The sequence below is a fragment of the Pleurodeles waltl genome, chromosome 3_1 (assembly GCF_031143425.1).
Source record: "Pleurodeles waltl isolate 20211129_DDA chromosome 3_1, aPleWal1.hap1.20221129, whole genome shotgun sequence".
Taxonomy (NCBI): domain Eukaryota; kingdom Metazoa; phylum Chordata; class Amphibia; order Caudata; family Salamandridae; genus Pleurodeles; species Pleurodeles waltl.
The window spans coordinates 628,870,757-629,014,935 of NC_090440.1; positions in this window are offsets into that span (position 1 = coordinate 628,870,757).

The following is a 144,179-nucleotide window of genomic DNA, read 5'->3' on the forward strand; positions in this document are numbered from 1 at the left end:
TAGTTGTTTTCCACTTTCAGCTGGGGGGCCACTTGTAAAACTTGACAGCCTTAGGGTGGTCTTCCCTCAAAACATTTTGCCTGCTTGACTCCAATTTTGCTGAATTCGTTTTTGTTGGCCTTAGGTATATGTTTACTTTACCACTGATAACCAGTGCTGAAGTGCTTGTGTTGTCTCTCTGAAACATGGTTCAGTTTGTATACACCTAATGGGCACAATTAATTTACTTATAAGTCCCTAGTAAGGTGCACTACATGTACCTAAGGCCAGTAAATTAAATACTACAATGAGGCATGCAGCACTGCCTGTGCTGTCTACTCAAGCAGCACTTTAAAACCTGTCCCAGGCCTGCCATCGCAGCCTGAATGCAGTGTTACACTGCCATGTTGACTTGCCAATTAAATCCCCTTGCTAAGCCTTAGACTTCAAACTTTTTTATTTCTGAGTGTCTGTTATTGAAATGTGTATTTTCACATGAAATTGTATTTTGTTCTATAACTTTTAGCACCAGTCTATGGTACATTTCAATTGTGGATCATGTTTATTTCTCGGTCTGAAATCTTGCTTCTTTTGTAGACTTTGTTAAAGCTTTCCAATGCTAGTTTCTCACGAGATTGTAGATCTGTGACTTTGTCCAGAACATGTATAAGTCTTGTGTAGGTGGAAACATTGTGCTTTTTTTGTTAGGATCACTTCATGTTTTGTGTAGCTTCTTTATTGTATAAATTCACTGCTAGTTTTTCATTTGTCTCATTTTTGTCTGTTTCACTCCCTCATAGCTGTGCTTGTTGTGTTGTTGCTGGTACCCTTTATGAGGATTGAAAGTTGCTCTTCTCTGCATACAATTGTCATTCAAAACATTTGCTACTGAAATGCAAGCTTCACATCTGTGAGGAGGCCTAAGGACCTAGAGGCCCAGCTTAAACTCTTCAATCTACAGGAGACAAACCTGTCCCTAGAAGAGAAGAGACTGGCACTGGAAGAGAGAAGGAGCAAGATGAGTATGAGACTAAAGGAGATTGGTAACAACAACAGAGTGACAGAGCTAACTACAGATTCTTCCCAAAGGGATTGTGCCTAAATACACTGAGGGGGTGACAAACAAATGGCTGGCATCCTATGGGAGGGCTCTTAGGATGAAAACGGTGGGTGCACAACACTGAATGTCCTTACTGTGGGAACTCACTCCAGCTATAGGGAGAGATAGATTGCAGACAAAAGAGGATGAGGTGGCAGAATCTTACACTCACATGAAAGGTGCACTCACTGAGCTATTTGGTCTAACCCCTGAAGAGGGTACACAGAAGTTTAGGACCACATAAAACAGAGAAACACAATCATGAGTTGGTTTTGTATATGCCTTTGTGAAGCCAGTGCATGTGTGGATTGAAGTAACAAAGCTGATATCTATGAGGACTTGTACAATGTATTGGTTAATGAACACAATCTAACAAATTGTTCCCCAGAGAAGTTACAACAGTATCTGGTAGACTCTAAGTTATCTGATGAGTGCGTATGCACCAGGGTTTCCCAGAATTCCTCAGGTGGTGAACACAAAAAGTGAGGACAGGTCTACCTTCAGGGGAAAGATGGGGGGGAGTTTAAAATATCAGAGAAGTCCAAAGAGAAGAGAACAAAGCATGATCCTCCAAAGGCTGGGGTGTGCTTTGACTACAGACAGTCAGGGCACAAGAGGGTTGATGCACAAAACATTATCCACTGGTGACACTCCCAAGGGGATTGCCAGTGTAGGGATCTGGATAAAAGTTGAAGCCATATTAGTTTCCCTGGGTGGTGAGGAAATTACCTTTGGCCTTGAGGGAAACATCCACCAGCATAACCATGATTATGTCAAAACTTGTTTCCCAAAGCCAGATCTTACCAGATGAGGTGCATGAATTTGTAAACTCTGACAATGTTACAAAGTCACTTCCCATAGCTGTGGTAGACTTTAAGTGGGGAGGGGTTACTGGCTCTAAGAAAATAGCTGTGTACCTTGCTATCCCAATGGCCTACCAGATGGGAGCCTCTTTAATTAGAATAGGAGAGGGGTGTGAGAAAGGGCCTCTATTGACATGGTAGTTTCCCACTTTTTGCCTGGAAAACAAAGTCGTTTCAATCTGTAAGTGCCCTGGGCTACTGCTAAACAGGTTCTCAAACTGTACTATTTTTGGCACTTCAGCCACCTTTATAAGTCCCTGGTAAATGGTCCCTCTGGTACCAAGGGTATGGGTACTGAAGAGGTCCCCCCAGAGGTGCAGCACCAATTGTGCCACTCTGAAAGGCACCACAAAAGCCTCATGCTTACTGCTGTTGCAAGTGCATGACAAGGTGTATCCAGAGTTGCAAACTCAACATGACACTCACCAAGAATGCCATGCCCATTGACACTGCATGCAATATAGGTAAGTCACCCCTCTAATAGGCCTTACAGGCCCAAAGGAACGGTGCAATATAATGCATGTGACGGCATATGTGTGCATAAACATATATGCCCCTACTGTTTCTTTGTTAAGCTCTTGGACATAGTAGGTGTACAGGGAAGCCGTAGTAAATGCATGTGTTAAAAACTGGTCATTACGAGTTCCCCAGCTACATGATGGCCTCTCTGAACAGTAGGTTGTTTGGTATCAAATAACTCAGAATAATAAGCCCATACTGATGCAAGTGTTGGATTTATTATAAAATTTACCCAGAGGGCAGATTAGAGGTGCCTCTTGCAATTCCTATCAGCCCTAGCATGGTTGCAGACTGGCCCTAACCAGCCTGCCACCATCAAACATGATACTGGACTCCTGGGGTGAGATCCTTTTGCTCTCAGAAGCCAGAAGACAAATCCTTTCCTGGGTGGAGGTGTTACACCTCCTTCCTCAGACAGGCACCCTGCATCAGATGTCAGTTTCAAAGGATTTACTGCCTTTGAAATCTGACCTCTGCTGCTAGCAGGAAATGGCCACCAAATGTTTTTGCCCCACTTTAGGTGGGAAAACCAGTGGGAAAACTAGTACGGATAGGAGAAGTGGCCATCCCCAGCCTGCACCACCCCTCGGTGTGGCATGTGAGGTGACCACTCCATTTTATGTTGCTCCCTCTCGGATGGCAGGAAAATAGCCATTCAGGGTTAGGGATGTGGCCTCTTCCCAGAGGAAGTGGTCACTTAGTGTGTGTAGTCACCCTAAGGTAAGTGGCACCTTGGCCACTACCAGGTACTATCCCTAATGCCTCCTAAATGCAGTATTTAGTGGGCATCCTTAGACCAACAGATCTGATCCAATGTACACAAGAAGACCAGGAATAAAGAAGACCCGAGGCATGAGAACAGAAGTCCTGCTGCATAAAGAAAAGGCGCCAAACCCTGACTGCTGCTCTAAGGACCCGACAATCACCCCTGAGGTGTTGCCTAGAAACCTGAAGTACTCTACAAAACCACAGAGCACCTCTAGTCTTCTGAAACGCACAAAGAACCTCCCTCTGAGTGAAGGTGTCACCCTCTTGCACCCTGCAAGCAAGGAACCAGTGAAGTCCAGTTCACTGATCGGCCACTGACCAATGAACTGGACCTAGCAGCCCAACCAAAATCCACATAGCTGACCCAAAGGATAAACTCTATCAGTGTGCCACGTTTGGTGGCACTGAGACTTTCAGGGCCTTAGACATACCATTACCTGGGGTACTCGACTCCCAAAGATGGACACCCAGCAGCAAAGTCCACTCTCGACTCTCAAAAGCTCAGAAGTAAGCACCAGTCAAGTGACTTCAGCACACCCAAGAACCACCCCCCAGAGTGACCCTATTGACCTGCAATCTACCATCCAAGTGACCTACTCCTGGCTCCATTAACTCCAAGAAGCATGACTCCTGGCTGATCTCTCTGCGCTGTACCCGGCCTCCATGGCCCTTGCATCAACAAACCAGCTGTGCTTTAGGGGTCCCTAGCCCCTTGTGACCTCCAGTCTCCAAGGAGACCCACCAGGCTTACCTTTAAGGCCACCTGTGCAGTGTGTTTCCAAGGGAACCACCTCTCCATGGTGCACCAGCTCGCTCCAAGAAATTCAGCCGCTGCTCCTGCTTGAACCAGGAACCACCTGAACTTCTCCAGCTGGTCCACAGTATATCTTGATGACCTCAACCTAAAAACAGAAGGTTACGCTTGTTAAAGCATTGCCTGCTTTTATATACATTTTTAAAGATTTTCCTGTCCATTCCTATGGTGCGTAATTACGGACAAAAAGAGAACAATTTCTAACCTTTGAAAAATGGTAACTAAAAAAGTACTTACTGTAAATTGGTGATCTTGGTCTTAAAAACTGTAGAAAAGTCTGAAGTATTTTCGTAAATTGGTCTTGAGGTATTCTTCCGAGTGTGTATCCACGTTTATTGATACTGTGAGTACAACAAATGCTTAGCACATCTCCAAGATAAGCCTAACTGCTCACCCACATTACCACAAAAACAGAGCATTATGTGGTCTGCTTTTCCCCTCTGGATATCAAAGTGGTGTTGTTTGGACTCTCTGCACAGTGCACGTCATTTTTGTACACTATATAGAGAACATACCTTCTACAAAAGGTTGAAATGGGAGTGTAAGGAAATGTTAGCCACACCTGTGGGTTGGGTTAGTCAGACCTGAACCTCCTCAGGAGATTTTCGCCACTTTGGATTTTTGGAAAACAGTGCTTTCTGGGTAAGAAACACCCAGTATCTTACTAGTCAGGGATGCCCACCTGCTTACCACCACTGAAACCTTGAAAAACATGGGAGAGCCGCAAAGCACCTCAGATCCCTGCGCTGAAAGAAATCAGAAGAAGAAGGACTGCCATACTGAATCCCTGGTCTGCACCAAGAGAGGACTGTACCTGCTGCACTCTCTGGGCTTCACCAAAAGAAGACTTTGCCTTGCCTCCAAGACTCAGGAGTGGACTTCCTGAAAACAACAGGTAGAAAAGAGCTACCAAGAGCCACCTGCATCAACTCCTGCAAAGACAAGCCCAGCTGACCAATTTAACTGGACTTTCAACGATTTATCCAGATGCATTGTTGGAATTGTAGTTCCAACTCTCAGAGGAGCAACTCAGAGCTTTTGGAACCATGGCTGGTGCTGTGAAGCCTTCAAGTCCCGAAAGGGACTTCTGGAAGACGCTCCAGAAGTTTTGAACTGTTAGGAGAAGTTTTGGTAAAAAGCTCCAAAGGTTGACTGACCATTTATTGAGAGTCAAGCTGAGTCGAACCATGACTCGGCTTGAAATTTAGATGTGCCCCGATGAAGCTCCGGAGCTCTTCACCATCGATGACGAGAACAAAACCTCCAGGATTTTACTGAGGCCTTGCGCAAAAGAAACCAACAGTTGTTGAACCCCCAGCCAGCCCGCAGAGGAGACCCACTCGACATTCAGAGAAAAAGGACCAAAAAAGTGACTCAATGCAAAGGTAAAATTGTAGCTGACCTGTGCTCCATTGCAGTCATCCTTAAATTTTTACTGTGGACCAGTCCGGTGTGACCAGATAGCTGAAGTTGGTGCTTTTCACTTTTTGGCTCTAGAAAGTGCATTTTTACATTTAATCTTGAAAAACTCATATCTCCTGTTCCCTATGTTGGATGTTTGTCGTTTTGGTATCATTTTAAAGAAGATATTTCCTATTTTTTATAAATTGGTGCATAGATTTTTATTCTGTGATGTGTCTTACTTATTTACTGTTTTGGTGATTTTAAATGCTTTACCTACCTGTCTCCTAATTTAAGCCTGACCGCTGGTGAGCCAAGCTACCAAGGGTTGAGCAAGGATTAATTTGTTGAGACTTTGACAGGACCTTATTAATGATTGTGGTGCTTTTACTAGTTGTAACCTCACTGCACCTACTAATAAACCACTTTCCAACAGTCACGGATAACTGTTGATTCTAAAAGGTGTTGGGCACTTACATTGAGCTTAGGTGCTCAAATGCTTTCATTACAGTGGAAACTACCAACAATTTAGTTTATAATCATACACATATTTATTTACACCGGAATAATGTCACAATATATTTGAAGGAATGTGGTCGAAAGGGCATGTTTAGCCTTTCAAGGGATAGGATGTTTGTTTGAACAAGTGAACACCCACAAATGAGACATTGTGAGTTTTCATAATCTTTAGTCAGTGCGAGTTTACCATTGGACACCTTCAGATATTTCCTGCTTCTTGGGGCAGAAATAAATCTCTACCTGTTATGGCAACTGCGAGGGCATTCAACAGAATTGGTGCAGGAGTAGGGAAGGGTGTTTCTTCATAGGATAGGGAAAATTTGAAAAAAGAAAACATACTTATGGAAGGTAATAAAGCATACATAAGTATACACCTTAGATTTGAGTATGTAGAAACAAGTTTGCATGTAAGCAATCTGGAAATCACAAACATTCCAGAAATTTCAGATAACTGTAAGATTTGGAGATTCTCTGAAATTCTTCAACAACCTTTTCTATATTAAATAAAATCGACATTTACTTCACATGTAGACGTAGACCGATAGGAGTATATTTCTGACTTCTTTTGATAACTGGTCCTGTTGTGAATAAATATGGGTTTATTAGAAGGAGGTCAGTACATACGTTATGTTCCCGGATCAACGCTTTTTATTGGCCTTTTAGGAATTTATTGTTCAGAGAATGGAGGAGCCCCGTTATTCTGTGTCTTTTGGTAATATGTTTACTTATTATTTAAGACATATGACTTTCATTCCATGATCTATCATAGTATCGTTGGATAGAGCATAGGATTACAAAGGGGTAATCAGTTGCTTAGGAAAGCAATTTCAGATATTGTTCATGAGGTATGCTTTCTACAATTGCAGTGATTAATTCAGTTTCATTCAGGATTGGCAATAACCCGATTCTTCTCTGCAGTCTCTTCTGAGCCTGTCATTATTAATGGTCCTTTTTTTTTTACTAATGGAATAGGAACTAATTTATGAATTTATAAATAAAAATAACAGTAAGATTCAGCAAAACAAAAACATCTTAGACTTGGCAAATAAATTAGAATTTTCAGAAAATATCCTGAGTGATGACTAACTTGGTCAATCGGTTGACCTGTTTATAAATCTGCAAAACAATATTGGTAAGAGTTATTACAAAGGTACAGAGACTATGATGGTACAAATGGATAGGTATGTACAAGACACTCACTAAAACTTTTAAAAGCGGCCTATGAGCCTTAGGCCATCTTTATCTCATAGCCCAACTGTTTGGTGATATTAACGGAAAAATATGAAGGCATCATTGGGACTTTCAGTGAGTGCATCATTTCTAGGTATTAAAACTGAGTTTATGTTTCATGGCAGTCTGCAAAATAGCCAATAAATGTTGTTCACATTTTCTACAAAGACATTCAAAGATGGTTGGATTAGTTGAACCTCAATATGGCTTAACGAAGTAATGAAATTTGAAAAATACATGAAAATTTAATATTTTTTCAGGGTTGAGCCTGCGAGTGCATGTGCATGCGTCTCGTATAGGAGATGCTGTTGTAGTCAGTAACGGGCTTGGAGCCCACCTGTCACTCACCATTTGTTTGTTTGCGTGGCACTTTTCTTTACAGCCTCGTAATTTGTCAAGGCATGTCTGGCATCATTTCCGTTCCTTGGTGTGGAAGAGGGATCAAGCACTAATTGATTTCATCTTAATTACTGTCCGTCCCCTGCTCCAGACATGATCGAGGTAGTATTTTGTTTTGACTTCCAGTGCCCAGCAAACAGAAGACTTGTGGCTGGCAAAAACGTGCCCAGCAGGAGAAACAAAATTACAAAGTTTTATTTTTTAAAGCTAACTTTATTTCATTTTGTTAAGTCGTCTTCTCCCAGTTTCCACTTGTCTTGTTTTTGGTCTGCATCTTAAACAGCCCTGACAAATTGTCTCTTTTTGCAATTTACTAAGATTTCCCTCAGTGAGGGGATGAAGCAATCAGGTGCAGGAGCTACTGCTGTATATTTTAACAGCATTCTCCCTGCCTTTCCTTTATTTCCTGGGCACAAAAGGTCAGATAAAACAGAGATTGAGGTATTTCTGCAGCTTTTGTTGCAGCACACAGCTCCCTGAAAGAGTCCCATTCCTGCACTGGACATGCTTTCCCCTCCCCCTCTTTGTCTAACCATACCCACTTTCCTCATCCCAACTGATCCATTTTGGACCACCTCAACCAGATACCCTGCCTTCGCACATCCCCATTTCTTATTCCATCATCTTTTCCCACACCTAACAACTCAGACACTCGGAAAGCCCAAAAAACATCCATGTCATACACAAACAAAAAAGTGCCACCTCGTACGCATCCCCCCAAAAAATTGGCAATACATGCAAAGGTTGTACGAGCAGGTCAAATGGAATAGCCTCACGCACCACCCTACCTGACCCTGATCGTGCCCGACCCCAACCTTTCAGCATTCTTCCCAAAATGTTGTCCTTTGCAGGGTCCCTGCCAAAAAACAACTTCCCATAGAAGGACACACCTGCCAACTTGCCCCCAGTCGTGGCAGGCGACAAACCCTTCTGAATCAGAAATATCACAAAACGCAAGCACTCCCTGCCACCAGAAACGCCCTTCAAAAACCTCAAAGTCCTGAAATTCCAGCCATGCTAGGTGATAACTCCTTAGGGTGGATTCCACTAGTGACATCTCCACCAGTCTCATGACCATCACACCCCCCCCCCACTCCGCCTGGACCGCTGTCTTGTGCTCTTCTGTGCCTGGTGCCAATGTGCGGAAATGCTGCCACTGCAAACGAGACAGGGAATCTGCACTAGAATTGTTGACCCCAGGAATGTGTGCAGCCTTAAATATGATATTCAAAGTCAAACAATGAAGCATGACCCTCCGCAAAAGGTCCAGCACCATGAGATCCCTGGCTCTCTGTCTGTTCACCAGATCAAGCATTTGTCCACATGAAACATTATTGTCCTGTTGGCCAGTTCATCACCCCACACAGCCAAAGCCACCAACAGTGGGAATAATTCCAGGAATGCAATGCTCGTGCCCTGATTCAGCCATTGTGCTGGCCAGGGTTCCGCACACCACCGTCCATCCCAAAGATAGCAGCGTCCAAAACAATCTGCACCTGCCATACACTGTCCTCCTCCTGAAAAGACATAGAAACCCCATTAAACTGTGTCAGGAAAATCTCTCAACCCTGATATCCTCCCTCAAACCTACCATCAGCTGAATCCTGTGGTAAGGAAGGGATGCACCGACATAGCCAGCCCCATGAGTCTGCAAAAAGTCCGATCTCCCCGGACCACCCTGCATGCAAAGTTGAGGAACCCCAGGAGTTGTTGTGCCACACGTAATTCGAATTCTTTGTCTCAACCGGATCTGCTGTAAAAAGTGCAAAATGTCTTCAACCTTGGCAGCAGGCAAACACGCCATGAATGCCACTGTGACCAATTTAATGGCCAAAAAAGTCAGCAGGCAGCTAGGGCCCTCTGTCTTTTCAGGGGAAGGGGGTACCCCAATCTCCTGTGCCTGACTGTACTGAAAGGCCTTCCCACATGCACCAGAGCATGGTGCACCCACGAAAAGGAAATCATCCAAATAGTGTGATACCATCTGATATCCATTCAACTGCACAAAACCCATTGCAAGAAGGCACTGAAAGTCTTGAACAATGCACAGAAAATTGCGCACCCCATGGGCAGCACTCTGTCTACCTAGAAGGCCCCTCCCAACTGCATCCCCAGCAAAGAGAAATCCTCAGGGTGAATAGGAAGCAGCTGAAAAGCTGCCTTGATGTTGCACTTAGCCAACTTAGCACCCCTGCCACACCCCTGTATGAGCCCAATGGCATCATCTACTGAGGCGTACACTACCCGGGTATTCTCTGGTGCAATAAAATAATTTACTGATGCCGCTTCTGGCCATGACAAATGGTGTATTAATCGGAAATTACCCTTTGTCTTCTTGGAGACCACACCCAAAGGTGAAATCATCAGCTCATCCATAAGCCACCCGTAAAAGGGGCCCACAATTCTGCCCTCTGCCACTTCCTTGTTCAATTTTGTCACTACCACCTCAGGCATAGCCAAAGCTGACTTCAAATTGTCCACCCATCTCCTCGTCCGTGGCCATTGGTACCCTACCCGAAATCCCTGTCTGAAACCCCATTCCAATTTGCGCTCCATATCTGTATCTGGGTACATACGCAACCAGGGCTGTAACCTACCAAGCTTAATTGGAGTAGGCGCCTTTCAGCCCAGGAGCGCCCTGCCATCCTCTGCCCCTGGAAGATCTCCACTGCTCCGCCAGACTGGCCAGGGAGAAACATTGCGTGACTGGGTGTCTCCCCCCACCTTTGGAACATTCACGCTTAAATTTGGAGGGGTGCCTAGAGCAAAACCCCTGGTTGAAGTTGCAGCATGCTCCTCAGTTAAGCACTGGGGCCCTTTGTGCCTGACCCGCCCCTCCTGGGGCGCCTCCTCTCTCCATGGGGCTCTACAATAATTTGTGAGGACCAAATAGAAGGTGGGTGGTGCTGCTCCGTGAAATTGTTTGAAGCGTTGAATGCACTATTTATGCGTCTTCACCTACCTCCTCTTGAAACCGTTGGCTGCAAGCGAAGGCTATTGTGAATTTTTTTTTTTTATTTAGATGCACCACATATGTCCTGGAAAACGTTATAAGGACAGATGCTGCATTTCCTGGAGCTGTTAGTTTGAGTGGGTTTTCCAGATGGAAGTTTTCCCTCTGAGATATTAAAGCTGTAATGTCTTTTCTGGGTAGATTGAGTTGTTGGATGTGAGAATGAGGGCTTTCCTATTACACGGACGCAAGCTGGGATGCGACCATGCATTTGGAGTTAAGACAGTGCTATTTTAATTCTAACAAGCACTGAAGGAGGTTCTTAATAACTAATGACACTAACACCATATGTATACGACTAGGGTGGAAAATATTACATTCATAACAAATGTAGCCTGCTCATCATTCTTTAAATATATTGGCGCCCTGAACCTTTAGAGTATTTTTGATGATATATGAAAAGGTACAAAAATGCATATCTGTATTTTTAATGTTGGAGTGCTTTTCTGAGGTGCAGGTAAGTTAACAAAACTGCTAAATCTGCTCCCTGGCATTACTAAGCGTGCTTCTTTTATTCAGCAGTTAATTTCATTTCATTTGAAAATGCGGCCTGAAAGACACCCGCAGGAAGGCTGAAAAAATGGGACTTGCTCAGTCACACCTCCTAACGTCTGCTGTTGCAAATTAAGTGTGTTGTGGTCAGGAAATCAAAGCTACAATGGCCCTTGAACAAGCCATTTATCAGGCGCCGTACCTTTTTAAGTAGGGGCTTGTCAACTTCATCCTTCCCAAGTTTTGATGTGACTGAGGAGCAGCTTTGATGTTGTCAGTTCCAAATGTATACATATAAAAATAGCGTGTCAGAATGCCAGCAGTACATACTGGATATTTTTTAGGTGGTTCTCCACAAATAACAAGTATTGTTTATCTTGGCATCATCATGAATCAGTTTGAGTTACTTATTTTCCTAGTTTATTGATAGTCCTATAGTTTGAAGTTCGAAGAATTTTTGTAGAAGAAAGGCGTAAAACAGTCAAAATTTGCATTTATTACCTTCCAGTATGATAGAACAAGTCTCCTCACAAGACGTTTAGCAAATTAAACATTTTATACTTTAAACATCAAGAAAGTTGGTTTAATCTTGTAGAGCATAAATAAAGAGAGTACAATTTTGTAGTTTTTAGCTAGTGCTATTTTGTAATATGCTTTTCAGAATCAGTGCTAACTGAAGCACTCTGCTTGCTATTGCAGTATTTCCTCCTCAGGTTCTTACGTTTGATTTGCCTGGAATGCACCATATCCTAAAAAAAAAATACAAGACATCAGAAGCATACGTTTTCTAATGTTACTTGATGCTGATGTATTCGTCAGGTGAATTAACTTTTTGTTAATTCTAATAAGATGTCCATCTGCATTGTGGGTTTTTAAAAGAACACTTACAATATGTGTTAAGTTGAGAGTTTTTCTTTCTGTGTGGCTTTGGAATAGGTTTAACACACATACTTTTACCATTCTTTCCACTTAAGCTGAGCAGTGTACATACATATACACTGTACCACATTTTTGCTATGTAAAAGAATGCTAAAATTCAAAACACAGACTTTTTTTATCACCGTTTTCGTAAAGTCGTTGTTATTTTCTAACATATTTAAATTTAATTTCTTCCGAATGTTGTTCAATATAGTTAGAGAGTGTGCCATGGCTGCACCTTAGACAGATGTCACCCTTGCAAATTAATCATGTTTGACATTAAGGAGTCACAAGATCGCAGCAAAACCTCGCTGATATTTCATGTGGGACCGAATTTGAGCCCTACAGCAAGTTGTTCTTCATAACAAGACCATTACAGGAGCCATTTGTTTGTATGATAGGTAGCAACATTCTCTGCTGTGAACATGGACCACTGTTTTTTCCTGTGCTGAAAGCTTGCACATCTCCTTATATCCTTGCACTGTAGGATGGAATTAGCATGGCAGATTTAAATTAGGGTGCTAAATGGCAATATTTAGATTTTTGGCTGTAGATAGAGGAACAAGGTAGGTTGATGTGCTTCATTTAGATGCAGGGCCACTGAAAATATGTGTCAGGAAAAGACCAAATTATGAGGGATTGTTGACCAATTTATGTGGCAAGAAAAGTCCAGTTATGCATTCACAATGACAAATGCTCTAACATAAGCAAATTGCAAATGCTTGGTATACCATGTAAACAGGTCCTTGGAGAAGGACCGGGACACTTCTAACTAGGTTCACACTAATATATACTCATTTTGGTTACAAAAAGGTTTTGTTTTAGAAACTTAAAATTTAGGGAAATGAGAATGATTTTTAGGACTTGAAAGACCGCCTTTTATGACTAAATATATTTATTTAGTCCCCATGGTTGGCCAGGTGAGTCATCTAGAAGTACTTTCCAGCTTTTAAAATTGGAAGACCTAGTTGAAAGCTTATTCAAGCCAAAAACCTATTCCTTTGTTTGATATCCTTCCTGGGGACTGTTGGTTGAATAAATATTATGAATAATCAATTACTTGTTCTGCTTTTTCTGATAGTATGTTATACATTTTATATTAGATTAGATTAGATTTATATTAGGTTGATAGAATAATGGAGCTCCACCAAGGCACTCGGAAGTGTCAATAATTGAGTGCCCCAACAAGCTGACCCATCACATGATTGCTGCTGGATTATCTGAGGGGGCTGCTGGAGCTTTTCGGGGACACTTCAGATCCATCACTGTGGCACTCCGAGCCTTACAAAAGAGGCCCAGGACTCTTGCGTCACCACCCCACTAGTTTTCACTGTTATCAAAGTTATCAGTTTACATTTCCACTACATCTTCAATCACCTGATTACATATTGGTAAGGTAACAAATTCACTAGCCTATTAAAGCTAATTTTTGTTTCGGGTTGATGAAGACTGAAAATGTTGATGAGGCGACTACTGCTACTGTAATATTCTGGAAGAACAGGGACATAAATCACAGTAACGGTGAACCCTACTTAGTGCCAAGAATGGTGCCTTCATTGAATGAGCATCTTGCCCTCTTTAAAATATTTTGCCCTAGGTTTTATGGTGGAAATGTTTTGCAACAATAGTTTAATGAGTCGCCAGTAACATAATGAAAACTTGCACGCACCTAGTATTCTTCTTATTTAATTTCTAAGCTTTTTGTTGAAGTGCAGAATAATCCCATTGAAGAATATCATGGGATCCCTCCTGCCTGGAGAGCCCAGTGCCTTGCCTGGGGCCTCATGTGTACAGTTTATACTGGGGTAGTCGACTGGGTGTAGGAGCATGATGTAGAGGCTGAGCCTCGGAGGCACAGAATGTTACTGGACTCCTGGGAGGCAGCAGTGCTTGGCGACATGGGGTGGAGGAGATCTGTAGCATTCGAGCTTCGAGCTGAAGACACAAGCTGTTTTAGGGATTACTTGTCTTTCACACTCTGGGATGGGACTCACCTTTTTCACTACTGTGAGTTCCTTGACACAAAGAGACAGGCTTTTGAGAGTGCCCTCCTGTTAGGTAACTACCTGCAGCCAAGATGGTCGCCACATCATATCTCCCTGGCTCCTCTCCGAAGTTACTATATGTGGCCATCATCATCTTGACAACATCTGGCCTGCTAACCGTCTGACAACACCAACCCAATATTGGCATATGCTTGTGGCTATGATGGAACTAAAAAGGTCCACTTTACAGTGAAATAAATGTGTGTTTTTTGCTTTTTAGGCAATGCAACCTTTGTAATTGTTCTCTTGTAAACTGCGTGTATACAGTAGTAACAGTTCTTAAGTGAAGTGCTCAGATACCCATTTGGGCCTTGGCTGTGTTTTATAAAAATCGCAAAGTAAATAAATATATAATGACCTTTTGTCTTTAAAATATTTCAATAAATTCATGTTTGAATGGAAATGGATTGAGTCTAGGAGCAGCTGTTCTGTTGATTCTTCCGTGTTGTATGTCTCTTTGGTGAAAAGACTAATTCTACTTACTTCACCCCGGCACCGTGTTCGGACTGGCCCATGGGGCAATCAGGAAGCCCTGGATAGGCTGGTCTGACAGGTCAGTGTGGGGGCTAGTGTTTTTGCTGTTTCTGGGCTTTGCTTTTGGCGTGGTATTTACTGTTGATTTCAATAATATTAAAATAAACATTGCCTGCAGCAAGGTGAAATCCATGCAGTCTTCCACACCTTGCTAAATACTTAAACAGGCTTCTTTACAAGCTCAAAACTGCCCCTATTTGCAAACATGAGACACTTTTTAGCTATTTCACTACTCGAGGCGACATTTATTTGGGTGCTTGGGCCAATTTTCAGTCTCATTCCGACCCTGCTTGGCACCAGTACAACTCTCATGAGCCAATTTTGTGACCATTGTATTGTGCCATTGTTCATTTCCACTACATCTTCAATCACCTGAGTACATAATGGTAAGGTGACAGATTCACTGGCCTTTTTAAGCACATTTTTGTTTCGGTTTGATGGAGCCTGAAAAACTTTGATTAGGGGACTACTGCCACTGTAACAATCTGAAACACCAGGAAGAACAGGGACATATATCACAGTAAAGGTGGACCTTAGTGCAAAGAATGGTGCCTTCAAGGAATGAGCCCACTTTCAAATATTTTGCCCTAGGATTTATGGTGGGAGTGTTTCACAGGAATAGTTTATTGAGGCGCCAGTAGCGTAATGAAAACCTGCACGCACCTAGCAGTCCTCTTATTTAATTTCTCTGCTGTTTATTGAAGTACATAATACTTCCATTTAAGAGTATCCAAAAGCATTCTCCTTCATCATTCTCAGTGAAAGGAAGTCTTACACCCAATTCGCCAGAGTGTACAGAAACGCGCTATAAAAAAGAGCACAACAAACAGTTGCAGATCTGTTATAAGCAAACAAGTTATGATATCAAAATACCAATTTGTAATGTCGACCTTCACAGATAACGACTTCATAATTTGGAATTGAACTATAATGTCATAGTAATTATTAGGAGTGGGTAAAAATACTCGCAGTTTTCTCCGTGTAATTCTGTGGAGTTACATATGCGTTTCTCAGATTCCTCAGAGTTCTACTAAAATAAAGCAGCGGAAAATGCGGAGTCACCGAATTCTGCTAATTCGGCTCCTGGTAATTAGATGTGGTGTTAGTATAGTAAATATATACTATCGCATATCTGATTGCCGTTACACTAGAGGAGTGCTGTTGTTTCGGAGTTGATATATATCTTGGTGGGTGGATAGTTCTGTTGACGTACTTGTCAAGTTAAAATGTGTATTATATATTTAATGACTTTATATCAAATATATGAATTAAATGTATGCTTCATAATTTGTATGCATAGTTTATATTTTTATTCTCATGTAACACGTAGTAAATTTTGTGTTTGTGAATAAAAGTTTAATATTTTATTTATTTATACATTAGGTGTTTTATGAACCTTCAAAAGAGGTAAATAGTCATTTACCTCCTATATGCCCAATACATTGACAATAAATTAATAATTTTAATATTTATTCCTGTACGATGTTATTTTATTTCACTGGCTCTATTATTTTCTATGGGAGGGTGTTGGCGTACATGTAAGTGGCCTTGTTTGGTGCTTGAATTACTTCAAAGCTGGGATGGAGTGTAACTTCCCCTGTTTTGACACCTCTAAGGCTGTACTAATTTTAAACGTGCAATATGTGAATAGCAATTAGGCCTAGATTTACAAAGATTTTGTGTTGGGTTTGCATTACCTTTTTAACTATGATCTGACACAACATCCAGGTTACTTAACAAACCAACAACAATGGTGAATTGCACTGGTTTGTAACCCAAAGTAATGCAAGTGGCAATGAGGCATTCTGTGGGTCATGCAGGGGCGTTACCATGCAACCACCTTTGAGTTTTGACAGAAAATCCTTATCAACTAAGAAATGTAGATATGGATGTGCACCAAAATACTGCACCTCCATGAGGCATGTTTAACAAGGAGAAATATTTCAATATTTCCTGTTTTTTTATCTTTTGGTTGTGTGCTGCATTCTGCATTCAGCAGCAAATGTGTAAAGTGGAAATTGCCTTAAAGTATTGTTTTGTGCATGAAAAAACCTTTTCCTGGACAAAAACTATGCTGACCAGCCTATACACCTGGTTTCTCCATGTAGTGAAGGGACGTATCGATTTTCTTTCAGGAATGACAGCGATGTGATGGTTCCAATGTGATGTCTATGCGTGGTTTGTATTTCTATCTGTTTTTGTATTTCCATTTGTAAGTGTGTTAAACCAAAAATACATCAAATTACTAGAAACCAGGTCACAGGAGAAATGGCAAAAGCAGAAAGGCACACAGAAATCACACAGAAAGCCAAACCAACCGTTATGCCACAGAGAGCAGCGAAGTTTTCACCAGCTTCCAAAAGATCATATAGGAGCCCGTTCCTCTGATGAAAACAGGCAGCTTGTTCCATAGTCTGGCAACAGCCACAGTAAAGGCTCTTTCCCCCATCTCGTTTTCTGAAATCTGGGAAAATTTACCTTTCTCTGGCTTATAGATCTCATCGACCTGCTAAGGACATACATGATAAGGGCAGACCTAAACTAGGGTGAGCCCAGCTGATGGATGGCCTTGATAAGCAAGCATAAGGCCTTAAAGCTGATTCACTTCCCCTCAGGAAGCCAGTAAAGAGTTCTCAAGCCACCCCCTCACTGAGCAACTTTTAAATAATCCTAGGACTAATCACCGCTGCATTTTGGATAAATTGAAGTTTGTTGAGGGAGTACTGATTTATATTTAGATAGAGGGCATTACAGTAGTACAGGTGAGAGGTGATGAGCTCCAGGATCACTGGCACCCTGAGTTCCATCAGTATTAAAGGAAAAACTTCCCACTATCTTAGTCATCCATAAGCAAGCACTCATGGTTCTGTTAATCTGTCTCTCAAAGGTCACAGTATTATCAAGGATGATACCTAGATTCCTTGCTGCATTCATCGTACCTGGGGGCAGTCCACAGGACTCAGGCCACCAACAGCTAGTCCAACTTGAATTATTGGCACCAAATCACAATTTCTGTCTTTTCTCCATTCATTTTCGAATGCACCTGGTTTCTCCACACAGTGAAGGGATGCAGCAGTCTTCCTACAGCAGTGGCAGTGATGCGGTGGTTTCAATATGGCGACAATTTGACTTCGAAATGTTGGTTCTGAAGGCGGTACACAGGTTCTACTCCAGCAACAGCACCGATGAATTAGTTCTACCTCTCACAGTAGGAAATGCATAGGTTCTCGCTAGATCAAGTGTCTGGGTCAACTTCCAGTGCGGAGCAGGGCTAGAGACTTTGCTAGCCCTGAGTCTCAAGCAACAGGAGGCAAGCAAACAAGCTCTCGGAGATCACCTTGGGATACAAGTCCGAGTCCAGCTCTCTCTCAGCAAGGTCAGAGAGCAGCAGGAAGCAGGGCAGCACAGCAGAGCAGCAGTCCTCCAGGTCAGCAGTCCAGCAAAGTAACAGTCCTTGATTCAACACAGCAATTCTTCTGACAAAGTCCTGATGTAGTTCCAAAAGTGTTTGATCCGGTGGGGCAGAGACCCAATAATTATATCCAGCTGTGCCCTTGAAAAGGGGGCGACTTCAAAGAAAGGTCTTTGACATGCACAAGTATCGTTCCTTACTCAGCCCTGGCTCCAGACTATCAGTAGGGGGTAATCAGTTCTTTGTGTGGGCACAGACACTGCCTATTCAGGTGTAAGCATCATCCCCTCCTGCCCTTCCTCCCCAGGAAAAGCCATCAAAATGCGGATAAATGAAGTTGAGCACACAGACACACCTAACCTCCCTATGTTTGTGGCTGCCTAGAGGGAATGCACAAAGTGTATCTGTAGCCCACCCAAGATGTGTATTTGAGACAGGCTGCAGGCACACAGAGCTGTAAGAGGAGCTAAATGTCCACATTCTAAAAGTAGCATTTCGAAAATAGTAATGTTAAATCGGACTTTACCAGTAAAGAGGATTTATTATTACCATTCCAAAGACATGACACATGACATACCTATTCCTTCTCAATCAGGAATTACAGCTTAAAAGTGTGTAATTCCCAATGTTAACGTACAAGAGGGGTATGCCTCACAGTAGTGAAAAATGACTACCGGACATGTAAAACTTAGGAGTACATGTCCTACCTTTTAGTTACATGGCACCCTGCCCTATGGGCTACCTAGAGGTGACATATATGTAAAAGAGGGGGAATCTAAGGCTTGGCAAGGGGCTTCAAATGTAACGTCGAAGTGGAACTCAAACTGCCTACACAGGCTCTGCAGTGGCCGGTGTGAGACATGGTTAAAGGGCTACTTACATGGGTGGCACAATCAGTGCTGCAGGCCAACTCGTAGCATTTAAATTACAGGCCCTGGGTATATGGTTTACCACTTTACAAGGGACGTATAGGTACATTAAATATGCCAATTATGTACACTCCAATGTTACTATGTTTAGGAGAGAAGGACATGTACTTTAGCACTGGTCAGCAGTGGTAAAGTGCTAAGGCCAGCAAAAAGAATCAGCAAAAATATGAGACAAGCAGGCAAAAAATGTAGGGACCACCCAAAGGCTGACACGCCTGATATCACCTCTTTCTGCATCATAAGGAAGTGAATTTAGGTAAAATCAGGCGGTCCACCTGTGAACACTTATCTTGGGAAAGATGTATGCTGACATGGTTTAAACCTTTCTTAAAAGGTTCACTCACACCCCTAATATGCAGTTCTTTGAGTTTTAAAAGCATTTTCCAGGAAGCCAACAGTTAGTAAGGTATTTTAAAAGGCCAATTGAGTGAAGCGTACGCAATGATTAGGGCACTACTGACATCAGGAATCTAACAGGGTGATTAATATGATATTTTCTCAAAACATGCATACATTTGTATTTTCTATAAATGTCTTAAAAGAAGTGACTACCTTGTCTAGGTATTTCAGTAGAGAACCCACCAGTCATTCAAAATGATTTCGCTCAAAGGGTATTGAACATATAGAGGGATTCTGAGGAATGTTTAGCAATGAGACAGCCTTATCTGTTCTCTCCAATGGACATGTACCATCTTTCAATAGCAAACTCCATCATCAAATCAGAAGCCCCTAGTCTGTCAGCCAATAGGAAGAAGGGAGTCAGCAAACACATTGCACCCTATAGATTTTTACCTCTTCAAGGTTGAGGACCTCCTTAGAAACACAAATCTCTACCAATGTGACATTCTTGTCCATTGTTCATTGTAAAGGAATTCTCTACACATCTATTTCCCTCACTGGTTATAGAATCTGTGCCTTTTCTAATTCACACATAGTGAAGACTCTTATAAGCAGCAGGCTCTGTAAAGTTGACTTGCAAGCTGTAGGTTTTGTAGCTATTTAGCACATTGGGTAATCAATTTGATATGGGAAAATCACTGTCAGAAAAACATTATGGCCCTCAATATGAATTTGGTGGTCAAAACAGTTGACTGCCGTAGTCAGGACAGCCAGGAGACCGCCAATCATGGTGGTCTTGAGACCGCTATATTATGACTTCTGGCAGCTCTCCACCATACATTGGGCAGAGAGCCGCCAGCAGCCATACTGGCAGTCGGCGGTCTAGTGGAGGCTGCTCCACTGGCACCACCACGGTATCACAACACTGCCTGTTGTATTACAACTTTGTAATCGGTGTGGCAGTGTTGTGGTGATGGGGTAGTGCCGGTGGAGCAGGCCCCATGTACCCCGTTCCCTCCCGGACAACCACCACAAACAGGTAAGGTGATCGTCCAACAGGGGAGGGGGGAGGAGGGGTGCTGAGTGTTGTGCGCGTGAGGATGGGGGTATGTACGGGGCTCAGGGGCAGGAGATGGTGGTGTCTATGTGGTTCAGGAGTGGGAGTGGGACTATGGCTGTTTTGGGGGGGAAGGGGAGCCGCATACTAGCGACAGGAATGTTAATTCCTGGTGCCAGAGTCCTTTCCGCCAAGGATTTCCTGGCAGGGTTGCCGCCAAGGAAATCCCTGGCAGAAAGGAGACTCATATTACCATCAGCAGTATGAGAGGTCCCACCTCCCTGGCGGTACAGGAGATGAACTGGCGGTCCTGCTCTGACATGCTGCCCGCCGGTGTGGTGGAGCAGGACTGCCAAAAATCATAATGACCACCTATATGTGGAAAAGTATAACCACAAGGGGAAGTGTGTTTTGTTGAAAATTTTATAAAATAGGGTAGTTTTTACATATAAACTTATTTAGGAAGATCTTTTATGCAAAATAACTTTTTTTAACAGGAAGGAACCTTACTTTTAAATATTAACTAAGTTGCGGTTAAGTATGCTTTGTAGCCAGAAGGAACCTTACTTTTAAATATTAACTAAGTTGCGGTTAAGTATGCTTTGTAGCCCGTAAGGCAAGCTGCCTCTTGTTTAAAAGGAGAAGCATGTAAGAAAAAGGTTGGCATGTTCTTACATTGACTAGCCCTAAAGGCTACTTTCACTGCATTGAGATGTGACTTTTTCTATGAGGAAAACTAAAGTACAATTAAAATAGTATTTTTGGTAACATTGGTTTGGAAGAAGATGCACATGATTTACCAACTTTTATTAATTGTCATTAAATGTATAATTAATATTAATTACATTTATAAGTATTAATATTTATTAAAATCTAATTCAATAGTGGTTGTTAGATTATTGATAAGTATGCTAGAGAAATAGCTTTTAAAACAAGCATTTGCAATGCAATAGGTCTTGCGTTTGCTGGAGGTAGAGATTTTAGCGTTGCAAATTCCTAACTGGACTTTTCTTGCTACACAAACTGAAAATAAAAAGTAAAACAGTTGACATAACCAAGCCGATTTAAAGGGCCGCTGTGAGCGCGAAGATAGAGACAAAAGGACAAAGAAGTTCGCTCGCAGTCAAAGTTATTGACAAAAGTGCAATTATCCATGTAACAGGGTTGATGCCAAGGCGGTAAGAAAACCGCCATAGGGAGGGACAAACGTAAAGGAGTTACCAATTAAAATAAAGGATTTTTGAAAGTCAAGTCCATGAACGAGTGATAGTGATAGGCATGCGGTGGGCTTCGTTAAAATCCCAGATATGTATCAACACGTTGATAAAGTAGCACTTTAGCGCTACCATGCTCTACCTAAAAATGAGACTTTGCTGTCAGAAGCTCAAGTAGGCTAACTAGCATTAACATGCCTGCAGCTGCCCTCTCTATCAGTGTTTTCACCTTGATGAAGTGTGAGAACTGTCGCAAAAGTAGTAACAATGACTTTGGGCATTTAGCAGGAACACCTGGGCGTGAGGTATGTGACTCATCCTCGCTCAGGAATGGCAGTTCGGGATGGCTCAGGATCTTTATTAACTTGAAAGAGGCCATTGAGAAGCCATTCCAATCTAAGTAAACTGTAAAGTGAGACCTGGGGATGAGGGGTGCTCTGATCCCAGGGCTAAATGTAGCCAGATGGAGGATCAGGGATAAGCACCAAGGCTATAAGAATACCAGGTCGGTCCTGCTCTGAGCTTTTTGCTGTATGGAAGGAGACTTTAAAAAACATAAAAATCTCATCCCCAACATTGAAATCCTAGCTGAGCAAAGGCATGAAAAGTATCTGGCCAGCGTACTATAAAAGTGTGAAATCCAAAATAATAAGTCCCATCAATGTGATGTTTCAAGTATCGAAAGAAGAAGGGATTGGCAGCAAGCTATTATAGTGCTTATTCATAAAGAAAGGAAGCCACTGGCATCTTACAGGCCGATCTCTTTACTGAATGTTGAAACTAAGATCTTGGCCAAAATACTGCCTAACTGTCTGCTGTAGGTTGCAGACATGCTGATTGAACCAGACCAATCTGTATTTATGTCCTACAGGGAAATGAGGCACAATCTGAGGAGGCCATTCGGCTGCCTGGTTCACAGAGACTACATAGGGGAACCAGATGTACTCCTAACCTTCGATGCAGAGAAGATCTTTGATTCAGTGAAATGGTCATAGCTGTGGGCAGTCATGCGCAAGATGGGTTTCGGCCCACACTTTCTGGGCTGGATAGAGCTATTATGCAGAGAATCACTGGTGAGGGTCTGGACAAATGGAGTGATTTTCTGCAAAGTTGCTCTGAGTAGAGGCACCAGACATGGATACCCGCTGTTCCCATTGCTTTTTGCTGTCATCCCTCTGCTCCTCTTCCTGGCCAAAGTCCTTGTGAAGGCCATCAACTTACAACACCTGGAGAAAAACACCCTTCTGGACACCTCCCAGACCATCTTCCATGCCAACCAAAGCACCAAAACTGCTTTGATTGTCTCCACTGATGACAACAGAACACTCCTTGACTCGCTTGACACAGAGGCCCTGTTCCTCCTCTACCTCTAAACAGCATTTGACACCCTCAGTGGATTTAATTCTTCCTCACAGGATGAACCCAAGGAGTCCACCTACCACCCTTTGCATCAGAACCCAAGAGCACCATCTGCAGTGTCCCACACAGTTCATCCCTCAGCCCCATATTGTTCAACACCTACATGATGTGCCTGGCCAACATGTCAGAACACATGGCCTCAGCATCTTCTCCTATGCAGAAGACACTCGACTCCTCCTCTTGCTCTCTGAAGACCACCCCCCACTAGGACCAATTTCCACAGCTGCATGACGAATGTCGCCACCTGGTTGAAGACTCACTGCCTGAAGCTAACCACTGACAAGACTGAAGTGCTGATCTTTGTAAACAACACCTCTGTATGGGACGACACCTGGTGGCCTCCCAAACTCGGACTCACACCCACTCCGACAGACCAAGCCTGCAATCTGACCATCATCTTGGAAAGCAAACTAACATGAAACCCCAGATGCATGCATCGCGCCACTTTGGAATTTTGCACATCGATTTTGGCCTCGTTGGGCCAAATTAGCGTTAAAAAAATGAAGCTACTGTGGTGCAAGGAGGCACTAGGGGCTCTTAAATCTGCCCCACAATAGTCTATGTTGCAACATTATTTTCTTCCATCTCCAACTTTCTCTAATAGAATTTCAGGTAACTACTGGGAATAGGCAAATTCTTCATTTTCTCAGACTGCTACAATAGTCTTTAGATAATAAGGGCAGCCCCCCCTTAGTGGCTTGAGACCCTCACAGGTGAGTAGTGCGCTTCACAAATTCCCTGATTGATTGATTAAAGGGCCAGATGTACGACCTTTTGTCTTGCAACTCACAATTTGAGATCCGTACAATTTGCGATCCCCTTGTCAAAGGGGAGCAATAACTGTTTGTGATTCCCAACGGGGCCCCAAATGACCTACCTCATCAATATTCATGAGGTAGGTCACGATTTGCGACCCCATTGGGAATGGCCGCACTCTTGGGGATGGTGGCTTGCTGGGGACAGTAGACTACCATCTCTGTGACTGTTTTTTAAATAAAACTGTTTTTTTAAGTGCAAGCATTTTCCTAAAAGGAAAACAGGCTTCATTTCATATAACAAATGAAAAGTTTTCCTTTATAAAAAAGTTAAAGTTTTCCTTTCATTTTTTCAGAGTAGGTAGTGTTCCGTTGGACTACAGGCTTCTCTGAAAAAATATTTTCACTTTCAATCACAAATAGGAATGGGTCCCATGGGGACCCCTTACTGTTTGTGAAGGGGTTAACACCAATTTGAAGTTGGTGCTAGTTGAGATTGTTTTGTGACCACATTCACAGTCACAAAACAATCAAACATACCACTGCGACTTGCAATTAGCAAGGGATGCCCTTGGAACACCCCTTCCTAATTATGACTCACAAACTCTTTTAATGACTCAGTAAATAGATTACTGGATCGCAAAATTGGGTTTGTACATTGGAAAATGTTTTTTTCTTGTCGCAAACAGCTTGACTCTGCAAATTGTGCTGTTTGCAACACGAAAAAAGCTTAGTACATCTAGCCCTAACTGTTGAAAAGTTACATAGTTGACTCACTCTTCCTGTTGTCTCCATTCCTCGTTAACCTAACTTACATTTGTCTAGTAAAAAACAGGTCCCTATTTACTAGCTAACAGATTACATCTGCAACAAAGAGGAAAAGATGTGAAAGACAGGCTTTCAGTGTCAAGCTAACTTAAATCAGTACTTTTATTTTATGTTTAGGCCCATAATATTTAAATATGGTTACCTACTACAAATTTTCTGTGGAGTATATGTGCTATTTGAACATGAGCTTTGCACATTAGCAATAGAAAACATTTTTGCTTGTAAATAAAATCAGATACCTAATTAAATCGAGGGTGTGGTAGTTTGTATGGATCACATCACATTCCCATACCCAGAATGCCATGCAAATATCAAACTATTAGTAAAATGCATTTTCCTCACTTCTGCATGAGAGAAGACTCTAGATTATGTGGCTAATCGAAAATACAGCATTTGTGGCAGACTTCTTTTTTCTCAGATTTGGATTTTAATTTCTGACAAGAATTTCAAAACAAAGGTTAGAGTCAAAGGGGAACACCAGCATTGCAACCTGAGCTCCTTGTGTGTCTTAATGTGGTATTTGCCACGTTCAGAACTTCTCTTACTGCCTTTGGTGGGCTTAATGAAGCCTAGCCTCAGTTCTTAAAGCTCCTGGTCTGTCCAAGGTATGGGCGACCCATTTCAGTAGCCACGTTGCTGCTGACAATGTAACGTCAAAGCAGACTGTGCCTTCAGAAGGAGTACCAAAGAGGAAAAACCCCAAAAGAAAAAAAACTTTTGCTGCAAGTGTGAACTCCAAGGGGAAAGGAGGTGAATAGGAAGCCCAAAGAATCAGACCGGAAGATGACAACAGAGGATATAGACTCCAAAGACACTGAAAATAGGAACAGGAAGGAAACAGCATCTAGCTGGAGCAGAAGCCGCAAACCGGATTGAGGACACAACAGCAGAAGCAGGAAGTCATGCAACGCACAGAAAGAAAAGATTTGTACCCTTATGTATCCCACAAATAGGAAGTGATGCAACAGGAAGACAGAACCTTCATCTTTGATCTTGAAACAGAACCATTTAAATTGGTAAAAGAAGAAACCTAAGCATATTCTGGGAACAGGGCAGAGGAGCATGGGAAGAAGACCTGCAGGAACATGGCCCCCTGGTACGAGAATGACCAGGTGGGAGAGTCAGGAACCAGTTATAATTATATGGCAAGCCATAGCTCCAAAACTGGAACTGCGGCTAACTTGTAAACGTCAGCAACCACAGACTGCCATGTAGATCTGCTGCACGTCTGACATAGAAAATAAACAGATGTTGCGGAACGTATCCATGACACCAAAACTGTCACAGCAGGCCACCACCTAAAAGTGCAGCATTCCAGAAAGGAAGAGGGAAGAGCTGCGGGCTGGAGTAACCCATGGTGGCGAAGATGGTAGCACCATGTGCCGTATTTCGACTCACGGCAAAACAGTAACTCCCCCTCCCTAGGCCGTGCGTTTGGTGGGAAAAAGCCCCAAAAAATGCTGCCAAGCATAGGATTGTGAACGATGCAGCATCTTCCCAGGACCTGTGCCTGGGAGGGTATCATTTCCAATGAATGAGGAACTGTAGATGGTTCCTAAAAAAAAACAAAAGACACATATTTCCTGTAATTTGTACTCAGGAATCCTGTTAAGCAAAACTGGAGGATGATACGAAAAACCCTAAAGGATTCAGCCACATAGGGTTTCAAGCTTTCCAGGAATGCAGCAACTGTAAACAAAAGGACACTGGATTCACTACTTGAATGATCTTGAAGGGACCATAAAAGCATGTTTTTAATTTGTTGAGAGACAAATGATGGGTCAAAAACTTTAAGGAAAGCCAAACATTGTCATTAACATGATATTAAGGAGACAGCCGCTGACGGAGTCAGCGGCATCTTTTGTTTTCTTCTTGGCTTCCTGCAGATTTGAATGTATCTTTTGTCTAATAACTCAGAGATGTTGGGTAAAAGAAGCTAAAGCTGGAACAGAGATTAAGTCCTGTAAAACAGAAGGCAAGACCTCAGGATGGTAATAATATGGACAGAAAAAGGGAGTGGTATTCGGTGCTCTGTGAACTGCATTATCGTATGAAAACTCTGCTAACAGTAAACAGGTAGACCAATCGCTTTGGGTTGACTCACAGAAGCAATAAGGGTATTGTTCCAACTCTTGGTTTGAGCGTTGAGTCTGATCATTGGCCTGAGGATGAAAACCAGAAGACTACTTCTATGTGAAGGGTCTTTCAGAAGTGTTTCCAAAAGTGTGATATATATACCTGGGCCCTCCGTCAGATGTAATGACCCATGGAAGACCATGGAGGTAAAAGATTTCCTGTATAAAGATTTCACCCAATTCTCTAGCGGAAGGCAGTTTTCTCGAAGTTGTGAAATGAGCAATTTTGGAAAAAGAGTCTACTGTTACAATAATAATTCTATTTCCTGCATAGGGAGGTAAGGAGGTCAGCAAATAAGTAGACACTGTATTCCACAGTGCCAGGGCAATACGCTACTGCTGGAGCAACCCTACAAGTTTGGCATGAGGGGTTTTGACCTGAGCACAAACTGGAGAGGCGTACACTTTGGTGGTCATTACAACCCTGGCGGTCGGTGTTAAACGGCGGTAAGACCGCAAACAGGCTGGCGGTAAAAATGTTGCAATTACGACCGTGGCGGAAACCGCCAATAAAGACAGACACTTTAACACTCCGACCGCCTCGGCGGTACAAACAAACAGCGCGGCGGTCACCGCCAACAGACAGGCAGAGGACAAAATAACGCCCACAGTATCACAACCTACCAATCCGCCACCTTTTCCGGGGCGGATTCACCGCAGATAAAAACACTGTGGAAACAGGATTCCGAAGGGAAAACGCTCACCTCTACGCACCCCACGAGGAACGAGGACACCATGGACCCGGAACTCCAAATTCTCCCTGCGATTGTCTTCTGTTGTGATGCTCGTGCACAGTGTATGTGGAATGGTGCTGTCACTGGGCTCGAGCATCGCTAAGGGAACGGGGTTCGAATGCGTGGAGCTGAGGAGACGGTTGGGATGAAGACGCTTACCTGAGGTTGTCCTGCTTGTCGGGGTCGTACATATTACGAATAAACGCATATTAACTCTTCCTGTTGTACGTTTATTCATGGCAAAATTGGCGAAGAACCCATGCGTCCAGCTATTATTGTTTCCAGGTCGAGGCTGGATTTCCATTCAGGGAGGATTCTCGTTTGTGTCCTAGTGTTTACTTCAGGACCTGGTGATTGCGGTAGGAGTTGTTTCTACTTTGTCATGTGCTGCTTCATGCGATTTTCAGCTTTTAATTAAAACGGCCTCAAGCTGCTTCACTCACTACCCGGCCGTTTGCACATGGATTTGTTTGACGTCTCCTAGCAACCAAGTCTCCTCGTGCTGCCGCTCACGCTTCGCTGTGCACGTTGTACTTCTTAAACATTTATTTACGGTTACCTAGCAACCGAACAAGGAAGGATTTATTGCTGTTTCTCACATCGTGCAAACAGACAATGTAGTATTTGCTTAGCGACCTTCACTGGAAGAATAAATATGCATTTTGGGTTTTAGATGTGCTCATCCTCTGGTACAGGGAAGATTTCAATCAGAAGGTTTATTTAATCAAAAATTTCATCATGGCTTCAGGAAATGCATTGAATCTTACCGCTCCTGAGCCATTCATGCCTAAAAATGGAGAAGCTATTTTAAAATGGGAGGAATGGTGAGAATATTTTGTAAATTACATTTCTACTTTTGAAGATGAAGAGGAACTTACTCCAGAAAAGAAGAAGAAAATCCTTTTACATTGTTTAGGTGCAAAGGGCCTAAAAATTTACAACAGTATTAATAAAAAAACTAGAGCACCTGGCCAAGGCGATGTATTCAGTCACACTCTTGAAGACCTCACCGAGTATTTTAGGCCTGCTGTGTGTGTGGCTGTTGATCGATTTAAATTTTATCATAGGAAGCAGCAACTTGAGGAGTCTGTGGAAGATTATTTTGCTGCGCTCAAGAATTTGGCTTTGTCGTGCAAGTTTGGGAATCTTCATGACGACCTCATTAGAGACCAAATTATAATGCACACAGCCAACCCCCATAACCAAGAAAAACTTTGGTCTAGAGGGGAAGCATCGTTACGAGATTTGGTCAAGAGCGCTGAACACACTGGACGTGCGCAAAGGCTGTTCTGCGCAGTGAGGATAAATCATTTTCGAAGTTGGAAGACAATGCCACTACTGCAATTGTCAAGAAAAGCAACAAATCGTCTCGCAGGGAGAAAGAGATTGTTAATCTGAAAGACAAAAGAACTTGTTTCAGATGTGGGAGCAAGTTTCATCCTGCAAACAATAGGAAATGTCCAGCTCGGAACCTGAAATGCTCAAATTGTGGTGTGGTGGGGCATTTTGCAAAAGTGTGTCGCAGGAAAAAAATTGGGGGTGGTGACGCATGTGTTAACTGCATGAGAGATTGTGATAGCAATTCATCGGAGGAGTCAGATTCTAATTTATGCATTCTTAATGTTGATGATAATGTACAGAACGTTAAAGGGAACACTAGTAGACCTTTATGCCATGTCACGATTGCTGGTATAGATATTTCTGTTGTTGCTTATTCTGGGTCCCCCTACACAATCCTTAACAAGGTAATTTGGCAGCAATGTTTTGAACCTGTTTTTGGTAATTGCTGTGAAAAAACAGATATCTCTCCAAAAACATTCACGGGTGAGCCCATTAAAATAGTGGGTTACAGAAATTTGCTAATCAAATTTAAACACAAACCAGCGCTCTGCAAAGGTATATGTTTTGGATACTGGTCCATCCATGCTGGGTTGGAAGGACCAAGGTGAGCTGGGTGTTATTTTGGACCCCAGTAGTTCTTCACCTGTATCTGTTATACAAAATACCAAAGATTTCTCAGGAATCATTGCAAAAAAAATTCCCAATGTATTTTCTGGCCAAATTGGAAAACTTAAGGGTTTCCAACACAAAATACAAATGAAAGCTCATGCCACACCCTGTATTCACAAAGTCAGAAACATACCTGTATCCGTGAGGAACCAGGTAGAAGAAGAACTTAAAAAACTACAGTCAGACGGTATTATTGAACCCGTTGAATCTGCAGAATGGGTCGCACCTTTAGTCGTTGTAAAAAAAAAAAAAAGGTAAATTGAGACCATGGGGGTCATTCCGACCCCGGCGGGCGGCGGGCGCCGCCCGCCAGAAGACCGCACCACGGTCAAATGACCGCGGCGCTCATTCTGACTTTCCCCCTGGGCGGGCGGGTGACCGCCAAAAGGTCGCCCGCCCGCCCAGCGGGAAAGCCCCAACAACGATGATGCCGGCTCCGAATGGAGCCGGCGGAGTTGCTGGTGTGCGACGGGTGCAGTGGCACCCGTCGCGATTTTCAGTGTCTGCTCGGCATACACTGAAAATCATTATGGGGCCCTGTTAGGGTGCCCCTGCACTGCCCATGCCTGTGGCATGGGCAGTGCAGGGGCCCCCAGGGGCCCCACGAGACCCATTCCCGCCATCCTGTTCCTGGCGGTTTTTACCGCCAGGACCAGGATGGCGGGAAGGGGGTCAGAATCTCCATGGCGGTGCTGCGAGCAGTGCCGCCATGGAGGATTCTTTGGGGCAGGGGTAAACCGGCGGGAAACCACCGGTTGCCCTTTTTCTGACCTCGGCTTTACCGCCGCGGTCAGAATTGCCCATGAAGCACCGCCAGCCTGTTGGCGGTGCTTCCGCGGCACTCTGCCGTGGCGGTTTTCAACCGCCAGGGTCAGAATGACCGCCTATGTGTGGACCTCAGGGATCTCAATAAGAGTATTTTAGTTGATCAATTTCCTTTGCCAAAAATAAGTGAGATGTTAGCTCGCACTAAAGATATTAGATGGTTTTCTAGCATTGATCTTAAAGCTGCTTACCATCAGGTGCCTTTCCATGCTGATAGTAGAAGTCTAACAACTTTTGTGACACCTTTTGGTTGTTTCAGATTTAAAAGAGTACCTTTTGGGTTGGCTTCTGCAGCAGCTATGTTTCAGAGACTAATGCACAAGGTATTATCGAACATGAAGGATGTACTCATTTTTCAGGATGACATTTTGATAATGGGAAAAGACAGAAATTAACACGATCGTAATTTAGATAGTGTTTTGCATAGGCTGAGCACACATGGGTTAACGGCAGAAATTGACAAGTGCAAATTTGCAGAAAACAAAATTAATTATTTAGGTCATGAGATTTCTGATTCTGGTATCAAACCCAAATTGGAATTAATTGATGCTGTCAAAAATGCCCCTAGACCTCAATATAAGGATGATTTGCAAGCTTTTTTAGGGTTGGCCGAATTGTATCCTAAATTTGTACACAATTTCTCCGAAAAAACATATACTTTGCGTCAACTTCTTAAAACTAATGTTAAGTTTGCGTGGAGTGAGTTATGCGACAAAGCATTTGAAGAAATCAAAAAGGATGTGGCTAATGCCCCACCGCTGTATGGGTTTGGCCCCATGTTACAAAGTGTTGTCACAACGGATGCCAGTTCTAAAGGCATTGGCGCAACCTTATCCCAAATCGACAAAAAAGGAGTTGAATGGACCATAGCTTTTGACTCGCGTTCAATTACACCGACCAAGGAGAAGTTTTCTGTGATCGAACGTGAGACACTAGCGTGCGTTTGGGGTTTGGAACATTTCAGACAGTACATTTGGGGCTATCGTGTTTGGTTAAGATGTGACCATAAGCTGCTCACTAAAGTATTGACAACAAAAGGGTTAATTTCAGCATCACCCCGCACAGCTCGTATGTCAGTTAGACTTTTAGATTTCAATTACAGTGTACAATATGTTCCTGGAGTCAAAAATGTAGTGGCAGATTTTTTAAGCAGAATGCCTTTACCTGTTTTGAGTGGTGAGGATACTGATATTGATACTTTTACAGTAGCCAATGTGTGAGCAGATTGTCCAGGCAAGCTCAAGCCCAGGATGACAACTTCAGTGCAGTTAGCGATTATATCAAGAATGGATGGCCTAAAAAACATTTGTTAGATCATGGTTTGCGTGTGTTTTGGGAATTGAGAAATGAACTCTCCCTTGAAAGTGGTCTTGTTTTTAGGAATGGCAGGGTTATTCCCCCCACATCTTTGAGACATAGGACTATTGATATATGTCATGAAGGACATCTAGGCATAGGTAAAACCAAAAACAAAATTAAGTATACTTATTGGTGGCCAGGTTTGGACTCAGACATTGAAAGGAAGGTTAGAGATTGCCATGCCTGTAATTTGTCAGACAAGGCTCAGGTAAAATTAAGGCCACCTCTCCATCCTATTCCATGTCCGGATCGACCTTGGGAAAGGATAGGCATAGATGTTGCAGGGACAGTAATGTATAATGATAAGCAAAAGTATTTACTAGTTTTGGTTGACCATTTCTCAAAACGGCCAGAGGTTGAGATTGTTAATAGAGCTGATGTGGATTCAACCGTGCACTTCCTGGACAAGGTATTTCTGAAGGAGGGCCTTCCTAAATGTATTGTCAGCGACAATGGTCCTCAATTTATTTCTAGTATTTTCAAAGATTTTGTCGATAGGAAAGGTATTGTACATAATACTACTGCTTTATATCATCCGGCCGGGAACGGTGCTGTGGAGAGATTCAATCGGGTGGCTAAGGGTGTCATTCAATTGGCTAATTGTAACAATTTGGATTGGAGATGTGAATTAATGTGGAATTTATGGTCATATAGAACAACACCTTGTGTTTCTACTGGGTTTTCTCCTTTTGTGTAGATGAGAGGTAGAATTCCCACGGGAAAGGATAATGTGGGTTGGAGTTCTGGGGATAAGAAAGTTGATTGGACACTCAAACAAGTGAAACGTAACATTAAATGTTCCCAAGAGCAAAGCAAAATGTATTATGACACAAAACACAAATGTAAAGAACATGTCATCAAAGTTGGTGATCTGGTGAGAGTCAAGAAACCAGGTTTCATAAAAAAAAAGTAACAATCGATTTTCAGGTCCTCTTAAAGTAGATAGAATTTTTTGCAATTCTGCATTATTGAGTGATGGCAAGGTTTAGAACATGTCATCTTTGTCCATGTGTAGGAATGTTAATTCTGATTTGTTTGGAAAGGAAGGGAAAGAAATCATTCCAGAACGCAAGGAATGCAAATTTGACTGGTTAGATGACTGGGAGAATTTGCATTCCGATGATCCTGATCGCATCTTAAACGAACAGCCGACATTTCCAATGGTTTACAATCAATTGTGTTTGCCGGCAAGAAAAACGAGCAGGTGTGGACGTTTAGTCAAGACACCAAGGGGGTCATTCTGACTTCGGCGGGAGGTGGAGGCCGCCCGCCAAAGTTCCCCCGCCAGAATACCGCAGCGCGGTCAAAAGACCGCCGCGGTAATTCTGAGTTTCCCGCTGGGCCGGCGGGCGACCGCCAGAAGGCCGCCCGCCCGCCCAGTGGGAAACCCCCTTCCACGAGGATGCCGGCTCCGAATGGAGCCGGCGGAGTGGAAAGGGTGCGACGGGTGCAGTTGCACCCGTCGCGATTTTCAGTGTCTGCTATGCAGACACTGAAAATCTTTGTTGGGCCCTGTTAGGGGGCCCCTGCAGTGCCCATGCCATTGGCATGGGCACTGCAGGGGCCCCCAGGGGCCCCACGATACCCGTTCCCGCCAGCAAGGTTCTGGCGGTCAAACCAGGCTGGCGGGAAGGGGGTCGGAATCCCCATGGCGGCGCTGCCTGCAGCGCCGCCATGGAGGATTCCTCAGGCCAGGGGAAAACCGGCGGGAAACTGCCGGTTTCCCTTTTCTGACCGCGGCTTTACCGCCGCGGTCAGAATTGGCCTGGATGCACCGCCAGCCTGTTGGCGGTGCATCCGCCGCCAGGGTCGGAATGACCCCCCAAGTAATTTCAAGATTTTGTCTTTTTTGCATGAGGGTATGGATGGGAACTAACTATTGTTTTGGATGGTAAATCTGTTTTTTTGTTAGAATTATATTTATTCCTTTATTTGTTGTATTTTCTTTGGTTAAGGGGAAGATGTGTTGCGATGCTCGTGCACAGTGTATGTGGATTGGTGCTGTCACTGGGCTCGAGCATCGCTAAGGGAACGGGGTTCGAATGCGCGGAGTTGAGGAGACAGTTGGTTGGGATGAAGACGCTTACCTGAGGTTGTCCTGTTTGTCGGGGTCGTACATATTACGAATAAACGCATATTAACTCTTCCTGTTGTCCGTTTATTCATAACATCTTCCTGCTCCTCTACCAGGAGCACGAACGCCGGTGGGAAAGACCACAGTGAGTACTGCACCTACGACACGGGGGAGGGAAAAAACAAGGAGACACACGTAACACCCCCACCCCCAACCCCACCCACTACAACACACACACTAATACAGCATGATACATCACAGTCACACATCCCAGTCCCCTGGAAGAATGCAAAGACAATAGAAAATGAGTGTAACCATTGTAATATATTAAAATCAAGTAGGCAAAAATATATATATATATATACACCATGTACAAAATATATACCAAGCATAGTAGTCCATGTAGTGCTCCAATTAAGTCCGTGGAACACTGGGCCCACACGGTATGGGCGAGGCCCACACAAGATCCATGACCATGACGTAGAGAACACTGCAGGGGCATCAGAGAGCAAGAAAACAGGCACCTCAGGGGGAGGGAAAGGGGGGGCACCTCAGCCGGTTGAGTGCACGACGCCAAATCCACAAGAGGGCCACATGCTCTCCGTTCAATCCTGGGGAGTGCAAAGCCACAGTCTCTCAAGTCTCTACAGTGGGTGGTTTGCCCACTGTTCAATCCTGGGGAGTGCAAAGCCACAGTCTCTCAAGTCTCTACAGTGGGTGGTTTGCCCACTGTTCAATCCTGGGGAGTGCAAAGCCACAGTCTCTCAAGTCTCTACAGTGGGTGGCTTGCCCACTGTTCCATCCTGGGGAGTGCAAAGCCACAGTCTCTCAAGTCTCTACAGTGGGTGGTTTGCCCACTGTTCATTCCTGGGGAGTGCAAAGGCACAGTCTCTCAAGTCACTACAGTGGGTGGGTTGCCCACTGTTCCATCCTGGGGAGTGCAAAGCCACAGTCTCTCAAGTGGATAACAGTCTCCACTGGTTCTGGAGGGGGCATGGTGCCCAGAGTGCTACATCCTGCTAAGGACAGAGGTAGTGGATGGATCTCTCCACTGGTTCTGGAGGGGGCATGGTGCCCAGAATGCTTCATCCTGCTAAGGACAGAGGTAGTGGATGGATCTCTCCACTGGTTCTGGAGGGGGCATGATGCCTAGAGTGCTTATTTCTGTCCGTGACGGACTCAGTAGCGTCAGTGCCCTTGGCGCACATGGGCCAGCGTTGCTTGAGACGGCGGTGCCCTGTTCAGCGGTGCTTGAGACGGCGGTGTCCTGTTCAGCGGTGCTTGTGATGGCGGTGCCCTGTTCAGCGGTGCTTGAGACGGCGGTGCCCTGTTCATCGGTGCTTGAGACGGCGGTGCCCTGTTAAGCGGTTCTTGAGGCAGCGGTCTCCTTTGCAGTGACTCAGCTGCTGCCGGTCCTTCATGGCCCAGCGGGGCTTTTGCTGGTGGTCCTTCATGGCCCAGCGGGGCTTTTGCTGGTGGTCCTTCATGGCCCAGCGGGGCTTTTGCTGGCGGTCCTTAATGGCCCAGCTGGGCTGGTGCTGGCGGTGGCCTCCTGGGCAGCTGGGCTGGTGCTGGTGGTGGCCTCCTGGGCAGCTGGGCTGGTGCTGGAGGTGGCCTCCTGGGCAGCGGGGATGATGGCGGTGGCCTCCTGGGCAGCGGGGATGATGGCGGTCTTCTCCGCTGTGCTGCTCTTCACAGACTTGCTGACTTTCTTGTGCCCCTTCCCCACCTTGGAAGTTGTTGCAGCTGACTCCACACTCCCACCGGGACCCCTGGGAGCGGCTTTGGTGGCTGGAGTCTTCCCCCTCTCCCGCCGGCAACTGGCCAACTTCTGATGCTTCACAGGTGGGGGACTGTCTGTGCTGTGGCTCGGTGCCACACTGGCTGCCCTGGTGCACTCCAGATTCCAGTGACTACAGGCACCACTGGCCCCGGAGATGTTGTGGCTGAGGTGCTAGTTCTGGCCCTAGGAGACGGACGGGGTGGGGGAGGTGTGGGAAAGAGGTCAAGGTTGGACAGGAAACGTTTTTTGGAATCACTGGGACGAGTAGCTGGAGGGGGTTTGGGAGTGGAGGAAGAGGTTGTGGTTGTAGGAGGTGTTCGTTTGCTGACTTTGGGTGAAGGTGCATGTGCTGGAGGCTGTCGTGAGGTGGATGTCTGTTGGGTGGGTGTGTGCCTGCGTTTGTGTATCTTGGGAGGGGGCGTCACAGACACACTGGGAGAGGACACAGGGGACGTATGAATGTAGTGGGGGTGGTGAGTGCACAAGAGCAGGGTGTGGTGGTGGGTGAGCTGGTGATGGTAGTAGTGGCTGTAGAGGTAGTGCATGCAGGTGTGAGTGTAGACGAGACTGGGAGGGAGGAGAGAGACGAGGAGGAGGGGGACACAGTGGAGGCAGTGGTTGTTGGTGTGTCTGCATATGCGTGATGCTTGCGTAAGTGCCTGTGGGATGTGTGGTGCTTATGTTTGCCTGAGCTTTCCTTGTGTGTTGACATGTGTGCATGCTGGTCTGTAGGTGTGCTTGGGATAGGCTGGGGTACAGGGGATTGGGTCTGGGCGGAGGAAGGTGGAGGGGGGAGGCTAGACACAGGGACAATGGCTGCCATCAGTGCTGAGGCCAGAGTCTGAAAAGCTAGCTGAAGGGCCGCCTGATCAGAATGAATGCCCTCCAGGAATGCATTTGTTTGTTGCAACTGCCTTTCTACACCCTGGATGGCATTCAAAATGGTAGACTGCCCAACAGTGAGGGACCTGAGGAGGTCAATAGCCTCCTCACTGAGGGCAGCAGGGGTGACTGGGGCAGGGCCTGGGGCGAAGGTGATGCCCACCCTCCCGGGTGAGCGGGCACGGGGCGAAGGCAGAGGGGCTGCTGGGAGGGTGGTGCTGGAAGGGGGGGTGGTGGCTGTACCTGTAGATGGGGGTGGCACAGATGTTGCTGCCACCACAAGGGAGCTCCCATCAGAGGACGAGTCCGTGTCACTGGTGTCAGCTCCTGACCCCGCCATGGAGCTCCCCTCGCCCTCCGTCCCATTGGTGAAGTCCGATTCCGCAGTGTGGCCCTCCATGGCCATGTGGGATGCAGCCCCCTCGTGCCCCGTTGCCACTGCTCCTCCGCCTGATGATGCTAATGCACACAAGAACAGGGAGACCACAAAAAGGGGGGACGACAGAAGAAAGACATGTTGAGTGCATGCATTACCGCTACCGTTGACGGACACGACAGACACAGAAGCCCCGTGCACTACGACGCGCTCTTGGCCTCCACTGTTCAATTCCTGGGAAATGGGCTACTAGGCTATGGACGACATCTGCACACATGGATGACACAGGGGCATGACTAGGTGTACTTGGCACTCTACAGAGGTGTGGTGGGGTGGCACATGGCCTGCCTTACGGAGGGACCTTGCCTACGGAACTCGCCCTGGCCTAGGGAAACCCACAGCCTACCTCCCCCACCCAGACACCTCCACTGCGCACAAAATCAGCAGAATGCGAGTGTGCTCACCCCCTTGGGGCTGCTGTGATGCCCTCAAGCGCCCATCCAACTCCGGGTACGCCACCGCCAGGATCCTGAACATCAGGGGGGTCATGGCGCGATGGGCACCCCTCCCACGTTGGGAAGCCATCCCCAGCTGAGCCTCCGCCGTCTTCGTGCTCCAGCGGCAAATGTCCTCCCATCTTTTCCAGCAGTGGGTGCTCCGTCTGTGGCAGACCCCCAGGGTCCAGTTGTCCTTGGCGATGGCAAGCCAAATATATTTTTTCTGGTGGGCACTGACCTACATGATTTGTATAGGGGGAAGAGAAAGTTATTACCAACTGCACCGTCAAAGTGATTGTCCCTCATCCCTACCCTTGCCATGTGGCACATGCACTCACCGTCGTTTCATGCACGCCGCACTCTACCCCCTTCCTTCTTACATCCACCCCTCTCCCATAGCCCATACAGCATGTTCCCAGTGTACTTACCTGTTTGTCTGGAGGACCGTAGAGTAGCGTGTACTGGGGGAGGACCCCATCCACGAGTTTCACCAACTCCTCCGATGTGAAGGCAGGGGCCCTTTCCCCAGACACTCGAGCCATTGTCTCTTCCAGACCGAGGTCACAGCAGCACTTGCAGTGTAGGTCCTCTCCTGTCGAAGATCAGGTATCGAGTGATTGAACAGATAGAAAATGGCGGTCACGTCCACGGCGGTGCATACCGTCACCGCCGGCGTACATCGTCATTGGCTCCTGGGACCCATAGGGTCCAATGTTAACCAATTCAGCATTGTGCAGTGGTCTTCGACCGCCTACCGCAACGGTGTACGCCAGCACAGTTACCTCACATCTCATTGTCCCACTTTACAGGCCAGGCAGCCGCCTTTTCAGGGGCCCACATAGCTACATTTTCAACTGTGTCACACATACCTAGGCCTAGATTCAACACACATACAGGCCACTTTTTAGATTATGAAAGGTGGTCTGTGTAAGCTGTGGGTACGCACCTCTGAGTTGTTTGACTCTGTGCTCGCTGTTGTCCTTCATAGGCCCCGTCCGCTGGGACATGTGAGGAGATGGCGGCATCCTCCGGTGTACCGACCGTTGGTGGACCTGTCGACAATGGAGGAAAGACATGTGATCATCACATACAGGCTTGACCGTGCCACAATCCAGGAACTGTGTATCCAGTTGGAGCCAGACCTGAGCTATCCACCATCCCACAGGAATCCCCCCTCAAGTGCAGGTGCTGTCAGTGCTCCATTTCCTTGCAAGTGGGTTATTTCAAACAACAGTGGCCATAGCATCAGCGATGTCCCAGCCTATGTTTTCCGACGTGTTGTCCAGAGTTTTGTCTGCCCTGCTGAAACACATGCAGAGCTACATCGTTTTCCCTCAGGTGGAGGATTTGCCTACAGTGAAAGGTGACTTCTATGCCCTGGGACATATCCCCAACATCATAGGTGCCATTGATGGGACACATGTGGCTTTGGTACCCCCCCACAGGAGTGAACAGGTGTACAGAAACCGGAAGAGTTATCATTCGGGAATGTACAGATGGTATGTTTGGCAGACCAGTACATCTCCCATGTGAATGCCATTTTCCCTGGCTCTGTGCATGACACCTACATCCTGCGGAGTAGCAGCATCCCTTATGTGATGGGTCAACTCCAGAGGCACCGTGTTTGGCTATTAGGTGAGCACCTGGAAGCTAATCAATGGGAATGGTTGTGTGGGTCTGGGGATATCCCTCCAGGTTAGTGTGTGTCTAACAGTTGTCCCTCGCCATTTGCAGGTGACTCTGGTTACCCCAACCTGTCATGGCTACTGACCCCAGAGAGGAATCCCAGGACAAGGGCAGAGGAACGCTACAATGAGGCCCATCGGCGAACTAGGAGGGTGATCGAGCGGACCTTCGGCCTCCTGACGGCCAGGTTCCGGTGCCTCCATATGACAGGTGGATCCCTATTCTACTCACCAAAGAAGGTGTGCCAGATCATCATGGCCTGCTGTATGCTTGACAACTTGGCTTTGCGATGACAGGTGCCTTTTCTGCAGGAGGATGGTCCAAATGGCGGTGTTGTTGAAGCTGTGGAGCCTGTGGACAGTGAAAACGATGAAGCAGAGGAAGAAGACATGGACAACAGGGACTCAGTGATTCAGCAATTTTTCCAGTGAAACACAGGTAAGAATACAGAGCTGCCTACTACATGTACTTAAACACTACTGCCTCTCTACTGTCTGTCGTTTTCACCCAGTGTATGGTCACTGAGTTGTCACTTTCCCTTACGATTTCACAGATCTGGGTTCCACAGTGTGTCATCTGCTTTGATTCCTCATGGACTAGAGCTGTGTGACATAGGTATGTTGACATTACAAATGAAAGAGCTTTTTGCAACAGTTATTGCTAATACAGTATTCCGAAATCACAGACTAACTCCAGATTGTTTTGTGCTTTAAGGGTGTTTATTTAAGTGCTCAATATTGGAGGGGGTTGTAAAATGGTGAGGGGTGATGGCGGAGGAATGTCCATGGCAGAGTCCAGTCTATTAGTCTCACAGGTGCAATGCCCAAATGGGCCTTGGAAGTGGAGCTGGGGAAGTTTAAGGATGGACAGGGTGACAAAGTGGGACAGTAGGATGACAATCAGGGTGGTCTCCTTTCTTGGCGGGGGTCTTGGCATCGTTCTCTGTCTTTGTCCTGGATCTCAGGGACCGTTTTCGAGGTGGTTCACCCTCTGCAGGGGGTGGGGTGCTGGTGTGGTAGTCCTGTGGCGGTGCCTCCTGTCCACTAGCGCCGGCGGAGTTGGTGGGCAGTTCATCATCCATGCTAGTGTCAGGGGCCCCTTGTTGTGCCACAGTGTCCTTCCCGGTGTTGAGTACTTCCTTCAGCACCCCTACGATGGTGCCCAGGGTGGAATTGATGGTTCTGAGTTCCTCCCTGAAGCCCATATACTGTTCCTCCTGCAGGCGCTGGGTCTCCTGAAACTTGGCAAGTACCGTTGCCATCATCTTCTGGGAGTGGTGTAGGCTCCCATGATGGAGGAGAGGGCCTCGTGGAGAGTGGGTTCCCTGGGTATGTCCGCCCCCTGTCGCACAGCAGCCCTCCCAGTTCCCCTCTGTTCCTGGGCTTCCGTCCCCTGGACCGTGTGCCCACTACCACTGCCCTCAGGTCCCTGTTGCTGTTGGGGTGGTGGGTTAGCCTGGGTTCCCTGTAGTGGTGGACAAACTGCTGATTGATGTGTCCTGGGGACGGAGGTATGGGCCCGCTGGGTGGGTGCTGTGCTGGTGTTTCCAGAGGGGGGTAGATCTGTGGTGGCCTGTGACTGGGTGTGGGGAACCGACTGTCCCGAGGTCCCCGATGGGCCGGGCTGGTCATCTAGATCCAGTTGGACAGAGGTGCTGTCATCACTGTGGGCCTCTTCTGTTGGTGGTGTGGACATGTGTGGACCCTCCTGTCCGGTGACGTTGGGTAGGGGTCCTGCAGGGGTATAAAAGGATGTTCATTACATCTGTGTGTGCCATGGTGTGCAACGGGTGTGTGACCATGTACCCCAGTGCTTGCATTCCTGTGTGGGACCTTGTGTGATGATGGTTTAGGGGGGTGTATGGGTATGTGCAGTGGCCATGCTTTAGTGATGTGTGTCCATGCGTTGTTGTTGCATCCAGGGCTTGGTATTGGGATGGGTGGGTTGTGATATTGGGACATTTGTGAGGAGTTAGAGTGATGGGGTGAGGGTGAGGGTGGGGGTATGTGTTGGCATGCAGGTAGGGTGGGGGATGTAATAGTTAAGATTTGACTTACCAGAGTCCATTCCTCCCCCTACTCCTGCGAGGTCCTCAGGATGCAGAATCGCCAAGACCTGCTCCTCCCATGTTGTTAGTTGTGGGGGAGGAGGTGGGGGTCCGCCGCCAGTCCGCTGAACCGCAAGGTTGTGTCTTGAGACCACGGAACACACATTCCCCCATAGGTTGTTCCACCTCTTCCTGATGTCCTCCCGATTTATTGGGTGCTGTCCCACTGCGTTGACCCTGTCCACTATTCTTCGCCATAGCTCCATCTTCCTTGCAATTGAGGTGTGCTGCACCTGTGATACGAATAGCTGTGGTTCTACCCGGACGATTTCCTCCACCATGATCCAGAGCTCCTCCTCCGAGAACCTGGGGTGTCTTTGCCGTGCCATGGGGTGGTGTAGGTGATTTGTGGGGTGGGGTGTGGGGTGATAAGTGTGCTGATATGAGGTGCGTGGAAGTTATGTGGGTGATGGTGTTGTGTGCCTGTGGATGCTAGTATTGTTGATGGTGGTGTCTCTCTCTGGCCTTCGTTCGTGAAATTTGGTCGTAGGGGTTTGTGGGTGATGTGGGTGTGTGTTTTATATTGTATTGGATGTGTGGGAGTGGTGTGTGTATGTGTATCAGGTGTGTGTATTTGGAATTGTCCAATGTGGCAGTGTTTTGGAGATGTGTGTGTATTTTGAGCGCGGCGATGTGTCCCGCCAATGGAATACCGCGGTTGAAAGACCGCTGCATGGATTTGTGTGTCGTGATAGTGTAGGCGTATTACGGTTGGCGTGACGGTGGAGGATTAGTTTACGCCAGTTTATCACTGACCTTTGGTGTGGCGGACTTGTGTGGGTGTCTGAATTTTGGCGGATTCCGTGCTGTGGGTCATAATAGCTGTGGCGGTTTTCCACGCCGCGGCGGTGTGTTGGCGGTCTTCTGCACGGCGGTAAGTGGCTTTTACCGCCAATGTTATAATGACGGCCATAGTTATTAGTAGAATTTTTTACTCTTGGCCACCAGAAGGAATGAAGTATCAATCCTAAAGTAGCCTTGGCACCACAGTGACTGGCAATGGGAGAGTCATGGCACATTTGTAAGGCTTCTAGCTGAACCTTCCAAGTAGGGAGGAATAATGCCTTCTCATTATGGTAATGTGTTTCATATTTACAAAGATGACAGTCAAAGCTTTCACATTCTTCTCTGGTCAGGAAGGCATACTCTGACAGGAACTTGTCAAGAAACGATTGTACCATGCCAATGATTCATTGCAATTTTATGATGGGTTGTTGAGTGGGACTCTCTGGATAACAATAAGACAGAGCATTGGCTGGATTATTCTGAGACCCTGGTACGTAAGTGATAGTGAAGCCATATTGGCTGAAAAAGTAGGCCCACTGAGCCCGGCAGCTGTTCTGGCACTGAAGACTACAGAGGCACCATATATTCATATGATCTGGTCTGATCTCAGACAGCTCTTTCACAGCCATTAGGAACTGTCTCCATTCAAAACAGGCTGGTTTCATGGCAAGCAGTTCTCATTTAAGCACTGAATAGTTCTTCTTGGAATCAGACAAGACGTGATAAGTAAAACACAGGATGTTCTAGCCCATTATCTTCTTGCCACTGCAGGAGAACAGCTCCTACTGCTCTTTCGGAAGCATCTGTTTACACAATGAACTTCATAGTGGTATCAGGATGGCATTGGATGGGTGCTTGAGTGAAAGTCAATTTTAAGGAATGCAAGGCCTTTTCTGCAGTTTCTGTCCTTTTGAACCCCTGCCACAGGTTCTCTGTTTTTAACGTTTGGGAAATGTAGCTTGTTTGGAGAGCAAAGTGGTCCACAAACTGGCGATAGAAATTTGCCAATCCCAGAAAACATTTGCTTTCTTTAATGGTTGAAGATGATGGCCAATGTAAACCTTTAGAGGATCCATGACAATTCCTGTTTTGTTAATTCAATAACCTAAATATTCCACTTCAGGCTTGTTAAATCCACACTTCTCAAGCTTGCAGAACAAGCAGTACTGAAGTAGCCTGTCCAGGACTTGGCTAACATGTACAGACTGCAGCTCTAGATCGACAGAATATCATCTAAATATATCACATTGATTTGATTTAGGAGATCCGTGAATACATGATCCATAAACCTTTGGAAGACAGAAGGAGCATTAGTTATACCAACAGGCATAACCCGACATTCGAAATGGTGCAGTGGTGCTCCAAATGATGTCTTCCATTCATCTCCTTCTTTGACTCAAAAGAGATGGTAAGCACCCAGAAGATCCAATTTGATAAACACCTGTGCCCCCTGACAGACTCTAAGGTATCCTAGATTAGAGTCAAGGGTTAGCTGTCTCTGATGGTGACCTTGTTCAGTCCCAAAAGTCTGTATAAGGCCGTAGGTCTCTGGTCTTCTTCGTCACAAAGAAAAGAAGTGCCCTAGCGGGTGATAAGGATCATGGAATTAGACCACTTTGAAGGTTTCCTTTGAGATGTCTTATCATTTCTTTCTCTGATTCAGTGACAGAATATAATCTTCCAAAAGGTACCACGGCTCTGGGTTCAAGGGGAATGGAAGAATCAAATGCCTTATGAGGGGGTAATATCAGACTCTTAGGTTTCTTGAAGACATATTGTTGTGGGAACACTAGCACATCTGAGAGCTTGATTACAGTAAGGTGCTGTTGTTTGCAACATTCAGATTAATTTCGGTCTATTCATTACATCCTTGAAAATCATGTTTGCAATAACAAATGGTTGTTAAAGTCTCATTTATTATAACCAATGCTTGTTGATTATGCACATTGTATCCCTGCTAAACTTGTGCCAACTGTAACTGACAAAACAAGTTCACAACGTGATCGGTCTTGAACATGTGCCACAATCAGGAGGATAATTGCTCATTTCCTTAACAAGCAATCAACTACCAAAAGGCATATGTGCACATTTGATTATTTAAGGAGGCTTGTGAGTCTGAGGCCTTGCTTGGCTTTGTACCTATTGCTCTGCTCACCTGTTTCTAGTCAAGTCAAGTTCCTTGTCCTCCAGCCTGCCTCCACTTGAGTTCTAGTGCAAGTCAAGTTCCTTGTTCTCTGCACTGCCTCCAGTCAGGTTCCAGTATTCCTCATTCTCTGGCCGGTTTCCAATCAAGTTCCAGCATTTCTCGTACTCTGGAAAGCCTCCAGTCAAGTTTAGGCAATCCTCGCCCTCAGATCGCCTTCCTGCAGAGTTCCATCTCTCCTCTTTCATCTTATGCTGACGATCCTGTATTTCCTGTAAAAGAGAAAAAAATAAGAAAGGCGAAGAAAAACAAACTGTCTAGCTTCTGAAATTTTCAAGCAAGTAACTTAATTTCAAGGTAAAGAAAGATTAATTGCTGAAATGAAACAAAACAGAGCTCTGTCTTTTAAATAATTTGTGACAATAAGAACTAGTGTGATTTATCATTTGGGTGGGAATCTAAGATACCACTAAACAGACATTAAGGGAAGACGTATTTCCTGGAGAATTAGGAGACTGGAAATAGAGTAAGTTTATCAAAGCTGTTACTGGCAAGAGATTATGCCAAAACACAAAGAAACCCTTTAGTCAAGTTGATTGTTTTTGAGTTAGGAAATTGCTTCAGAGACTCTGAAAGTATTGTAAAAGGAGGAAGAGTCTTGTTCAGCCTTATAGACACATATGTACAATGTGTGAATAATGTGTAATAACACAATCATTTATGCAAGTTCAATGTATTAATGAAGTAATTATTTTGCAACCCAGAATCCTAAAAATCAAGAACCCAGTATTTTGACAAATCAGAAGTCCTGATGCCCAACACGACACTCAGTCCAGAAGTACGATTCTGCAGTCCATGAAGCAGAAGCTTGTATTTTCTCTTTTTCTCTTCCCAAAACCTCTTTCCCCCTAAGGACTTGCGAGAGATCAATGTACTCTTCGTCGCATGAATCAATTGTTTGACAATTGTTTGCCTTGGAGATTGAGGAGGAATGGTCCTTTCCTCACGTTTGCACACGGGAAATTTGCGCACCACAAGGTGGACTTTTGGATGGTGTGTATACATATATATCTATATACATGCAATACTCTTTCAGGCTTAGAGTGCTTCATAAATTACGCAAAGAAGGAAGCAGTGTACCATGGTTAGTTCCCAAGTTGAAGTGAAGGCCAGCTCCTTTATATTGAACAGCCTACAACACCAACAACACTCTGAATCTGCTCACTGCAAATGTCTGTTTCTCTAGAAGAGTTGTTAAGCATAGAATTAGCACAGTGCTAACCATGCCGAGGTTGAGAGTGACAAAGTCTTTTGCCATTTTTACAGCAAAGTCTTCAACCTTTGGGACTAGCATGAGGTAAGAAGATTGAGAGTGTTGTTGGGGGTGTAGGGTGTTCCATATAAAAGGACCTGCTCTCTATCTAAGCTTCCTTTTCCACATATATGTATATACACACACATATGTACACACATATATATTCATAGAATGCAGTACCCATTGCCGTACGTTGCAAGTCAAGTCACAGAGGTGTTCCGTGACCATATAGAGGAATGAGGACCAATGCTGAGTTCCTTTATAAGGCTATGGAACTCTGAGATGACTTGAAGTATCCTTACCATGTATAGCAGGAGGTACTTTATACCTTATAATACATGTTCCCATGATCACCTTTCCCACTTAAATCCTTGGTGTGTAGCTCTTTCACATGAAAGAAAGTGCATGTTTGCAATTTTGTGCTCTGATTTAACTATAACTTGCGTTCCCCCATGCATAGTGTTTTCATCAATGATGTCATTTCAGATGTTGCAGTGATTTTGTCTATGATGCCCTATGCCATGCCATGAGCAATATGTGAGGTAATTAGGAGTGCATGGCAAAGAAGCAAGTGATAACTTAGGGCACGAGTTATAGTAACTTGACATAACTATAACTGGTGAATTTCAGTGGTTTTCCCAGTTTAAAATGGTATGTTTTAACTGACATTTTCACCTAACTATAATACCTATTTAACCTTTGCTTTTTTCACAGAATTTCAAAAGGTATGTTTGAACACCTAATTATTATTGTCACTTTAACCTTCATTTATTTAAGTGATTTTCCGACAAGACTATTGCTTTAGTCAATAAACATGTAAATCAAGCCTTTATAGCCAACACAACATTATCACTCCTCAGAGCACATAATGCAGCCATAAGGCTAACCACAAGGTGGCCCTGCATGCTGCCTTCCCCTTAACATAGGAATCAGCACCATGCTTTGTTGACCATTTTCCACCAAATTTTGTGTAATTCCGTTCAACCATTTTGACTGTGGCTATTCCTAATTTTTCCTATCGAAAAATGAATGGAGAAAATGAGTTTTGGGACCATCCTCTTTTTTCTTGGCCCCGCTGGATTGCTCACCCTGAAAAATTCCTGGAAAAAGCTGAGGTCAATGCACTTTTTTGGGGAAAGTTTTGTGAAGATTCATCAACTGATGCTAAAGTTATTAGCAAACCAAAAAATGCTTTTCATATGTAAATGTAGACCTAACAATACCCAATGGCTACTATGTAGTAATAGTTAAGTCTGCATTTTCATTGAAAGGCCTTTTTATGTTTCTGTTTTGATTGAGGAAGTTATACAATGCTTTCCAAAAGAAAGGTTGTGAGTGCCCCCATTTGTCACTCATACTGTTTTTTCCTGATCTGATGGTGCTTTGGGCACTGCTAAACAGTCCCAGGACCTGTGCTCTGACTAAAATGGTATATGCAAATTAGACTAATTATAATTGACTGTACCAACCTACCTATAATTCCCTAGTATATGGTAGGGCATGTAGGTTAAGGGGGCCCAGTATAAATAGTACACCCATAGGTGCACTGCTTTGAAGCCCAGTGTCATTTTAAAAGCAGGTCTGCCTTCCTGGCTGCTTTCAAGTTAAAGTTAACTCCAAATTTGACTTTGGAAATAAAAGTACTTCCAAAGTCCTAAGCTACCTTATATCTACATATAGGTCACCTAAGGTATGCCCTAAGTGCCCCCTGGGTTGGGTGAATTCTATCTATAAGCAGGGAATTTATAAAAAAATGTTTTATAAGCCCTTTTGAGGGCAAAATAGGCAAATGTGTTTTTCCCCATTGTAGTAAATTGACTCCATACGCTAACATAGAGAGACTTTATTTTAAAATAATAAAGTTTTATTTTCCAAATGAAGGAGCTAAACATGGCAAGTTTGGTATCACATTAAAAGCTATAATGAATCCAACAACTTGCCACTGTTGAATTTAATATAACTTGGGCAGGGAAAGAGTTTTAGAACTCTTGCTAAAAGTTACCAACTTCAGCCGTGCAGTGCCCTTCTCTGATTGCTCAGCGTCTAACAGCCTGAGCCAGGCTGCCTAGATGAGGTGTGAAGTTGCCTGGGCTGAAACACAGGAAGCATCTGGTGGGAGGAGATCTGCCTCAGCAGATAGTAGAACTGGATGGGGGAGAGCAGCCAAACTGGACTTCAAAGGAGCGAAGGACATTTGGGACAGTAACTGGACCTCCCCCATTTCCTGCAGTTCCAGACAGCCAGGTGCCCCCTAATTAGATTAAGAGAGGGCTAGAAGGGGATATGATAAGGGAAACTTAGTCACATCAGTGGGTGGACTCAGCCAGATCTAAACTCTAAGATTGAATGTTTACCATCTTGGATTTTGGAGGAATGTTGCTCCCTAGGGTTAATTTTTCCCATACTTCCCATGAGGTGGGCACTCATGAGGGTGGTGGCCGCACATGATTGGACAGGTGCATCCCCCTGCTTGCCATCCCAGGTGGAAGGATAAATATGGCATAGCTGCCCCACACTTCAGATCCCTACTGGAAAAAGACTAGAAGAAGAAGGGCTGCCTGCTGGACCCCTGGCCTGCACCTGGACCCTGCACTCAGAAAGACTGCAGCAGCTGCACTCTTTGGGCTTCACCAATAAGAGTCTTTGTTTTACTTCCACAACTCCAAGAACGGACTCCATGTAAACTACAGGTAGAAAGGAGATTACCAGAATCCTCTGCACCAAGTCCTGCAAAAATAGCCCAGTTGACCAGTAGCCATTTAAGGGTTTGAACCAGGTGCATACTGGGAGTTGGAGCAACTCAGAGCTTCTGCAACATTGGGTGAGTTGTGGACACTTGAAGGACCTTAATAGTACTTCTGGAAGATCCAGAAGTTTGGAGAAGTTTGGAGCAAGTTTGGAAAAAAAAGCACCATTAGTGGACTGGATCAAAGGCGAGAGCCAAGCTGGCCAACGTGGACCGCGACCAGGCCTGACTTGCAGGTCTGTGTTTCTGAAAAGCTCTGGAGCAGACTTCCAGGATTTGACCAGGGGCTCATGGAAAGGCAATCTGACGACATCACATAGAAATCGACTTCCTGAGGAGAGTTGTCCGTCATCGGGGAAGAGAAGCTCCAGAAAAGTTTCTAAGTCTGACCATAGAAACTTGACTAGGCCTCCTGTGCCATCTATCCAAAGAGGGTTCCAGTGTGGTCGCCCTCAACTTGTGACTTTGTCCTGGTTGGTGAGAAATCTTTTCAAAGTTTGAAGGTAAAACTTTAACCAAGGCCTCCTGCCCCAGTGTAGATAAGCAGGGCTCCATCACAGTCAGCCCCAAATTTTGACTTTGCCCCGGTCGAGTGAGACCAGATGTACAGAGTGGCGCTTTTCGCTTCAAGGTGGTAAAAAACATTTAGGCCCTCATTACAACCCTGGCGGGCGGTGATAAAGCAGCGGTAACACCGCCAACAGGCCGGCAGTAACAAAAATTGAATTATGACCATGGCAGAAACCACTCACACAGACAGCCACTTTAACATACCGACCACCACGGCGGTAGCAACAAGCCCCACGGCGGTAACCGCCAACAGCCAGGCAGAAGACAATGTACCGCCCACACTATTATGACACACCTATCGGCTACCTTTTCTGGGGTGGTACCAACGACATCAAAAGCACGGCGGAAAGAGAACACAGAAGTCAAAGGACTCACCTCTGGAGACAACGGGATCAACCACGATGCCAAGGAGCCGAGTTGCACATCTTCCCCATGCTTGTATACCTTTTCCTGCATTACAAGCAGCAACACAAGGGAGCGGGGAGGTAAAAGAGAGTGACACACACACGCAACACGCACCACCCACACCCCGAACACCATACACACGACCAGATACACTAACATTACATATCTTCACCGTACCCCTTAGGAATCAATCAATCATTGAATTTATAAAGTGCGCTACGTACCCGTGAGGGTTTCAAGGCGCTGGGGGGGGGGGGGAGAGCTGGTGTTACTGGTCAAAGAGCCAGGTCTTGAGGAGTCTTCTGAAGGTGAGTAGGTCTTGAGTCTGTCGCAGGTTGGTGGGGAGGGTGTTCCAGGTTTTGGCAGCGAGGTATGAGAAGGATCTGCCGCTAGAGGTCTTTCTTCGGATGCGGGGGATGGCGGCAAGGGCGAGGTTAGTGGAACGGAGCTGACGGTGGGGGTGTAGAAGCTGAGTCTGTTGTTTAGGAAGGCTGGTCCGGTGTCGTGGAGCACTTTGTGAGCGTGGGTAAGAAGTTTGAAAGTTATCCTTTTGTCCACGGGGAGCCAGTGAAGGTTTCTCAGGTGGTGGGAGATGTGGCTGTGGCGGGGTACGTTGAGGATCAGCCGGGCGGAGGCGTTTTGGATACGTTGGAGGCATAGTAGGTCTTTTGCTGGGATGCCTGTATAGAGTGCGTTGCCTTAGTCCAGCCTGCTGCTGACGAGGGCCTGTGTCACTGTTTCTGTCGGGATCCACTTGTAGATTCTGTGGAGCATGCGGAGTGTGTTGTAGCAGGAGGAGGAAACTGCGTTGACCTGTTTAGACAAGGTGAGGGAGGAGTCGAGGATGAAGCCCAGGTTGCGAGCGTGGTCGGACGGTGTCGGCGGGGTTCCTAGTGTGGTGGGCCACCAGGAGTCGTCCCAGACGGAGGGGGTGGGTCTGAGGATGAGGACCTCAGTCTTGTCCGAGTTCAGTTTCAGACGGTTGTTTCTCATCCAATCAGCGATGGATTTCATTCCCTCGTGGAGGTTGGTTTTGGCAGTGTGGGGGTCTTTGGTGAGTGAGAGGATGAGCTGGGTGTCATCGGCATAGGTGAGGATGTTGAGGTTGTGTTGTCGGGCCACTTGAGCGAGGGGGGCCATGTAGATGTTGAACAGCATCGGGCTGAGGGATGAGCCTTGGGGGACGCCGCAGATGATGTTGGTGGGTTCGGAGCGGAAGGGGCGGAGGCGGACTCTCTGGGTTCTGCCGGAGAGGAATGAGATGATCCAGTCGAGGGCTTTACCTTGAATTCCGGTTTCGTGGAGGCGTGATTTCAGGGTGCGGTGGCAGACTGTGTTGAAGGCAGCAGATAGGTCCAGGAGGATGAGGGCTGATGTTTCGCCATTGTCCATTTGGCGTCTGATGTCGTCTGTGGCGGCGAGAAGGGCGGTTTCAGTGCTGTGGTTTCGTCTGAAGCCGGATTGGGAGGGGTCTAGGATGCGGTTGTCTTCAAGGTGGCTGGTTAGTTGTTTGTTGACAATTTTTTCAATCACCTTTGCTGGGAAAGGGAGCAGGGAGATGGGTCGGAAGTTCTTGAGGTCGTTGGGGTCTGCTTTGGGCTTCTTGAGGAGGGCGCGGATTTCAGCGTGTTTCCATTTTTCAGAGAATGTCGCTGTTTCAAAGGAGATGTTGATGACCTTCCGTAGTTGGGGGCGATGGTGGAGTCGGCTTTGTTGTATACGTGGTGAGGGCAGGGGTCTGACGGAGAACCTGAGTGGATGGAGTTCATGATCTTGCGTGTCTTTGTGTCGTTCACGTTGTTCCAGGAGGTCAGGTGGTTTGCACAGGTGGAGTGTTCGGGGGTGGGGTCTGGTGTGGGAGTGGCGTCAAAGTTGTTGTGGATGTCGGTGATCTTCCGGTGGAAGAAGGTGGGCAGTTCTTGGGATGGAGGGATGTCGTTGATGTTGGCGCTGGGGTTGGAGAGTTCTTTCACAATGCTGAAGAGCTCTTTGCTGTTGTGTGCGTTATTGTCCAGGCGGTCCTTGAAGTGGGATCGTTTGGCTTGTCTGATGAGTTGGTGGTGCTTGCGGGTGGCGTCCTTGTGGGCTGTGAGGCTGTCAGGTGTGCGTTTGAGGAGCCATTCCTTTGTTAGCTCCCAACAGTCGCGTTTGGTATTTAGGAGCTTGTCGGTGAACCAGGCGGCTTTTCTTCTGGCTTGGTTGTCGGTGGGGTTTTTGAGTGGTGCGAGGGTGTTGGCGCAGCCATTGATCCACAGGGTGAGGTTGTTGGCGGCGGTGTCTGGGTCGGTGGAGTCGGGGGGTGGGTCCTGGGCGAGGGCGTTGGTAAGCTGGACTTCTGTAACTTTGCTCCAGCATTGGCGGGGTGGTTGTTGGGTGCTGTGGTGCTCGGTAGGTTTCTTGTAGGTGAAGTGGATGCAGCGGTGGTCGGCCAGTGGAGTATGGTGGTATGGTTGAAGGTGACGTGGGCGCTTGAGGAGAAGATGAGATCAAGCGTGTGGCCGGCGATGTGGGTTGGTGTGTTGACGAGTTGTCTGAGGCCGTGGTTGGTGAGGTTGTTGATCAGGGTAGGGGAGTTGGTGTTGTTGTTGTTCTCCAGGTGAAAATTTAGGTCCCCGAGGAGGATGTAATCCGTTGAGGTGAGTGAGTGGGTGCTGGTGAGGTCGGCGAGGGATTCGCTGAATGGTGCTCGTGGTCCGGGGGGACTGTAGATGAGCGTTCCTCTGAGAGTGGTGTTGGGGTCGGTGTGGATGCGGAAGTGTAAGTGTTCGGCAGTCTTCAGGGAGTCGTCCGTGTGGGTGTCGACCTTGAGGGAGGATTTCTTGGCGATGGCTATGCCTCCTCCAATTCCGTTTTTGCGGTCCCTACGGATGATCTTGTAGCCGTCCGGGATGGCTATTGCGATTTCGGTCGCCGAGGAGTCATTCCACCAGGTTTCGGTAAGAAAGGCTACGTCTGGGGCGGTGGAGTCGAGCAGGTCCCAGAGCTTGATGGCATGCTTGCGTGCGGAGCGGCTGGTGAGAAGTATGCAGTGGAGGTGGTTAGTTTCGATCTTTGTTGGTTTCGTTGTTCTGTCGCACATGAATCTGCAGGTTCGGCATGCGAAGGGTCCGTGGGTGTTCCTTGGTGAGGGCAGGGAGCATGCTGTGATGCGGCCGTGGTTGAGAGCGTTGAGTTGGTCGGCCGTGTAGCGGCGTCTGGAGGTGCAGGGGTCTCGTAGACCAGGGGGCGTGGAGGTGGGCGCGGTCCAGGCACGGACGGGCGCAGACAGGCTTGCCTTTGGCATGCCCTCGTCGCGCCAGCGGCGCGGCCGCGCCGCGGCTGGCATAAGAGGAAGGGAGGGTGGGTGTGGCAGCTGGAAGGCGGGAGGGTCTGTCCAATAGGAGGGCTGGGGGGAGGGGCCACAGGGGATGCAGCGGCGGGAAAACTGGCTGAAGGAGCGGTGAAAAGGAGGGCCAGCAGGGGACGCAGGGGCGGGAAAACTGGCTGAAGGAGCGGTGAGAAGGAGGCGGAAGGGGCCACAGGGGACGCAGCGGCGAGAAAACTGGCTGAAGGAGCGGTGAGAAGGAGGGGGGAGGGGCAAGGGGAGGGGCCGCAGGGGACGCAGCGGCGGGAATCTGGCTGAAGGAGCGGTGAGAAGGAGGGGGGATGGAGAGGGGCGGCAGGAGACGCAGCGGCGGGAAACTGGCTGAAGGAGCTGTGAGAAGGAGGGGGGACAGGCCGCAGGGGACGCAGCAGCGGTAAAACTGGTTGAAGGAGCGGTGAAAATACGGGATGGAGCGCGGAAGGCGGAGCAGGGAGTGACCTGCCTGCAGTAGCAAGGTCAAAGGTTGATCCCTGTCACCGCGTCACGGCTGGCATAAGAGGAGGGGAGGGTGGGTGTGGCAGCTGGGAGGTGGGAGGGCCTGTCCAATGGGAGGGCTGGGGGGAGGGGCCACAGGGGATGCAGCGGCGGGAAAACTGGCTGAAGGAGCGGTGAGAAGGAGGGGCCGCAGGGGACGCAGCAGCGGGAAAACTGGCTGAAGGAGCGGTGAGAAGGAGGGGCCGCAGGGGACGCAGCGGCGGGACACTGGCTGAAGGAGCGGTGAGAAAGAGGGTGGAGGGGCCGCAGGGGCGGGAAAACTGGCTGAAGGAGCGGTGAAAAAGCAGGATGGAGCACGGAAGGTGGAGCGGGGAGCGACCTGCCTGCAGTAGTAGGAATGATGCAAGGACAAAAGGAATTGATTAAAGTGAGTGTAATAAGAGAAAATATTACAAATATGTGCTTCAAATTCAAAATGTATATACATATTTACAAATGTAGGGACACTGCCCAGTCCTCAATGTCCGTGGGCCACAGGGCCACAACACATAGGCCAAGGCCCCACCTCACTCCTGCAACAACACGGAGAGAACACTGCAGGGGCATCAGGTCAAAAATACACAGGCACCTCAGGGGGACGGAGAATGTGGGGGCACCTCAGCCCGGAGATGGTACAACACCACTGGTCCTGTGGAAGTGTTCTGGAAGGGGCATAGTGCCTAGTGTGCTTCATCCTGGGAAGGATGCGGTGAGTGGATGGCTTCTTCACTGGTTCTGAAGGGGGCAATGTGCCCAGTGTGCTTTATCCTGGCAAAGATGGTGTGAGTGGATGGCTTCTCCACTGGTTCTGGAGGGGGCATTGTGCCCAGTGTACTTCATCCTGGCAAGGATGGGGTGAGTGGATGGCTTGTTCCAATGGTTCTGGAGTGGGGGTTTGTTGGCAGTGGTGCTGATGGTGGTGCTGGCAGTGGTGGAGGGAGGCTCCAGCCCATCCCCGGCAGCCTTAGACGGCTGAACCACCATGGTTGGTGGTGGGGGCTCAGAATCATTCCCAGCACCAGGCCTCCTGTCCTTCCTGCCTGCTGGTGCAAGCCCCTTGCCCTTCCCTTTGGCAGCTGGTGGTGCCTCCTTGCCCTTCCCTTTGGCAGCTTGTGGTGCTTCATTGACCTTCCCTTTGGCAGCTTGTGGTGCCTCCTTGCCCTTCCCTTTGGCAGCTGGTGCTGGCACACTTTCAGTGCTGCTGCCTGGTTCCCTGGAGCCTCTCCCACCTGCAGTAGCTGTCTACACTACTATGGCCGTGGACTGGGTGGCTGAGGTGCTCGCCTGGGTTCTGACCGCCCTGGCCTGACGTGAAGGACGGGGGGTAGGGAAAAGGTCAACTGTGGAGAGGAAAACCTTCTTAGGGACATTGGGGTGGGAAGAGGGTGAAGGTTTGGGAGTTGAGGAAGAGGGAGTGGTTGTAGGAGGTGTCAGCTGAGTTTGGGTGTAGGTGCATGGGCTGGATGCTGTTGTGAGGTGGATGGCTGTTGGGTGTCCGAGTGCTTGCGTTTGCATACTTTGGGAGGAGGGGGCACAGACACAGTGGGAGAGGACACAGGGGACGTGTGCGTGGATGTGGGGGTGGTGACTGCCAGTGAGTGGTGTGTAGCGATAGGCATGATGGAGGTAGTGGCTGAGGATGTAGTGCATGCATGTGTGAGTGGAGACGCTAAAGGGAGGGAGGAAGAGGAGTGGGACACAGTGGAGGCAGTGTATGTTGGTATGTCAGCATCTGGATGGTGTTTGTGTGAGTGCCTGTGGAATGATGTGTGGTGCTTGTGTTTGCTTGAGCCACTCCTGCGTGTTGTCTTGTGTGCATGGTGGTCTGCCTGTGTGCTTGGGATAGGTTGGAGTTGAGGGGAATGGGACTGGGAAGAGGAAGTTGGAGGGGGGAGGCTAGAAACAGGGACAATGGCTGCCATCAGAGAGGAGCCCAGAGCCTGGATTGATCTCTGTTGGGCCACCATGCCAGAGTGAATGCCCTCCAGGAATGCATTAGTTTGTTGTAAATGGTCTGCCTGGGGTGAAGGAGATGCCCACCCTCGTGGGTGAGCAGGCACGGGAAACACGCTGAAGGGCTGCTGGGAGGGTGGTGCTAGTACGGCTGTACCTGTAGTTGGGGTGGGTACAGAGGTGTCCGTCACGACTAGGGAGCTTCCATCGGAGGAGGTATCACTGTCAGAACTGTCCCCTCCTGTCTCCGCTGTGGTGCTACCTTTGCCCTCCGTCCACTGGTGTCCTCACCGTTGGTGGATTCAGCCTCATGGGCCCTGTGGGATGCACCTCCCTCCGTCGCCGGTGCCTCTGCTCCTCCGCCAGGTGATGCTAATGCACTTAAGGACAGGGTGACAAAACAAAAAGGGGGAAAGAGACAAAGGATACACTTGGTCAATGGCTGCTACAGCACCACAGTTGGCATACATGACACACCCACACACAGGAGACAGCCCTACACACTAGGCAATGCACAACCAGTCACAATGCTAGTCACCAGGCCATGGACAGGAATACCTAGCACCAATAGCAGCATACCTGAGATCCACAGACCCCTTCCCAGTAGTGGATGGCTACTAGCTTAGTAGGACGTGGTGCACAGCAAACCCTGCTCAACATGGGTCCTACCCTGCAATGTCCGGCCTGGCCTAGGGGCACCCACAGGCCCACATCCCCTACCAGGAGACCACCCCACATGTGCAAGTAGTATATTGGGGAACTGTACTCAACCCCTTGTGGCTGCTGTGATGCCCTCAAGCCCCCATCCAGCTCTGGATAGGCCACCACCAGTATGCAGGCCATCAGGGGGGTCAGGGTTCGACAGGCACCCCTTCCTCATTGCAAGGCCATCCCCAGCTGGGCCTTCCCCCTCTTCCTTGCCCAGCGTCTCAGGTCCTCCCACCGTTTGCGACAGTGGCTGCTCTGCCTGCCGTAGACTCCCAGGGTCCGCACGTCCTTGGTGATGGCACGCCATATTCCCTTTTTCTGATGGGCGCTGACCTGCAGAGAAATACACATAGGAAAAGGTATCAGTCAGACTGTCCGGCCTGTTACACTCATATCCCATCATAGCCCTCACATCCCCTTATGCACAGCCATTGCCCATCATTCATGCAGGACGCTGCCCAGGGCCCATCCAACAACCCCCCCCCCACACGAGGCCCTCACACACAGCACTCCATGCATTCATGCCCCATGCATCGTGCTCACAGTGTACTCACCTGTTGGTCTGGAGGCCCATACAGCATTCGGTACTGGGGTAGGATGCCATCCAGTCTCTCTAACTCTGCAGCAGTGAAAGCAGGGGCCCTTTCCCCAGTGACACAAGCCATGGTCGGTCCCAGACACAAGTCACAGCAGCACTTGCAGTGTAGGTCCTCTCCTGTTGAAGGTCAGGTAGCAAGTGAGTGAACAGATAGAAAATGGCGGTCAAGTCCGCAGCGGTGCATACCGTCCCCGCCGGCATACATCACAATTGGCCACTGTAACCCATAGGGCCCAATGACAACCAATGAGGAGTTGCACAGCTGTACTCAACTGCCTCCCACAACGGCGCACAACGTCAGCGGCATTACCTCATTTCCACATGTCCATCCACACAGGACAGGGGGCCGCCATTTCAGTGGGGCAGGCCATGGCACCTAAGTGCGTCACAGTACACATAGGCAACATTTGGGCCTATACAACAATATACTATTACAGTCACAACATGCAATGCAGTATAGTGTTTGGAAATGTGGAATACTGACCAGCTCCTCCCCATTTTGCCCCCTAGATTACAACCGCTTCAGATGAATAGGAGATGGAGACATCCCCCCGTGTACAGACCCCTGATGGACTTGGCAACAATGGAGGAGAGGCACATTATCTTCAACTATATACTGGACAGGGCCACAATCACAAAGCTGTGTGCCCAATTGAAGCCTGACCTGATATCTGCTATCCGTCAGCCCACCGGGATCCCCCCTCTTGTGCAAGTTCTACCTGTGCGCCATTTCTTGGCAACTGGCTCCTTCCAAGTGACAGTGGGCTAGGCAGCAGGAATGTCTCAGCCAATGTTCTCAATAATGCTGACCAGAGTGTTGCCTGCCCTGATTAAACACATGTGCAGATACATCATTTTCCCCCAGGTAGAGGATTTGGCCACAGTGGAAGCTGACTTCTAGGCAATGGGGCATATCCCCAACATAATTGGGGCTATTGATGGACACATATTGCATTTGTGTCCCCCCGAAGAAATGAAGAGGTCTTCAGAAATCGTAAGAGCTTTCACTCCATGAATGTGCAGATAGTGTGCCTGGCGGATCAGTACATCTCCCACGTCAATGCAAAGTATCCAGGGTCTGTGCATGATGCCTTTATCCTGAGGAATAGCAGAGGAATAGCAGCATCCCATATGTGATGGCTCAATCCCAGAGGCACCGGTGTGGCTAATAGGCGAGCCCTGGTTCCCACCCAGTGGATGTTGTTGTTTGGGTATGGTATGGGCCATAAGGGTTAGTGTGTGTTTAACAGGTATCCCTCTATATTTGCAGGTGACTCTGGTTACCCCAACCTCTCATGACTACTGACCCCAGTGAGGAATGCCAGGACAAGGGCAGAGGAACTTTACAATGAGGCACATGGGCGGAAAAGCAGGATTATTGAGAGGACCTTTGGCCTCCTGAATGCCAGGTTTTGTTGCCGCGATCTAACAGGTGGATCCCTGTACTACTCACCCAAGAAGGTCTGCCAGATAATCGTGGCATGCTGCATGTTGCATAACCTTGCCTTGAGATACCAGGTGCCTTTTCTGCAGGAGGATGAGGCTGGAGATGGGCGTGTGGCAGCAGTGGACCCTGTGGACAGTGAAGATGAGAAGTACTTCCAGTGACACACAAGTAAGACACTGTAACTTCACTTTACATTGACAGTTTTGTGTTGGACATTGTACATGACAGGCAGATTCTCCCAATTCTATGGCCACTTACTGTACCCTTTGGCATCTCTATTTTCAGATAGTTGTGCCCCACTCTGGCACCTGGTGTGTTGACTGCAGCCTACTATAGGTCATTCCTATGTATACATTCCTATACAGTTGTATTGCAATGTATAAAGTTTGTTAAACAAATACATAGTTCAATCATTTGACAGACTCCATACTTGTATTTTTTAATTGGTGTTTATTTAAGTGCCAGTAAGTAGAGGGGTATGTGCCATGAGCTGGGTTGATGGCGGAGGAATGTCCAGGATAGATTCTAGTCTATTTGTATCACATGTGCATTGTCCAAGGGGGCATAGGAAGTGGAGCAATATCAGTTCAAGGTGGACAGGGTGACAGAGTGGGACACAAGGGTGACAATCAGGGGAGTCCTATTTCCTGGCAGGAGTCTTGGCAATGTTCTCTGGCATCTGCCAGGATCGCAGAGACCATTTGCGGGGAGGTTCTCCTTCTGCAGGGGGGTTGCTGGTGGCCTGTTGTTCCTGTTGGGGGGCCTCCTGTCCACTAGTGGCAGCGGTGATGGAGCGGTGTTCATAGATGTGGCTAGTGTCAGGGGCCCAGTGGTGTGCCACTGCCTCCCTCATGGTGCTTGCCATGTCTGCCTGCACCCCTGCAATGATGACCAGGGTGGTGTGGATGTCCTTCAGGTCCTTCCTGATCCCCAGGTACTGTCCCTTCTGCAGCCGCTGGGTCTCTTGCAACGTGTCCAGTATCTGGCCTATCGTCTCCTGGGAATGGTGGTATGCTTCCAGGATGTTGGTGAGAGTCAGTTCCCTGGGCCTGTTCTTCCCCTGTCTCACAGCAGTCATTACAGCTTCCCTGTTGTCCTGTGCCTCTGTCCCCTGATCTGTGTGCCCAGATCGTCCTGTGTTTGTGGGGTGGCCTGGGGTTCCTGTAGTGGTGGACACACTGCTCATTGACATGTCCTGGGTGACAGAGGTATGGGCCCGCTGGGTGGGTACTGTGGTAGTGTTTCCTGAGGGGGAGGCTCTGTGGTGGTATGGGACTGTGCTTGGGTAAGCGACTGTCCGGAGATCCCTGATGGGCCAGATCCAGGTGTCCAGAACTGCTGTCATCACTGTCGGCCTCTTCTGTGGGGGGACTGGATGTTGCTGGCACCTCCTCTCCCGTGACGTTGGGTAGAGGACCTGTGGGGATGTAAATGCAGTGTTATTGTTTCTGCGTGTGACATCTTGTGCATGGGTGTGTTGCCTGCTATGGTTGTGATTGCCCTGGCAGCTTTGCCTTGTGTGAGTAGTGATTTTGTGGGCTTGGTGATTCTCTATAATGTGCATGCTTTAGTGATGGATGTCCATGCAGGTCTATGATGGGGGTCCATGCATTGGTGTTACCTGCAGGGCTTGGTATTGGGATGGGTGGGTTGTGATGGTGTCCTGCCATTTGATTAATTTTGTTTGACCAATGACTTTGTGTTTCACCACTGCGCATATTAGTTGCTCAATGTTCACCAGTAGCACATTGTATGTTTTGTTTAGTTGAGCCGCCTATTGGCTTTGACATTGCATTAGCCATTACATTCTGTATTCTGCCTATCGGCTTTGACATGATGTATTCAGTCTAGCTGCCTATTGGCTTTGACATGCTATTAGATATTACATGCTGTATTCAGTTCAACTGCCTATTGGCTTTGACATGATATTATACATTGCATTTTATATTCAGCTCAGCTGCCTATTGGCTTTGACATGATATTATACATTGCATTTTGTATTCAGCTTGGCTGCCTATTGGCTTTGACATGACATTAGACATTGCATTTGATATTTAGTTTAGCTGCCCATTGCCTTTAACGTGGAGTTAGACATTGTAGTTGAGAATCCAAGCTGTATTTTTCCAAGCTGTGTTTTTGCACAAGATGAACCAAGATGTTTTTCTCACAGTAGACTAGACCTGATAAGAGAGGGTACATTGGTTGTTTTTCTCTGCTCGAGCTTGGGAAGAGGAGCAGTCTCGGGGATCTGGCCAGTCTCCAAAGGCTTGCGTAGTTTTCCCGAGTCTGAGAGGAGGGGGCACACCTTTGTAACGAATGTCACAGGCTTCAGAGAATTAGATTCGGATCTGCCTGACTTCGTGCTGGAGCTTGGCGACAGTTGCCAGCATCCCGTGTGGGTAGATAAATCTCTTTCTCGCAGCTGACAGGGAGTCATCAGCTTGCAGACCCTAGAAAGATGAAGCTGTAAATAGTTTCTCACACAGTGAAGTATTTGTTTTGCTTTGCATTCAATATCTTATAAATATAACCTGCTGTGTATATTGCAAACTGTGCATTAACGTGTGCTTGAAATCTACTGATTCGTCATTCACGATATTGCGGCTAGAAAAGAATTAACAACAATAAAAGTCTTCTTTGAACTCAGAAGTGCATTCCTGGTATGTTATGTAAGTGCTAAGAACTAGATCAGAGCAAAAGCACTACAGATGGCGGGGTGTATGTGAGGTGGTGGATTGATGGGAGTGAGGGTAGAGGTGGGGGTTTCTGATGGCATGCAGGTAGGGGGGTAATAGTAATAGAGATTTGACTTACCAGAGTCCAGTCCTCCTCCTACTCCTGCCACGCCCTCAGGATGCAGTATTGCCAAGACTTGCTCCTCCCATGTTGTTAGTTGTGGGGGAGGAGGTGGGGGTCCACCACCAGTCCTCTGTACAGCTATCTGGTGTCTTGCTACCACGGAACATGCCTTCCCCCGTAGGTCGTTCGATCTCTTCCTGATGTCATCCCTTGTTCTTGGGTGCTGTCCCATGGCATTGACCCTGTCCACGATTTTCCACCATAGCTCCATCTTCCTAGCAATGGATGTCTGCTGCACCTGTGCTCTAAATATCTGTGGTTCTACCTAGATGATTTCCTCCACCATGACCCTTAGCTCCTCCTCGGAGAACCTGGGGTGTCTTTGTGGTGCCTTGGGTGTAGCTTGAGTGGTGTGTGTGCGTGTGTGGGGTGATGTGTTGGGGTGTCTGCTGTAAGATGCGTGGCTGGTGTATTGGTGATGGTGTAATGTGGCTCTGGTTCTGTGGGTGCTCTTGGTGTCTCTCCCTCTCAGTTGTCAATTGCATGTAGTCGTAAAGGATTTTGGGTAATGTGGATGTGTGTTTTTTAGTGGTGTGGGAGTGTGGGTGTGGTGTGTTAATGGATGTCAGGTGTGTGTAGTTTGAAATGTCCAACGTAGTATTGTTTTTTATGTATGTGTGTATTTTGAGCGTGGTGGTATGTACCGCCAATGGTTTACCACCATTGAATGTCTGCCGCGGTGATTCGTGGGTCATAATGCTGTGGGCGTAGTTATGTTGGCATAACGGTGTGGGTTTTGGTACCGCCAGTTTATCACTGACCTTTGGGCTGGCGGACTTGTGTGTGTGGCTGTATAGTGACGGATTGCTATTTGTGTGTCATAATATGGGTGGCGGTAATCCGCTGCGCCAGCGGTATTTTGGCTGTAGTCAGCATGGTGGTAAGTGGGATTTACCGCCAATGTCATAATGAGGGCCTTAATCTTTACAAATTCATATCTTTAGTTCGCTACATTGGATCTTTGTCATTTTGGTGGCATTTTAAAGATAAAAATATAATCTATTTTTATAAAATGGTGTTGGAGTTTTATTGTGTTTTGTGTTTTACTGATTTACTGTTTTGTTGATATTAAGGCCCATATTTAGACTTTTTTGTGCCACATTTGAGTCATTTTTTGATGCAAAAGCAGCACAAACGTTGTATTTTCTAAGTTTGCACCATTTTTGTGTCAAAGAATGACACAAATGCGGTGCAAAAAAGGATAAATATGGGCCTAAATGCTTTAATCACTGTCCCCTAAGTTAGACATAACTGCTCGTGGCCAAGCTACCAAGGGTTGAGCCAGGATTAATTTATTGAGACCTTGCCTGGACCTAGTGGCCTATTGCTAAGTGCTGGTACTTACCTGCCCTTACCAATAATCCACTTTCCAACAAAAGTTTATCTGCCTCTGCTCCTTTCTGGAAAAATCTGTGTAGAGGGGGGCCAGGAAAAAGGTGTGGCGGTCGAAAACGTAGATTTTTCATATTAACTCTCAGAGGAAATTCTTTGAAACAAAACAGACAAAACGGCTGGAGGTAATCACAGTAGATTGGGCCAAACGTTTACCTAGGAAGTATGTTTTTAATTATTTTGTGTAAATGTGTTCAGCTGTTTCAAGAAATTCATGTTTTGAGTGGTGCTGGAGGTGTTAATAAAGGGGCTAAAAACATAATGATATCTACAGTACCATCATTTAAAAAAAATAGGACCACCTGATTGGTTCAGAGAACATTTCCTACCTTGAGTTTTTTCAATAACACAATACCTTTGTTGGCACCACAGTACCGAAATAACTGATTGTTGGCCACAGTTCTTCACAGAGCGCTGTGACTATCATTACAGGGCTCGCGGGGCTCGAGGATTTAGTCCTGGAGTCCTGATTTTGTTTTTGTAAAGAAATTATAAGTGCACATGCTGGGCATACTCTGCCCACCATTGCCACATAGGGGTCGTTCCTCCCCTTCATTATAAAGATGAAAGATACATTGGCCTGCGGGTCCCTCAGTACCCAACAGCTGGTACCATGGTACCTAGTGCGACATCTATGGTATTGCAGTAACGCAGATACTTAAAAAAATGTAAAACCGTGCCAAATAGAAAGAACTCTTGTTGGGCAGTCGTTCCAGGATAACAACAGAGGCAATGACAGCACAGGGGAAGTGACTGCAACTAACCAGGAAGGGAGAGGCAGTGGCATGCACTTGGACAACAAAGGGGGAAAGGTTAGAGGCCGCAATGGAGGGAAATGGCAGTGCAGGGGCAGTGGTTGCACAACGGAGAAGGGAGGGAGGGAGAGGGCAGACCAAGCTCACAGAGAACAGGTGGCAGCGGGCAGCGATAGAGGGCAGTGACCGCACAACAGACTAGGGTGGGAGATGTCAGGGTCATGCATATGTAACAGGGTTACAGTGAGGGAGCAGGGGCAGCAAGCTGATCACAGAAGGTTGGGGGGAGGGGTGCGCAGTGGGAGAACAAAGGGCATTTTACTTTTGCTATAATTATTGGACTATATGGTATCCTGTGGTCTCAACAATTATATTTGTCCACCGACTGTGATGAAGACGGGTTGCATATTAAATTACTATGCAGTGGAAAATAATGTTCACTGGAGTGATTAGGAACCCAGGGCCCAGATTTAGGAAAGCTTTACATTGGCGTTAATCTGACAAGGTGCAACTCACCCACTCTCTTTGCTAAATTGTTTTTGCATTGGATTTTTCTTATTTGTTCAGCAGTAAAACACCTTAGTGTTGTGTCAATGCCACATTAATGTCTGTGAAAAAGACATTCCGTCTGTATTACCACGAAATGCCGATGCAAAAGATTGCATATCAACAGTTGTTACTAAATTAGTCTAGCGCAAATATTGTCAAAGACCAGCGGTAAGGTAAAGCAGGAGAAATATCTCACAAGTGCAAGGCTCCATAGCACTCTTTTGAAAGTGAAGATGGAGATCCTCACCCACGACATAGGAAACTTAAGATAAAATGAAAAACTTGTCTTTACAGGACTTTAATTTTGCCTCGGCTTCCATAAATTAGACCCTCACTTGAACCCGCTACAGGGAGGTCATATGCAATTCTGGCACATGCTTGCACTACTACAACTGCTGTTATCTAGCGTATTCCAGGGGCAGGGTGCAGAAATGGCTAGTCTTTTTCAAAGTGCCCTCTCCCGTGTTCTGTCACGTTTTAAATGCCTTCATTTCCATAGCACTACAATATCTACTTCTTTACCAAACACGGAGCAACTCTGGCACAAGTGAAGGCAGTTTTATGCCACTTCCAACTTCCTACATGATAGTGCAAAAGACTTCACACATGTAAGCTGATTAACTCACATAGAAAATAACAGAGATGGGGACTTAAAATATAACCCAATAGGACCTAATGGTGAATTAAATTAAATTAGTCAAAATATTTAAAATTACGAATGAATTTAATTTAATGTTAAAAATCCATAAATAATCTACAAACTTCCCTGGAGTAAACCGTGCAAAAAGCCAAAATACAGCAACATTGTTTTGTTAAAAAAAATGAGAGAAAAGTGCAGTGCAATTAAAAAATCATTTATTTTTATTTTTAAGAAACACATCAACAAAAGATTTAGGGGCAGATTTATGGAAAGTGGTGCTGAACTGGGTGCAGCGCCACTTTCCCTGTGCCCCTTGGTTCCCCCCTACCGCCATCATGTGTGTGCCATATTTAAAATACGGAGCACCATGGCGCATGGTAGTGGGCAATGGCGTCTTTTCTCATGACAATATTGATGTACTCAGCAGTAATAGCGCCAAAATATTGGTGCTACTCCTGCAGAGTGCGCAGGGGCCCATTCTAAAGACTCAAAGCCCCTTTTTAATGCCTGCTCTTGAGCAGCGTTAAAAGAGCCGTAAAATATGGCGCGAGGAAATCTCACAGGTTTCCTTGAGCCATTTTTCCGGCTCCCCTAAAGGGGGAATGCCCCCTTTGCATACATTATGCCTGGCGCAGGCATAATGTAATGCAAAGGTTTACAGAGTGGGGCAATGCATGCATTGCCCCACTCTGTAAATATGGCACAGGGATTTTGGCCTCGTTGGGCCACATTAACGTAAAAAATAATGATGTTAATGTTGCGCTAGGTGGCGCTAGGGGACTATAAATATGCCTCTTACTGTACTAAGATGACCATCTTCCTCATTTTCAGGAACAAGAACGGTTGTAAAAAACGAAATATTTTTTTACCACAGTTTTGCATTTCTCTAGTAGTCAGTTTTCCTAACTCTTCTTGTTTTTACATCTTTCATTTTGTGGTGTGGTGAAACAAGTGCGAAACCCACTGGTATACCCAGAAAGTTATACATTTTTGAGAAGAAGACAAAACTAATCCAGCAAGTGTCATCTATGTACATCGCTCATGGGTTTCGCACAGAAAGTAATTGTTGAATAACAAAATAACAGGCAGGAAAAAACAGAACTATGTTTATTTTTTTGCCTTGGTGGAGGATGTACAAAAGTAATAAATTGTGGCATCCATCAGACATTCTAGTTGCAAGGATACATAGTGCTGTATACCGGTCCTAGAAAAACGTGTGATACTCAGAGCCAACAACTGAGCTACAGCTTATAATAATTTCTCATTGTGTACTGACAATGCAGCAATTCATAAGGTAAAATCTAAAGAATGAGAAATCGCTATGAAGGAAACCAGCATTTTCAAAACGTGCATAAACTCCTAAATTTAGTAAACAAGCAATGCGACAGGAGATCATACCACCTGCAAGACAGCAATCAACCAGTACTACCACCTCCTGGAAGAAAGAAAGAACTTCCTAGCAGACCATATAGAAGCCCACACAAACTGCATCAAGGAGCTCTTCACCACTGTGAAAGAGTTCTCCAACCCCCAGCTGCTGAGAATGGCATCACTCCCTCCCAAGAACTGTATGACACCCCAGCACACTTCTTCCATGACGAGATCCGCTGGCAGCATCACCTGCTCACTCCCAGGAACACAAACCCTGAACACCTGCTCAGCTATTGGTACCCTCTCACAACTTACACCGTAATTTCCATCACAAACTCTGTACTCTTGGGAGCAACCACAGACAACTGTCCCCATGACATCTTCAACCTCAGGAGCAAGATGATTGACGACGAGCTTCAGAATGTCCTGAACACCTCTCTCACCATGGCCTCTTTCCCTAAGGACTGTAAACATGCTGAAGTGAAGCCCCTCCTGAAGAAATCATCTGCCGACCCACTCACCAACAGCCTCTTGGACCCCCCTCAATCCAGATTCTAAGGCAACCACAGCACCGAGGCAGCCCTGATCGCAACCACTGTTGAGATCAGGGCACTCCTGAAGCGGTGAAGCAGCAGCCTTCATCCTCCTGGACCTGTCAGCTGCCTTCAAAATTGTCTCCCATTACATCTTGATCAACAGACTCTGCCACATCAGAATCCAGGGAGATACCCTCAAACGGGTTGCCTCAGACCTCACCAGAAGAACTCAGAGAATTTAATTTGTCTCCCACAGTTCACTGTGGAACCCAAGAAGATCATCTGTGGTGTCCCCCAAGGCTCATTCCTCAGCCTCACCCTCTTCAATACGTGTATGACCCCCCTGGCCAACACCGCCAGATTGCATGGACTCATCTCTTATGCCGACGACACCCAGCTCACCCTCTTGTTGTCAGAAGACCCCTTCACCACCAGAACCAACTTCCACATATGTATGATGAACATCGCCGACTGGATGAAGGACAACTGTCTCAAACTCAACACTGACAAAACAGAAGTCCTCGTCTTTGGGAACAACAGCTCACTATGGAATGATGCATTGGTGGCCAGTTGAACTCAGCTGATCACCGCTCCAACAGATTACTCCTGCAACCTAGGCATCATCTTGTATAGAAAGCTAAATATGAAGAAACAGGGAAACCTAGTCTCATCTGCCTGCTTCCACACCTTACGAATGCTCCGCAAGGTCTTTAGGATGCTTCTAGTCAACACCAGAAGGACTACCACGCAGGCCCTGTTCACCAGCAAACTGGACTATGGGAACACAATGTACATAGGCATCTCCGCACACCTCCTGAAGAGACTACAGAAGATACAAAATTCAGTGGCAAGACTCATCCTTGACCCAGAAGGACCTACATCCCACCTCACCTCAGGAAGCTACACTGGCACCAGATCCAGAAAGATGCCAGTTCAAGCTGTTGACCTATGCATACAAATACCCACACAATGAAGGACCAGCATAAATCAACAAACGCACAACCTTCCAACAACCCATCAGACACCCTCGATCTGCCTCCCACTTCCTCACAGACATCCCCCAGATCTGCTGAGGCAACAGGGAGGACACCCCTTCTCACAGCTGGTGTCCAAAGCCTGGAACAACCTTCCCCTCCACCTTAGGACAACCTCATCACTCCAGAAATTCAAGACCTGACTGTTTTATGAACAGATGACCAAAAGCAGTAAGCAACTCCATTGCCTTCAGACCCTCACAGTGATTTGCCTAGCTTTACAAATATTTGATTGATTGATGAATAATGTTTTTGTGCAACTCTGAAATTGATTTGTGATTACCCATACTATCAGCTATCCAGAGGCCATTTTGCAACGTGTTTTTTCTTGCATACTGACGTACATTTAGAAACCAAAAATGGAGAGATATTCAATTGTTATTAACAAGTGTTCTATACGTCTGTATACCCATACTTGTCCTGATAAAAACAACACCATAATTCTGTGGCTGGGCCTATGCTCAGCTACAGGAAAGGCTCAAAACTCAACATGTAGACTTACTTCTTAGAATGCTCTGGAAACCTCAATCATGCTTTTTCCTGATATTTCTGAGATGTAATGTAGTGGAATCTGTGGAGACCCACAACATTTCTATCACCCAGCATTCCCACACATATCTGAATAAAAATACTACCAGATATATGTATCTGGACCTATCACCTGTGACACCCTAGTCCTAAAAAACTAAAAAGACAAAATGGCGATCTTAAATTGACCCAATTTCATCAATGTGGGTTACTGCGGAATTTTGGCTGTGGCTCAGCCACTAACCAGGAAAACTGAATTAGCCTAGACATTTTTGAAAACTGGACACCTAGGAGAGTTCAGGATGGTGGAAACTTTGTGACTCCACAATGGTTTCTTACCCAGAATGCCCTGACGTCAGAACAATGTGCATTACAGAGATTGAAAAAAAAGCTTCTCTAGCATCCCAACATTATTTTTAAAGGAAATTCCAGGTGTATGACCTTTTCACATCCAATAAACTACAAAGGTAATGCAACAAAAGTGAGTGGTACATCCAACACATTTAAGCAGTTAAAATACATGTTTATGAATTCTTTACTGTTTTTATTACAAGATTTAGACCATTTGTGCAGCATCTGTATAGTATTCATTCTTGTCCTGAGACAACCAATGTGTCTCTCAATGTTTACAGGAATGTATTTTTTATGGGAGATAATATGCTAATTAAAAAAATATGTTGTATGTAATAACGTGTATTATTTTAACTGTAAAGCTCATGATGAGGAAATTAAAACATGTATTCTAAAATGTGCTTTTCTATGTAGTAGATTGACAATTTACCATATGTTTAACAAGTCATATATGAAGGAAGACAAAATGCAATGTGGGACAGTGTAACCTTTTTCTGACTGTGTTCTGTCTTAAAGTATTTATTTTCAAACACTGGGGAGGAATCATTGGTAAACTCATCAAGGATTGCCCTGCAAGGTGAGCTTGCTGTGTGCTAATTCATATTCCAAGAGCAGCATTTTCTCTGTAGAAGCACATTTTAACCAGTATTGAAAGAAAAAACGCAGTCTCTAATTTTTACAAGGCCCTGAAGACCACATCCCCAAGGACGAAGTATTTTACATTTGAAGAGGGGGGTTCATTTTTATATATTCAGGACCCTGGGTCCCAGAGGCCATTTAGTGACTTAGGGAGGGAGGGACGCACCCACTCCTTTAAATATTGATTTGGCCAAAATCCCCCCTTTTAAATATTGGTTTTGCTCAGACTCATTTCAGTTGGACAGTGACCTCAGTGCACAAATCATCTTAAACAATCTTGAAGTGAAAGCTGCCATTGAATATCAAGAAATCTCTTCTTGTAAATGTTACCTCTTATTAGTATATTGCCTCTCAGAGACCTCTAAAGGAGAACAACCCCAAAGCAGAAATCACCCATTACACTATGATCGATATAGAAGCCCTCATGCATGGGTTTATGGTCCTGTAGCAAATTCATCTTTTCTGCATGGTCACCCCAGATTTTCTGCCTTTTTCTGCACCCTATTTTTGCTTTTTTTTAAATCTATGCACTTTACACCTGTTATGCAGGAGTGATTTTGCTGTGCTCCCCCTTTAAATATGGTTAAACTGGATCATTTAACTTGACATTAAGGGGGTCATTTTGACCTTGGCGGACGGCGGAGGCCGTCCGCCAAGGTACCGCCGCTGAATGACCGCACCGCGGTCAAAAGACCGCGCCGGCCATTCAGACATTTCCTCTGGGCCGGCGGGCGCTCTCCAAAAGAGCGCCCGCCGGCCCAGAGGAAATGCCCCTGCAACGAGGACGCCGGCTCAGAATTGAGCCGGCGTAGTTGCAGGGGTGCGACGGGTGCAGTTCCACCCGTCGCGTATTTCAGTGTCTGCTTAGCAGACACTGAAATACTTTGCGGGGCCCTCTTACGGAGGCCCCTGCAGTGCCCATGCCATGGGCATGGACACTGCAGGGGCCCCCAGGGGCCCCGCGGCACCCCCTACCGCCATCCTGTTCCTGGCGGGAGACCCGCCAGGAACAGGATGGCGGTAGGGGGTGTCAGAATCCCCATGGCTGCGGAGCGCGCTCCGCAGCCATGGAGGATTCTGAAGGGCAGTGGTAAACCGGCGGGAGACCGCCGGTTTACCCTTTCTGACCGCGGCTGAACCGCCACGGTCAGAATGCCCTCGGGAGCACCGCCAGCCTGTTGGCGGTGCTCCCGTGGCCGGTGGCCCTGGCGGCCACCGGCCGCCAGGGTCAGAATGACCCCCTAAGTCTGTAGTATACTGTGCAGGCATTACACAGCTGGCATGGAAGTTAAATACCACCTGTGGTCACAGCATCCATAGTGTCTTTCACAGGGCTGGCCTATAAAACATAGGGGCATATTTACAAGGCCCCTGTGGCACAATACTAATACCAGAGCGTCATTTTTGTGACATTCCAGCAGTGCAGTGTGCCTGCGCATATTCACAAGGCCACGGAAAGCCACCTTGCGTGGCTTTTCATGACCTTGCAAATATGGCTACCTTTCACGCATAACTCTGCACGAAAGGGGCATTCCATGGGTGTTGCTGTTGGTGTTCCAACGCAATATCAATGGAATCTGATGAGTTCCCAGATTTACAAATGTCATAAAACTGATAATGTGTCAGATTCCTATGCCACCCCAAGGGTGGAGAAAAAGTGATGCAACGAGGAAAAATACCTTTATTTTTCCTTGTTTTTTGTTATTCTAAGTGCTGCATTCTGCAGTACACATAGGAGGAAAACACCATTAATGATTGTTTGTGTGCAGGAAGGTGTCCCTTTCTGCACATAAACAATCATCCCTGCAACACAGGCACCCTTGCACCACAGTGCAAGGGTGCCTGTGTTGGCACCAGGCAGCCAGTTGTGTGTCAGTGCAGAGGAAAGTACAGGGATGCATCATATTGATGAAATATGACACATCCCTGCACTTTCCTAATGACGCAGAGTAGCAACCTGGTTTGCGGTTCTATGTTGCGTCATTTTCTTATAAATATAGGCAATAATTTCAGGTCTTCAAGGTGTCGCCTGACCTCAATACCCTAAAAACCTGCTGCCAAGCCTTTCAAAAGAACCCTTTTGTCATAAGGAAAAGCTTGGTTTTGAAGATTAATATGTCACCTCTCTGTACACTTTTTCGCCCACTAAGTAGGGTACCTAATAATTAGAAGTGCCAAGCCTGGTACAAGGACCAGGTCCGGGAGAATATCACCCGGGATAAGTAAGAATAAAATTATAAAATTGAAATACCAGATACTATCCAGAAATGTACAGGCAGGTTCCTGTAATGGACAGGAGAGTCCCCCCAAACTAATCTTCTAGGAGGTGAAGCAATGTCCACCGAGGAGTAATGGTCATGGAGTCTTATGCCCTTCCTGGCAACTCAGACTGGGCAAGGAGTTGGCCAGGTGGAACTCAAGGTAGAATGCCGGATTAAGGTGGTCTGCATTCTCTTTTTCCTTGGCATTGCTGTTTGTGAGCTTTCTTTTGTGTGGAGCATTGCTGGCATTGCTATTTGTGAGCTATCTTTTGCGTGGAGCGTGTTGACTGGAAACAACAGCACCCCCCCACATCCACCGGCTCAAGGTCTCTGGTCCCTTGAGGCTGTTCCTTGTCTGGGGGAGGCAGCATGACCAGTATCTTGAATCCTTTATAATGCATACTGCGACCAGTTTCTACTTGAAGTTGAAGTGCAGATGGGAGGGAAATCCCCATTGGTATTGGATTCTATTCTTTTGCAAGTGAGCTATTATCCCCTCAGAACAAAATCGGTTCTTTCTGCCTGGCCACCTGTAAGATCTTCTCTTTTACATGGACGTGTGGAAGTAGTGGACACTGGCAAGGGTCTCTAGAGAAGGATTATTTTGCTGGTCAAAAGCCAAGTATTCCCTGTGAAAGCAGTCAACAAGGATCAACTAGTCATCAGCTGGTTTTAGTATGTGGGCGAAGAGGGCCAGTACATAAGCTTCGAGTTCTGTCGGGGGAATCATTGATGCGATATCCCCGATCCACATATTAGTCCTTCTGTAGCATTTTTCAGGATCTTTGAGCTTGTTGTGAAGCGCCACTTGGTCTTGTTCTAGAGTTTCTATTCACACTGCGTGATCCATGTTGTCTTCAACTTGTTCCAGGTGAGAATCCATTTGGCAGAGGGACTGGTTGAGGTCAGTCAAAGCCTGGTTGAAGTCATGCCTGAGTGATGTGTTGTACTCATGGAATTTGGAAAGCAAGAACTGAATGTCCTCTTAGGTCGCTGGGGCCTGGGATCATGGTTCTCTCCTGGATTGGCAAGTGACGCATGGGTATTCTGGGAGCATGGGAGTCGGGTTTCTGTATCATGCCTTGGATAGAAGAGAACCAAGGGGTCTTTGCTCTATTAGATGCCATTGTCGCTAGGAGATTGCTGTGTCTGGGGCCCCATGGGGTTCCCCTCGAGGGGTGCTGTCTGCAGGCAAAGACTTCAATGTGAACCCTCTCAGGACTCTAAGGCTCACTGTCTCCCCTCAGGCTCCAGTTCATAGCGTACCTGCAACCACTCACCATGACCTTCTAGGCCCCTGCGGCTCCTTTATCTGTATAGGGTTGACCAGTGTCAGCTCCTGTCAAATCTCACATCACCAGTCAGGGGGCATCATTGTGGGCCCATTCTCAGGTCCCTCTGTTTCCAGTGCTATAGGGTCTTCTGATTTGCTTTGTGTGTTCCTTTGTGGTCCTCTTGGCAAGTACTCTATAGACACACGCTTCCTGAAGGGGTGCTCCCTTAGGGCCATCACCCATCTTAAGTTGGCTCACCGGGTAGGCCCACTGCAAAAGCCAGGACCCACCTGCACCTCTGCAGCCCTGAGATCTTTGTCTGGTTGTCGCTCACTCCTTGAATGGGCCCACTGACCAATCAGGGGCCAGCTGCACCACAGCAGTTCCAGGACCTCTCAAGACAAGCCAGCTAGCAAGTCAGGGCCTGACTGCACCGCTACAGCTCTAGGATCCCCTCTAGGCCTCAACTCACTCTCACGGTGGGCCTGCTATAGCATTGGTCCCATCCGCATTGCCGCAGCTCTGGGATCTTCACCCAGGTGACCCAATGCTGAGAGAGGCCCAGAAAGGCGTTTTGGGCCCCAATCTCGGCCTTTGGAGTAGGCCCATTGATGTAAGTGTCCCCACGCTTCTTCACTGCTGCTGCTTCCCTTTGCTGTTGCGGCCCAGCAAACTGCAGAGCCATTTCAGCCAAGGTCCAAGGCCTGGTGCAGCCATGGAAGGAAAATAGCTGCTGCTTCTCCTTCAAGCTCTAACCACAACGTCTTTATCATCGCTGTTGTCTAGGTGGTCAGCTCTGGGACCCTCCACAATGACCCCTGCCTGCTGGACACAAGGGGTCATGCTTGGACCTGCTCCTACTGGATTCACTGCATTTCACTGGGGGGAAAGGGGCTCCCTGATGCAGCTCAGGGGATATACTTCTTGGGTGGTCTCTTCCATGACCATGTCCCCTCCCATTCAGTAGTTTTTTAGGTTAAAAACATATTGCTATCTGGATGACTGGGTTCGAAGGATTCTTGCAAGAGTCCCTTAAACCTACTTATAAAAAATAGAGCGTTCTGCTTCGCCCAGGCAGCATTTTTCCCTTTGGCCCATACGCAGCATCCAGCACTCTGATTGGCCACCAGAAACAAGAGAAAATTATTGCTAGCAGCCATTACAGCACTCGGGGACTTGGGGCCAGATGTAGCAAATAGAAAATTTGCGACTCGGAATTTGCGAGTTGGTGCGACTCGCAAAATGCGAGTCGCAAATCGGAATGCAGGCAAAAAAACAGTGCCGAAATTGTGACTCGCACCCGGACTCGCAACGCAGTGTGCGAGTCCGCCGATTGCGAGGTCGCTTTTTGCGACTGAGCAAAAAACAAACTCGCAATTAGCGAGTGGATGTCGCAAATTGCGATTAGCCTGTTAATTGATTACAGGTTGTAGGAGGCTGGACTGGCTTGTAGTGAGTACCAAGGGTTACTTGCACCTTGCAGCAGGCCCAGTTATCCCTTATTAGTGTATAGGGTGTCTAGCAGCATAGGCTGATAGATAACGGTAGCTTAGCAGAGCAGCTTAGGCTGAACTAGGAGACGAGTGAAGCTCCTACAGTACCACAAGTGTCACTTGCACAATATCATAAGAAAACACAATACACAGTTATACTAAAAATAAAGGTACTTTATTTTTATGACAATATGCCAAAGTATCTCAGAGTGTACCCTCAGTGAGAGGATAGAAAATATACACAAGATATATGTACACAATACCAAAAATATGCAGTATAGTCTTAGAAAACAGTGCAAACAATGTATAGTTACAATAGGATGCAATGGGGACACATAGGGATAGGGGCAACACAAACCATATACCCCAAAAGTGTAATGCGAACCACGAATGGACCCCAAACCTATGTGACCTTGTAGAGGGTCGCTGGGACTATTAGAAAATAGTGAGGGTTAGAAAAATAGCCCACCCAAGACCCTGAAAAGTGAGTGCAAAGTGCACTAAAGTTCCCCCAAGGACATAGAAGTCGTGATAGAGGAATACTGCAGGGAAGACACAAACCAGCAATGCAACAATGATGGATTTCCAGTCGAGGGTACCTGTGGAACAAGGGGACCAAGTCCAAAAGTCACAAGCAAGTCGGAGATGGGCAGATGCCCAGGAAATGCCAGCTGTGGGTGCAAAGAAGCTTCTACTGGACAGAAGAACCTGAGGTTTCTGCAAGAACGACAAGGGCTAGAAACTTTCCCTTTGGAGGACGGATCCCACACGCCGTGGAGAGTCGTGCAGAAGTGTTTTCCCGCCGAAAGACTGCCAACAAGCCTTGCTAGCTGCAAATCGTGCAGTAAGTGTTTTTGGATGCTGCTGTGGCCCAGGAGAGACCAGGATGTCGAAAATTGCGTCAGAAGAGAGAGGGGACGTCGAGCAAGACAAGGAGCCCTCTCACCAGCAGGTAGCACCCAGAGAAGTGCCAGAAACAGGCACTAAGAGGATGCGTGAAACGGTGCTCACCCGAAGTTACACAAAGGAGTCCCACGTCGCCGGAGACCAACTTAGAAAGTCGTGCAATGCAGGTTAGAGTGCCGTGGACCCAGGCTTGGCTGTGCACAAAGGATTTCCGCCGGAAGTGCACAGGGGCCGGAGTAGCTGCAAAAGTCGCGGTTCCCAGCAATGCAGTCTGGCGTGGGGAGGCAAGGACTTACCTCCACCAAACTTGGACTGAAGAGTAACTGGACTGTGGGAGTCACTTGGACAGAGTTGCTGGATTCGAGGGACCTCGCTCGTCGTGCTGAGAGGAGACCCAAGGGACCGGTAATGCAGCTTTTTGGTGCCTGCGGTTGCAGGGGGAAGATTCCGTCGACCCACGGGAGATTTCTTCGGAGCTTCTAGTGCAGAGAGGAGGCAGACTACCCCCACAGCATGCACCACCAGGAAAACAGTCGAGAAGGCGTCAGGATCAGCGTTACAGAGTTGCAGTAGTCGTCTTACCTACTTTGTTGCAGTTTTGCAGGCTTCCAGCGCGGTCAGCAGTCGATTCCTTGGCAGAAGGTGAAGAGAGAGATGCAGAGGAACTCTGATGAGCTCTTACATTCGTTATCTAAAGTTTCCCCAGAGACAGAGACCATAAATAGCCAGAAAAGAGGGTTTGGCTACCTAGGAGAGAGGATAGGCTAGCAACACCTGAAGGAGCCTATCAGAAGGAGTCTCTGACATCACCTGGTGGCACTGGCTACTCAGAGCAGTCCAGTGTGCCAGCAGCACCTCTGTTTCCAAGATGGCAGAGGTCTGGAGCACACTGGAGGAGCTCTGGACACCTCCCAGGGGAGGTGCAGGTCAGGGGAGTGGTCACTCCCCTTTCCTTTGTCCAGTTTCGCGCCAGAGCAGGGCTGAGGGGTCCCCTGAACCGGTGTAGACTGGCTTATGCAGAATTGGGCACATCTGTGCCCAAGAAAGCATTTCCAGAGGCTGGGGGAGGCTACTCCTCCCCTGCCTTCACACAATTTTCCAAAGGGAGAGGGTGTAACACCCTCTCTCAGAGGAAGTCCTTTGTTCTGCCATCCTGGGCCAGGCCTGGCTGGACCCCAGGAGGGCAGAAGCCTGTCTGAGGGGTTGGCAGCAGCAGCAGCTGCAGTGAAACCCCAGGAAAGGCAGTTTGGCAGTACCAGGGTCTGTGCTACAGACCACTGGGATCATGGGATTGTGCCAACTATGCCAGGATGGCATAGAGGGGGCAATTCCATGATCATAGACATGTTACATGGCCATATTTGGAGTTACCATTGTGAAGCTACATATAGGTAGTGACCTATATGTAGTGCACGCGTGTAATGGTGTCCCCGCACTCACAAAGTCCGGGGAATTGGCCCTGAACAATGTGGGGGCACCTTGGCTAGTGCCAGGGTGCCCTCACACTAAGTAACTTTGCACCTAACCTTTACCAGGTAAAGGTTAGGCATATAGGTGACTTATAAGTTACTTAAGTGCAGTGTAAAATGGCTGTGAAATAACGTGGACGTTATTTCACTCAGGCTGCAGTGGCAGGCCTGTGTAAGAATTATCAGTGCTCCCTATGGGTGGCAAAAGAAATGCTGCAGCCCATGGGGATCTCCTGGAACCCCAATACCCTGGGTACCTCAGTACCATATACTAGAGAATTATAAGGGTGTTCCAGTAAGCCAATGTAAATTGGTAAAATTTGTCACTAGCCTGTTAGTGACAATTTGGAAAGAAATGAGAGAGCATAACCACTGAGGTTCTGGTTAGCAGAGCCTCAGTGAGACAGTTAGTCACTACACAGGTAACACATTCAGGCACACTTATGAGCACTGGGGCCCTGGGTGACAGGGTCCCAGTGACACATACAACTAAAACAACATATATACAGTGAAAAATGGGGGTAACATGCCAGGCAAGATGGTACTTTCCTACACAACCCCCCCCCCAAACGAAGGACAATAAGACTAGCCATGACCTGATGAGTCTTCATTGTCTAAGTGGAAATATCTGGAGAGTCCATCTCCATCTCCATCTCCATCACCTGGCTACTCCCAGGTCTATGTTCCACTGTATAGTCCATTCCCTGTAGGGATATGGACCACCTCAACAATTTAGGATTTTCACCTTTCATTTGTTTTAGCCAAAGTAGAGGTTTGTGGTCTGTCTGAACAATGAAGTGAGTGCCAAACAGGTATGGCCTCAACTTCTTCAGAGCCCAGACCACAGCAAAGGCCTCCCTCTCTATGGCAGACCAACGCTTTTCTCTAGGGGTCAACCTCCTACTAATAAAAGCAACAGGTTGATCCTGGCCCTCAGAATTAAGTTGTGATAGGACTGCCCCTACTCCTAATTCAGATGCATCAGTTTGGACATAGAATTTTTTAGAAGCTTTCTGACAGTTTGCTGTCCATAATACCTTTTTAGGCATTTTCTTGGATGTGAGGTCATTAAGAGGGGCTGCAATGGAGCCATAGTTCTTAATAAACCTCCTGTAATACCCAGTGAGGCCTAGGAAGGCTCTCACCTGAGTCTGAGTGGTAGGGGGAACCCAATCAATAATTGTTTGGATTTTCCCCTGAAGTGGTGCAATCTGTTCCCCACCAACAAGGTGTCCCAAATAAACCACCTTACCCTGCCCTATCTGGCACTTTGAAGCCTTGATAGTGAGGCCTGCCTTTTGCAGGGCCTCTAAAACTTTCCATAGGTGGACCAGGTGATCATCCCAGCTGGAGCTAAAGACAGCTATATCGTCCAAATATGCTGCACTGAAAGCCTCCAGCCCTTGCAGGACTGTGTTCACCAACCTTTGAAAAGTGGCAGGTGCATTTTTCAATCCAAAAGGCATTACAGTAAATTGGTAATGGCCTCCAATGGTTGAAAATGCAGTTTTAGGTTTAGCATCTTCTGACAATTTGATCTGCCAATACCCTGCAGTCAAATCAAAAGTGCTTAGATACTTGGCAGATGCCAGTGTATCTATGAGCTCATCTGCCCTGGGTATAGGGTGAGCATCAGTTTTGGTTACCTGGTTGAGACATCTGTAGTCTACACAAAACCGCATTTCCTTCTTTCCATCTTTGGAATGGGGTTTTGGTACAAGTACCACAGGAGAAGCCCATGGACTTTCAGAGTGCTCAACCACTCCTAGTTCTAACATTTTCTGCACCTCTTGCTTTATACAGTCCCTGACATGGTCAGGCTGCCTATAGATCTTACTTTTGACAGGTAAACTGTCTCCAGTATCTATAGTGTGATCACACCAAGAAGTGGTACCTGGCACAGTAGAGAAGAGTTCAGAAAACTGACCCAGGAGATTTATGCAATGGTCTTTCTGCTCAGCAGTAAGACAATCAGCCAAAACTACACCTTCCACAAGAGCATCTTGTTCTGTGGAAGAGAAGAGATCAGGTAGAGGATCACTGTCTTCTTCCTGTCCCTCATCAGTTGCCATGAGCAGGGTGAGATCAGCTCTGTCATAGTAGGGTTTCAGGCGGTTGACATGGAGCACCCTAAGGGGACTCCTGGCAGTGCCTAAGTCAACTAAATAGGTGACTTCACCCTTTTTCTCAACAATTGTGTGGGGACCACTCCATTTATCTTGGAGTGCTCTTGGGGCCACAGGCTCCAAGACCCACACTTTCTGCCCTGGTTTGTACTGAACCAAAACAGCCTTCTGATCATGCCATTGCTTCTGGAGCTCTTGGCTGGCCTGAAGGTTTTTACTGGCCTTTTTCATATACTCAGCCATCCTTAATCTGAGGCCAAGTACATAATCCACAATATCCTGTTTTGGAGCTTTTAAAGGTTGTCCCCAACCCTCCTTGACAAGTGTTAGTGGACCCCTAACAGGGTGACCAAAGAGGAGTTCAAAGGGGCTGAAGCCCACTCCTTTCTGGGGTACCTCCCTGTAGGCAAAAAGGAGGCATGGTAACAGGATATCCCATCTCCTACGGAGTTTTTCAGGGAGACCCATAATCATGCCTTTGAGAGTTTTGTTAAATCTCTCCACCAGTCCATTTGTTTGTGGATGATAGGGTGTAGTGAACTTGTACATTACACCACACTCCTTCCACATGGCCTTTAAGTATGCAGACATGAAATTGCTTTCCCTGTCTGATACTACTTCCTTTGGGAAGCCCACCCTAGAAAATATTCCCAGGAGGGCCTTTGCCACTGCAGGTGCTGTAGTGGTCCTTAAAGGAATAGCTTCAGGATATCTTGTGGCATGGTCCACTACCACCAAGATAAACCTATTGCCTGAAGCAGTAGGAGGGTCAAGGGGGCCAACTATGTCAACCCCTACCCTTTCAAAGGGAACCCCAACCACAGGCAGTGGAATAAGGGGTGCCTTTGGAGTTCCACCTGTCTTGCCACTGGCTTGACAGGTTTCACAGGACTTACAAAACTCTTTTGTGTCCTCAGACATCCTAGGCCAATGAAACAAGGGAACAAGCCTGTCCCAAGTTTTCATTTGACCCAGATGTCCAGCTAGGGGAATGTCGTGGGCAAGAGTTAGGAGGAACTTTCTGTACTCCTGAGGAATCACTAATCTCCTGGCAGCTCCAGGTTTAGGATCCCTTGACTCAGTGTACAAGAGGTTGTCCTCCCAGTAAACTCTGTGAGAGTCACTGACATCCCCATTAGCCTGTTTGACAGCTTGCTGTCTTAGACCCTCTAATGTGGGACAGGTTTGCTGTGCCACACTCAGCTCCTCCCTGGCAGGCCCCCCTTCACCCAAAAGCTCAGCAGTGTCTGCTTCAAGCTCCTCTGGTGTAGGTTCTGCACAGGGAGGGAATTCCTCTTCCTCAGAAGTAGAATCCACTGTAGAGGGAGGGATAGTAGGAAGTGGTTTGCTTCTACTAGCCCTAGCTTTAGGGAGCACTTGGTCCATTGTTCCAGGATCCAAGCTTCCCTGTCCTTTTTGCTTTTTGGCCTGAGCCCTGGTTAAAGCAAAAATATGCCCTGGGATGCCCAGCATTGCTGCATGGGCCTCCAACTCCACATCTGACCAAGCTGATGTCTCCAAATCATTTCCTAGTAGACAGTCTACAGGTAAATCTGTGGCTACCACAACTTTCTTTGGACCAGTAACTCCCCCCAGTTGAGATTTACAACAGCCATGGGGTGGCTAAGTGTGTTGTTGTGAGCATCGGTTACTTGGTACTGGTGACCAAGCAGGTGTTGTTCAGGGTGGACCAGTTTCTCTATGACCATAGTCACACTGGCACCAGTGTCCCTGTAGGCCTGAACCTCAACACCATTTATTAGGGGTAGCTGCTTGTACTTATCCATATTAAGGGGACAAGCAACTAAGGTGGCTAAATCAATAGCCCCCTCAGAGACTAACACAGCCTCTGTGGTCTCCCTAACAAGACCAACCCCAACTAAGTTACCAAAAGTGAGCCCAGCTACTCCCTTGGATTGGCTATTAGTAAGTTTGCTCCCACCACCACTGCTATTAGTAGGGACACTAGGTGTAGCAGTAGGGGTTGTAGTGGTAGGAGGCTTGGTGCTTTTCTTTGGACAACTGGGATCTGTTGTCCAATGGCCTTTTAATTTACATAAATAGCACCATGGTTTCTTTTCTTTGTTTTGATTAAAAGAGGATTTGGGCCCACCACCCCCACCAGAGTGTTTTTGTGGGCCTGATGAAGACTCATTTTTAGATTTGTCCCCACCATTGTCAGAAGACTTACCATCCTTCTTTTTGTTGCCATCTTTGTCACCCCCTGTATGAACTTTTCTGTTCACCCTTGTTCTGACCCATTTGTCTGCCTTCTTTCCCAATTCTTGGGGAGAGGTCAGATCAGAGTCCACCAAGTACTGGTGCAACAAATCAGACACATAATTATTAAGAATATGCTCTCTCAGGATCAAGTTATACAGGCTGTCATAATCAGTAACTTTACTGCCATGTAACCACCCCTCCAAGGCCTTCACTGAATGGTCAATGAAATCAACCCAGTCTTGTGAAGACTCCTTTTTGGTCTCTCTGAACTTTATCCTGTATTGTTCAGTGGTTAAGCCATAACCATCCAGGAGTGCATTCTTAAGTACTGTAAAATTATTGGCATCACTTTCTTTCACAGTAAGGAGACCTGTCCCTTACAGAGGGCACCCTAACAGCTTGGCTGACAGTGTAATGTGAGAGCACATCATCTGTATGATGTGACTCCACCTCAGTACCAACTAGGCTAGACTGTCTAGTAATGGGCAGGCTAAGAAGTTTCTTTCCTGAACCATTTCCTGGGGGAGTCCCTGGATCAGATTGGGAACCATTAGCTACTTTTTCAACAGATGGGGCACTTTTAGCCTTATCTTGTTCTCTAAGCATGTTAAGTAACAATTCCAAGGAAGGATTCTTCCCTACACTCAAACCTCTCTCTACACAGAGACTCCTTGCTCCTTTCCAGCTAAGGTGGTCATATGCAATCTTAGACAGGTCAACATTTTGGCCTGTGCCAGACATTTTTAGAGAGAGTTAAAGTGATAGAAAAAGAGAAAAAAGTTTGTCAGAGCTTTTTAGAAAGACAGAAAAAAACTTTTTAAACTTTTAAGAACTTTTTTGAAAGTTTAGAAGTACTTTTCAGCACTTAGAAAAGAGTGAAAAGAGGAAATGCAAAACTTTTTAGCTATGTGTACACACACTGAACTTGTTTTGTATATTTTTCTCTTATGAAAAGTACAATGACAAGAGTGGTAAGTAGTCTCACAGCACTTATCCCACCGCTGCACAACCAATGTAGGAGGCTGGACTGGCTTGTAGTGAGTACCAAGGGGTACTTGCACCTTGCACCAGGCCCAGTTATCCCTTATTAGTGTATAGGGTGTCTAGCAGCATAGGCTGATAGATAATGGTAGCTTAGCAGAGCAGCTTAGGCTGAACTAGGAGACGAGTGAAGCTCCTACAGTACCACAAGTGTCACTTGCACAATATCATAAGAAAACACAATACACAGTTATACTAAAAATAAAGGTACTTTATTTTTATGACAATATGCCAAAGTATCTCAGAGTGTACCTTCAGTGAGAGGATAGGAAATATACACAAGATATATGTACACAATACCAAAAATATGCAGTATTGTCTTAGAAAACAGTGCAAACAATGTATAGTTACAATAGGATGCAATGGGGACACATAGGGATAGGGGCAACACAAACCATATACTCCAAAAGTGGAATGCGAACCACGAATGGACCCCAAACCTATGTGACCTTGTAGAGGGTCGCTGGGACTATTAGAAAATAGTGAGGGTTAGAAAAATAGCCCACCCCAAGACCCTGAAAAGTGAGCGCAAAGTGCACTAAAGTTCCCCCAAGGACATAGAAGTCGTGATAGAGGAATACTTCAGGGAAGACACAAACCAGCAATGCAACAACAATGGATTTCCAGTCAAGGGTACCTGTGGAACAAGGGGACCAAGTCCAAAAGTCACAAGCAAGTCGGAGATGGGCAGATGCCCAGGAAATGCCAGCTGTGGGTGCAAAGAAGCTTCTATTGGACATAAGAAGCTGAGGTTTCTGCAAGAACGACAAGGGCTAGAAACTTCCCCTTTGGAGGACGGATCCATCACGCCGTGGAGAGTCGTGCAGAAGTGTTTTCCCGCCGAAAGACTGCCAACAAGCCTTGCTAGCTGCAAATCGTGCAGTAAGTGTTTTTGGATGCTGCTGTGGCCCAGGAGAGACCAGGATGTCGCAAATTGCGTCAGGAGAGAGAGGGGATGTCGAGCAAGACAAGGAGCCCTCTCAGCAGCAGGTAGCACCCAGAGAAGTGCCAGAAACAGGCACTACGAGGATGCGTGAAACGGTGCTCACCCAAAGTTACACAAAGGAGTGCCACGTCGCCGGAGACCAACTTAGAAAGTCGTGCAATGCAGGTTAGAGTGCAGTGGACCCAGGCTTGGCTGTGCACAAAGGATTTCCGCCGGAAGTGCACAGGGGCCGGAGTAGCTGCAAAAGTCGTGGTTCCTAGCAATGCAGTCTGGCGTGGGGAGGCAAGGACTTACCTCCACCAAACTTGGACTGAAGAGTTACTGGACTGTGGGAGTCACTTGGACAGAGTTGCTGGATTCGAGGGACCTCGCTCGTCATGCTGAGAGGAGACCCAAGGGACCAGTAATGCAGCTTTTTGGTGCCTGCGGTTGCAGGGGGAAGATTCCATCGACCCACGGGAGATTTCTTCAGAGCTTCTAGTGCAGAGAGGAGGCAGACTACCCCCACAACATGCACCACCAGGAAAACAGTTGAGAAGGCGGCAGGATCAGCGTTACAGAGTTGCAGTAGTCGTCTTAGCTACTTTGTTGCAGTTTTGCAGGCTTCCAGCGCGGTCAGCAGTCGATTCCTTGGCAGAAGGTGAAGAGAGAGATGCAGAGGAACTCTGATGAGCTCTTACATTCGTTATCTAAAGTTTCCCCAGAGACCCTAAATAGCCAGAAAAGAGGGTTTGGCTACCTAGGAGAGAGGATAGGCTAGCAACACCTGAAGGAGCCTATCAGAAGGAGTCTCTGACATCACCTGGTGGCACTGGCCACTCAGAGCAGTCCAGTGTGTCAGCAGCACCTCTGTTTCCAAGATGGCAGAGGTCTGGAGCACATTGGAGGAGCTCTGGACACCTCCCAGGGGAGGTGCAGGTCAGGGGAGTGGTCACTCCCCTTTCCTTTGTCCAGTTTTGCGCCAGAGCAGGGCTGAGGGGTCCCCTGAACCGGTGTAGACTGGCTTATGCAGAATTGGGCACATCTGTGCCCAAGAAAGCATTTCCAGAGGCTGGGGGAGGCTACTCCTACCCTGCCTTCACACCATTTTCCAAAGGGAGAGGGTGTAACACCCTCTCTCAGAGGAAGTCCTTTGTTCTGCCATCCTGGGCCAGGCCTGGCTGGACCCCAGGAGGGCAGAAGCCTGTCTGAGGGGTTGGCAGCAGCAGCAGCTGCAGTGAAACCCCAGGAAAGGCAGTTTGGCAGTACCAGGGTCTGTGCTACAGACCACTGGGATCATGGGATTGTGCCAACTATGCCAGGATGGCATAGAGGGGGCAATTCCATGATCATAGACATGTTACATGGCCATATTTGGAGTTACCATTGTGAAGCTACATATAGGTAGTGACCTATATGTAGTGCACGCGTGTAATGGTGTCCCGCACTCACAAAGTCCGGGGAATTGGCCCTGAACAATGTGGGGGCACCTTGGCTAGTGCCAGGGTGCCCTCACACTAAGTAACTTTGCACCTAACCTTTACCAGGTAAAGGTTAGACATATAGGTGACTTATAAGTTACTTAAGTGTAGTGTAAAATGGCTGTGAAATAACGTGGACGTTATTTCACTCAGGCTGCAGTGGCAGGCCTGTGTAAGAATTATCAGAGCTCCCTATGGGTGGCAAAAGAAATGCTGCAGCCCATAGGGAACTCCTGGAACCCCAATACCCTGGGTACCTCAGTACCATATACAAGGGAATTATAAGGGTGTTCCAGTAAGCCAATGTAAATTGGTAAAATTGGTCACTAGCCTGTTAGTGACAATTTGGAAAGAAATGAGAGAGCATAACCACTGAGGTTCTGGTTAGCAGAGCCTCAGTGAGACAGTTAGTCACTACACAGGTAACACATTCAGGCACACTTATGAGCACTGGGGCCCTGGGTGACAGGGTCCCAGTGACACATACAACTAAAACAACATATATACAGTGAAAAATGGGGGTAACATGCCAGGCAAGATGGTACTTTCCTACACAGGTGTAGCAGAACACTCCAGAAACCACTCCAGAACACTCTGGAAACACTTCCTGGCACATGATGATGACATCACAGCCAGGAAGTTTACAAATACACCTGGGAGGAAGGAGGACCACACCCTTTTATAACTGCTGAACTACACACAGGACAAACAGCAGCTGCCATGGAAGGAACTCCAAGGAAGAGGAAGCTGAAGTTCTCTGAGAGGGAGTTGGAGGTGCTGACAGATGAATGCTGTCAGCACTATGACGAATTGTTTGGAAAATCAGCCCTCAATGTTCCTGAAGCAACCAAGAAACAGCTGTGGCAGGACATCCAGGACAAAATAAATTCCCTGGGGGTGAGCCACAGGAGCATAGATGATATCAAAAAAAGGTGGTATGACCTCCGCTCCCGGACCAAGGAGAGGGTGACTGAAAGGCTCCGGGAGATAAGAGGCACAGGAGGGGGACCATTGTCTGTGCCACCACCCACACCCCTGGAAGAAAGGGTGGAGGAAACCTTGGAGCAGGAGGCAGTTTCTGGATTTGGGGACCTGGACACCTCAGAGCCCAGCACATCAACCGGTGAGTACCATGTGACATGCCTGTACCCCTATCAATGCCATACTCCCACCCACCATGTACACAGGGGCATGCACAACCAAGATAGCTCCATTTCAGGGTAGCAAACGCCAGAATGATGCATTATGGGAAATGTAGTCAAGTAGGCAGTTCATAGGCAAATGTTTATTAGGAAGTGTGCAACAGATAGTAGACACTGACAGTCTGTTCCCCATGTCCCACAGGTCTCCAACAAGACACCACCACTACTCCAATCAGCCAGCCCCATGAGGACACCTCAGGACCCGCCAGCACTCCCACCTGCACGGTCAGCAGCATCCCTGCAGTATCCACTCCTGCTGCAACAGTATCCCAAGAGGCTGCCCCAGCAACAGGCAGGGATGAGACAGTTGAAATCACAGGGCAGCCACCGCTGCGTAGGCGTCGCAGGTCCAGGACATCAGGGCTGCAGTCTGCATCCAGCCAACTACCTCCCAGCACCAGTGAGGCACAGCTGCTGCATGGTCAGCGCCTACAAAATCGAATGTTAGGGAGGATTAGTGATGTGCTGCACGGCTTCGTGCGCAATAACCAGGCCAGCATGCAGCAACTGAACTCCAGGATGGACATGATCTGCACGAACACTGGGGACCTTGCCCTAGCCATGAGGGAACTGGCGGGAGGACTACTGGCCCAGGCCGAGGGTGGGCAGTGCAGGGACCGTCAGCTCCTGCACAGACTGGACAGGATGGCCACATCCATCGGCAGGCTCGCCATGAACACCACAGGCCTGTCGAGGAGGACAGTTGGGCTGCAGGTGGAAATGGGCCATTTCGCTGGGGATGTGGCTAGGGGCCTGGGACGTCTCACCCACATAATTGACTTGATGGAGGCACGGAATATGTCTAGGGGCACAGGGGAAACACCCCAGGACAGTGAGGAGAGCTCGACAGTGAGCAGTGTCTCTGCCACTGACAGCAGGGTGCTCAGGAGTAGCAGGCAGAGCACCACGGAAGCACCAGGGACCAGCCAGGCTGGCAGGAGGGGCAGAAGGTCATAGAGATTACCCCGGACCATTAGAAGTGGCACATGACGCCAATGTGCCACATGCCTGGTTTGCATTTTCATGCCCATGGACATTCAGTACTTGTAAATAGTTTCATTTCTGCATTAATAAAATAGTTTTTTTTGTTCCACTTAACAAATGTAGTTTTTGGCAATACGTGAGTATGGTTGGAGTTGACACGTACCTTCCAAAGTATTGTGTTGCGATGTGTTCTCGTCTCAGTCTGCCTTGATTAGCTATACGTCAAAGAAAGGGGGGATTGGGAGGAATAAAGGTCCAGTGTATATCCTCCAATGCAAGTTTAATAGTAACGTAATACACTGTTCCTAAGAAAGCCAGGGGACTGCAGGATGAGTGCTCTAGGGTCCCATAACTCAGGAGCACGAGTCCTCACACACCCAATTGGGTGTCATGCTTCATCATCGGACAAGCTCCTCGTCAGACTGGTGCTGCAATGTCTGACGGGCACCACCCAATGGGGGGCTCTTTGCCGGAGATCTTCTCGATGATGCCGCTCTCGCCCTCAGGTAGATAAAGGGGGAAGACACAGAGGAGGGTTAGAAAAAGAAAGAATCTAAAATTGGCTCTGAACCCTGTCTTGTTTTGACTTTATTCTATTAATGTCGGGTAGAGGCCAAGATTAAAATACTCAACAAAAGAGTGAAACAGAGGTAATGCTCAACCACTCTCTAACTGTATATCTCATAGTGGGGGGTCAGGAAACTACAGGACCCCACCTCTGTATTGGGTCGACATGTTTCGCGTCTCAGCGGTCCATATGGATCCAATGACGCTTCCTCAGGACCTAGTGTAAACGAAACTCCTCCAACTGTAAGCTAAATTGGCTAATTATAAATCAGAACTGACAGTCAAAACATTAGATAACGTCAGTCACTTACAATAGTCCATTGTGGCCATAAATTCTGTTCCTATTCGTCGCCCTGGAAAATATCAATACATTAATTGAAGAGTTAATAAAAACAGAGTGAGTGATAAACTGTGTGGCAAACGGTGATAGTGTGGTGATAACATATCCATGCCAAAAGAAAAGGAAAAAAGGAAGAAGTGAGACAATGTATATATGCTTACCCTCCCATTTAGAGTAAGGGCTTCCTGGGATCACGCGGGCCTACAGCCAGATGCGCATACCAAACTAATCGTTGCATAGGAAGCAATAAAACATGGGGATGAATCACATTGTTTGCAATATGGACAATGTACATTCCCTTGTCACAGTAATCAGCAAGTCACAACATTATATCCCATATAGATATTCCAATGAGTATCAGGTCAACATTTAGGACTGAAATGTGCTGAAACTAGCATTATCATAAGAATAGTAACTTATGATATACCGTCTTCGTAATCATTCACTATTCCCAAAAGAAGAGCCATATCAGCGAGTGAAAAAAATTATAGTTGTTTAGGTATTCAAAAGTAGACCAGAACATGATTCAAGATAATCAAAGCACCACTCAGTTAGACATAAGTTGTCACGTTATACATCACAAGTATGGGGAGCCAGCATACTATAATTATAGAGAGCCCGGGAGGATATATCAGACAAGCTGTAAAGCGTTCTTATTCTGACACTCGAGCAGAGTTTTAGAAACACACGTAGCGTCGGCTATACTGCACTTACTTGTGGATGCCTGGTTGCGGGTGGATACACCTACCCTAGTCGCGCTCCCGTAGATGACTGGGAGACGTGACCGGGGCCGCATAAGAACACGCGCTAGATGAGAAAATTGAAAGCCGGTGCGCGCGTTGCTAGGAGACGCGAAAGCGTCCCCGGCAGCGCGGCCGGTCGTAGAAATCGAAGATGGACTTAGATTAATGCTGGGTTGAGAAGCCGAAGATGGCGGCCATTATTAAAAGGTGGGGTAGCCCAGACGTTAGTGTATTGATGGTAGTTCGAGGCACATAGCCTACATAATGCAATTCTATTAAGGAGGGATATAAAAACTAATGGAGTCTAGGACTACGGGTGTACAATATTGCTCATCTTGGCATCAAACATTAAAACAATGAATGTTTTTTATAGAAATGATAGTCAATTGATATAATAGTCAAGGGTATATAACAAACTAGGTACCTCTCTAGTGGGCGGAGATAACACATCCTAAGACTGCAGGTACCTACTGGTCCTAATCTTGTCAAAGGAATTAACGAAGCTCATATTTGATCTTAATGTCACATAGTCATGGAGTCTCTCATAAATGTTGTGTGCCCCCATTGATAAATAAAGTCAGAAGATCAGCGAGGGAAGCTCGTCCATGGGATGTCGTCATTTAATCCCTTCCGATGCGTCCCCAATTTAAACACCCAGCGCTGTTCCAGTTCAAAAAGGGATTCAGTGCTTTTTTTGGCACATGTTTGTAATACAACCCACCACATGTCATCCGGGCTGTGTTGTACCTCGATGAAATGAATACTAAGTTTCGTCGAAGTTCGTCCACAGCGAATATTGCTGCGGTGTTCGTTGATTCTAATTCTGACTGCTCTGGTGGTCATCCCTACATATTGTAGGCCACAAGGACAAGTGATCAAATAGGCACAAAACGTAGTGTTACAGTTAGTATGTTTGAGCAGTCGCCAGTTGCCTATCGGTGCTAGATCAAGAGTGTCTAATCGTTTCGTTAGTGCACAGATGTTGCAGTTACCACACGGGTAGTGTCCAGTTACTGGAGGTAAGTCCCACAATGTCCCTTGTCTTTTGGATAATGCCTGTGGTTTAGGTCGCGTATGGATCAGTATATCTTTCAGATTAGTCGTCCTTTTGAACGCAAACAGTGGCTTTGGGATGTTCTCGCCGCCACTGCACAGGATATTCCATCTCTTATTGACGATTTTCTTAATGGTGTTGGACAGTGGTGTGAAGGTAGTGACACAAGTTAATTTATTCACTGGACACCTAGGGGCCGTATGGAGTAGTGACTCTCTGTCACTATATTTGGCTCGTTTGTAGGCGATATTAACCACATTGGTGGGATAGTGGCGGTCACCTAATTTATGTTTTAGTTCTGTGGCTTGTGAGTCGAAGGACCGGATGCTGCAACAGTTGCGGCGTAACCGCAAAAACTGACCAAAAGGTAAGTTATCCCTGAGCGCTTTAGGATGGAAACTGTCATATAGTAATAAACTATTACGATCTGTAGTTTTATGAAAAGTGTTGGTCTTTAGTTTGCCTCCATCCATGCTGATCTCTAGATCCAAAAAAGGGATCGTGGTGGTTGAGACCGAGGAGGTAAAGTGTAAAAAGGGATCCAAATTGTTAATCCAAGTAGTAAAGGCTGTAACTTCGTCAATGTGGCCCTGCCAAATGACTAAGATATCGTCAATGTATCGGCACCACAATTTAATGTTGCCGTAAAACGGGTTGGAATCAAGTAGTATGAATCGTTTTTCAAAGTCATACATATAGAGACATGCTAAACTTGGAGCAAAAGTGCTACCCATTGATGTCCCTCGAATTTGATGAAAAAGCAGATCTTCAAACTGGAAAAAGTTCTCTGTCATGGCTAGGGAGGCACAATGCATGATAAAATGTACAGGTGTGGTAGACTGCAGAGTAGCAGCGAGCAGGGCTGACTCAACTACTGACAAAGTGTCTTGTTGTGGGATATTGGTGTACAGTGCTTCGACATCTAAAGTGATCAATGCTTGAACAATATCTGTGGTATTGATAGATTCAATCAGCTTGAGAACATCTTTAGTGTCTTTCAGATAAGTGGAAGATTGCTGTACAAGAGGTTGCAAAAAATGGTCGCAGAAAGTCGAGAGGGGTTCAAGAATCGAGCCTATACCTGAGACTATAGGGCGACCAGGGGGAGGGGTTTTCCCTTTGTGGATTTTTGGGAGGCAGTAGAAGTATGGAATTCTAGGACATGGTGTGTCTAGAAAATCAGCTTCTTTTTGTGTGATCCATGCATTACCGACAGCCTCATTTATCATACCTCTAATTTCTGCTTGAATTCGAGTGGTTGGGTCATTGGTAATTTGTGCATAGTAAGTAGAGTCACTAAGAAGTCGGAGGCATTCCTGTCTATAGTCAACTGAATTCAATATGACTATAGCTCCGCCTTTATCTGCTGGTTTGATGGTAATACTGCTATCAGCTGCCAGCCTCTTCAGAGCGTCATTCTCATCTTTGGATAAGTTACAGAAGTGATGCTTAGGTCGTAATCTGTTAAGGTCAGTATCGACCGCCTTTTCAAATGCCAAAATCTCACAAGGTGTTGCAGTTGTGGGGGGCGTAAATTTGGATGGTTTTCTAAGGCCCGAATCCAGAGGGGCACCATCGGTAGGCTGGTCTTTGAAAAAAGACTGGAGCCTAATTTTCCTAAAGAATTGTGCCATTTCACATTGAAGGCGGAAAAAGTCTTCTTTGGGGGTTGGAACAAACCCCAAACCTCTATTTAACACCATGGTTTCCTCAGGGGAAAGGGGTCTGTCAGATAAGTTGACAACTAAGTCCTTGGTTGTTGCACTTTGCCCTGGCTGCGAGTGACCATCTGGGGTTCCTCCTGAGCCCAATGTACTCTCCTTCCTCTTCCTCGTCTTCTGCCTCTTCCCCTGCCCCTGCCTTGGCCTAAAAAAGGCATGTAAGGTAACATATGGCGGGGTTGATAAAAGGGGAAGGGTTGTTGCCAGGCCATTGGCGGTCCAGGATGATATTGAGGATATTGGAAATATGGTTGAGGTCTCTCGTCATCCGTGCTCCACCTGTCGGATGAAGAGCTATGGCTGAATTTACAGGGTCTTCTAAGAGACGATGTAGATTCATCTGACGAGATGGATTGAGTGTCAACAGAATAGTCTTCCTTGGTGTAGGGATAGACTTTTTCACGACAGAACTTGCCGATGTCTTTCTGTAATTTAGTGATTTTCTGCTGGGTCAAGAATTCTTTTGACTCATTCAAATCGGCATTGATTTCCGCTAACCGGCTCTTAAACGCTGTGATGGATACTGTGGTTTTAAGTGTGTTCTCCATAAAGGAGATCTGCACAGCCATGGATTCTGCTAGTCGCCTGGAGGTATTGATGATAAGTACCAACCAATCGCGGGTGCACTTCCAGGCTATTTGTGCCCAATCCTTCCTAAAGACCAAGTCTTGTAGGAAGATCCGAGGCATATTGGATACAATTAGTCCATTGGGGGCTATATTGGCTCTCAGGTAGTCAGTCATGATTGTCCCATGAAGTACTGTTTTAATCACGTCTCGCTTCAGTGAGGACAGTTTATCCCATTCTGCTTTTGTGGGACCCGAAGGTCCAGCACCCTCATTTGCCAGAAAGGAAGGGGTCTGTAGAATTGCTGAAACGATGTCATCGTCAAAGCTTAGCCCTTGGAAATTATCCATCATTAGGGAAGTCTGCAAAAAGACTCAAAACTAATCCCACAGGAAAGCTGCTGTACTAAACACGTCAAAGAAAGGGGGGATTGGGAGGAATAAAGGTCCAGTGTATATCCTCCAATGCAAGTTTAATAGTAACGTAATACACTGTTCCTAAGAAAGCCAGGGGACTGCAGGATGAGTGCTCTAGGGTCCCATAACTCAGGAGCACGAGTCCTCACACACCCAATTGGGTGTCATGCTTCATCATCGGACAAGCTCCTCGTCAGTCTGGCGCTGCAATGTCTGATGGGCACCACCCAATGGGGGGCTCTTTGCCGGAGATCTTCTCGATGATGCCGCTCTCGCCCTCAGGTAGATAAAGGGGGAAGACACCGAGGAGGGTTAGAAAAAGAAAGAATCTAAAATTGGCTCTGAACCCTGTCTCGTTTTGACTTTATTCTATTAATGTCGGGTAGAGGCCAAGATTAAAATACTCAACAAAAGAGTGAAACAGAGATAATGCTCAACCACTCTCTAACTGTATATCTCATAGTGGGGGGGTCAGGAAACTACAGGACCCCACCTCTGTATTGGGTCGACATGTTTTGCGTCTCAGCGGTCCATATGGATCCAATGACGCTTCCTCAGGACCTAGTGTAAACGAAACTCCTCCAACTGTAAGCTAAATTGGCTAATTATAAATCAGAACTGACAGTCAAAACATTAGATAACGTCAGTCACTTACAATAGTCCATTGTGGCCATAAATTCTGTTCCTATTCGTCGCCCTGGAAAATATCAATACATTAATTGAAGAGTTAATAAAAACAGAGTGAGTGATAAACTGTGTGGCAAACGGTGATAGTGTGGTGATAACATATCCATGCCAAAAGAAAAGGAAAAAAGGAAGAAGTGAGACAATGTATATATGCTTACCCTCCCATTTAGAGTAAGGGCTTCCTGGGATCACGCGGGCCTACAGCCAGATGCGCATACCAAACTAATCGTTGCATAGGAAGCAATAAAACATGGGGATGAATCACATCGTTTGCAATATGGACAATGTACATTCCCTTGTCACAGTAATCAGCAAGTCACAACATTATATCCCATATAGATATTCCAATGAGTATCAGGTCAACATTTAGGACTGAAATGTGCTGAAACTAGCATTATCATAAGAATAGTAACTTATGATATACCGTCTTCGTAATCATTCACTATTCCCAAAAGAAGAGCCATATCAGCGAGTGAAAAAAATTATAGTTGTTTAGGTATTCAAAAGTAGACCAGAACATGATTCAAGATAATCAAAGCACCACTCAGTTAGACATAAGTTGTCACGTTATACATCACAAGTATGGGGAGCCAGCATACTATAATTATAGAGAGCCCGGGAGGATATATCAGACAAGCTGTAAAGCGTTCTTATTCTGACACTCGAGCAGAGTTTTAGAAACACACGTAGCGTCGGCTATACTGCACTTACTTGTGGATGCCTGGTTGCGGGTGGATACACCTACCCTAGTCGCGCTCCCGTAGATGACTGGGAGACGTGACCGGGGCCGCATAAGAACACGCGCTAGATGAGAAAATTGAAAGCCGGTGCGCGCGTTGCTAGGAGACGCGAAAGCGTCCCCGGCAGCGCGGCCGGTCGTAGAAATCGAAGATGGACTTAGATTAATGCTGGGTTGAGAAGCCGAAGATGGCGGCCATTATTAAAAGGTGGGGTAGCCCAGACGTTAGTGTATTGATGGTAGTTCGAGGCACATAGCCTACATAATGCAATTCTATTAAGGAGGGATATAAAAACTAATGGAGTCTAGGACTACGGGTGTACAATATTGCTCATCTTGGCATCAAACATTAACACAATGTATGTTTTTTATAGAAATGATAGTCAATCGATATAATAGTCAAGGGTATATAACAAACTAGGTACCTCTCTAGTGGGCGGAGATAACACATCCTAAGACTGCAGGTACTGACTGGTCCTAATCTTGTCAAAGGAATTAACGAAGCTCATATTTGATCTTAATGTCACATAGTCATGGAGTCTCTCATAAATGTTGTGTGCCCCCATTGATAAATAAAGTCAGAAGATCAGTGAGGGAAGCTCGTCCATGGGATGTCGTCATTTAATCCCTTCCGATGCGTCCCCAATTTAAACACCCAGCGCTGTTCCAGTTCAAAAAGGGATTCAGTGCTTTTTTTGGCACATGTTTGTAATACAACCCACCACATGTCATCCGGGCTGTGTTGTACCTCGATGAAATGAATACTAAGTTTCGTCGAAGTTCGTCCACAGCGAATATTGCTGCGGTGTTCGTTGATTCTAATTCTGACTGCTCTGGTGGTCATCCCTACATATTGTAGGCCACAAGGACAAGTGATCAAATAGACACAAAACGTAGTGTTACAGTTAGTATGTTTGAGCAGTCGCCAGTTGCCTATCGGTGCTAGATCAAGAGTGTCTAATCGTTTCGTTAGTGCACAGACGTTGCAGTTACCACACGGGTAGTGTCCAGTTACTGGAGGTAAGTTCCACAATGTCCCTTGTCTTTTGGATAATGCCTGTGGTTTAGGTCGCGTATGGATCAGTATATCTTTCAGATTAGTCGTCCTTTTGAACGCAAACAGTGGCTTTGGGATGTTCTCGCCGCCACTGCACAGGATATTCCATCTCTTATTGATGATTTTCTTAATGGTGTTGGACAGTGGTGTGAAGGTAGTGACACAAGTTAATTTATTCACTGGACACCTAGGGGCCGTATGGAGTAGTGACTCTCTGTCACTATATTTGGCTCGTTTGTAGGCGATATTAACCACATTGGTGGGATAGTGGCGGTCACCTAATTTATGTTTTAGTTCTGTGGCTTGTGAGTCGAAGGACCGGATGCTGCAACAGTTGCGGCGTAACCGCAAAAACTGACCAAAAGGTAAGTTATCCCTGAGCGCTTTAGGATGGAAACTGTCATATAGTAATAAACTATTACGATCTGTAGTTTTATGATAAGTGTTGGTCTTTAGTTTGCCTCCATCCATGCTGATCTCTAGATCCAAAAAAGGGATCGTGGTGGTTGAGACCGAGGAGGTGAAGTGTAAAAAGGGATCCAAATTGTTAATCCAAGTAGTAAAGGCTGTAACTTCGTCAATGTGGCCCTGCCAAATGACCAAGATGTCGTCAATGTATCGGCGCCACAATTTAATGTTGCCGTAAAACGGGTTGGAATCAAGTAGTATGAATCGTTTTTCAAAGTCATACATATAGAGACATGCTAAACTTGGAGCAAAAGTGCTACCCATTGATGTCCCTCGAATTTGATGAAAAAGCAGATCTTCAAACTGGAAAAAGTTCTCTGTCATGGCTAGGGAGGCACAATGCATGATAAAATGTACAGGTGTGGTAGACTGCAGAGTAGCAGCGAGCAGGGCTGACTCAACTACTGACAAAGTGTCTTGTTGTGGGATATTGGTGTACAGTGCTTCGACATCTAAAGTGATCAATGCTTGAACAATATCTGTGGTATTGATAGATTCAATCAGCTTGAGAACATCTTTAGTGTCTTTCAGATAAGTGGAAGATTGCTGTACAAGAGGTTGCAAAAAATGGTCGCAGAAAGTCAAGAGGGGTTCAAGAATCGAGCCTATACCTGAGACTATAGGGCGACCAGGGGGAGGGGTTTTCCCTTTGTGGATTTTTGGGAGGCAGTAGAAGTATGGAATTCTAGGACATGGTGTGTCTAGAAAATCAGCTTCTTTTTGTGTGATCCATGCATTACCGACAGCCTCATTTATCATACCTCTAATTTCTGCTTGAATTCGAGTGGTTGGGTCATTGGTAATTTGTGCATAGTAAGTAGAGTCACTAAGAAGTCGGAGGCATTCCTGTCTATAGTCAACTGAATTCAATATGACTATAGCTCCGCCTTTATCTGCTGGTTTGATGGTAATACTGCTATCAGCTGCCAGCCTCTTCAGAGCGTCATTCTCATCTTTGGATAAGTTACAGAAGTGATGCTTAGGTCGTAATCTGTTAAGGTCAGTATCGACCGCCTTTTCAAATGCCAAAATCTCACAAGGTGTTGCAGTTGTGGGGGGCGTAAATTTGGATGGTTTTCTAAGGCCCGAATCCAGAGGGGCACCATCGGTAGGCTGGTCTTTGAAAAAAGACTGGAGCCTAATTTTCCTAAATAATTGTGCCATTTCACATTGAAGGCGGAAAAAGTCTTCTTTGGGGGTTGGAACAAACCCCAAACCTCTATTTAACACCATGGTTTCCTCAGGGGAAAGGGGTCTGTCAGATAAGTTGACAACTAAGTCCTTGGTTGTTGCACTTTGCCCTGGCTGCGAGTGACCATCTGGGGTTCCTCCTGAGCCCAATGTACTGTCCTTCCTCTTCCTCGTTTTCTGCCTCTTCCCCTGCCCCTGCCTTGGCCTAAAAAAGGCATGTAAGGTAACATATGGCGGGGTTGATAAAAGGGGAAGGGTTGTTGCCAGGCCATTGGCGGTCCAGGATGATATTGAGGATATTGGAAATATGGTTGAGGTCTCTCGTCATCCGTGCTCCACCCGTCGGATGAAGAGCTATGGCTGAATTTACGGGGTCTTCTAAGAGACGATGTAGATTCATCTGACGAGATGGATTGAGTGTCAACAGAATAGTCTTCCTTGGTGTAGGGATAGACTTTTTCACGACAGAACTTGCTGATGTCTTTCTGTAATTTAGTGATTTTCTGCTGGGTCAAGAATTCTTTTGACTCATTCAAATCGGCATTGATTTCCGCTAACCGGCTCTTAAACGCTGTGATGGATACTGTGGTTTTAAGTGTGTTCTCCATAAAGGAGATCTGCACAGCCATGGATTCTGCTAGTCGCCTGGAGGTATTGATGATAAGTACCAACCAATCGCGGGTGCACTTCCAGGCTATTTGTGCCCAATCCTTCCTAAAGACCAAGTCTTGTAGGAAGATCCGTGGCATATTGGATACAATTAGTCCATTGGGGGCTATATTGGCTCTCAGGTACTCAGTCATGATTGTCCCATGAAGTACTGTTTTAATCAAGTCTCGCTTCAGTGAGGACAGTTTATCCCATTCTGCTTTTGTGGGACCCGAAGGTCCAGCACCCTCATTTGCCAGAATGGAAGGGGTCTGTAGAATTGCTGAAACGATGTCATCGTCAAAGCTTAGCCCTTGGAAATTATCCATCATTAGGGAAGTCTGCAAAAAGACTCAAAACTAATCCCACAGCAAAGCTGCTGTACTAAACACGTCAAAGAAAGGGGGGATTGGGAGGAATAAAGGTCCAGTGTATATCCTCCAATGCAAGTTTAATAGTAACGTAATACACTGTTCCTAAGAAAGCCAGGGGACTGCAGGATGAGTGCTCTAGGGTCCCATAACTCAGGAGCACGAGTCCTCACACACCCAATTGGGTGTCATGCTTCATCATCGGACAAGCTCCTCGTCAGACTGGCGCTGCAATGTCTGACGGGCACCACCCAATGGGGGGCTCTTTGCCGGAGATCTTCTCGATGATGCCGCTCTCGCCCTCAGGTAGATAAAGGGGGAAGACACCGAGGAGGGTTAGAAAAAGAAAGAATCTAAAATTGGCTCTGAACCCTGTCTCGTTTTGACTTTATTCTATTAATGTCGGGTAGAGGCCAAGATTAAAATACTCAACAAAAGAGTGAAACAGAGGTAATGCTCAACCACTCTCTAACTGTATATCTCATAGTGGGGGGTCAGGAAACTACAGGACCCCACCTCTGTATTGGGTCGACATGTTTCGCGTCTCAGCGGTCCATATGGATCCAATGACGCTTCCTCAGGACCTAGTGTAAACGAAACTCCTCCAACTGTAAGCTAAATTGGCTAATTATAAATCAGAACTGACAGTCAAAACATTAGATAACGTCAGTCACTTACAATAGTCCATTGTGGCCATAAATTCTGTTCCTATTCGTCGCCCTGGAAAATATCAATACATTAATTGAAGAGTTAATAAAAACAGAGTGAGTGATAAACTGTGTGGCAAACGGTGATAGTGTGGTGATAACATATCCATGCCAAAAGAAAAGGAAAAAAGGAAGAAGTGAGACAATGTATATATGCTTACCCTCCCATTTAGAGTAAGGGCTTCCTGGGATCACGCGGGCCTACAGCCAGATGCGCATACCAAACTAATCGTTGCATAGGAAGCAATAAAACATGGGGATGAATCACATTGTTTGCAATATGGACAATGTACATTCCCTTGTCACAGTAATCAGCAAGTCACAACATTATATCCCATATAGATATTCCAATGAGTATCAGGTCAACATTTAGGACTGAAATGTGCTGAAACTAGCATTATCATAAGAATAGTAACTTATGATATACCGTCTTCGTAATCATTCACTATTCCCAAAAGAAGAGCCATATCAGCGAGTGAAAATAATTATAGTTGTTTAGGTATTCAAAAGTAGACCAGAACATGATTCAAGATAATCAAAGCACCACTCAGTTAGACATAAGTTGTCACGTTATACATCACAAGTATGGGGAGCCAGCATACTATAATTATAGAGAGCCCGGGAGGATATATCAGACAAGCTGTAAAGCGTTCTTATTCTGACACTCGAGCAGAGTTTTAGAAACACACGTAGCGTCGGCTATACTGCACTTACTTGTGGATGCCTGGTTGCGGGTGGATACACCTACCCTAGTCGCGCTCCCGTAGATGACTGGGAGACGTGACCGGGGCCGCATAAGAACACGCGCTAGATGAGAAAATTGAAAGCCGGTGCGCGCGTTGCTAGGAGACGCGAAAGCGTCCCCGGCAGCGCGGCCGGTCGTAGAAATCGAAGATGGACTTAGATTAATGCTGGGTTGAGAAGCCGAAGATGGCGGCCATTATTAAAAGGTGGGGTAGCCCAGACGTTAGTGTATTGATGGTAGTTCGAGGCACATAGCCTACATAATGCAATTCTATTAAGGAGGGATATAAAAACTAATGGAGTCTAGGACTACGGGTGTACAATATTGCTCATCTTGGCATCAAACATTAAAACAATGTATGTTTTTTATAGAAATGATAGTCAATTGATATAATAGTCAAGGGTATATAACAAACTAGGTACCTCTCTAGTGGGCGGAGATAACACATCCTAAGACTGCAGGTACTGACTGGTCCTAATCTTGTCAAAGGAATTAACGAAGCTCATATTTGATCTTAATGTCACATAGTCATGGAGTCTCTCATAAATGTCGTGTGCCCCCATTGATAAATAAAGTCAGAAGATCAGCGAGGGAAGCTCGTCCATGGGATGTCGTCATTTAATCCCTTCCGATGCGTCCCCAATTTAAACACCCAGCGCTGTTCCAGTTCAAAAAGGGATTCAGTGCTTTTTTTGGCACATGTTTGTAATACAACCCACCACATGTCATCCGGGCTGTGTTGTACCTCGATGAAATGAATACTAAGTTTCGTCAAAGTTCGTCCACAGCGAATATTGCTGCGGTGTTCGTTGATTCTAATTCTGACTGCTCTGGTGGTCATCCCTACATATTGTAGGCCACAAGGACAAGTGATCAAATAGACACAAAACGTAGTGTTACAGTTAGTATGTTTGAGCAGTCGCCAGTTGCCTATCGGTGCTAGATCAAGAGTGTCTAATCGTTTCGTTAGTGCACAGACGTTGCAGTTACCACACGGGTAGTGTCCAGTTACTGGAGGTAAGTCCCACAATGTCCCTTGTCTTTTGGATAATGCCTGTGGTTTAGGTCGCGTATGGATCAGTATATCTTTCAGATTAGTCGTCCTTTTGAACGCAAACAGTGGCTTTGGGATGTTCTCGCCGCCACTGCACAGGATATTCCATCTCTTATTGACGATTTTCTTAATGGTGTTGGACAGTGGTGTGAAGGTAGTGACACAAGTTAATTTATTCACTGGACACCTAGGGGCCGTATGGAGTAGTGACTCTCTGTCACTATATTTGGCTCGTTTGTAGGCGATATTAACCACATTGGTGGGATAGTGGCGGTCACCTAATTTATGTTTTAGTTCTGTGGCTTGTGAGTCGAAGGACCGGATGCTGCAACAGTTGCGGCGTAACCGCAAAAACTGACCAAAAGGTAAGTTATCCCTGAGCGCTTTAGGATGGAAACTGTCATATAGTAATAAACTATTACGATCTGTAGTTTTATGATAAGTGTTGGTCTTTAGTTTGCCTCCATCCATGCTGATCTCTAGATCCAAAAAAGGGATCGTGGTGGTTGAGACCAAGGAGGTAAAGTGTAAAAAGGGATCCAAATTGTTAATCCAAGTAGTAAAGGCTGTAACTTCGTCAATGTGGCCCTGCCAAATGACCAAGATGTCGTCAATGTATCGGCGCCACAATTTAATGTTGCCGTAAAACGGGTTGGAATCAAGTAGTATGAATCGTTTTTCAAAGTCATACATATAGAGACATGCTAAACTTGGAGCAAAAGTGCTACCCATTGATGTCCCTCGAATTTGATGAAAAAGCAGATCTTCAAACTGGAAAAAGTTCTCTGTCATGGCTAGGGAGGCACAATGCATGATAAAATGTACAGGTGTGGTAGACTGCAGAGTAGCAGCGAGCAGGGCTGACTCAACTACTGACAAAGTGTCTTGTTGTGGGATATTGGTGTACAGTGCTTCGACATCTAAAGTGATCAATGCTTGAACAATATCTGTGGTATTGATAGATTCAATCAGCTTGAGAACATCTTTAGTGTCTTTCAGATAAGTGGAAGATTGCTGTACAAGAGGTTGCAAAAAATGGTCACAGAAAGTCGAGAGGGGTTCAAGAATCGAGCCTATACCTGAGACTATAGGGCGACCAGGGGGAGGGGTTTTCCCTTTGTGGATTTTTGGGAGGCAGTAGAAGTATGGAATTCTAGGACATGGTGTGTCTAGAAAATCAGCTTCTTTTTGTGTGATCCATGCATTACCGACAGCCTCATTTATCATACCTCTAATTTCTGCTTGAATTCGAGTGGTTGGGTCATTGGTAATTTGTGCATAGTAAGTAGAGTCACTAAGAAGTCGGAGGCATTCCTGTCTATAGTCAACTGAATTCAATATGACTATAGCTCCGCCTTTATCTGCTGGTTTGATGGTAATACTGCTATCAGCTGCCAGCCTCTTCAGAGCGTCATTCTCATCTTTGGATAAGTTACAGAAGTGATGCTTAGGTCGTAATCTGTTAAGGTCAGTATCGACCGCCTTTTCAAATGCCAAAATCTCACAAGGTGTTGCAGTTGTGGGGGGCGTAAATTTGGATGGTTTTCTAAGGCCCGAATCCAGAGGGGCACCATCGGTAGGCTGGTCTTTGAAAAAAGACTGGAGCCTAATTTTCCTAAAGAATTGTGCCATTTCACATTGAAGGCAGAAAAAGTCTTCTTTGGGGGTTGGAACAAACCTCTATTTAACACCATGGTTTCCTCAGGGGAACTTTTGAATACCTATAATTATTTTCACTCGCTGATATGGCTCTTCTTTTGGGAATAGTGAATGATTACGAAGACGGTATATCATAAGTTACTATTCTTATGATAATGCTAGTTTCAGCACATTTCAGTCCTAAATGTTGACCTGATACTCATTGGAATATCTATATGGGATATAATGTTGTGACTTGCTGATTACTGTGACAAGGGAATGTACATTGTCCATATTGCAAACAATGTGATTCATCCCCATGTTTTATTGCTTCCTATGCAACGATTAGTTTGGTATGCGCATCTGGCTGTAGGCCCGCGTGATCCCAGGAAGCCCTTACTCTAAATGGGAGGGTAAGCATATATACATTGTCTCACTTCTTCCTTTTTTCCTTTTCTTTTGGCATGGATATGTTATCACCACACTATCACCGTTTGCCACACAGTTTATCACTCACTCTGTTTTTATTAACTCTTCAATTAATGTATTGATATTTTCCAGGGCGACGAATAGGAACAGAATTTATGGCCACAATGGACTATTGTAAGTGACTGACGTTATCTAATGTTTTGACTGTCAGTTCTGATTTATAATTAGCCAATTTAGCTTACAGTTGGAGGAGTTTCGTTTACACTAGGTCCTGAGGAAGCGTCATTGGATCCATATGGACCGCTGAGACGCGAAACATGTCGACCCAATACAGAGGTGGGGTCCTGTAGTTTCCTGACCCCCCACTATGAGATATACAGTTAGAGAGTGGTTGAGCATTACCTCTGTTTCACTCTTTTGTTGAGTATTTTAATCTTGGCCTCTACCCGACATTAATAGAATAAAGTCAAAACGAGACAGGGTTCAGAGCCAATTTTAGATTCTTTCTTTTTCTAACCCTCCTCGGTGTCTTCCCCCTTTATCTACCTGAGGGCGAGAGCGGCATCATCGAGAAGATCTCCGGCAAAGAGCCCCCCATTGGGTGGTGCCCGTCAGACATTGCAGCGCCAGTCTGACGAGGAGCTTGTCCGATGATGAAGCATGACACCCAATTGGGTGTGTGAGGACTCGTGCTCCTGAGTTATGGGACCCTAGAGCACTCATCCTGCAGTCCCCTGGCTTTCTTAGGAACAGTGTATTACGTTACTATTTGATTAGCTATACTCCTATCCCCATGATGGCGATGTGGTTGTTCTTGCTCTTCATCATCAGGATCTGGGTCTGCAGGGGTGAGAGGCAGCCCACGTCGGGTGGCTATGTTGTGGAGGATGGCGCATGCGACCACAATTTTGAATGCTGTAATGGGGGTATACTGGAGGGCACCTCCACTGCGGTGGAGGCATCTGAATCTTGCTTTCAGGAGTCCGAAGGTGCGCTCCATCATATTCCGGGTCCTCTTATGTGCATTGTTGTATCGCCTCTCACATTTATTGCTGGGTGTTAAAAACGGAGTCATAATCCATGGCCTTAGAGCATATGCACTGTCACCTGTTGGGCACAAAAAGTACACTGTTAGGAAGTCCTGATTGTTGTGCACAGTGACCTGTGTGTATGTCTGCAAGGTGTCTGTAGCTCTACCTAGGAGGTATCCGTCTCCAAATTCCCCACGTTCCAGGCGTTGATGTATCCCACTATGCCTAAACATGTATGAGTCATGGGTACTGCCTGGAAACTTAGCTACAATGTCGGTGATGACATAATGGGCGTCACAAACAACCTGAATATTCAGTGAGTGGGTACACTTTCTGTTGCGGAAAATATGTTCCAGATTTGCAGGGGGGCATATTTGAATGTGTGTCCCATCTACACACCCTATGACATGGGGAAAGTTGGCAATGCGGTAAAAGTCCAGCTTGGTGCTGTTTATTTCTGCCTCATTCCTTGGTAGGTATATGAAGTGAGACATGTGCGTGACTAAGGCATCTAGGAAGGCCCTGAGGAACCTTGACACTGCACTTTGGGATACCCCACCTGCCACAGCAATGATCCCCTGATAGCTCCCTGAGGCCAAGAGGTGCAGTGAGCATAGCACTTGCACATGCGTAGGGATGGCGCAGCCACGCAGAGTCTGGTGTTCTAGCTGTGGTTTCAGTAACTCAATTAATTCTAGTATGGCTGCGCTGCTAAGGCGGTATTTATCGTATATCTCATCCCCAGTTTGCTGAAAAAGAGTCTGCCTTGTTCTATATATCTTCTCCTGTCTGTGGCCCCTCCTCCTCCTCTGCTGTGCGGCGTGGCCTCTCCTCCTCACTGCTATCAGGTATATCTCCGCCATCTTGAGTAACCCAGATGCTTTCTGGGTCTCCTTTTATACTTTGGTATTGGTTACCACCTGCTCTGAGTTAGTGGTAAATGGGACATGCAAACTGGGCTTTTTGCGACTAGTCGCAATTTGCGAGTTGCAATTGCATAAGCTTTGCGACTCGCAAATTGCGTCTTGCTATTTGCAGGTCGCAAAATGGGGTCGCAACTGATGTGACTCGCAAACGTCTCCCATCGCTTTTTGCAAGTCGGAAATGGGGTTTTTGCATACCATTTCCGAATTTGCACTGTCGCAAATAGCGAATCGGGCCATTTGCGACTCGCAATCTTTTGCTACATCTGGCCCTTAGTCCCCAGTACTGAACAATTTTAAATAAAATATATGGAGGCAGACTAGGGATACCCAATCCCTAGGACCATGGTATGGGGACCCGTCCTTGGGCCCCCCCCAAAAAATCAACAAAAATTGGTGCAAACGAGCTGGACTCCTGTGGGATCGTAAACAAAAACAATGGGGGGTCGGGCCACTTTGTTTTATCATTGGGAGGAGGGCACATAACCACCTTCTACTAGCCTTTACAGGCTAGGGGGCTCACACCCTGGGCCGAAAATAGTGTATAGGAAGAGGGAGAATGCGTGGCGCCCTCCCAGAGTCATCAGAAGTCATGAGAAGCCTACTCCTGGGCTGAAATTCATCATAATCGGGAGTGGGGCCACATGGGCCATGTAACCGAGCCATATCAGGCCCTGGGGAACACACCACAAGGGCTGAAATATTTCAAAGTAGGAAGGGCAGCCATGTGCCCTTCCCCCACCAGAGAATCTCAAGGCATCAGGAAGCCCACCCCAGTAGCAAAATGAGGAGGGGGCCCAAGCACTGCCTTCTCTCCCCTCCCTGAAACTCTAAAGGCCCTGGTGACACATCCCCTGAGGCTGCCAAAGTAATTAAAAGGGAGAGGGGCTATGCAGCCCCCTCCCTAAGCCATTAATGGACCCAAAGACCACATCCCCAGGGCCTGCTCACTAGCTATGTCCCAGGGCCTAGGCGGCCAGAAAAGTCTGGTTGGGCTGCATGGCCCCTCCCCCTTTCATTTTAGTAATAGCCATAGAGGATGGGGTCCTCTGGGCCTTAAAGGCACTGGGGGAGAGACTACACAGGGCCCCTCCCTCTTTAATAAAAAAAAAACAGTCCTGTGGGAGGGGTCCACCGGGCCTAGCAAAGCCCAGGAAAGTGGATCACCTGGCCCTCCTTCCTCTTTAATACAAAAAGGCCCTGGGGCATGGGGTCCCCAGCGCCTAATAAGGCTCAGGGAGGGGAGCCACTCAGCCCTCTATTAAAAGAAGTGGCCCTGGGGGATGGTTTCCCCAGAGCCTATTAAGGCCAGAGGAGGGGAGACATGCAGCCCCCTTCACCTTTCATAAAAAAGGCCCTGTAGGATGGGATCCTGAGGGCCTTTCAAGGCTTAGTAAGGAGGGCCAATAGGCCCCTCTCCCGTTACAAAAAAAGGACCTTGGGATGAGGTTCCCAGGCCCTAATAAGGCTACAGGAGGGTGGCCAAGGGGCCCCCTTCCCCTTTAAAAAATATGAGACCTTGTGACTAATCTCCCACAGTGCATGACTGAAGGCCGTTTGCACCAGTGGGTTGGCTTTACGTGTGGTAAGAAAATATTACTTTAGTCAAAATAACATTATAATTAGATGTGATAAAAAGATCTGTTTTTGTTTAAAAAACAAACCTTAAAAATTCACTGAAACAAAAACAAAGATTAAGGTAATGTTATAGTTAGGTGAAATGCCAGTGACAACATTAACATTTTGAACTAAAAAAAACACAAAAATTTGTCAGTTATAGTTAGCAGAGTTAACTATAACTTACCCCCCTCCCTGCCCTGCTCATGACCACACATAGTACATCACTCATGACATGTTCTATGACATCATGGGTGACATCATCCAAGCCACTTTTGTACACATTGCTCTATAAATGGGTATACCATTAGAGCTATGTATATAAGTGCAAAATAGCTCAGAGTAATATGAAGCATTTTTACTGCTGTTATAAATACAACCCCCATAGGTGTTATGTGCAATATTGACCCAATACTGTGCACTTCGTAGATAGCAGAATTCATGTTGACTATGAACCACAGGTGAGAGAGGAAACGTATCCTGCACACAGTACTCTTTAAAAAATATATATTTTATTGATTTTGTCAAAGTAACACAGCAAACCATAAGAAGGAATGTGCATTTGCCCAAACTCCTGAATACCCATGTGACATTTATTGCAGTGAAAGAAAAAATAAACATGCATATCAGTGACCCCATGATAACAAACTAAAGACACCCAGTCCCCCTTCAGACAGAGATAGACCATTCCCTTTGAACAACAGTAGCTCTTATAAGTCCTCTGACGCCGATAGTAAATATTTTACGAAAGGTCCCCATATGTCCTTGGGCCTAGAAGGTTTTGGTAATTCCTCTGCATAAATTTCCAGTTGTGGCTGGATAACCAGTTCTTCTTGATGCGTCTGCCTCAACCACCCCTATGAAGAACCACCCTTCTCCTTTCCAGCAGTAAAGGCACCAACACAAATCTGCGATTGGGCACCTAAAGGTCTTTCACCATCTCCAGTAAACACACTGTAGGGTCACAGGGCACAGTCTCTGCCACCATCTCCATTAAAGTCTCTTTAACTTGAGTCCAATATTGCATGACTGAAGTACATTGCCGAGCCAGGTGGATAAAGTCTGCTTCCAGCTCCCTACAATGTAGAAAGGTGGTAGTATTGTACACCCCAAATCTGTAGAGTTCACTAGGAGTGTAATATGATTGGTGCAGAAATTTAAAGTGAATAAATCTCAAATTGCAATTGGATGTAAGCGTGAATTATTGCACACACTAAAATCTCCACTTGGGGTCCTCCAGAGGGCTGGGTAACATTGCATTCCAGCTCTCTAGAGGTTTTGTAGTGCTCATCAGTTTATCCTCCAGCGCTGCATCGTATAGCTTTGTGACTAAATGTTGTTGGGATGAGTTAGTAAGGAGAACTTGTAGCACAATAAGGGTAGTGGAGGCTGCTGAGAACTGAGGATAAAGTGTATGTAGTGCTGCCCAAAGCCTGTAATACGTGAGCGTCAGAAGTGGTGTGGGGCCTTGTTCACAAGGAAGCTCCTCTAGCACCACAAAAACATCATCAGGGTAAACATCTCCCATCTTATGGAAGCCCACCTGAGCTACTAGTTTAAGGGCTTAATCTCATGTGTGATTAAAATGTCAGGATGGTAGTCTCACCACCAAAAACCCCAGGCTCTGCCAAGCTGCTGAGGTAGCCTGTATCGTGTTAATCTCAGTGCAGGGGATCCTCTCTCCTCTGCGTGTTACAATTTTAGACTGTGGCACGGGGTGAGCATGAACATGCATCACTGCAGTGTGTGGCGTGTAGCCCTGTGCTATACTCCAGTAGTGGGCGGAGTGTGCCTGTGCACAAAGCCAATAGAGCTAAAAATCAGGGACATGAAACCCCCCACTATCATAGGGTAATGGGCGTATCTCCCCACAGGGACTCGATTACTTGCATGCCCAAATCATCTGTAGCAAGTGTGTTCATAATTACTGGAAGAAATACACCGGCAAGATAATGGGTATGTTTACAAAGAGGTATAGGAATTTAGGTAATATTACCATTTTAAGAACTGCTATCCTATCCGCCATAGACATCGTCCATTTATACACTTGACCCTCTAGCTTTGACATTGCCTTGCCGTAGTTTGCCCGGACTTCTTGCTCGGGGTCTCTATGTATCCAAACTCCTAAATATTTAACTGGTTCCATGTCCCAAATAAGCTGAAAGTCAAGGGGGAATTCATTAGTTCCATGCGTGAAAGGCATCATAACAGATTTCGACCAGTTAATGCATAGGCCAGAATAATACTCAAATATAATGCATTTGTGGATCACAGGAGATAGGTGCCTGTGGGAGTCTCAAATATAGAGAACCACATCACCTGCATAAAGCGAAATACTCAGAGGTGTTCACCAAAACGGCAAGGCAGAGGCAGTGTGTTGTTGTCTACTAACACATGCCAGCAGCTCCAATATTGTAGCAAATAACAATGCCAACAGGGGACACCCCTGTCTCATGCCCCTCCCTATAGGAAAGCTCTCAGATGTGTGCCCACTGACTCACACTCCAGCCACCGGGTCTGTATATAGAAGGATTACTGCTAGAACGGTCAGATTGGACCTAATGTTCAAGGGACCATAGTGTGTTTTCTGTTGTGCCTAGTTTGGTACGGATTGCCTTTAACACTCCTGCTTGGGTGCTCATACAGATCCCCCTAATTGTCACTTTAAGGGCCTCCCCGATAATGTCCTTGTCAGTCACAGACCCCTGCATTTCCGTCAACATATTCAATGAATGCTGTACGTATGCTTTCCTTAATTGCAGCGTCTAGCAACCCCTCTTCATGAAATGGCCAGGTAAAGGGAAGAGGGGAGATGGCGAGTAGTGCCAAACTCATCATTACTGATAGAAAGTGTTTTAGGCATTTGTTTTATCTCTGTAACTCACCAACAGCTTTCCATAGATAACAATCTGTAATGTAATATAATCTGGCCCGCAACGCATCCGTCAGCATAACTCGTGCAGAGTGCTTATCATGCCATTCTGTCGATGCTGATCCATCTAGCATGGGATCCAGATAACGTGTTCAAGTCCCCTCCCCATAGTACAGTGGATGGGGCCAATGCATGTATATGTCTCCATACAGTTGTAAAAAAGACAGGGTCACCCACATTAGGGGCGTAAGTATTAACTAGAGTGATGCGGGTGCCATAAAGTGTGCCCTGCGCAATTGTAACTCAACCCTGACCATCTCCCAGGGAGTGTGTTACTACAAACGGGACCACTATCTTCACCAACAGCAAGTCCCCTCTAGCATAAGATAAATAGGACAACACAAGGTGATAATCCACCCAGCATGAGCTCGAAGTCATGTCTGTGATAGCTGACAGATGCGTCTCCTCTAAAAGGGCGATCTAAAGGTTCTTTTGATCTATGTAGACCAACCAAACTTTTCAGGGATTATTTAACCATCAGACATTCCAGATGCCAAGTCTCACTTTACACCCTAATCTCTCCATGCTGTGGGTGTGTTAGACTTGACATCCTTGGCATGGTCTCCCCTAACTTTTTGCCTCTGCTTCCCAGGTTGTTAATGTGTGTTGGACTCTGTTTTTGCTGTTTTTGATACTCTGGAGACTTTATCACTGCTAACCAGTGCTAAAGTGCAGGTGCTCCTGTGTAAAATGTATATGTAGTTGGCGATCCATGATTGGCATATTTGATTTACTCGTAAGTCCCTAGTAAAGTGAACTAGAGGTGCTCAGGGCCTGTAAATCAAATGCTACTATTGGGCCTGCAGCACTGATTGTGCCACACAAATGAGTACCCCTGTAAACATGGCTCAGACCTGCCACAGCAGTGTCTGTAAGTGCAGTTTTAAACTACCAATTCCACTTGGCAAGTGTACCCACTTGCCAGGCCTAAACATTCCCTTTTTATACGTGTAAGGCACCCCTAAGGTAGGCACTTGGTAGCCCCATGGGTAGGGTGCAGTGTATGTTAAAGGTGGGCCATGTACTGGTGTGTTTTACATGTCATAACATAGGCTGATCTACCTGAAGGGCGGCAGATATAACCAACAGTAATGTGTCCCCATGGGGAGCGACCCTTGCCCAAGGGGCTGCCCCCCAAACAAAACACACACATACACACACACACCAATCCCTGGTGTCTAGTGGTTTCTGCCCCCCTTGGGGGCTGATTGTCCTAACAAAAATATGCCGATCTGCCCCCAAGGGGGGCAGAAATGGCCTAAATACAATTTGCCCCCCAAGGGAGCGGTCCTTGCCCAAGGGGATGCTCCCCTTATGCGTAAATATATTTAAAAAAATCCCTGGTGTCTAGTGGTTTCAGCACCCTCTGGGGGCAGACCGGCCTGATTATATTAGGACGATCTGCCCCCAGGGCGGGGCAGAAATGGCCTAAAAATAATTTGGCCCCTCGGGGAGCGACCCTTGCCTAAGGGGTTGCTCCCCACATATAAAATATATATATATATATATATCTCTTGTGTCTAGGGGTTTTCTGTCCCCCCCCGGGGGCAGATTGGCCTAATTATATTAGACAGATCTGCCCCCAGGGGGGCAGAAATGGCCTAAAAATATTTCCCCCCCCCCCATGGGAGCAGCCCTTGCCCAAGGGGTTGCTTCCCTTATGCAGTTTTTAAGTATAAAAAAAGAAAATCCCTGATGTCTAGTGGTTTCTGCCCCCCCCCCCCAAGGCAGAAACAGATGAAAAATGATTAGGCTCCCAGGGGAACTACCCTTGCCTAAGGGGTCGCTCCCCACATATATTTTTTTTTTTTTTAATGATCCATGGTGTCTAGGGGTTTTCTGCCCCCCCCCCCCCTTTGTGGGCAGAAAAAGGGCTAAAAATAATTTGCCCCCCTGGGGAGCAGCCCTTGCTCATGAGGCCACTCCCCTTATGCGTAAGCATGATACAAAAAAAATCCCTGATGTCTAGTGGTTTCTACCCTTGGGGGCAGCAAGGCCTAAAAATAATTTGGCCCCCCGGGGAGTGACCCTTGCATAAGGGCTCGCTCCACACACATAAAAAATAAAAAATAAACAAAATAAAATGTATCACTGGTGTCTAGGGGTTTTCTGCCCTCCCAGGGGCAGATCGGCCTAATTATATTAGGCCGATCTGTCCCCAGGGTGTGTAGAAATGGCCCAAAAACAAATTGCCCCCCTGGGGAGCAGCCCTTGCCCAACGGGCCGCTCCCCTCATGACATTTACAATAGAAAAAAATTCCCTGGTGTCCAGTGGGCAATGCTGAGAGAGACATGAAAGGAGAGGAAAGGACTTTCTTCTTCTTTCATGCCTTTCTTGGCCCCTCCAGTGATCGGAAGAAAAATGCAAAAGCATTTCTCTTCCTATCATCGCAGAGGGGCAGGCCTCTGATGAGGTCAGCGCATGATCGCGCGTGGTGACCTCATCAGACGCCACAGGGGCTGGGGTGGTCGGGGGTGGAAGGGAAATCGATTCCCCTTCCAACCCTGACCTGGGTGGCAGCCCTCGAGGGGGCACTAGCGCTTACCCCGAGGGCCAGTACACTGACGTAATGGTTACGTCAATGGCGCCTCAGAGGCGCAGCCATGGTCGTAACTAATACGTCCGTCGTTTACAAGGGGTTAAGAGCAGAGACACATTTTACTTATTATATGTCATCTTTATTAATATAAAAAAATAACAAAATAAACAAAAATTACTCTTTATGAAGGACACTCTTCAGAGTTTGAGCACATCTTTGACTACAGAATAAGCACATTTCGTCTGTGATGCGCACACCTTTCAGCATTAGAATAAGCGCATTTCGGTGATGCACACACCAGTTGGCAATAAAATTGAGCATTACAGAGTGTAACTGGTCTTCTGTCAAATGCATATTTTAGTCTAAGACAAGTAATTGCCATCAACTAAGTGCAAATTGTTTTACAGCATACCACTGGATGTTGAATAAATGTTGGTGTAGCGTACAGCCAGAACTATTACATTACAGTACTTAATATAAACAAAGGAAAAAAACAGTAATAGCATCTAATTCATTATGGTGACTTAAAATTGTGTCCTTACTCCACCAGTTCCTTTTCTTCCTCAACCAGATGAACCCTTATTAAAATGGGTAGACTGGAAAGATTGTTTTATTAGTTAGATTTCAGCTTTAGAAGAAGACAATGATGAACTGTTCACTGCTTCCAGGAAAAAGGAAATTCTTCTCCACAGTTTGGGACCAGAAGGTTTACGCAACCACAATCAGATGGAAAAGAAAATTAGACAGCAGGAAAATGCGGATGAATTTAAAGATGCACTGGATGATTTGGACTCATATTATCAACCTACAGTGTGTGTGTGTGTGTAGCTATAAATAGATTTTCCTTCTTTCAAAGGAAACAAGGGAAGACAGGATCCATTGACGATGTAGCTGCACTCAAGAAATTAGCCATCAATTGCAAATTTGGGATGTTACACAACAATATCATAAGAGATCAATTTGTCATGCACTAAGAAGGCAGAAATGTCAAAAGATGTGCTAAGGTTGCATTAAAAAATTATAATCAAGGAGAAACAGTAGGGTTTCCAATGGCAAGGATATGGAGAAGTCTGGAAAAAATATGGGACAAGTTCAGGGTAGAAAAAAATTGAAAATCTACACATGAAATGAATTACAAATGACCTGTATGCTTCATGTGTGGTAATAAAGGCCATATGGTTAAGAATTAGAACTGCCCACTCTCAAATCTAGATGTGTACATTTTGGAATCATTGGTCACTTTGCAATGGTTTGCAGGAAAAAGAATTATAGCAAGAAAACAATCAAATGTGCAATGGATAATGTATAAGATCTAGAGGAGGATGAGAATGTATCCACTTGTGGCGAAGGGATACTCAGCATTGATGTTGCAAGGGATGATGCAGTTTTAGGGAAAAAGAAAACTCAGTGTGATATGAAGATCAATGGTGTACACATACAAATCGTAGCAGACTCAGGGTCACCTTACACCATTTTACAACATTCTGTATGGAAAGAAAAATGTGCTGTGGAATTGGGAGATCAGCTGAATCACACTGATATACACCCACTTACTTGTACAGGAGAGGAAATACTTACGGTGGGGTTTAGAGGGGTTGAATTTGAATTTAAAGAAAAATCTGCAAAAGGAAACTCTATGTAGCAGAGAAAGGACCCTCAGTGCTAGGATGGGTTGACCAAGAAGCTTTAGGCATCATCTTGGACCCCAACAGAGGAGATGAGGTAATGTTGCTTGATGAACCTAGTGCACATGTAGAAGCAGAAATAAAATATGTTTCCCAAAGGTAATTTTTGGTGAAAATGGTAAATTGAGCAGATTTATCCACAAGATTATTCTGAAAAAAGAAACAGTGCCAGTGATTCACAAGGTTAGGAATATACCTATGGGAATTAGAGAGGATGTCATTAAAGAGTTGAACACTTTAGAAAGTAAAGGAATAATAGAACCAGTAGAGTGTGCAGAGTGGTTGGCTCCCCTTGTAGTAGTTCGGAAATCTGATAGATGTCTAAGGTTATGCATTGATCTTAGAGATCTGAATACGATCATTGTAATTGACAGATTTTCCCTGCCCAGGATTGATAAAATTGTTCTCAACTATTGATTTAACCTCGGCCTATCACCTGATCCAGTTGCATCCTTCTAGCAGGAATCTCACGGCGTTCATAACCCCTTTTGGATGTTACAGATTCATTCATATGCCGTTTGGCCTTGGGTCAGTGGCTGCGTTATTTCAATGCTGTTAGATCTGACAGCCTTAGGGTCGTCACTCTCAACTTTTTCCCTGCCTCCCTCCACTTTTTGACAATGTTTTTGCTGGTTTAGGACTCTGCACACTTTACCACTGCTAACCAGTGCTAAAGTGCATATGCTGTATCCCTTAAAAAATGTGTGACATTGGCTCATACCCAATTGGCATATTTAATATATTTGTAAGTCCCTAGTAAAGTGCACTGCATGTGTCCCTGGCCTGTAAATTAAATGCTACTAGTGGGCCTGCAGCACTGATTGGGCCATCCACATGAGTCCCCCTTAACCATGTCTCAGGCCTGCCGTTGCAAGGCCTGTGTGTGCAGTTTCACTGTCACTTCGACTTTGCAGTTAAAAGTACTTGCCAAGCCTTAAACTCCCCCTGTTCTACATATATGTCACCCCTAAGGTAGGCTCTAGGTAACCCATAGGGCAGGGTGCTATGTAGGTAAAAAGCAGGATATATACCTGTATGTGTTATATGTCCTGGTAGTGGAAAACTCCTAAATTTGTTTTCCACTGCTTTGAAACCTGCTCTAATCATAGGCTAACATTAGGGCTTCCCTTATTTTTTGTTAGAGTGGTAGATGCTGATCAGAAAGGGGTAGACAGGTCATATTTAGTATGGCCAGAATGGTCATACAAAGTCCTGCTGACTGGTGAGATTTGATTTTATATTACTGTTTTGGAAATGACACTTTTAGAAAGTTTGCATTTCTCTGCACTTAAAAGCCTTCTGTGCCTTACAGCCTGCCCGTCTCTGTCTCCAGCCTGTCTGGGCTGGGCTGGTTGACAGCTCCCTTGTGCATGTCACACAGACAACCACAAACACAGGATGCTCAGTCACACCTGCATTCATTTGCTTACTCAATGGGTCTTCCTGGGCCGGAAGGGTGGAGGGCCTACCACTTATATTTCAAAGGACAGTGGCCTGCCCTCACACAATGAACTGCCAAACCCCCTATAGGATCCTGACAGACAGGGTTGTACTGAAAGGGGACCTTGTGCACTTCAAAACCACTCTTTGAAGTCTCCCCCACTTCAAAGGCACTTTTGGGTTTATAAATTGGGTCCCTGACCCCACCAACTCAGACACTTCCTGTGAAAGAAATTCTGCACCAGAACTTGCAACCTGCCAGGAGAAGCAGCCTGGCTGCCCAAAGCACTCACCTGGACCTCTTTGCTGTGAAGGACTGCTGCTGGCTGTTGCCCTTCTGCCTTGCTGGCCTCTGGCTCTGCTGAGAAGTGCTCTCCAAGGGCTTGGATTGAGCTTGCCTCCTGTTTCCTGAAGTCTCAGGGCCAAAAATACTTCATCTCTTCAAAGAAACTCCTTGTGTGCCGAAAATAGACGCACAGCCTGCCGGAATCGACGCACAACCTGTCCAGAGGTGAGAAAATCACTGCATATCCGAACCGGATCGAAGTAGCCCAGTTCCCCGAGTGGAGATCAATGCCGTGCCAGCGTTGCAACCAGAACTTTGACACACAGCCCACCGGATTGATGCATCGATGAGTTGGAACGACACAGCTCGACTTCCTGCAAGAGGAATTGACGCAGCGCCAGCCGTGCGACAGAAACTCCGCCGCATCACCCACTGGATCGATGCAACAGCTGTGACTTCGACCAGCATGCCCAGGATTTCCACACATCTTCCATGGGCATCAAAAGACCTGCAATGCAAAAAAGATTCAAGTCTGTGTGCCAGAATTCAACGCAAAGCCCTTGCCACGTGGAAAGGAATAGACACATTGTCTGTGTGTGCCCAGAAATCCAACACACACCCTTTGTTTTCCATGCATTTCCTCCTCTGTGGTCTTCGTGCGTGTAATTTTGACGCAAACCAGGTACTTTGTGCTTGCAAGAGACAGTTGTTGTTTTTAAGAACATATACTTATAAAATCTTGATCATTTTGACCTGCATTTAATCAGATAATGTGGTGTCCTTTTGTAGTGTTTTCACTGTGTTATTGAATGATTATTGCACAAATACTTTACACATTGCCTTCTAAGTTAAGCCTGACTGCTCAGTGCCAAGCTACCAGAGGGTGGGCTCAGGATAATTTGGATTGTGTGTGACTTACCCTGACTAGGGTTGTGATCCCTAATTGGACAATAGAAACCCCATTTCTAACAAACGCTTAATGTACAAACTTTTCAAAAACATTGGCAGGATGATGTACTTCCAGGATGATATAGTGGTGATGGGCCGAGATAAGCAAGAACATGATGCTAAGTTGAAGTTGGTTTTGGGAATACTTGCTGATAATGGCTTGACATCAGAGTTAAAAAAAATTGAATTCTCTTTAAATTCTGTAATGTATTTGTGTCATGAAGTAGGTAGTAAAGGAATTTCACCCCAAAAAAACATTATTAGAGCAATTGAACAATGCACTGGCTCCCCTATCCAAGGATGAAGTTAGATCCTTCTCAGGATTAACAGAATTCTATCCTAAATTTGGAAGCAACTTTGCCATGAAAACGTACGGAATGAGACAATTTTTTAAGGTGAGAATGAAATTCTGTTGAAACAGAGTTGCAAAGCGACTTTGAAAACATCAAACAAGAATAAGCACAGCTGTTCCATTGAAAGGATTTGAAATTGGCTCATATTGCATTATCATCACAGATGGCAGTGGAAAGGGTTTGGGAGCTGTGTTAACTCAAATTGATGAGACAGGTATAGAAAGTACAGTAGCTTTTGCGTCGTGGTCATTGTCTCCATCGGAAGGAACATTTTCCGTAGGTGAAAAAGAAATGTTAGCCTCTGTATGGGGAATGGAAAAATATAGACAGTACATTTTGGGTACCAGATTCAGGCTTCAAACAGATCACAAACCATTAGTTACATTTTTCACATCAGAGGACTCCATTAAAGCAACACCACATATTGCTAGGATGAGTTTAAGGTTACTGGATTGTTTTATATGATGAAGAATATCTTGAAGGGAAGATGAACAAAATAGCAGATTATTTTTGCTGTTCACTTTACCAAATATTAAACAAGAAAAAGGATAATGTGATGACTGCAGTGTAGCAGTTGTTGAAGATGGTGAAAATGCTATTTTAAAAGAAGAATGGGATACAAAATACATAGAGGATGAAACCTTAGAAATAATTAAAGAGTCTATTGTCAAGGGTTGGCCAGCTAAGAACAAACTATGTGAAGAATGTAAACTATGGTGGGAAATTAAGGATTAACTGCCTATTGATGAAACTGAGTATGTACAGAGAGAAGATAGAGACGGTCCAAGGATATTTGGGCATATTTAAAATTTGAGTAAAATCAGTATATTGGTAGTCTGGATTAGATTTGGAGGCAGAAAGGTTTGTAAAGACTTGCCAGATGTGTGCCAATCCAGATAAAACGCAATCTATGGTAAGACCATCTCTGAGAGAAAGGATGTATCCAGAACATCTGTGTAAAGAAATAGGTATAAGCAATCTTGGGCCCATTTTAGATGCCTGAGGGATATCCAAGTACAATCTAGGTGCAGTTGACCATTATTCTCAATGGCCGAAGGCAGAAGTGGTAGAAGTAATTGATGCCAAAGCAATAATTTCTTTCCTAGAAAGACTGTTCTTAAAAGAAGACATTCCCAAGAGTATGCTGAGTGACAATGGACCACAATTCAGATCAGATAAATATGAGAAATTCTTGAGCAGGAATGGGATAAAAGGAAAAAAAACACCTGTCTACAATCCTGCTGGGAATGGAATTGTGGAACGTTTTAATAAAGTGATCATGGGCTGCCTACAAGCTGCTATCAATGCAAAACAAGACAGGGTAAAAGAGCTGAATAATATAGTTTGGGCAAATAGGATAACAGCTACAGGAACTGGAGATAGCCCATTTAGGATTCTAAGGGGTAGAGAACCATTTATCAAAGACAATGTAGGGTGGAAGAATATGCAGATGTGTAGTGAATGATCCCCATCAGTGGTCAGAAAAAAAGAAAAAAAAGGCAGGAAGTATATAAAACTTATTATGATAAAAAAAACATGGAGCAAAGGAAAAAGTATATAACACCAGAAGACTGGGTGAGAGTAAAAAAGGTCACAAATCTAATAAAGGTGATAGCATTGTTAAGTGACAAGAAAGTCTGGCATTTTAGTAGAACATCCAGGTGTAATAAAATTCTAGATTGGCAAGATATAAAGAAAGGGGAGGAAAGTACTCACATTTCAATGGATTGGTTGTGGAATGAGGTTGGAAATACAAACCAGACTGGGAACAGAGATATTGTTAGAAATAGGGTCTCTAGTTGGCAATCAGTTTGCACTCTGTCCAAGCGGGGACCTTCACTCTAGTCACGACAACGGAGGTACATACTTGGATAACCCCTGCTCAGCCCCTTGGTAGCTTGGCACAAGCAGTCAGGCTTATCTCAAAGGCAATGTGTAAAGTATTTGCACCAACACATAAGGTAATACAGTGAAAACACTACAAAATAGACACCACACCAGTTTAGAAAACTAGGCATTTTTTATCTAAATTAAACAAGACCAAAATAACAAAAATGCAACATACACACGTAAAGTTATGAATTTTTAAAATAAAAGATTCTTACTCCATAGAAAACAATGGAAACGTTGTTACACAAAGTACCTTGTTTGGGGCATCTCAGGACCACGCAGGTTCACATTGATTTTGATGTCCAGCGATGTTGCGTGAGATATCTGGCCGCACGGTGATGGAAAACCGCGCTCCGTTGGGTTTGCGTTGTTTTCAGCAGCCACAAACAGGTGTTGTGTCATTTCTCCAGCTACAATGGAAGTGAGGCGTCTATTTCCCAGCCACAATGCAGATAGTGCGTCAATTTCAGCCCGAGGCGTGTTGTTTTTACAGCGGTGTTGTAGGTAGTGCATCAAACTTTTCCCCACACGGCTTCCTGTGAGTAGATTTCAGTCCTTGTTCTACCAGCTTCACCTTTCAGGAGCCCAGGGACAGGATAGGGGACCACTTGGCAGGGCAGGAGTCTCAGCAGACAGTCCAGGTGCTGGCAGAGGAAGTCTTTTATGGCCTTGGGACTTCAAAACAGGAGGCAAGCTCAGTCCAAGCCCTTGGAGAAACTTCACAAGCATTAATATACCACAAAGCCCAGTCTTTGTCCTCTTTTAGGCAGAAACAGCAACTGGATGCCAACCCAGCAAAGCACAGTCACATGCAAAGGGGCAGTACTCCTCCTCCAGCTCTTCTTCTTGGCAGAGGTTCCTCTTGGTTATAAAAGTAATCTTACAATCTGGGGTTTTGGTTCCACTACTTATATCCGTTTCTGCCTTTGAAGCAGGCAAACTTCAAAGGAAAGTCTCTGTTGTTCACAAGATCCTGCCTTGGCCACGCCTGGCTCTAGACTCACACTATGGGGTTGGAGACTGCATTGTGTGAGGGCAGACACAGCCCAATCAGGTGTAAGAGACCACTCCTTCCTTCACTCTAGCTCAGATGGCCCATCAGGATATGCAGGCTACACCCCATCTCCCTTTGGCGCTGTCCAGAGGGGAATCACAAACAGCCCAACTGTCAGTCTGACGCAGACAGGGAACACACAAGCAGGCAGAGTCACAGAATGGTTTAAGCAAGAAAATGACCACTTTTTAAAACTGGTATTTTCAAACTGGTGATTTAAAAAAACAACTTTACCATAAAATATATTCTTAAGTTGTGAGTTCGGAGACGCCAAACTCTGCATCTCCATCTGCTCCCAAAGCGAAATTGTACTTAAAAGTTATTTAAAGGCAACCCCCTTATTAACCAATGATAGAGATACACTTTGCAACAGTGAAAACGAATTTGGCAGTATTTCACTGTTAGGCCAGGTAAAACACACCTGTATAAGTCTCACTTTTAACATACACTGCATCCTTCCCATGGAGCTACCTAGGGCCTACCTTAAGGGTGCCTTACATGTATAAAAAGGGAAGTGTTGTATGCTTGCCACGCCGAATTGTCAGTTTAAAACTGCACACACAGGCTCTACATTGGCAGGTCTGAGCCATGTTTACAGGACTACTCATGTGGGTGGCACAACCAGTGCTGCAGGCCCACTAGTAGCATTTGATGTACAGGCCCTGGGCACCTCTAGTGCACTTTACTAGGGTCTTACTAGTGAATCAAATATGCCAATCATGGAAAAGTCAATTAAACATGCAATTTACACAGGGAACACTTTATCTTTAGCACTGGTCAGCACTAGTAAAGTGCCCAGAGTACCAAAAACAGCAAAAACAGAGTCCAGCACACAGTCAAAACATCGGAAGCAGAGGCAAAAAAACTCAGGGGAGACAATGTCAAGGATGCCATTTCTAACAGATATGCATATGAATGTACCAACATTGGGTGCAGAACCTAGTAGCAGTAAAAGTGTTAGTGCACCAGTTAATTATGCTGCTAAAACGACAACAAGAGCTGGCAGATCTATTGTATTACCTAAGACATTCAGTGATTTTGAAATGAGGTTGTACATATGCTTATTTAAATCATACGCTTCTTTTAGTTGTGATTTTTATGATAATGAAAAAAGCAAACTTAATTGTCAAAAAAACCAAATGTAAAAGGTGGTGTGCAAGCACCATTTAGAGTCATCAACAGTAGTTTCATGGAAGTAACATATTGCAATTCATAGATGCTGTAAGCTTATTCTCTGTAAATAGTTTGTGAGTACAAGTATATTTAAATGTTTAGTTCAGTAGAATGATTTTGTAATATTGTTGAGAAGGGGAGATGTGTCATCCTGGTATCTTAGTAACGGATGCCTAGGAAAGAGTAGGTAATAAGTAGAACACTAGTGAGGAGAACGAGCAGTGTAATTGAAGAGTTCACGTAGCGTGTCCAGGCGCTACAGGTAGAGGGCTCTAATTAACTCATCGTCTCCATTAAGGGGAAATATGAGTGAACACCACAAGTGGAGTTAAAACTGAAGCATGAACAACTCCTACCTAAATAAAGGTGCTGCATCACTTTTTTTGGTAATATAAATTTAGGTGACAGAAGCTTTTGGGGAGGAAGTGTTGGGAGGAGTGGACCCAGATTTTACTTTTGTATTTTTGAGTACAGGGCATAAAAGAGACACACTACATGTTGTTCTCTGATACTCATGCATAGCTAACAACAAAGAGAAAGTAGACTCTAACAGGCACAAAATCATTTTGTGAAATGCTAACAAGTTATATAATTAGATTAAAAGAGGGGTGGTGTTCCAATTTGCCAAATTCCTTTCTCCAAACATTTTATTCTTGCAGGGCACACACCTGGTGGGTACAAACTGAGCTTTTTCGGACATACATGGTATTACCAGGTTGTTCCATTCAGAATTCCCTCAGTATCACCAGGGGTAACAATTTTCCTTCATAAAACCTTTACCCTAATGTGAAATATGTTAAAACAGTGTACTTGGGTCAGGATAATGGGCTCCAATCATAGGTATGCATGGTCTCTACTTTGTGGTGGTGGATGGCAAGCTGCAGGTACTCAGTTCTGTCCTAATTATTGTGGTACCTTTTTAACTCATTATTGGAGGCATCTGTAATGCGGTAATGGATAAAAAGTGTGGCATCCAAGACAGTTAATGTGCCACAGTTCCCCTGCACTGGAAAACTGAATCCTTGGGTTTGAGAGATGACATATTTGGCATGGAGGCTAGCACTACTTCAGAATTTACTCCAATCCACCTCTGGCTCTCACATCTACACTATTTCTTTTTTTCTGCACCAGACATCCTAGGTGTTTCAGGAGTGTGCATGGTTCTGAAATGCATATCAAATAATTGCAATAGTCATAGTAAAATTGTACAGCTCAGAAGACAAACTGAAAGTCATGTGGCACTTTTGAGACTGGTGGTTTATGGCAAAGCGTTGGCAATTTTTGTTAAAAGAGGACTCCAAACAATACTTCAAAGCTGACATTTCAGTCAGTGATCATGGTGTAGTAAGTGTTTAAAGTCGTGAAAGGCAGGGGGTAATGTTCTTTGTCCCACACAAGAGGAGAGACAGGGAAGCCCTACAGAAGCAAGTGGTGGACACAGAGTGCCAAGTGACAATCCAGAAAGATGCCCCTGCTGAAGGAACTAAAAGCAACTAAGGACCAGCTGAATATTTTTCTTGACACAGCCAGAGACATCTGGTGGGCCATGCAAAGTTGAAACCCTAAGCCGGGGCTCTGGAGGACAAGATTGGCAAACCTAAATATTGGGTTATTTTTAGGGAGATGACAACCAGAGTAATCCTAGCATAGGAGATGCAGAAGTTTGAATGGTGACAAGCACAAAAGCATTGTAAAAGCTTTAGAGGCATATTACAAAACACTATAGCCCTCATTTTGACTTTGACTGTCAGCTGACATCCACGCTGGCGATGGCGGTAGTACCGCTGCTAGGTTGGCAGACAGTGAAGACCGCCATATTATGACCACGGCAGTGATCCCTACCACATACAGCCAATGGACCGCTTGATCCTCCAGTGCGGACCGGCCACCGACCACGGTGGTTGCCATCTTCAGCCCAGAGGAACACCATTCACCGCCCACCATATTAAGACATAGCAGACTGCCAGGATTTCCGGGGCTGCACCACCGCGATGAAAAGCCTGGTGGAAACGATCCATATAAAAGGAGACACTCACTTCCAGGGACACAGAGGAATCCGTGGCCACCAAGGAACCCAAACTGGAAGTCCTGCTAATGCTGTACCACGTGATGGGAGTCCAGGAGCAGCGACGTCAACGTAGACAATGACGGTGAGTACAGTCGCCTAGCACGCAAGGGAAGGAGGGGAGACTTACACATCAACACACACAACACATACCGCACACACATACCCACATGGAGAAGAATCCGCTGAAAAATACAACATCCATATCAGCCATAAGAAAAGAAAGTCAGGACAAATACCTGTGAGGCAACCACTGTATTCAGCCGGGAATATCGCCCACAACAATTCACAATAGGTAAACAAAGGACCATTGGCCAGTCCAAAAGTCTCCATGCCACTACACAGTGCAATGCGAGAGGCCCAACTTGACTCCTGACAGCCAAAGTGCCTTCCCTGGCAGGGACATCAATGTTGGAGGCAGGCACCTCAGGGGGCAGGTGTGGGGGGTTTGACTTGGAAGGAGGGGTCCTTGGACTTGGGTTTTGGAGGGGGGCTGCTATTGCTCCTCTGTTTGGGGGGTGGGGGAGTGGGTCTGGAGTGGGGGGTGGGACTGGCTACCTTGTGTCCTGGAGTAAAGGCCTTCTTAGTGGGGGTGGGACATTGGAAACACTAGGGGGCCCCTTGGAGGACTGTGAGCTGGAGGGACTGGTCTGGGGGAGCGGGACCTTTCGTTTAGGGACAACGCGGGTGTAATGAAAATAGATGTTTTTGACCACTGACTTTGTGTTGCACCAATTTGCATATTAGTTGTTCAATGTTCACAATTTGCAGATTACATTTTGTATTCAGTTTAGCTGCCTGTTGGCTTTATCGTGGCGTTGTACACTGTGTGTCAGACTCTAAAGCAAGAGCTGCCTGAGACTTGTCATTTTTACACTGATTCTTGGTTCACTACCAATGGATTAGCCACCTGGCATTACATATAGCATGCACATAATTAGTTCATTCATTCAAAGGAGGTGAGGAGCAAAGAGTTGTGGCAGGAAATTTGGGAAACGTTAAAACAGAGTAAAGTCATAGATGCTCATTGTCCCATTGACTCGCTAGAACGTTGGTTCAATTCCCTAGCAGACATCAAGGACAAAAGTTCAGAGGCAGAAGTGTCAACCCAGAATTCTGACTTGGTGGGGACGGCTAAGTGGGCGCACCAGAAATGTGGACACCTAGGAGAAAAAGTCACTTACAGGTGGGCAGAGATTAGAGGGATGCACATTCCCCTAGATTTGATAAAAACTGCAATTTTGCAATGTTGTATTTGTCAGCACACACAGCAGAGATCTGTCCCACAAACAGTCAAAGATCAATTGGGGAGAGGAACGTTTCCAGGACAGAAATGGCAAATTGACTACATTGGACCACTACCGATTAGTCGCGGGTGTCAATACGCCTGTACCATAGTGGACTCTTATTCTGGATACTTGATTGCTGTCCCTTGCAAATATGCTACTCAGCACAATACTCTCAGAACTCTGGACTTGTTAATGTTATACTATGGAGTACCACTCCAGATCCAGACTAGCAATGGGTCACACTTCAAAGGCAAATTGGTACAGGACTACTGTTCTCAGCACAATATTGAGTAGATATATCATATTCCTTATCCACAGGCCTCAGGACTGATTGAGAGAATTAATGGTTTACTGAAAGCTCAATTGCAAACATTATCTGATGGAACTTTGAAAAACTGGAGAAAGGATTTAAATGAAGCCTTCCAGATTCTGAACAATAGACCATTAACAAATGCTGAAACACCTTTGATGCGAATGTTAACTCCAGCTTTGCAAATACAACCACGTGTGGCCACCAATACCATCACATACTGGAAAATAAAACCTGGAGCATTAGCTCCTTACAGAGTCACACCCAAATCTGCAGGTCTTGACTTACATACTTTACAAGTTTACAGACTAAAACCCCTAGACATAGCGTTGTGTGAAACAGGTGTTGGACTACAGATTCCCCCAGAGAATTTTGGATTGATTGCTCCAAGATCTGGGTTGGCCCTTAAAGGTATTCAGGTTTTAGGGGGAGTGATTGATGCAGATTACTAAGGAGAAATCAAAGTTATTCTGTTAAATAGTGGAGAAGTTGACTTATTTATTCAAATTGGAGATAGAATTGTCCAACTTGTCATAAGTGCAGTATATGGAGGTTTGGTAAGGAAGGGGACTGACCCAACCCTTCTGACAGTGCAAGGAAAGGGAAGTTCAGCAGATAAAAACCTCAGTGCTAAGGTGTGGGTTGAATCCCCAAATGGCCCGCCAGAACCTGCCGCAATTATAACAAAGAGCCCCAATAACATCCTGCTGATTATAAAACAAGGAAAGGAAAAAGGAGAGCATATTTCAGATGACAAATGTTATTTGCAAGAAAAGTCATACTTGTTTCTTTTACAGATCCTACTATGACTTGCCACTGACCATGAGTGTGCTGTGTGTTCTCCCTTTGGGCGTTTGCGTGTGGCGTTGGGGGAGGGACTGCACCTCTTCCATTGCTTTACAGTGATTGCTTTTATCATTGCATTATGTTGCTGTATACAGTACAAACCAGATTTGCTTATGATATTTTCTTTTTTGTTCCTTTAAATAAGAGAAAAGTACAAAAAGTCATTGATCAAAAGTGTGGAAATGTAATGAAAATAGATGTTCTTGACCACTGACTTTGTGTTGCACCACTTTGCATATTAGTTATTCAGTGTTCACCAGTTGCAGATTACATTTTGTATTCAGTTTAGCTGCCTATTGGTTTTATCGTGGCATTAGACATTGAGCTGTGTTTTTCCACATGGTAAGCTAAGCTTGTTTTTTCCGTATTTCTTACTCAACGAGCATGAACAGTTCATGATAAGAAAGTACATATTTTTTTTGTTTTCTTCAGTGCAGGGGACAGTTTGGCTTTGGGAGGAGAGCCTTGCAATGCTGGCCAGTTTTCAACGTTTTTCTTCCAACTCTGACCTACAGTAGCCAGCATCTTTGAATATTTCCATTTGAGAGGGAAGGCTCTTTCTATGGTTGTTCAAGCTATAAAAAAGGTGGCCCTGCTCAATAGCGAGGGAATTTCCAAGACCTCGTTCAGGATTGGACGTCAAATGCCTGACACTTGTCCCGTGAGGGTGGATATCTCTTTCTCGCAGTTGAATGGGGTCATCTTCTTGCTGGCATAAGAAAGATGAAGAGCTTGGCAGGCCCTACGGTGATGAATTTTTACTTTATTCTTTGCTTTGCATTTATGCTATTATATAATCACATATATTTGCTGTGTACATTGCAGTTGAGAATCATTTTGATATATTTTCCTTTTATTTCTCTGACTATTTTTAAATGTGTGCTTTTGACCTACTAATCTCTTTTTAGGTAGCGCGTGGTGAAGTGATAATAAATGTCTTCTTTGAACTACCCATGTTATGTGGGGGGGTGAGTAATTAAATGTCTAAGGGTGGCATAAACTTTGCAATTTGTTGTGTTCCTTTTATGTGTAATTTGAGGATTTATTACCTTATCGCACATTTAAATCCTTGTGCGGGTTTCATTAATATTAATATGAGGTGCAGCTCTGTTTTTGTAGAAAGAACACGCTGTTAAAATAACGTGAAGGAATGTTCCTTTATGTTTGTGAAATACCGGGATGTGAGTTTTGCTACATATTTATTTGGATACGAGGTAACTTAGAAAAATGTCAACACTGGTTGGCTAATGGTTATGGTTAGATTTAAGTTCATAGTCTGCTGTTTTCCCTTTGAAAGTAATATCGGTGTGTATTCTGATGATTCATTTCCATATCAACACACATTGATTCTGGTGTCGTTTTCGTTAATAACGTTATAAGATTAGACATTGTGGTGGTCTCTTTTGGAAGAATAAACACGCTGATAAAAAAAAATGATGGAATGTGTTTTGTGTACTACTGCGGAGGATAAGCTTTGCAGTGAACTTGTTTGTGGGGGATGTAACTTAAGAAAGTTTTCAGCGCACGTTTTAATGATAGCCGAATTCGTCCCCCTGTGTTTGTATTGAAGAGGAAATGAGGAAAGAACGCCGTGATGCTCACATTCCTAACATACTTTTCGGTATCACACGTAGAGACGCAGCCGGATGGGATTTAAACGCCGAGGTTACTCGGGCTGGTTTCTTCGAACCTTAGAGATGTGCGCCGTGGTACGAAGGAATACAATAATGACCTAAATCTACAGGTATTATGGGATTCAGTCTGTTTTGAGTTGTAATCATGTCAGGGAGAGTTGTTTGTTTTTATTTCCAGCTGATATGATAGATTAGTGAGTAATATGAGGCTTGTCACATGGTGTGATGAGTGCTATGGTCCCTGGTCGACATTTTGGTTTCTCTGGTTCTAAATCACGAGCACTTTTTTCTTTGGCACTTTTTTGTCCTTCTGTTCTTGTATGTGTGAGGGTAGGAATTTTTAGTAGTATTAAATAAGGTCAGAAAATAATTTTGTATATATAATAAAGAAGTTATCCTGAATGTGATTTATATCTATGCTGGATTTTCTCTGAAAAACTTTGTTTGCCATTTAAGATTATGGGGGTCATTCCGACCCTGGCGGTCATAGACCGCCAGGGCCGGGGACCGCGGATGCACCGCCAACAGGCTGGCGGTGCATCCAGGCCAATTCTGACCCCGGCGGTAAAGCCGCGGTCAGAAAAGGGAAACCGGCGGTTTCCCGCCGGTTTTCCTCTGGCCTGAAGAAGCCTCCATGGCGGCGCTGCAGGCAGCGCCGTGCGGGGATTCCGACCCCCTTCCCGCCAGCCTGGTTCTGGCGGTTTTGACCGCCAGAACCTGGCTGGCGGGAACGGGTGTCGTGGGGCCCCTAGGGGCCCCTGCAGTGCCCATGCCAATGGCATGGGCACTGCAGGGGCCCCCTAACAGGGCCCCACAAAGATTTTCAGTGTCTGCATTGCAGACACTGAAAATCGCGACGGGTGCCACTGCACCCGTCGCACGCCTTCAACTCCGCCGGCTCCATTCGGAGCCGGCTTCATCGTTGAAGGCGCTTTCCCGCTGGGCCGGCGGGCGGCCTCCTGGCGGTCGCCCGCCGGCCCAGCGGGAAAGCCAGAATGTGCACTGCGGTCATTTGAACGTGGTGTGGACATTCGGCGGCTCCCGCCGGCCCTGCGGTTACCGCGGCCGGCGGGAGTCGGAATGACCCCCTATATGATCAATGAAAATAATTGTTACGAGATGGATCAAGGTTGTTTGGCACTTTGGGGGTCATTCTGACCCTGGCGGTCATTGACCGCCAGGGTCAACGACCGCGAGAGCACCGCCAACAGGCTGGTGGTGCTCTCAAGGGCATTCTGACCGCGGCGGTATGGCCGCGGTCAGAAAGGGAAAACCGGCGGTCTCCCGCCGGTTTTCCGCTACCCTCAGGAATCCTCCATGGCGGCACAGCTTGCTGCGCCGCCATGGGGATTCCGACACCCCATACCGCCATCCTGTTCCTGGCGGTTCGCCCGCCAGGAACAGGATGGTGGTATGGGGTGTCGTGGGGCCCCTGGGGGCCCCTGCAGTGCCCATGCCAATGGCATGGGCACTGCAGGGGGCCCCGTAAGAGGGCCCCACAAAGAATTTCAGTGTCTGCTTAGCAGACACTGAAATTCGCGACGGGTGCAACTGCACCCGTCGCACCTTTCCCACTCCGCCGGCTCCATTCGGAGCCGGCTTCCTCGTGGGAAGGGGTTTCCCGCTGGGCTGGCGGGCGGCCTTCTGGCGGTTGCCCGCCAGCCCAGCGGGAAAGCCAGAATGGCCTCCGCGGTCTTTCGACCGTGGAGCGGCCATATGGCGGTCCCCGCCAGGCGGGCGGTGACCGCCGCCCGCCGGCCTCAGAATGAGGCCCTTTAATTAACCCAGATCCTTTGGTTTATTTACTGGGTCTCACCCTGTGTGGTTTGTAATATGCTTGATGACAAAGGCACTGCTACACTTCCTCCGTGATAGTGTCAGCAGAACTTGCAATTGCCATGTCACACCACATAGGCAGTGGACATCAGAGCATCACTTCAACAGTGGTGAGTCAGGATGAAGGTCCTTACTGAAGCAGAAATCCTAGCTAATGACTGATACTAAGGCCCATATTTATACTTTTTTTGCGCCGCATTTGCGTCGTTTTTTGACGCAAAAACGGCGCAAACTTGCAAAATACCATTGTATTATGTAGGTTTGCGCCGTTTTGCGTCAAAAAGCGGCGCAAATGCAGCGCTAAAAAAAGTATAAATACGGGCCTAATTGTACATGAGACTCACTATATCAATGTAGATCTATAGCAAAATACCTACCAGGGCCTACTGAGGCATACAATGACTATGGTCCAAAGACCATGGCAGGCATTGGGAAACAAATGTACACAGTGGGTACTCACCCCCTTGTGGCTGTTATGCTGCCCTCAAGCATCCATCTAACTCTGGGTTGGCCACCGCCAGTATGTGGGCCATTAGGGAGGGTCAAGGTCCGACAGGCACTCCTCCCTCATTGAGAGAACTTCCCCAGCTGGGCCTCCGCAGTCTTCCGGGCCTAGCATCTCAGGTCTTCCCACCGTTTTCTGCAGTGGGTCCTCCACCGGCTATGGACCCTCAGGGTCCGCACGTCCTTGCCAATGGCACGCCATAACCCTTTCTTCTGATGGGGGCTGACATGCATAGGAAACACAGAAAGGAGGGCAGCATTAACTACACACTTATACAGTTCCAGCAATATACTACATATTACAATGATCCCACAATCATCTTACACATCACTTGTACCTCTGTGTCCATATTTCTTGCAGCAAACAACGCTCCTTAAAGGGCACACTGCATGCACACACATCCATCTACATACAGCCATGTTGCATCCAAATTATCTAAAAGGTGCTCACTTGTTGATCTGGAGGCCCATACAGGGGTAGGGCACCATCCACAAGCTTCTCCAGTTCTTCAGATGTGAAGGCTGGGGACCTATCCCCTGTAGCACGGGCCATTGTGGGTTCCAGACACAGGAAACAGCAGCTCAAGCAGTGGAGTTCTTGACAGGGTGAAGTCAGGAGTCAAGTGACATGGGCTTCTGAAAATGGCAGTCACTGCCGCGCCGGTAATCACCGTCATCTCTTGTGGTGATTATCATTGGCCCCTGTGCTCCACAGACTTCAATGTTAACCAATGAGGAGTTGCAGGGCGGTTCAGACTACCCTCTGCCATGATGTCAAACGCCGGCGGAGTGAGGCCACTTCCACTTGTACACTCCATGCAGGGCAGGCGACTGCCATTTCCTGAGGATTGTAATCATGTTAGACAGAAAAATGTGCATCATAGTTACTGATGGTACACACCAAGGCAATTTCTACACGTCATCATATTACATTTGCTGAGAGAATCTAGATCTTCCAAGAGAGCTAATACCAGTGCACTGCTTGCAAAAGAGTAGTTGACAAAACATGTATAAGGTGATGTTAGTTATCATGTCTCACAACTGTGATGACATCTGTGTAGCAGTATGACAGATTGATGAGAATGTATGGTATCATAAGGCCCTTTGCATGTACAGTTCACCAGAGCAGATCCCAATCACTGGTTGGCTGAAATGTATGAGACAACTGTATTTACTGTGATGTTGTATGTTCCCATCCTTCCTGCTATCACACACTTGTGATGTTTTGTGTGTACAGATATCAACCACTTCAGAGGAGGGGGCATGCACCAATGTATAGATGCCTAGTTGACTTGGCTACACTGGAGGAATGCCATGTACTACTCACCTAGCACCTAGACAGTGCCACAATTACTGAACTGTTTCAACAATTGGAGCCACATCTCACTCCTGCTCTTTGTAGTCCTACTGCTATTCCCCCTACAGTACAGGTGCTGTCAGTGCTCCACATCCTGGCCAGTGGATCATTTCAAGTGACAGTTGGCTTGGCTGCAGGTATGTCACAACCAATGTTTTCTAATGTGCTGAGTAGAACAGCCTTGCTGAAACACATGAGCAGCTATATTACATTCCCCCAAAGTGATGATTTGCCCACTGTTAAGGCTGCTTTCTGTTCAATCAGACACATTCCACATGTAATTGGGGCCATTGACGGGATGCGTATTGCTTTGGTCCCACCCAGTAGAAATGAGCAAGTATTCCGAAATAGAAAAAGTTACCATTCTATAAATGTGCAGATGGTGTGCCTTGCTGATCAGTATATTTCACACGTTACTGCAAAGTTTCCAGGATCTGTACATGATGACTACATTATGAGGAACAGGAGTGTCCTACAGATGATGGCACAGCTACAGAAAGAGAGAGTCTGGCTCATTGGTAAGCATGATGTTTCACAAAATGTATGGCACAGTATGTTATCTGGAGTTGTCTCTTGTGCTATTGTACACATGTTAAATGAGTTCCTCACTATTTTCAGGTGACTCTGGCTACCCAAACCTATCCTGGCTGTTGACACCAGTGAAGAATCCGAGGACAGGGGCAGATAATCGATACACTGAGGCACATGGATGGACCAGAAGAGTAATCAAAAGAACTTTTGGGCTACTGAAAGCCAGGCTCAGGTGTCTCCATATTTCCGGTGGACCTCTACTCTACTCCCCTGGAAAAGTCTGCCAGATAGTAGTGGCCTGCTGCATGCGTCACAATTTGGCCCTCAGACGGCATGTGCCATTCATGCAGGAGGAAGGGGGAGACAATGCCCCTGTGGCAGCAGATGAAACTGAAGACAGTGATGGCAATGGGGAGGAGGAGGAGGATGTGGACAACAGGACACATCTTATACACAAGTACTTCCAATGACAGTCAGGTAAGACTGTAGCTCTGTCCATACAACCATGTCAATGAAGAGCTGTGTGGCAGCTATGATGTACCAAACTCTAATGTATGTAATCTGTACCGTGACACTGTTCCATCTGTGGTAATTTGTGCCAATGGTATGATGATTAGGAAAAAGCTGATTCAGCCTATGCACTGTGCAGGCTGTTTAGCAGTGTCAGATTCATGCCCATGTCAAACTGTGTCCTCATTCCATACCGTACTTTGCATTTGTTGCTGGGTAGTGTGAGGTTCAAAGTGCTCACACAACAGCTCTGTGACTTCATTGTTCACAGTTTGGCCTGGACTAGGTGTACCATAGGAGGGACTGGCATACTGACAACATGGCCTGGGGAAAACTGTGGTTTCCTGTCTGCGGTTCTTACATCAGTTGTTGCTTGTCACTACTAGTGTATGGAGCCAATTGCAGTGCAAAATACTAAGTTGATGTTACCACATGAAATATGACTGTTATGTTGCAGGGGCTCATGTTGCTTTCCTTCCCTTTACTGCTCATTTGTGTGTGACAAATGGTTTCCCTTTTTTCAGATGTTGGTGGGGTCACTACAGTGAAATCAAGGAATGCCTACAGACTAGGGGGGCGTGGCTTGGCTGTCCTGCGAATGGCCGCTACTGTGTGAGGCTCTGCTGGGCAGGAGAGATTCTCCAACATTTCTCATGCCGGGACCGCCTGCCGGTGTCGAGAGTGGCTGCCCCCTGTTGCTGAGGGGCGGGGGGCTGCTGCGGTGACCGGGGGCATGGGGGATCCCTCCGCTGGTGAGGCATTTACCTCGCGAATCACGAGGGCGGCGCTGGGCCTGGCGCCGTCCTTCCTGAATTAGGGCGGGAACTGCCTGGAGTAGAGGTGCTCCCGCGGTTGAAGGTGAGGTGCGGCTGCCCCCTCCCTATATTCTTCCTCCCCTATCTATTGTCAGCCCATGGGCTTCTGGGCAGCGTCGCGGGGACCATTGCTGGTGCGTCCGATGGGCCGCATAGGTGGGTTCATTGGCTCGCAAGCCCCTCGAGAGTCGGAGTGCGGGCGCGGACGACCTGGGCGGATGGGCGGGGCTACACAGGTGCTCCGCTCTGCTCCGTTGAGCGGCCTAGAGGAAAGGCTCGGTGCTCCCTGTGAAAGTGGGGGTGTACGCTTGGGCCCTGTGACCTTGCCGCAACAGAGTGTGTGGGGGTGCACGTGTGGTAGGCGACCCCCCTATTTTTTGCTGGCATATTTTGGGGACCATGTCTGACGCTCGGGGTGGCATCCTGCTGTGGCCTGTACAGGCAGCATCTGTGGTCGGTGGCACGTGGTGGCGACTGTGGTGGCAGTGCCTAGGCCTGTAGCGTGGCGCCGACATTTGAAGGGCCTGGCGCTATGGGCCAGAGACCATCCAGCCTAATTTTGGCTGTGCCCTGCTGCATGGGGGGAGGGGTCAGCCTGTGACCCCTCTATTTACTTTTTATTTTTTGGGGCATATTCTGGGGCCCTGTCTGATGCCTAGGAGGTGTGCCTCTTGTTGTGGCCTCTTGGAGTGACACCTGCGGCTGGCGACACATGGCTGCAGCTTTGGCGGCCTCGGCCAGGACAGAGAGGCAGCTTCTACATTGGAGGTCACTGGCGCTGCAGACCGGAGGACATCCTGTCTCATTTCAGCTGCGGGGTTCTGTTTTTCACTGGAGTCGTCAGGTGGGGGACTTTGGCCCCAGGCACCTTGGGTGACTGCTGGTGCCCCCTGCCCTCCTTTTCACCTGGTTGGCTGCCAGTTCTGGTGCGCTTTGAGGTGCTCGCCTGAGTTGTGAGGAAAGTTCTGTTCACCATGGGTAAGGTGGATCAAAAGCAGCCCAAGCTTGCCTTTGACGACATAAGAAGAACAACCACGTAGGCCGGACGTCTGACAACCCACCTCAAGAGTAGGATGTTTCATCGTCCCTCTGTAAAAGCTGTGTTCCTGAACCTCAAACATAGCCTGGCTAGCATGGATGGAAAGCTGGATCACCTGACTGAGCAGATGGACCATTTGAAGGAGAGGGTGGACTGCCACGCTACCCGGCTTGAGCACTTGGAGTCTGGTATGTCGGATTTAGAGGCTGACTATCGTGAAGATGGTGAGAAGCTGCTCCAGATGCAGTGGGAGTTAGAACTTAGCCACAATAAAAACGAGGACCTTGAGGCCCGGTCCTGCCACAATATTGTGTGTATTTTAGGTCTGCCAGAGTCGACAACTATGGGTCATATGGAGGACTATATGGCGACTCTGTTTGCATTGCTATTCCCTAGTGAGCTATCACAAGTGCTGGTGGTGGAGCTGGCGCACCGGTCGCTTGGCCCCTGGCCCCTGCCGGGGATGCCGGCGCGTCCTATCATTGTGCACCTCTTAAACTACTGAGACATAGACACAATACTCCTGTTGGCTCGTGAACGGCACCCAGTGATATACAATAACATGGAGCTCAACTTTTTCTGGACCACACCCTGGGAGTGCAGGCCGCTCGCAAGGTGTTTCTTCTAGTTAAGCGTACTTTGAGTCAGACGGATGCCGAGTTTTCCCTCATTTATCCTGCTAAGCTGCGAGTATTGCATAAGGGCAAATTGCTCATCTTTACAAATATGTCAAGACTATCCCTAAAAAGGCACCCCGGTCAGTGTGCAGGCAGAAAGGGTGGAGGTGGAGTCCCCGGCTGGTAACAATACTGATTGACCTTGGTTCTGCTGCTGCGCACTGGGGCGCCCCTCTGCCGAGGTGATGGATCCAACCTAGATTACTCTGACTGACCTTGCAATGCTGGCTCCAGACTATATATGTTATTTTGATGCTCTAGCCCATCCACCCCACTTGGGGAGGTTTCCGGATGGCCTAGCTGATGCCCTCTTGGATGAGTCCTCTTAAACTGAGCATTATGTTGTCTTGGGTTTTGTGTTTGGGTGAGGGTGGGTTTGTCAGACTGGCCCGATTGGGGAGCCAGCGTGGGTGGGGGTGTGAACTAGATGTTGTAGGAGTTGCAGATGTTTTCCCTTTTTCGCTTTCTTTTTCTTCCTCTTTCCTTAGCAGCTGCTGCATTGTGTGGAATGGTCGTGGAGGGCGTGTGTCTGCATGGCTGTTGGAGCTGGGACTACCTGTGCCACAGCTATTAGGTGTCTCACTTGGAATGTCAGGGTGCTCAATGATGGTCGCAAGATGCGCTTGGTATCAGCTTATGTGCGTCGACATGCGATTGATATTTGCATGCTGCAGGAAACCCAATTGCATGAAGGCACAAGAGCAAGAGTGAGAGCTGGTTGGATAGGCGAGAACCAGATGGCAATGTATTCGTGCTATGCGCGAGGAGTGGCGATTTTGATCCGGAAGGGCTTGCAGTGGCGCACTGGTGCAGTGGTGATTGACCCGGGAGGGAGATATGTTATGCTTAGGGGCACCTTGTATGATAAACCGTTCTGTTTGATGTCTCTTTATGGGCCTAATGTTGATGACCCTGAATTTTTGGGGGAAGTTTGGCGCTTGATTGGTTTGCTGGACTCGGGTTCAATTTTGTGGGGAGGTGGTTTCAATGTGGTCTTGGACCCGGTGGCAGATCACGAGAGCCGGGCCAGACCTCAGCATGCGGTGGCTGCAAGGGTGTTGACGTATAACATGGACCAGGGCACTTTGGTGGATCTGTGGAGGGCCCGGCATGCTGGAGACAGGCAGGGAACGTGTGCTAATTATGTGCATGGAAGCTGGTCTAGATTGTATAGGTGGCTGGGTACAAGAGATGTGGAATTATGGATGACGTCCATTGAGAATATGCCCCGTACACTTTTGGATCACTCCCCGGTTTTGTTTGAGTTGCAATTGCCGGGCGGGTCTGGCTGTGCGTTTATGTGGTGGCTACCTAGTGGAGCACTGAGAGACCGTGTTTTTCGGGAGTAGATTCGTACTGCGATCAAGGATTACTTCCGGATTAATCAGGGCTCGGTGTCGTCTGCGGGCACTCTCTGGGAGGCTTTCAAGGTTGTGATTTGCGGTGTCTGCCTGGCTAAGCAACATGGTGTTGGGAAGACAATTCAACCTGAATTGGTGGAGTTAGAAATGCGCCTTGGCAAGTTAGAGAGGCGGGAGACCTTTTGGCTGAGATATGAGAGGTGTTGTCCTTCTATGAGGAGGCGGCGCTACGCAAGGTGTGCTTTCTCGGTCTGGAGGCGAGGGCGCGTCGGTATGATGAGGGTGAGTGGGCTGGGCGGATGCTGGCGTGTATGCTCCGCAGGCCATGGGCTGGGAATTACATTGTAGAGCTGACTGACTTGACTGGGACGCTTTGGACGGGTGCTGCAGAGATTTGCTGTGTCATGTCTGACTTCTAGTATGAATTATATGCGTAGAGAGGCCAGGTGTGAGTGGTTCTGAGACTGATACTTATTTTGATGAGAATTCTCATAGGCAGTACCTGGACGTCCCCTTTTCGGTTGAAGATGTGATCCAGGCCATACATAGCTTGCCGGGCGATAAGGCCCCGGGACCGGATGGTTTGACACCAGCTTTTTACAAGGAATATGCAGATGTCTTGGCACCACACCTCCTTGAGGTTTATGTTGAGGCCCTCGAGAGGGGTGTTCTGGCTTCACTGCGGGAGGCTCTAACAGTGACGATTCTGTAACCTGGCAAAGATCTTTGCAGCTGCCACTCGTATTGACCACTCTCGTTGATAAACGTTGACAATAAGATCCTGGCTAAGCTTATTGCAGTGCGCCTGCCAGAGTGGGTCTAAGCATCAGATTTATCCAACTGATTCGCCTTCTGTATTCCCAGCTGTCTGCTCGGTTGAAAATTAACAGGATGCTGTTGGCTCCTATTTCGATTGCAAGAGGCACACGTAAGGGATGCCCCCTCTCGCCGCTCTTGTTTGCAGTGGCCATGGTGCCCCTGGCGGCGTGACTGCAGCAACACGATAATCATAGGGGGCTGACGTTTCAACAGCGGCCTGTTCTCATTTCTCAATTTGCAGATGACGTGGCACTGTACGTCCGTGATCCACAGGCACATCTGGATGTATTGCTTGATGAGGTTGTCTGTTTCGCCAGCTCGACGGGATAAAGATTAATTGGTCCAGGTCAGTGGTGCTGCCGTTGTCTGATGCCACTGTGCAGTGCCGGTCTAGGTATCCCCTATGTTGGGCAGACGGGCCGGTGCGTTATCTCGGTATTTGGTTGAGCCGGAATGTGGATGAGCTGTGGTTGGCTAATTACGGTACGGTGGTTGCATGGCTGGAGGACAAGGTGACGGTTTGGCGTTCGTTGACTTTGTCGCTGATTGGGTGCATCACAATAGCCAAGATGGTGATATTGCCCAAGTTCTTGCATTTGTTTGTTGACCTGCCTCTGTCACTAACGTCAGGTTTTTTTAGATGGCTGTGGTCCTTGCTGGTAGCTCTTGTGTGGGTGGGAAGACCGGCTGGATTTGCATGATAGACTCTGGCTTTGCCGTTTGAGCAGAAAGGACTTGAGGCCCCGGACTTGGAAATGTATTATTACTGCACGCGGGCCCACTTTATCCATTTTTGGTTGCATCCTATACACTATTTGCCGCATTTGGCAGCAGAACATGACTCGGTTTGGCCAAAGAGGCTGGACGCTGTACTAGGTAGCCCTGCTGGGCCCTGTCGATGGGATGTGGACACCGTGAGATGCTCGGTGCGAGCTTGGATGTGTTTACTGAGGGGGACAGGAGTGCGCAAGATCCAAGGGTAGGTCGCTCCCCCTGCCGCTGCAGCTCCTCCAGCTCCTCCAGGTTCCTGAGACTCACCTCGCAGTAAGTACCCCCCACCTCCCAGCCCCTCGCCCTGCCCCACGCTACTCACCCTCTCTCCTGCTCCTGCTTCTTTTCTTCCTCTCTGTGATTCCTCCTCGCTCCTCTTCTGTAATCTTCTTCTGTACTCCTCTTTTCCCCGTCTTCTCTCTTCATCTGTGTGCTTCTCAGCCTCTCCTGTCGCCTCTCTTCTTCTTCATCTCCTTCTGTGGTCTTCTGCCTTCTGTTCTTCGTCTTCGGTATCTTCTTCTGTGATCTTCTGTCTTCTGCTTCTTCGTCCTCTGTCTTCTGTGTTCTGTTCTTCATCTTCTGCTCTTCTGTTCTTCTGTTCTTCTGTTCTTCTGTCTTCTGTTCTTCTGTCTTCTGTTCTTCTGTTCTCTTCGTCCTCCGTCCTCTGTTCTTCCCGCGCCTGCCCTCCTGCTCCTGTCTCATCTCTCTCCCTCACTCGCCTCCCCCTCTCTATCACCCCTATCTACCCCGTTCGCTATCTGCCTCCCTCACTCCTCCTATCTACCAATCTCCTATCTATCCCTCTATCTCGCATCTTCCACCACGCAACTACCACGACCACCAGCCCACGCGCCATCAACCACCTCAAGTGCATCCTGGTCAACGCTCGTTCTGTCCACAAGCACGCCGTTGAACTCTGGGACCTCCTGGTCTCCACAGCACTGGACGTCGCCTTCATCACGGAGACCTGGATGAACGCCTCCTCGGCCCCTGACATCGCCACTGCCATCCCCGAAGGCTACAAGATCTCCAGAAAAGACCGCACCAACCAAGTAGGAGGAGGTATCGCCATCGTCTTCAAAGACTCCATCAGCGTCACCACCTCCACCGAAGACACCCCTCTCGCCGCTGAACACCTGCATTTTCAGATCCGCACCGACCCCAGGACCACCCTCAGAGGATCCCTCGTCTACCGTCCCCCCGGACCGCGCGCCCCCTTCAGCGACGCCATCGCCGACTTCATCTCCCCGCACGCCCTCGCCGGACTACATCCTCCTAGGCGACCTCAACTTCCATCTGGAACAAAACAACGACCCCAACACCACCGCCCTGCTCGATAACCTCGCCAACCTCGGCCTCAAGCAACTGGTGAACACCGCCACCCACATCGCCGGACACACGCTTGACCCTATCTTCTCCGCCAGCAAACACGTCTTCTACAGCCACACCTCCGCTCTACACTGGACTGACCACAGCTGTGTCCATTTCACATTCCGACGCGAGACTCGCCACCTCTGCACTCAACCCATCCCTCGCCGTCAGTGGAACAAAATCCCCGAAGAGCAACTCTTCTCCGTACTCGCCGCCAACCAACCCACCCTCACCACCGACCCCGACGACGCAGCCCTCAGCCTCACGAACTGGATCTCCAACTGCGCTGACAACCTCGCTCCCCTCAAACGCACGCATCGACAGACCAACACCAAAAAACCTCTCTGGTTCTCTGACACCCTCAAAGAATCGAAGAAAACTTGTCGCGCCCTCGAGAAGGCCTGGTGCAAGGACCACACCGCTGACAACATGGCCGCCCTCAAGAACGCTACCCGCGAACACCACCACCTGATCCGCGCTGCCAAAAGGAACTTTTTTACCGACAGACTGGACAAAAACAGCCACAACAGCAAATAACTTTTTAGCATCGTCAAGGAGTTCTCCAACCCCAACGCCAACGCCGTCACGCCCTCGCAAGATTTGTGTAACTCCCTCGCCACCTTCTTCCATCGCAAGATCAGCGACCTCCGCGACAGCTTCGGACACCAGACCCTACCAAGCATCACCGAACCCACACCTCCGACCATCACCCTCAACAACTGGACCCACATCAACACTGAAGAAACCAAAACCACCATGAACTCTATCCACTCCGGCGCCTCATCGGACCCCTGCCCGCACTTCATCTTCAATAAAGCCGACGACATCATCGCCCCGCACCTCCAGGCCGTCATCAACTCTTCATTTTCTTCTGCTACCTTCCCCGAATGCTGGAAACACGCCGAAGTCAACGCCCTACTAAAGAAACCTACGGCTGACCCGAGCAACCTGAAAAACTTCCGCCCCATCTCGCTCCTCCCCTTCCCCGCCAAGGTAATAGAGAAGACCGTCAACAAACAGCTGACCACCTTCCTGGAAGACAACAACCTGCTCGACCCTTCACAAACTGGATTCCGAACCAACCACAGCACTAAAACCGCCCTCATCTCAGTCACAGACGACATCAGAACCCTGATGGACAACGGTGAAACAGTCGCCCTCATCCTCCTCGACCTCTCAGCAGCCTTCGACACCGTCTGTCACTGCACCCTAATCACCCGCCTCCGCTCCACTGGGATCCAAGGCCAGGCCCTGGACTGGATTGCCTCCTTCCTCTCAAACCGATCCCAAAGAGTTTACCTCCCACCGTTTCGCTCAGACCCCACCAAGATCATCTGCGGCGTACCTCAAGGCTCATCGCTCAGCCCAACACTCTTCAATGTCTACATGAGCCCCCTCGCCAACATCGTACGCAAGCACGACATCATCATCACCTCCTACGCCGACGACACCCAACTTATACTCTCCCTCACCAAGGACCCCGCCAGCGGCAAGACCAACCTACAAGAGGGCATGAAGGACGTCGCAGATCGCCTAAAACTGAACTCTGACAAAATGGAAGTCCTCATCCTCGGCAACACCCCGTCCGCTTGGGACGACTCCTGGTGGCCCACGGCCCTCGGCACCGCACCGACCCCCGCAGACCACGTCCGCAACCTCGGCTTCATCTTGGACCCTCTTCTCACCATGACCAAGCAAGTCAACACCGTGTCCTCCGCCTGCTTCCTCACCCTCTGCATGCTCCGCAAGATCTTCCGCTGGATCCCTGCCGACACTAGAAAAACCGTGACCCATGCCCTCGTCACGAGCCGCCTGGACTACGGCAACACCCTCTATGCTGGGACCACCGCCAAGCTCCAAAAACGCCTGCAACGTATTCAAAACGCCTCGGCCCGCCTCATCCTCGACGTACCCCGCTACAGCCACATCTCCTCACACCTGAGACACCTGCATTGGCTCCCAGTCAGCAAAAGGATCACCTTCCGTCTCCTCACCCACGCACACAAAGCCTTCCACAACAAGGGACCGGAATACCTCAACCGTCGCCTCAGCTTCTACGCCCCCACCCGTCTCCTCCGTTCCTCTGGCCTCACGCTCGCTGCCGTCCCTCGCTTCTGCCGCTCCACGGCGGGTGGGAGGTCCTTCTCCTCCCTGGCAGCCAAGACCTGGAACTCCCTCCCCACCAGCCTCAGGACCACCCAGGACCACTCCGCTTTCCGGAGACTCCTAAAAACCTGGCTTTTCGAGCAGCAGTAACCCCCCCTTTCCCCTAGCGCCTTGAGACCCGCACGGGTGAGTAGCGCGCTTTATAAATGTTAATGATTTGATTTGATTTGATTAATGATTTGATTTGCACCTTCTATACCGGTGTGCGTTGCGGTGGGCTTCCCACGGCTGGAGAATGGCTAGATATCTGAACGTCTCCAGGAGTTGGATATGGTTACTTTAGGGTCCTGGTTCTCGGCGGGGATGTTTGTCTCCTTGGAAGAGGCTTTAGGTGTGCGTGGCGATGATGCCCTATATCGTTTGCTCTTTTTTAGGATCCGGGCACTGCTGCAGGCGGAGCCCCCTATCTGCCGTGCACTGGAATTATTGTACAAGGTACCAACTACTTGCCACCTCATTACGAGTCTGTGTGCTTGCTCACAGGCTACGGAATCCCCGGGCTAATTCCCTGGCCAGAGTCCGCTGGAAGACGGACCTGGGTGTAACTATTTCAGAGGAGTAATGGCGCTATTGTTGTGCTCAAATGCGGGCGCTTTCCCCTAACTATAGATTGCACCTCATCCATTTTAATTTTCTGCATCAACTGTACTACACGCATAGTACCCTGAGAAAAATGGGCCTTAGATGGTATGCTAATTGGACACGCTGCTCGGTGTCGGAGCAGGACTTCACGCATTTGGCATGGAACTGTGGTGCGTTGCGTGATCACTGGTCGGAGGTACTGCATGCAATAGATGAGATGACTAGACTTGTGTTGCCACATGCTCCTGTGCTGGCACTTCTGGGTTATGTGGAGGAGATCCCCTCTGTGTCCAGATGACTGGTGGGCCTGCTGCTGCTACTGGCTTAGCGTCGGGTGGCAATGTGCTGGGGATGGAAGCGTGTGCTTCGCTGTGATAATTGGCAGAGAGGTGTTGCATACTGTCAGGAGCAGCTGGCAGTTTACTGAGAGTTGTTGCCGGTGTGTTCCTGACCGAGGGATATCTGGGCTTCCTTGGTGACATTTCTTGCAGCTCGTGTGCATGGAGATGGCTAGCTTTCTGTGCCAGTTCTTGTTGGTTCAATTGGTGACGGTTATACTTGCTGCGCTAATTACGTGTGCCCCCTTTCTATGCGGGCGGTATGTTGGCAGAGCTGCTTTCCTTCTTTTTTCTCTTCTTGCTCTATTCTTTCTTTCCTTCCCTCTCTGTTGTTTTCTGTTTCTCAAGTTCACCTGCGATACAGAATAGAGGTACTCCTGTGCTAGCCAAGTTTCTCCTGTGGTTTCCATTGCAATTTGTCCACGTTCATGTTTCTGTGAGCCCTCCCAAAAAAATCTGTGTTACGTGTACTGCTTGTGAACTCTGGTTTGTGTTATTTGCTGATGTTTGCCTGTTTTAATATGCGACAATAAATAAATAAATTTAAAACATGCCTACAGACTGCTTTCACACAGTTTGTTGGATGGTGACTTGTGGCAAACACTTACACTGGTGATGTGTACCCCAAGCTCACTGTATAGTGGATGGATTCACACTTTACATTACATCTGTACAGGATTATAAGGGTCAAGACACAGCATATTGATAATAGAAAAGTAAAAATCCTTCAGTTGTGTTTAAGTGTGTTTATTTAGATTACAAATATGAATGGTTAGTGGGGCGAAATCTTCAGTGTAGTGGCCCAGTTAGTTTGTATCACAGGTCCAGTATCCATGGGGCCATGGGGCAAAGAAGCAGTGGCAGTCCAAAGTGTACAAGGTGTCTCATTGGCACACAAGAGAGACTTGTTGGTGAGGCTCACTTCCTGGCAGCGTTTTTGGTCTTGGCTACCTTCTCTGGAGGATGTCTGGCTCACAGGGAATGTTTGTGGGGTGGTTCTCCTGCTGCAGAGAGAGGGGTGCTGGTGGTCTGTGAGTCCTGTGGCTGGTCCTCCTGTCCACTAGCCGCAGCAGATGTGGAGGGCTGGTCAGTACATTGGCTGGTGGAAGGAGCCAGCTGGTGTGTTGTGTACTCACACATGATGGTATGTACATCACTGAGCACCCCTGCAATGGAGGTGATGGTGGCATTGTAGGCCTGCAACTGCTGCATGACCTCCGGGTAGTATTCCCCCTGCAGCCTCTGGTTCTCCTGCAAGATAGTAAGTACCTGGCCCATCCTGTCCTGGGATTTCTAGTATGCTCTCAGGACATGTGACACTGCCTCCTGGGCAGTCGGTTCCATGGGTTGGCCCACCCCTTGGTGCCAGATACACTTCCACTGGCCCGGACCCCCTGTGTCTGTGTCCCCTGAACTGTATGCCCACTCCCACTGACACCAGGACCTTTTTCGTCTTGCCTGGGGTGGGAGGTGTTGACTCCAGTCCCCACACTTTTGATTGACATGTCTTGGGGAAAGAGGTTTGGGGATATTGGGTGGCTGCTGTTGTTGTGAAGTCCATTGTGGGGTGCTCTGGGGTCGACTAGGTGTTGCTGGTGGTGTTTGACTGACCAGTGGTACCAGATGGGCCAGGGAGATCTTCCTGATCCAGACATCCAGAGTAGCTGTCATCCCTGGGCTCTTCTTCTGGGTGGTGGACTGGGTTGACGTGGCACATGCAGCCGGCTGACTTTGGCTGGGGTACCTGTGGAAATGTATGATAGTTGTATACTTAATCCTCAGATACATACTCAGCATTTATGGGTTTCCCTACGGGATGGGTGCATAGTTTTCCACCTTTGGTTTGTGATTGGTGATGCATTGTGGGATTGGTAGTGCTTCCTGCTGACCATGCATTACTCAGGTGTGTGACTGATGACCTTGGAGAGGTGTGCTATAAGTGAATTGGGCATGCAAGGGAGAATTGTTGAGGGTGGTTATGGGGGTGGTTCAAGGTTTGGGATGCAGTGTGTTCAATGGAGATAGGTGACAGGGAGACATGCCGTGCAGGTGCACGAGGTGTTAGGGAAGTAATGGTGACTTACCAGTGTCCAGCCCTCCAGTTATTCCAGCTAGGCCCTCGGGATGCAGGACAGCCAAGACCTTCTCCTCCCATGTTGTCAACTGTGGGGGAGGTGGTAGGGGTACACCACCAGTCTTCATGACGGCAATGAGGTGCCTGGATGTCAAGGCACACACCTTCCCCGTAGGTCGTTCCACCTCTTCCTTATGTCATCCCTTGTGCATGGATAGGTTCCCACCGAGTTCACCTTGTCCACGATTCTCTGCCATACCTGCATCTTCCTGGCAATGGAGATCTGCTAGACCTGTGCACCAAAGAGCTGTGGCTGTACCCTAACGATTTTGTCTACCATGACCCGCACCTCCTCATCAGTGAGACGGGGGTTCTTTTATGGAGACATGCAGATTGTGTGGTTGGTGTAATGGGTGTGTTTTGCAGAGGGTGGTATGTTTGGAGAGGGTGCAGGGTGTTTGTCTATGTGGGATACTGTGACGTACTGATTGAGTGCAGTGGTATTGTGTGGGTTTTGTGATGTGTGTAGGGTGTACAGGTGGCTGTGGTTTGTGTGTGCAGTACTGTCGATATGTGGGCTGGCAACATGTTGCAGATTTTTGGCTTTAGCAAAGAATTGTAGGTTGTGTGGGGGTGTGTTTAATAGGGCTAGATGTATCAAAGATTTCTGCATTCGCAAGCGGTGCGAATCGCAAAATTCCACCGTCCGTGAATGCAAAAATGCTTTTCAGAATGCATGAAAGGCATTCGCAGCGCAATTTCAAGGAATCGCTGAAATAGCGATTCCCTGAAATTGCGACTCCATTTAAGGAATCGCAAATTGTGATTCCTTAAATAGGTAATCGCAAATAGGGAATACCTATTTGCGATTACCAGTGCACTTGTATCATACATTTCCTAAATGCATATTTGGCATTTAGGAAATGCAACTACCACAAATTGAAGTTTGTTGGTAAGCATGGTCAATTTTTAAAAATGCATTACAAATGCATTTTTAAAAATGACATGTAGTGCACACTTGCCCGTAGGGCATGTGTGCGCTTTACATTTCCACTAATATTTTTTGGGGGTGTATCAAAGGAGGGCTTAGGCCCTCCAGCACCCTGGGGTTTGCATTACCTAATTTGCAAATTCCTAACAGGAATACACAAATTCAGAAATGCAAAACCATTCGCACCTATGGGCCTACAGGCCCATAGAGATGAATGGAGTCCCATTCCCTAATTGCAATTTTTAAGAAATCGCTATTACTAAATCGCAATTTTCATACATCCCATTTTGCATTTCTTAAATAACGATTTCTTAAAATTCACTATTTAAGAAATGCAAACCGGGAGCTTGATAGATCTAGCCCATAGTGCTGTTGGTGGGTGTGCACGGTGTGTGTATGTGTATCAGGTGTGAGTTTTTCAATTTGGACAATGTTAGCTTCTGTTATTGTGGAGTGTTCAAATCGACCCTGGCGGTCTGCACTGCCAATAGGTTGCCGCCGTTGAGGGACCGCTCTGGTGATTCGTGGGTTGTAATTTGGAGGCTGGTTTCTTGTAGGTGTGGCAGTGTGGGTGGTGTGACTGACTCACTTCCGCCTTCGTTTGCTCTGGCGATGTTGAACTTACGGCTGCTTTCTGGCAGTTTTGTCTCTGTGGGTCATGATACGACAGGCGGATTGCCTCCTTCGTGGCAGTTGTTTGGCACCCGTCACCGTGGCGGTCTTCAGTAAAGACCTCCAAAGTCATAATTAGGGCCTTTATGCCTGAAACGACCCTTCAAGGGGGAACGGAGGCATCCACCGATTTAGGGCCTTTTCATTTGGACTCTTGACAGTTCACACCAGGAGAATCTGGATCAGCCTACAACAGAGGAGGAAATCAAGGAAGTGTTAGGTGGAATGCAGTCCAGGAAAATGCCAGAACCAAATGGCTTCTCACTGATTTTTTATTTATTTATTTGCTTTGATCATAAGCTCTTACATACCATTGTTGCCTAATTAGGTTATCCATAAGAGTAAATTGCCAGTGGTCCTGTGATAGCTGTGATCCCAAAGCCAATGAATAACCTGGAATCTTGTTGCTTGTACTCGTACATAGCTCCACTCAAAATTGAGACCAAAACCTTAGTAAAGGTACTTGCAGTAGACTAGTGAAAATAATATTGGCACTGATATAGAGGGGGCAGGTCGAGAGCACTAACAAAAGTCCAGTCTTCGCCCAAAACATTTTGGTCACAAGTATTGCTTAAACTGGTTTACTGGTCTGAGGCTGGGCTTGTTTCCTGGTGCACTAGATGCTACTTATTCATTAGCTTTCTAAAAGTATGGCCCTTGGTGATCACCTGCCCCAGGTCTGTGTAAATCCTGCTAATCTCCAACTCCTCTTTCATCTCCAATTTTACAAACTGAAATATGTGCTCCCCACCCTTGTCTTTTTCGCTATGTTTTTATTAGAAATATTAAAGTTCCTAGAGTGAATGGTTTTTTGGAGCAGAGGAGGGAGTTTGCATGACAACTGGATGAGAGGCTGGATGGTTATCAGAGGCCCAGGGATGCTTTCCAAGGAGAAACTGTATATCTATGAAATATGAACCTTTGAAGAAATTCCATCTCAAGTTGTTCACATAGGTGTTTGTCTTTTTGTTTCCTGTGGAGTTAAACCATTTGTGTTTTTTTGAAAAACAAAATAGATCTAGGGAGGCTACTAAGAAGGAATGTG